General features: G+C 37.8%; 1 protein-coding gene, 1 non-coding gene and 1 pseudogene across 3 annotated transcripts; 1 reads left to right on the forward strand and 2 right to left on the reverse strand.

The window, feature by feature from the left end:
* Positions 1-24,758: 24,758 nt before the first annotated feature.
* On the forward strand, positions 24,759-112,062 carry FAM83B (family with sequence similarity 83 member B). 2 transcript variants are annotated; one of them, XM_040473788.1, is made up of 5 exons: positions 24,759-24,844; positions 44,079-44,600; positions 100,866-101,030; positions 101,810-101,934; positions 108,807-112,062. In XM_040473788.1, exons 2-5 carry the CDS (start codon positions 44,157-44,159, stop codon positions 111,106-111,108), a joined length of 3,036 nt encoding a protein of 1,011 aa, XP_040329722.1. In that variant the 5' UTR covers positions 24,759-24,844; positions 44,079-44,156; the 3' UTR covers positions 111,109-112,062. The 2 variants fall into 2 exon arrangements, with proteins under 2 accessions (XP_040329722.1, XP_040329723.1); XM_040473789.1 differs by lacking the exon at positions 24,759-24,844 and adding an exon at positions 25,001-25,019.
* On the reverse strand, positions 98,077-98,191 carry LOC121030134 (small nucleolar RNA SNORA51). The gene has a single exon (XR_005790077.1). It is a non-coding gene; the product is annotated as a small nucleolar RNA SNORA51 (small nucleolar RNA).
* A 4,367-nt stretch (positions 112,063-116,429) lies between the features above and the next one.
* LOC121029119 (transmembrane protein 258-like) lies at positions 116,430-116,971 on the reverse strand (annotated as a pseudogene).
* Positions 116,972-129,504: the final 12,533 nt, after the last annotated feature.

Below are 129,504 nucleotides of genomic sequence, written 5' to 3' on the forward strand. Positions count from 1 at the left end.
AAAACTAAGATACAGGGAAGTTAAATAATTTGTCCAAGCTCAGGCAAATATAAGTTGTAAAGCCAGAATTCAAAATCAGATAGTCTGGCCTGAGAATTTCCATCAACCTGCTCATGATTCTATCTGGAAAGTTCTATAAGGTGCAAGTAACTCTGTGTCTTGGGGGCTTGTGTGACCCACCATCCTAATTCTAATATTTTCTCACTCAAACAGATTCCACAGGGAACTGGAGGGCATATTTAATAGACAAGTGTCCACTGTGTAAAAGGGCCTCCATCACCAAAGGAGGAGAGAGGAGTAACAAGTCTTACCACTGTCAGACACAGACCAGCAGAGTCCTGCCTCGTCCTCCTCCTTTCAGCCTGCCAGGTGCTCCCATAGTACCTCTTACATCATGTTATTCTCCTACCCAGTAATCTAAACTGACTTTGTAATGCTTACAGGAGCAAGTCTGAACTACTCATCTGGCACTAAAGATTCTTATTATTCAGCTCCATTGTATTTATCTAATCGTCCACTTCTTTCAAACAAAGATTTTGTAATTCCAAAACCTGAGTCATCCTCAACTCCTCTCTGTCTCTTACATCTCATAGCAAGTCTATCAGCAAATCCCACTGACTCTAACTTTGAAACATATCCCAAATTCAATCATTTCTCAACACCTTCACTGCCACCACCCTACACCATGTAGCTATCATATCTTATTTGGACCATTGACATAGCTGCCTAACTGGTCCAGCTGCTTCTCACCCTTACCTTTCTACAGAATCTTCCAAAGACTTTAGTGGAAACACTGCTTTAATATAAATTATTCCTCTGGTAAAATCCCTCAAGTATCTTCCTATATCAATGGTATAAAAATCTAAAGGCCTTACCAGAGAGTGAAAGACTTTGCATAATCTGGCCCCAGCAATCTCTCTGACTTGATCTCTTTCCACTCTTGTGCTTGGTCACTTTGTATTAGTCATATTGGTAAATAGTATGGTTAGTAGATGCGTATTTAGGAGCAATTTCTGAAAATAGAGTGTCACTCCCTGCAGTGTTAGGATAAAGTAAAATGGAAACCTTGGGTTTTATATAAAAATATTGGCTGAAAATTCTAGGGGTAAAAATAATTATCATTACAGTTGAACTTGTGGTCTTTTAGAAATACAGTTTTTTATACAGTTCTGTTTACAAAAAAAAAAAAAACAAACAGATTAAAGGTCATTCTTAAACTCTTTTCTAGATTATGAAAAAACTTATTTTTATTTTAGCTAGATATAATGTATTAAAGAAATAACATAGCATAAGAGATGTTAATAAATTTTCATTTTCTGGACAGAACTTATGAAAAGAAAAATCTGACTCTGACTTATCTTTTATCTGGTTTGAATTTTGGCAATTCCTAGCACAAAGTAAGCCTTAGGGTATCCCCCTTTTTTCCCCTTTCTGAAATAAAATCACTATTAAAAATAATAAAAGCAGATTTTTTTTATCTGCCCCTAAAATAGATATTTCAGAAAAGTCTTCATAATGGTTTTTTTAAACCTTAAAAAATAAATTCGATTTTAATGGAATTAGTATACAAGGTGAATAAATTAATATAAACAAATCAGCATAAAGCTGAATAAATAAATATCATTTTTAGCATTTCTTATTCAAAATTGGCCTGGTTCTTGCAACTGAACAATGGATCCAATATTTAAATCAACAAAGTTAAACTATAAAGCTTATTAAATGATATAAGAGAGTAATTCTGCTTGCTTAATTGTGGTAAAATATACATAATATAAATGTTAGCATTGTCATTATTTTAAGTGTATAATTCAGTAGAATTAAGTGCATTCATATGGATGCCACTTAATTCCATTTTCAGAACTTTTTATCATCCCACACCGAAACTGTACTCACTAAACAGTAACTTCCCAGCCCCCTCCTACCAGGCCCTGGCAATCACTACTGTACTTTCCATGTCTATGAATTTGCCTATTCTGATTACTGCATACAAGTAGCATCATATAACAGTTGTCCTTTTGTTCCTGGCTTATATCATTTGGCATGGTGTTTTTAAGGCTTATCCATGTTGTATCATGTATCAAAATTTCCTCCCAGGGCGCCTGGATGGGCTCAGTCAGTTAAGTATATGACTTTGGCTCAGGTCATGATCTCATGGTTCATGAGTTTTTGCCCTGCATCTGTCTCTCTGCTGTCAGCACAGAGCCTGCTTTAGATCCCCAGTCCCCCTGTCTCTCTGCCTGTCTCCCACTCTCTCTTTTTCTCAAAAATAAGTAAACATTAAAATACTTTCATCCCTTGTTAATGCTGAATGATATTCCATTGTATGGACGTACCACATTGTGTTTATGCATTCATCTGTGGATAGGCATTTGAGTTTTTCCACTTTTTGGCTGATGTGAATAATGTTTCTTAAATATCATTCAAATTTTTGCTTTTAATTCCTCTGTGCATATACCTAGAAGTGGACTTACTGGATTACATGGTAATTCTCTGCTTAATTTTTTGAAGAACTGCCATATTGTTTTCTATACAAGCTGCACCATTTCGCATTTCTATGAGCAAATGCACAGTGGCTCCAGTTTCTCCGTATCTTCTTCAACACTTACTGTTTTCTGTTTTTTTTTTTTTTTTTAATAGCCAGCCTAAGTGGTATAGGGATAATTCTCTTTTTTTTTAATCCAGCTTTGTTGGGAAACAATTGGCATACATCACTATATATGTTTAAGGTGTACAACATTATGGTTTGATTTACATATATTGTGAAATGATTACCACAATAGGTTCAGCTAACATCCGTTTTTCATAATGATACAATAAAAAAAGAAACAAAAAGGAAAACAAAATTCTTGCTTTGAAAACTCAAAATTAACTCTCTTACCTTTGTTATATATCATACAGCAGTGCTAGCTATAGTTATCATGCTGAATGTTAACCCCTAGTACTTATTTATCTTATAACTAAAAGTTTATACCTTTTATATACCTTCTTCCAACTCTCCCTGCCCTCTAGTAACTATAAGTCTGATCTCTTTTTCTATTAATTTGTTTGGTTATTTTTTTTCTTTTTTTAGATTCCACATATAAGTGAGATCATACAGTATCTTTCTCTGTCTCACTTATTTCACTCAACACTTACTTCATTCAATGGCCTTAAGATCCATGCAGGTTGTCACAAATGGTAGGATTTCCTTGTTTTTCAGTGCTTAATAATATTTTATTGTATATATATACCACAATTTCTTCATCCATTTATTCGTTGATGGACACTTAGGTTGTTCCCATGTCTTGGCTATTATATACAATGCTACTGTGGACATGGGAGGGCAGATATCTTTTTGAGTTAGTGTTTTCATTTCCTTTGGATAGATTCCCAGAAGTGGAATTGCTGGATCTCATGGTAGTTCTATTTGTGATTTTTTTGAGGATCCTCCACACTCTTTTCCATAGTGGCTGTAGCAGTTTCAATCCCACCAACAGTGCACAAGGGTTCCCTTTTTGCCACATCCTTGCCAGCATTTGTTATCTCTTGTCTTTTTGTTCATGGCCATTCTAACAGGTATCTCATTGTGGTTTGGGGATAATTCTTTTTTAATCTCAGAATGAGAAAGACTTTTCCAAATATAATACAAAAAAAAAAAAAAAAGAACAGAAGCTGTGAAATAATATATCAATGGATTTCATTACTTAAATATAGACAAATTAGAAAATTTTTGTAACTTTCAGATAAAGGGTTAATTTCCCTAATTTAAAAAAAAAATTCCTTCAAACAAATAAGGAAATAATCATCAACCAATTGAAAAGTGAAAGAATAAAAATGCTAACAGAATAAGAAAGGCAAATAGATCTTAAATATATGAAAAGATAGTATGTGTCTCAGGTATATAGTTCAAAATGGTCTAATGATATTAATTGTATTAGGCTAATGTACAGAATCAATAGTAATTAGTCGATAAATTTTGTATGTTTTATTTAAAAAATTTTTTTAATGTTTATTTATTTTTGAGAGAGAGAGAAAGACAGAACATGAGGGGGGAAGGAGCAAGGAGAGAGGGAGACACAGAATCTGAAGCAGGCTCTAGGCTCTGAGGTGTCAGCACAGAGCCAGATGCGGGGCTCAAACCTACCAAGGAGAGATCAGGACCTAAGCCGAAGTTGGAGATTCAACTGACTGAGTCACCCAGGTGCCCCTTGTGTATTTTAATTAACAATCTAGAGTCTCCAGGAAATAGAGAAACACAATCTACTTAGGACTAGGATAAAAGAAAATTAAAAGTTCTTAACTTGGAACTCACCTTAAAAAAAATTAATTTCTTTAGAAGCAAGGTAAGAGATAAATAACAACTCTAAAGTATTAAAATATGAGCCAGATTATTGAATTTGATTAAGTCAAGTTAGTTTCAGTATAGTTGTAATTACAGAACAGAAAGAAGATAGGGGAAATTTTCAACCAAACGTCTGTTTCTAGAAGAAAACTTGAACTTCTTAGATATTAGTAATAGAAAATTATTGGAGGGAGAACTACAAAAATCTCATTCAATACTCCCATCATCAGAGTTTGAAATACCTAATCACATCATTCACATACATGAAGATCTCTAAAAGCCTTTGCTCACCATAAAGTGTGGCTTTAGTGAGTCTTTAACTATTTAAGTATAATCCTAAGAAGCCTCATTAACTTTGAGAATGATTTCTTCTTGAACAAAACTTCTTGGTAAGGAAAATCTATTTAAATTTCATAAACGTTTGATATGGAGGTATGTGTTTAACTGTCTTGTTCTGCATCAGGAGATCAGAATGATCAAAAACATTCACATGGCAGCACTTCTAATCTCACCCATGAAGCCATTATTAAATGAGTAATTAATATTCTTATAGATGTCTACATAAAAGCAAAGCTAATGAACTCAAAAAAGTTATTTTCTGCAACAGACTTTAACTTTTTCCCACCTCCCATCAATAAACTTAATTTACTCCCTCATTATATCCTAAATGCCTTCTATGTGCCAAATGCAATTCATCACAAGCATGATGAAGTCTCTGCCCTTGAAAAGACTACATACTAATAGGAAGAGATCGCAAAAATCAAACAACAACAACAACAACAACAACAACAAAAAGTTACATAAGAGTAGGTTTATAAAGAAAAATAAAGAAGGGTGAAAGCAACTAGTAAATGAGTGGGGATGGTTCTCCTGTGTAGAGTGGTTGGAAAAGACCTCAGTAATGAGGTCAGACCTAGGAAGCCATGTGAATATTGAGGGAAGTCTAGTCTAGCCAGAAGGAATGCTGGGTGCAAAGGCCCTGCAGTGAGGCTACAGTGTGGGATGTGTAAGCAACAGCAAGGAGGACAATGCATGCATAGAATAGTGAGCACGGGGAGGGTGGGTGGGAAGTCAACGACAAATTAAATCATAGAGGTAACCAGAGGAAAATTTGTATATGACCTTTCAGGTTACCGTGAGAACATCACCTATGACTCTGAGTAGTATGAGATGCCATTAGAAAGTTTTAGAATATGATCAGATATATACTTAAATTTTCACTCTAGCTCCTCTATGCAAATAGCCATTAGGGGGGCAAGAGTAGGGAGATCGGCTAAGAGGCTCTTCCAGTAATTAAGGTGATAGTCTTTTTCCAGTCATGTAGTGATTAGGTATCTGGACGGTTGTTTCCAAAAACAGCTACAAGTGCTGAAGAATACACTATAGGAAAGTGTGGCAGAAACTGTTAGATGCCTCCTAATATTTACTTTCCTCTTATTCTTCGGTAACAGATCATTAGCTCAACATATCAATGGAAGAATAAACGTACTTCCCCAGTTCTCTTATTGTTAAGCATGGCCAAGTGACAAAATTCTGGCTAATAATAAGTGAAATTTTATGTGAAACTCCTTAAAGAGTGGGAATAAGCTCTTTTTTGTGCTCTTCCCATCCAGCCCCTTGCTCCTCAGAATACAGACCAGTGCCCAGGCTGGAGCAGACATCTTAAATTGTGGGGCAATTCTCTTAATATGATGGAACAGTGAGATAGAAGTCCCTGCTGACTGTGGAACCTCCTGGAAAGTTCTTTCTTGTTCATACCACTCCTTGTGTATTCCTATTAAATATAGTGAGATGAATGCAGGTTGACAAGTGTGGAGGTTTGTGCAATAGTCCAAGTAAGAAATGACCAGAATTAAGAGACAGTGGAATAATAATAAGTGGGGAGAATTCATAATATATTTTAAAGAACAATCCAACAATATTTGTTGGTGGATTGAATACAGATTATATTGTAAAAGGAGGAATCAAACATGCATCCATATTTTTATCTGAAATAAAAAGAAATGGAGTTACTATTTACTGACTTGAGGAAGATTACAAGTAGGGCAGAATTTTGTTTTATTTTGCTTTGTTTTTGAAGTCTTAAAATAACCAAGACTTTATTTTGAATATGTTGGTTTTAGATGCTATTATACTCCCAAATTGAAATATGGTGGGGGCATCTGATAAATAATTCCACAGTTCAAGGGAGAGGACTGGGCTGGAGACAAAATTATGGACTCATCAGAGATCACTAGGGAATAAGTATAGATAAAGAAGTGATCAAAGGATGAGCTGAGAAGCATCACTGTATATGAATCCAAAATATGAGGATGAATCTGCAGAGAAAAATCAGAAGGGACAGCCAAGGAGGTGCCTTAGAGGCCACAAGGCATGGGGTAGGGGATTATGTTCCAAGGAGACTAGAGTGACCAACTATGACAAATGCTGCTGATTGAGCCAGTTAAATGTAAATCAAGAACTGACCATTGGCACTGGCAGCATGTATGAAATGAACATGGATGATTTTGTCAAGAGCTGTTTTTGGTAAGTGGGGTGGGTGGATGGGGGTCGGGGTGGAGGTCCTCATTGGAATGGATTTCAGAAAGAATAAGATAAGCATTAGAGACTCCTGGTACAGACAACTCTTTTTAGCACCTTTGTTATAAAGGGGAACAGAGAAATGAGGAAGTCACTTTTTTTAATTTTTTTCATTTTATTTCATGTGGTAAATACTATAATGTGTTTATATGTTCAAAAAATATTTAATAGAGAACATCAGTAAAAATAATGAAGCAGGAGAGAGGAAGCATGTCCTGCCTTTGGGTGGGTGCCAGGGGTTGGAATCCAGTGCACATGTGGAGGAATTGGCCTTTAGCAGGAGTAAAAATAACTCATGCAAAGGTTAGAGCAGGATTTTATTTTTAAGTTTTTAATATTTGGTTGCTGGAATGTTGGGACATTTTCTTCATGTTTCTTCAGTTCTCTCAGTAAAATAAGAGAAAATGTCATTAGTCAAGATTGGAAAGATATTTGAGGTTCAGGGACAGAGGAGAAAATGGGAAATAGAAAGTACAGTGTGGAGTGAATTATACAAGGGGAGTAGGGGGGTTGCTCTAGGTGTTTCTGGAAGTTAATAATCATAAATATAAACAGGGACCAGTCAGCATGGTGGTGAGCTTTTCTCCAGCTGTAGTCTCTCCTTGGGTGTAGGTGTAGAATAGGTGGAGGGTTGTATTCACTCAGGATTGGGCTCTTGACCAGGATAATACCATGGAGGGAAGGAGGGCAAGGGAATTGGGAGTATGCAGAAGGAACCACTGTAATGATGGACTGTGGAATCTAAGGCAAGGAGGGGAAAAGTGAGGGATGAAGAGGCAAAGAAGAAGGGAAGGTGTTGGAGCTGATGAACTGAAGGTCTACTAGAGTTAGAATCTTAGATATCAGAGGTGTAGTGGGAACAAACAGAAGAATGAAGGTGGTGCTTAGAGAGTGTGATGTCTGGCATTGATATCATGGAAGGGGCATCTTTGAGGATAATGGCAAAGTGCAAGGTGTGACCAGGAGAGTGGTTCCTTCAGATAAATTGAAGGCTAAAATTGTTGAAGAGATTAAAAACCTGGTCACCGGCATACACTAGAAAGTTGATCTATGTGGATATTCATTCACCAAAGAATTCGAGAGCAAACCAGGTACCAGAATCTTTGAAGAATTAGAAAGGATAACTAAGTAATCCAGATTCAGCAACAAAGAGAGGTAATAGGTAGCCAAACAACTCATGTACTTCTCAAACAACTCATGTACTTCTCAAACTGAACAGCCTGAGGTATGTGAATACACTGGAACTCTGAGGTAATCTTGTATTTAATAGTGATTCATTTTAACTGTTTTTATCAAGTGCTCACAATGTACTAGGCACCATAGAAGGAAAGGCAAATAAGGGTGGCACAGTTTCTGATACTAAGGAAATCATTCTAACAAGGGAGATAAACATGAAAATAAGTGGTGATGCAGTGAAAACACATTCCAGCAATCTGTGGAACATTAACAAGAAATTGTGATCATAGTGAATTGTTAAAATGAAAGCTTTCTGGACCATATAAAAGTCATCCCTGGGTGCAGTTCAAATCTGCATCTACCTTTCATGGATTTTCTCAAAAATATCTAGTGAGGACTACGTAAAAGTGTACAAAGTGTGGTGGAAGATACAATGATATATTAGATTCAAACCCTGTCATTGTTTTGGGTGATTTTATGATGAGTCACGTCATTGGTAAGATTTCCTATGGTTGACCTTTCTTTCCAGATAATTTTATTTAGGCAGTCACGTGAGCTCCGTTCAGCAAGGGCAAAACTGTTCTTTCATGTTACACCAAATTGTCTGAGTCATGTAAGCGTTTATTTAAAATTTAAAGCCAGAACTTCAGCTAAGAAAAATATCAGGGGAAAACAAAACTGGGTACTGAAGACAGAATGCACTAAGTGCTATCTCTCTGAGCATATTCACAAGATTTTTACTGAAAACTTAAAGCAGTGGGGTATCATTTTTTGTTTTGTTTTGGGGGACTTTTTTGGGATCCGATAATGGAGTCTGTCAAATGACTCATAATGCCACCTGATGGCTGATATTTACCTCTTAATAACTATCATACTATGCTAGTGAATAACCAATTCCAACAAAAGAACTTGTTCTCTTCCTGGGATTTAGTCCTTACCTTTTCTGTTGGAAGTTTATATCACAGTTTATTTAAAGGAATTCGATAGTTATTGATTCTTTAATTTGTGATAATAACTTACTTGAAGACTTTCTCAATGAGACACGTAACGCTATACGTTAACATTCATTTCATCACATTTAAGTTGGGGATAATAACGTCTATCTCACGAGGTTATAGTGAGGATTAAATGATCAATGGAAACTATGAAAAATGCTCAGCAAATTTTAGCTAACGTGGCTATTATCATTACCATCAAATTATTATTATAACACAGTCATTTTATTTTGAAACATCTGGCTACAAGTGAACAGAACCCAACTACTAGTAGGGCAAGAACACAATGAAGCTTAATTGAATGTGCAGAAATCAAAGAACGACATAAGGGTTGGAATGGCATTGAGCCTCAGAAGACAATAGGATTAGGCCCAGGAGAGCCATCAAATTTCTCTTTCCGTCTCTTTTGTTTAGCCCTGCACATCTGCATCAATATTTCATCTCTGCATAGTGGCTCTCTCTGCTTTTCTCTGAAAAGGCAGTTTATATGTTATGACAACAGGTTAACTCACAGGCACTGCCACAGCCCCTGTGTTTACCTCAAGGTAAACTCAATGTTGTAGTTCAGGTCACATGCCGGGACTAACTACCTAACTCTCAAAAACGTTTCTAAATAGAAGAGAAAATGTGATGAGTCCAACTGGATTCAGGAATCTCCTCCTGACCTTGTTAGGATCAAAGAGTTGATATAATTTAAAAATGACTGTCTTCTTGCCCTCATGATGTTTAGGACAGCTTCTGGACAATGGAGAATTATTGGTAGCACTGCAAAAAAAGACCTACTATGTCTTGCTCTTGATTTCTTAGCACACATATGTCTTTGTTTCCATATATCCAAATATATTCTATCCATGCTTCACCTGTTTGATGCATAACAATGCACACTCAACTGCTCCATCACTGGAGGAAACCTGAAACAAAATCTGTCATTTCACCCAGAGGCATGCCACAGGGCACGTATCAGGACTTTTTAGGAGAGAAACAACTCAAATTAATTTAAAATGGAAACTTATTAAATCATTTAACTGGGAAGTCCAAAGATATTTATAGATTTAGGCTCATTTAGATTGCAAAGTTCAAACAATTTTCCAATATGTGCATCTCTACATCCACTGCTTCCCTCTGTATATTGCCTTAATATTCTTTACTTCAGAAGGACTTTATCCATGTGTCCAGGGGTGACAGATCACTATTAGATTCATGGTTTATTATCCCAGTTTTCTCTCCACTATCAAATATACATTACAGAGAAGGACTCTTCTGATAGATCTTGATTTGGTCATAGGCCCACTCAAAATCAATTGTTTTATTTAAGAAAAATGGTGTTCTGTCTATGTGCAGGCCTGCATCATCTGTTTACTTCTGAGGCTGGGCATATTTAGGAGCAGTAGGGATGTGCTCTATGACTGACAGCCCCACTGGAACCTCATGATTGGGAAGAACAGATCCACAAAGGTAGAAGTGCTGGCAAAATACTTCCCGACTCATTTCTAAATTCCAACCATGGTTTCCCAGCATCAGCATTAAGACCAATTATTAAATGTTTTCACCTAACTTGCTATACTACTTACAAATGTCACCAAATATATACTCAGTCCCTCTCCAAAGGACAACAAATCAGTATCACCTTTAGATGGCACAGCCACAGATGGGTACTCCTCCTGGAACAGGTCCAGATGTGGGTCTCTATGATGTACTTAACCACAATGAGGGGGTATGGGATAAGCCTCTTATTTGTGATAAAGGGGAGAAGAAAAAATAGATAGCTGTTACTGAACCTCAGCATAAATCATATGCTGTAGGAAGTGATAGTAAGGAACTCCTCTTTGGCTGTGGAGTAAATTCTAGGTCTGGAGTAAATTCTGATCTGCCTCCCTTTGCTCTCACTGCTAGGAAGATTACAAGGGTCCATTTTTTCACAGTGGACATGTCTAAAAGGAATATATAAATGGCTCCCTCCATAGCACTGTAATTGCTTAATCTACCCATTTTCTTTAGATATGGTCACAATGACTTGAGTGTTGAATTAATGGTTGAGCAATAATAGATCCCTGTTTTCCTGGCTTGAGGGTTCTCTGAAAATTAAATTTTCTAAAATTCCCACTCTTCTACTTGTTAATTTATTTCTGAAATTTCCACAGAATAATTAGCAATAGAAATCCTGGATCAAGAACACTGAATCCACTGATTTTCTCCCCATAATTGTTCTAATGCTCTGCTTATCTCTCAAATATCATTGCTACAGGGCTTCCACTTAGCCCTCAGCTGATGGTAGTAAGGATAAGCCCACCTCTGCCCTGTCCTACTACATCTCAGAAGATAATGCGTTCATTATTTGCCTCCTAGAGAGAGTATTAACTCTGTCAGTCTGGGTACAAATATTAGGAGATGTTTGGAAGATGAAGTCTGTAACTTAAACTATTCCTTGATACCAATATTATTTTCTTATCTCTGCTTTCACTTGTTCTCACTTTATGGGGGGGGGCAAATAATTTGTTCTGTTTTACGATTAACAAAACACTGGTTCTCTTTCAGCCATCTCAGATTCCTATGTTGTGCTTTATCAACAACTCTAAATGCTGTTCTCCTTCTGCTTACAGATTTCTGGCTTGGGAATCCAACCTTGTCCCATTCTTGCAAGATCTCACTGGAGGCTGCTAAATTTGCTACTATTCTCGTATATTTGCTAGGGCTCCAAAGGTTCCACCTAAGGAAGGCAGGGGGTCTGAATTCTAGGATACATCAGAGACGTATCAAATATTTCTGCCTTTCAGTCCAGAGACAGAGATCATTGCTGATCACAATGACATCTGGACTCAATTTCCTATTTTAGGGTCCTGTTACCTGCAGAATTCTTTTTCAAGATACTGTGGGGAATCAGCTTAGGAATCCCCTGGGCTTACACCAATGGGTTAACAAGGCATAAAGAAATACAAAGCCATTGAATGCTCACACCTGAATTTGGGTAAACCAGATTGGGACCCCAAGAATAGGGAGGTGCAAAGGCATCCCAGAATATAGAGGGAGGGTCAAAGACCCAAAATAGGAATGGGCACAAAGTATCCCAATACAAAGGTATATGAGGTAAACAAAGTTAGGCATGCAGGGAAAAAATGGCCCCCAATTTAGTACTATATCAGAAAAGCTGCTTTCACAGGAGGAAAGGGCCAAGTTAGGTAAACAGGTGAATTGGACTATGGACCACTGCACTGCAGGCAAAGCAGCCTAGAGCGGAGATGGTTAACAAGAGAAAAAGTGCCTTATATCTGTCTCATCCCCTAGGCTAGCTAAGATAAATGGACCCAGCACCTCCTGTCTGCCATTAATAACCATCTGCCCATTTGTCCAGCACCAGGATTTTGTTTTATATTGACCCAAACCCCAAACACTGTATTCCTTCAAAACCCCCCTTTTCCCTCACATCCCCAAGTTAATGTTCCCAGTTTCTTTGTCTCTTTGTACACACCTATCATGTTTGTAAACCTTCTGATCTTAATAAATATGGGGCAAGGACCCTTATTTGGGGCTCTTGTCTTTTCCCAGACATTAGCAATCTTTCACTTTAATCCTGCATCCCCCCCTCTTGCTAGACAAGAGAGAACATTAGACTTAGAATCCACGACAGACACCACTTTATATATGAGGATTCTTTGAGGTGCAAGTGTCGAAACACAACTTGGATAAAATATAGCACAGAATGGGTTTGATGCTTTTATACTTGGTTGTATCTAGAACTCAATCATCATATAAAATTCCTCCCTCCCTCACCCTCCTGTTTATGGTTTATTTTTCTTCATAAATTGGTTTAATTTCCTCCTCCATCATTCCTTCGTGCAGTTAAGAAAGGAGTCCAGTATTCCTGGCTCCTTCACCTTAGAAGGAGCTTAGTTTGACAATCTCATCAGAAAGACAGCTTCTAATTCTCTAGTTGCATTGCGATATTTTGTTATAGTTTTAAGCTTTACAACATAATCCTCTATGTCACTTAGGGATGCATACATATGTGAAGAAAGAAAGTGTCAGGATACACATGAGAATGAGAAACAACAAATCAGAGAGCATGACTATCTCTGTGAGACCACGGGAGAATGAGCTATGGTGGGGTACCTAGGAACTTTAGCTGTATTGGTTTACATGGATCTTTGTTGTTTTATTCCTTATACATTTTAGTATGCCCAAGATATTTTATAATTTAAAAAAGAAAAAAAAATGATGTTAATGTTGGAAGTTCGATTCCAGAGACAATCTGATTGGCCCTATTTAGGTGATTTGAGCAGCCTGCCCCCAATTTTTTCTTTTCCAATAAAATGTAGAAGGCTATGTCATATGCTGACATCATGGATGTGGGTGGAATGAAGAGGTGCTGTGATTCTCAACCCGTTAGCTACAAAAGGAACAGGAGAAATATGGTTTTCCAAAAAAAGGGGGTTATTGGTTGGATAAAAAAACAATTGAGGGGCTTTTTAATGGGTTAATTTTCCCCAAATGAAATTCATTCCTTCTCTAGTTCATTTGAAGCCTATCCCGGTATGGATTCTCATCACATTATATCTCATGACCTAAAAATATAACATTAACCATGGTCAACATACCTGATAAACAATGATGGGGAAAAAAAAAAAAACAAGATGAGTCTTTAATGAAGTAAATCTTAATCTTTTCCTTGTGCAGTACACTTCCGGGCCACCCTGGAGAGGAGCATGAGGAAGGCTCCTCCGTGTGTGGGCGTGTGTGTATGCACACACACATCGGCATGCAAACAACCCTTACTTCCTGGTGGTGCTTGGATTTGGGTCTGAGAGTGACCCAAGTGGATAACACTCCCCATGCTATTTGTTATCATGGCTCACTGTTCCTCAGAGTTTCACACTGCCCTGAAACCTCCTGGACTGTCATCTGGCTTCATTTTGGGGAATTCAGTTTGTTTAGAAAACGTTTCCACACGACACTACCTGTAAGGACGCTCTCCAAAGCCTATTTTACCATCAAAGTTCTCTGCCTGTAATCATGGGCTGTCACCATTTCTCAACCATCCCCATTTCTCTCTGATGTTGGGCCTAAGCCACAGATCATGATGGGTAACAGTGGGATCCTTCCTTACCAGGACCCCATCCTGGTCCTTTCTCATGACAATGTAGTGATGGAATGAGCTTTACACTGAAGTGCAGAGATCATTACTATCAGACACAAATGTCTGAAGGCTGCTTTAAAGACGTAAGAGTGGGAGAGGGTGATCAGGTTTGATATATATGCTCTCAATATTTGGATTCTCTAATTTTAAAAAAAATTTAATGTTTATTTATTTTTAAGAGAGAGAGAGCAAGCTGCAGAGGGGCAGAGAGAGAGGGAGACACAGAATCCGAAGCAGGCTTCAGGCTCCAAGCGGTCAGCACAGAGAGCAACACGGGGAACCCACAAACTGTGAGATCATGACCTGAGCGGAAGTCGGATGCTTAACTGACAGAGCCACCCAGTCGCCTCTTTTTTTTTTTAATGTTTATTTTTATTTTTGAGAGACAGAGGGAGACAGAGAATGAGCAGGGGAGGGGCAGAGAGAGAGGGAGACACAGAATCAGAATCAGGCTCCAGGCTCTGAGCTGTCAGCACAGAGCCCGACGTGGGGCTCGAACTCACCAAGTGTGAGATCATGACCTGAGCTGAAGTCAGATGATTAACTGACACAGCCACCTAGGCCCCTGGATTCTGTAGTTTTTTAATCCGTGCCTCAATTTTATCCATAGTACCGGTAAATCTACCAATTGCAGTTCATGTTATTCATGATTTTTTTATTTTGTTTAAACCTCAAATATTTTAAATAAGTGACCCAGGTTTTCTTTATATGCTTGCAGCTGAATGAAGGACTGAAGCATATCCTGGACTAAACCTAAAAATTTCACGGTGCAAACAACACACTCCCATCCATGCCCTTATTTCCACGAATGTTCGTCATTGGTAGGTGCTCAAAGTCTCAAGAGCCAGCAGATAATAGCTCAATCAAATACTTTATTGTGGTATGGTATGGACTATCAATTTCTTCCTCTGGCATGAGAAAACCCTCCCTGAACCTGACCCTTTACTGACTTAGCCAGTTCCACATTCTCTGAAGGTCTATTATTCTCGCCTTTCACCTGATACTAAAATGAGTCATTAGTTAGAATTTCCTAGATCACAGGCAACAGAAACCAGCTTGTATTTACAAACATAGGAATGGAAAATACATTATGAAACTGGACACATGTCCCATGGTCCCAGGGCAGGATTGCAGTCAAGCCCACAACAGAATCTCAATTTAGGAAATGGAAAACAATTAGGACAAGTAGTGTCGTCTTTTGTTCCTACTTTGCACTGTCTCTTTGTGTCCCCATCCTCTTTGCAAATCAGGTTTGTTTTTCTGTTTATATGACTAAATACAGTTACTCCACAGACTGATTTGATAGCTCCAGACACACACTGAAGTTGTCTCTAAATTCCAAGAGAAAATCCGATTGGCTTAATTTAAGACAAATGCCTTCCTTCCCTTATTTCATAGGTTGTGCAAAGTGAAAAATTAATTTCTGGGGGGTTACTTTGAGATATCAGATGACCACTTTAGAATATAATCATCCTAAATGAAGCATCAGAATGCACTTCTGAGACATAGATACTAAGACTGTGTTTCTGTTTTAATTCATCATAGAGCTTGCCTTGGCTTTGATGTTTGCAATAGATGCAAAATGTCTGTAGTAAGGATATCCATAGTAATATCGGATTTTCGTATGGTAGTTGCAGGTTTTCTAAGCTACCCAACATCAATTTAAGATCAGTCAGCATTATTATAATTATACCAGATCTAGGGATATGGAAACACAAGAATTTAAGTTGCCATGTTAAGGACTCATGAGTCACCCAGGATTTGAATGAAAATCACGTGGCTCTAAAACATGGGCTCAGTAAATTTAGGTAATGGTATTATAAATCAATCTCTGTTCCATTTGAATTTTTATTATCTTCTTACCAGTTTTTTTTTTATGCCAGATGCTCAGTATCCCAATAATTGCTTTTTATAAGAGATTTTTAAAAAGTAAAAAACCGTATTCCTTGTATAGTAGCAAATACCATGTAATCTGTTTATGGAAATAGTATTCCATATATTTTTGTAACTTTTTTCCCTTTGGTTAAACATTCTCTCTCAATTCTTTTTTTCCAACTAACAACCATAATGATGGTGGATTTTATTTTGCCTGTGTTTGTAAGCAGAATTGGAGCCTTAGGGAACATCTGCTTAAAGTGAAGTTTAGTGTATTTAAATTAAATTCCAGTTTAATCTCCACTAGGGAAATATACTTTTGTCATAAGGGGAGAGCGGTGAAGGCAGAAAAGGGCACTCTTCGAAAGTGTTTCTGCTTGTGTTTATGTATGAATAACTACTCTCTAGTGGTTCTAAAAATGATTAAGAGATAAATTTTGATATTGAAAGTTTGATATTGAAGAATGTAGAAGTCACATTTTTGAAGCTCACAGTCTCTTCCATTTATCCTTTTCACCCTTGTAACAATTCTCAATTCTCAGAAGGAAAGAGGAAATGTCAGCTACAGGAGTTGTTAAGAGATAAAAAGGGAGAGCATGCCAGCATTACTTGTAACAATGAAAGACAGGGCATACTCAGGTATAACACTTAATGAATTCATTTACTTCATTCATTCTCTCCTTCATTCTTCATGTATGTATTGAGTCCCTACTATGCACTAGGGGTACAATGATGATGGGAACAGATGGATGCTTCTCTGGGAATTAGTGGGGGTTCTCTGGGAACAAGAGAAGTCAGGCTTTGCATAAATAAACCTACAATTATAATTTTGATAGTTTTTTTAAAAAAATTTTTGATGTTTATTTTTAAAGGAAAGAGAGACAGAGCGTGAGTGGGGGAGGGGCAGAGAGAGGGGGAGACACAGAATCCTAATGGGCTCCAGGCTCTGAGCTATCAGCTCAGAGCCTGATGTGGGGCTCGAACTCACAGACCGTGAGATCATGACCTGAGCTGAAGTCGGTCACTTAACCGACTGAGCTACCCAGGTGTCCCAATTTTGATAGTTTTTAAAAAAATGTTTTAGTGTTTGTTTATTTTTGAGAGAGGGAGACAGAGTGTGAATGGGGAGGGGCAGAAAGAAAGGGAGACAGAGTCCAAAGCAGGCTACAGGCTCTGAACTATCAGCACAGAGACTAACACAGGACTGGAACCCACAAGCCGCAAAATCATGACCGAAGTTGAAGTCAGACGCTTAACTGACTGATTCCCCCAAGCGCCTCTAAGTTTGATAGTTTTTAGGAAGAAAAGGAACATGAAATTTTATAAACCTAGAACTCATCTGGCATGAAAAGCCAGAAGGCATTCCTTGGATGAAAGCATCATTTAACTCTGAAGGAGGAGCTCATAGATTTTTTTCTTTTTAATATATAAGAATATTGGGGCGCCTGGGTGGCGCAGTCGGCTAAGCGTCTGACTTCAGCCAGGTCACGATCTCGCGGTCCGTGAGTTCGAGCCCCGCGTCGGGCTCTGGGCTGATGGCTCGGAGCCTGGAGCCTGTTTCCGATTCTGTGTCTCCTTCTCTCTCTGCCCCTCCCCCGTTCATGCTCTGTCTCTCTCTGTCCCAAAAATAAATAAACGTTGAAAAAAAAATTTAAAAAAAAAATATATAAGAATATTTAGTTCAACATTGTAAAAAATAGAAAAATATCATCAACATAAAATTCTAATAAATAGGGGAATGCCGCATATAGAATAGATATCCTCACAAAAGGATAATTTAAACCCACTAAAAAAACTAATTGGTGTATTACCTTTTGACACAGGGATTTCCATGAAGTGATATTGAGTAAGAAAAAAAATATTTTTTAAAACAAATACAGGAATAGTTTTACAGAATAAGTTCCTCAAAGAAAAAGAAGGGGAGCAGGGTCAAGATAGTTTTTTAGGCAAAAGAAAGATCATTTGCAAATGCCCTGAGGAAGAGAATCTGTTGAAACAAATTAACTGAAAGGGTCGATAGGGCTAGATCTCAGAAAATAGCAAGTGTATGGGGCACCGGGGGTTCAGCTGGTTAAGTGTCCAAGTCTTCCTTTTGGCTCTGGTCATGATCTCATGGTTCACGAGTTCGAGCCCCACTACTCTGCTTTGACAGTGCAGACCCTGCTTGGGGTTCTCCTGGCTCTCTCCCTCTCTCTGCCCCTCTGCCACTCGCGCTGTCTCTCTTTCTCTCTCTCTCTCTCTTTCAAAATAAATAAACTTAAAAAAGGAAAGGAAAGGAAAGGAAAGGAAAGGAAAGAAAAGAAAAGGAAAGGAAAGAAAAGAAAAGAAAAGAAAAGGAAAGAAAAGAAAAGAAAGAAAAGAAAACAAAATGGTGGGTAGAGGCGGGTGGGGGAGGAGGGGAGGAGATGCCCTGTGGTAGCAGAGTAGCAGGCCAGACCATGCATGAATATCCATGTGAAGGACTTAGTTGTTATCATTCAGTAAATGTTTTATATTTTCGAACTATTCATTCTTTTATCACTTAGCAGTTCTATGCCATCACTATGCTGGCCCTGTCAAGTACCAGGTATATATTAGAATCTAGGATACCATGCATGGTACAGAGAAATTCCTCGGTGAATCCTAGTTTTCTACTTGGCTAACCCCTCCTTTCTGTCCTGCTTCTCCCATAAAAGGGGATATAATCCTTTTCTGTGGTTCTCACCACCCAGACCCAATGCCCCTCTATGATTCTGAACAAATTAGGTTAACAAGGTCAATGTCCCCTTATTATAGTGAAACAGAATGAAATTTCTTGATAAAATAACCTATGTACATATTTTTAAAAAGTGATGTCATGCCTAATTATTATAAGTATAAGCAATTTACAAAACATGCTCTTTGTTTTAGTATATAAATATCCACACACAACTAAGACAGAAAACATGAAGTTGTCAGAGGCTTGACGTACAGTCTCCTACATCAGGAGACGGATGAGTTTTATTGGTAACTCTGATGCAGTTCCATTAGTACTGTGATTTAAAAAAAGGAAATAGAAAATGTCTAAATTAAAAAATATAGTGTAATTGGATTCCTAGGATTCAATATATGTTCAAACTGTGCAAAAAAAAAAAAAAAAAAAAAAAAAAAGTCTTGTATTTGTATGCAAAAAGAGATGTCCTAGTCTTAGCTAGTCTTAGGTAATTATTAATGGCATTTTCACCTTCATTATGTCCAGCAGGACAGCTGTTATTTGTACAAGACATGGGGTAATTTTCCATTGTGAAGGACATATTATAGGACATATATTATTCCAGACCTCATCCACCAAGTTCCTGTAGAGCCCTGAATCATTATAGCGTTTTCCAAATATCCCCTATGGGTTGGTATCTCTTCTTTTTTTTTTTTTTTTTTTAATTTTTTTTTTCAACGTTTATTTATTTTTGGGACAGGGAGAGACAGAGCATGAACGGGGGAGGGTCAGAGAGAGAGGGAGACAGAGAATCCGAAACAGGCTCCAGGCTCTGAGCCATCAGCCCAGAGCCCCACGCGGGGTTCGAACTCACGGACCGCGAGATCGTGACCTGGCTGAAGTCGGACGCTTAACCGACTGCGCCACCCAGGCGCCCCGGTATCTCTTCTACCAAGAACTACTGATCTGATTGGAAGACAAGACAAGACAGAGGGAAGATTAAATTATACCAGAAGATAACAGCCCAGAAAACAAAACAAAACAAAACAAAAAGCAAACGAAGAAAACAAATAAACAAAGAAAATAATAGGGATGTTAAAAGGTCACATATCTTTGGTAGCAAAGTAGAAAAGGGATTAAAGCTTAAGCATTTTAAGGAGCCCACACCAGCAAAGCTAAGGTTAGAAACGATGGAATAGAGGTGAGTCTTGAGTGATGGCTATCCTACAAAGAGGCAGAAAGGAGCAAGGGGGCATCACAGGCTGGAGACCCACTGAGCAGGGGTAGACAAAGGCATGAAGTGCAAATAAACCTGCTATATCTGGGAGACATCAGTGATACAGAGTTGCAGACATCTGCAAATTAGACCTTCCGGAAAAGGCAGATGGAATTGGCAGTTCACTGATTCTCCCTCTCCTCTCTCTCTCTCTCATTCTCTTTTTCTTTTAATTACAAAAGTACAATTTATATTGCAGACCTCAGTTGACCTCTGTGAAATCTAGTGCGGGTAAATATTGCCTCTAAGGACACCTAGAATGATCACTGCTGATGTATTCCTACATAATTTATACAACATAGGATAACAATGGATGCCTGTGATTGTGTTAGTAATTTTGGTGATAATAACTGTTACACATTGCCATGATCAAATAAATACCTCTGAATATGGCATTCCTATTCATCCATAACAATGACAAATAGCTCATGACTTTTTAGGAGAAGTAATTTAAAACATATTTAAATTGGACAATATTCCTATGTTTTAGCAAATACTGACCAAAAAAAAAAAAAAAAGACTAATAATGAATATTTAAAACGTTGAATAATTACAATAATCAGTTCTTTATATAAAATGTCTTCTATTAGCATTACTTCATATTCTGTCCCTCCACTTAATTGCATGACTATGCATTTTTACCAGTAATACTGGCAATATTTTAAAAACCCCTGTGTGTGTGTTATAGAAAATGCAAACAACCTTATACGTCTTTTCATATATTTGATCTGCTGAAAAGAGAAAGAAAAGAAGGAATGTCTTCATGCGAGGATAGGATGTAATGAGTTTACCTATTAGAGAGGACCATGGTTTTCTCCTGTTTTGTCATTTTATTTCTCTACCACATTCCCTGAAATAATTTGTTACAATGATCTAACATTTTAGATACTTACAGATTAAAAAAAAAAAACAACAACAACTACATAGTACTACATAGTAATTTTGAAGAGTGGAGAAAGTACAAAGTATAAAAATGTATTTTTCCAGGCACCTGGGTGGTTCAGTTGGTTCAGCATCTGACTTCAGCTCAGGTTGTGATCTCCCAGTTTATCAGTTCAAGCCCCACATCAGGCTCACTGCTGTCAACATAGAACCTGCTTTGGATCTTCTATCCTCACCCCTCTCTGTGGCTCCCCAGCTCACACTCTCTCTCTCTCAAAAATAAAAATAAATGTATTTTTCATTCATTCTAAAGGAATTCAGTGATGGAAAATAATTATTAACTTATATATCTAATTTTATTTAATTATATTTTTCCACACCTCTTTTTCACAACTACTGTAACATCTTTTTGAACTTTTTTTTTTAAAATACATCTTTGTAGACTTTAAATTGAGTTTAAGTTGTTCTATCTTGACACACACCATAAGCACACACAAGAATTCAGATAAACATGAATGAATCCTAGTTACATCTACTATGCTTTATTAATCTTTTTATCCTCTGCCTAGTGCCTGGCACAATGACTTTCCTACAGAAAACGCTCTATGTGTTGAACTAGTAAAACTTACATAATACCTTATGTAACAATTTACATGTGGCAGATATATGAAATGATTATAAAGTCAATAGTTTTCACAGCAGTCTTAACATGAAATGTCTCAAGACTATGAAACTAATGTGATGATTCAGCCAGGAGTAGGTTTTGACAACACTATTAGTAATTTTACTTCCTAACTTCCCTCCAAGTACATGGGGGAAATGTTGTGTTTCTTCTTAAATGTCTATTTATTTTTGAGAGAGAGAGAGAGCATGAGCAGGGGAGGGGCATAGAGACAGGCAGAAAGACGATCTCAAACAGGCTTGGGGCTGCCAGCGCAGAGCCTGACGGAGGAGGAGCTTGAACTCACTAACCATGAGATCATGACCTGAGCCTGAGTCTGACACTCAGCCGACTGAGCCATCCAGGCGCCCAGGAAAAATGTTTTTGATAAACACATCTAGTTTATTACTCTGTGTGTGTTTTTTTGGAAGAGAGAGAGAGGCAGAGAGACAGAGAGAGACAGAGCTAGAGAATCCCAAGCAGGCCTGCACTGTCAGTGCGGGGCTCAAACTCACACACGGTCATGGGGCTCACACGGGGCTTGCAAGGGCTTCAAACTCACAAACCGTGAGATCACGATCTGGGCCAAAATTGAGAGTCTGATGACTAACCTACTGAGCCACCCAGGTTCCCCTAGTTATTGTTATAGGTGACATTCTTTCTGTTAGGGGTGGCTTTATCTGCCTTGAAGCCTTGTCTTAAACTGCATTAAAATATGTATATTTTAAAAGTCTTGAAGGGGGGCACCTGGGTGTCTCAGTCGGTTAAGCGTCCGACTTCGGCTCAGGTCTTGATCTCACAGTTTGTGAGTTCGAGCCCCACGTCGGGGTCTGTGCTGACAGCTCAGAGCTTGAAGCCTGCTTCGGATTCTGTGTCTCCCTCTCTCTTTCTGCCCCCTCCCCACTCACGCTCGCTCTTTCTCTCTCTCTCTCTCCCAAAAAGAAATAAACATTAAAAAAAATTAAAAAGAATAAAAGTCTTGAAGGGACACAAGCTTAGTCTATTGATACTCGCTTTTGTCATTATTCAGTTCAAATTCCAACAGTTCTGTGAAGCCATCAGCAATCCTTAATGATGTAAGCAGTTTATCATTTCTTCCTCTTACCTGTTAAATAAAGACCAACGTGCTTTCCACTTCTAGTTCCTCACACTGGCTTGTGCTATTAGCTCCCTTTCCCTGAGCTTGTGTCCCCTCTTCACCTGGCTTAGGCTCCTTAAGGGTCAGGTCAATTTTACATCTTCCATCCCTCTAAGGGCAGAAAGCCTTTAGCATAGTACCTTTAATAGATTCTCCCTCTCCACTTACACTTTGCTCTCTTTCATTAGCTATTTAATAATTTTAACACTTTAGTAGATATCCTTCTTTGAGATTTCACTTGATTTATGTATGAATGAATATCTTAACAAAATTAGATTTCCTATGGGCCCATTGTAACTTATGTGGTCTAAATATTCTTGCTATTTTTAATTAAGTGTATATTTATGAATGCAGTCCCAAATGCTCATAAGAAACATTCAGAATTATTTTTGCACATTGAGAAAGCAAACCAGTAAGTGAAATACCACACAGATAACATGAATTGAGTGAGTCGGATGATTGTGTATCAGAAATGAAGACCAGGATTGCAAAAACATTGGGGTGCTTGGGTGGCTGAGTCAGTTAAGCATCTGACTTCGGCTCAGGTCATGATCTTGCAGTTTGTGAGTTGGGGCCCAGAGTCGGGCTCTGTGCTGACAGCTCAGAGCCTGGAGCCTGCTTCAGATTCTGTGTCTCCCTCTCTCTTGTCCTGCCCTGCTTGCACTCTCTCTCTCAAAAATTAATAAACATTATAAAAATTAAAAAATATATGTTAAAAGATTAGACATGTAAATTACAGGAACAGAAGACAAAAGCCACATATATAAAAACCAAGATAATTCTCTAGATACTGTGGAAAAAAGCAAACTATAAATCACAGATATCACAATCTGGAAGCCTACTTTTGTTCCTCTTGGAACTTGCTTTTACTTTCTGACTTAGTCCTTTGCTCGCTGCTGCTTCAGCATCTAGAATATGTAAATCTCATCCTCCAGTCTAAGTCTACTTACTCATCAATCAAGACCTAACTCAAATCCCAATAGTTTCACATTTTCCCCAAGTGTTTTATTCAGGGCAAAATATCCATAAAAGTCATTTTTAAGGTCAATTCCATTTTATGATAATTTACATATCATGCCAAAAGCTTAAAATGTGCTTATTATGACCCTAAGTTTCATTTTTCCCGTACTAGGCTGCATTTTTAACGTTTGCTGCAAGTGGCTATACTTCGAAGACTATATGGTTATACAATCATCAGAAACATTCCTAACAGATTTATGGAGCTATAGACAAATTTTTAAAATAAATTTTATTTAAATTATTAATAATTGCTGTAATTATTTTGTGTTGAAACCAAATTGTAATGCCTCTATTCCCCTAACCTTGCTCCTAGAGTGACCTGCTTTTCACGCAGGTATTCCTATTTTAAAGAATATCTTTTCATCTCAAGTCAGCAACCACAACAGTCCAGAGTGGATGCCCAATCTTTGATGATGTTTAAAACTGCTCTTCCACACAAAAAGGTACCTGCACAAGTACGGTTTCTACCGCCTTTCCACCTCCTGGTCTTTTCCAAGCCTGGAAACACTCAGGCGGTTGGGTAGGGACCCGCATTGCTGGGCTGATTGGAATTACCTACTGCAGGTCCCGTCCGCCCCGCTCTCCCGAGGGCGGTGCAACCCTCCCCTCCCCCCCCCAGCCCTGCGGCCCCCTCAACCTTACCCCCCACCCACCGCATTCCAGAGCCTAGGACGCGGCGGGGGGGGGGGGGTGAGAGCTCAACCCGCTCTCCCGAGGCCCACCCTTCCCAGGTAAGCGCGGGGGGTCCTCTGGGGTCTCCAGGTGTCGGGACTCGCCATCTCCCGAGAGCCCGGAGGGCGGAGGGGAAGGAAGACTTTGTACTTGGCGGGTGGAGGGTTGGGTTTCTGAGTTCAGACAGGATCCGAGGCGCTTTCTGGCAGCGCGGGGTTTGGCGTGACACGACTCGGGACTTGTTGCAACTGGTCCGCCCGCCCGCGCTCACTTAGCTGTGCACCGAGGCCGGGGAGGCGCGGTCGGGGCCGGATCCCGCTTCCCTCCGCCGACCTGACGCGCGGCAGGTAACTCCCCTCCCCTCCCTCCCTCCGCCTCGCCGCTTCCTGGGAGGCAAACGTTCGGCGGCGGGCAAGGCTGCGCGCGGCTCGGGGGCGCTCCTGGCCGTAAGTGGGGCTCCGGGCTGCCCTCCGCGGCCCGGGCGGGCGGGGACGGCGGGGTCCCGAGGCTGCACCCACCGCGGGCCCGCCCGGCAGGGGGAGGGGCGCTCCCCTGGGGAGCCCGCGCGGATCGGCATTTCGGTCTCCTCTGTTGGGTGTACTTTCTCTCATTCGCGTGTAGGTGAGAGTGCGTCGGGAAGTTTGAAAAGTTGTCTCCGGCGGGGTGTGGGCTCGGGTTTCCCCGGGGACAGGCGCCGCCCACCGTGGACGCGGGGTCTGTTTCCCCCGCTGCTGTCCGTGCTGGCGGCGGACCCCGGGGAGGAAGCGGTGGCGAGGGTCTGGGAAGCGCCTCGTGGGAGGAAGTACAGGGGGGAACGTGGTCGGGCCGGGGGCAGGGGTGCGGTGGGGGGCGTAGGCTGGAGAAGGGCCAGAGTGTTCTTTCGATCTCCCCTGCGGTTTGCAACTGGAAGGGAAGGTTGTTCTTGACCGAATCTCGTTTCTTGTTTGTATCCAATCCGCCTCTTCCCCCGAATTAGTCCAGACCTGTGCTTCCCAACCTCGAGTCGGCCGGCCTGAGTGTGGGTCTGGGTCTTTGGTTCGCTGGCTAGGTGATTCTGGTACATACCGGATTTTGAGAACCACTGCTCTAGAGGGAGAGGAGTTTGTTTCTGGAAAGGTACTTGGAAAGGTACTCTTCTCTGTGACACGTTGGGGGAATTATCACCTATATGATAAGGTGTGTGAGGAGGGAAAGTGCCTGTGTGTTCAAGCTTCTGCGTTCGTGTGTAAAGAGACAGTGGTGCTTTGTAGGGAGGAGGGTGTGGGGACACAGGATACCATGCTGATCATGCATGGAGTGATGAGGTTCTTGGTTCTAGGGTCTCGACCCAGAAGTGGAGATGAGAACTCAGGAGGCCAGAACACTGAGAAAAAGCCATGCTGGCGACAGGAAGTCAAGGCTGTAGACCAAGATGGCCAGCAACTCATTTCCAGATTCCCACACATTTTGCCAGGTCACTGGCAGACACCTCCCCTCTTTCCCTTTCTCATCCCCAACCAATGCAAGAGCCCCAGGGAAATCCATGACTGAGGCTGAATCAGTCCCGACAAGAGATAGGACAAGGCTACAGCGATGAAAGGGAGGGCCTTAGAAGAGAAAGTTACTTAAAAAAAATTTTTTTTTTATTTCGTTTTTCAAAATAATTAAATAAGAATGCTGTGAAACAGGATGGAGTCAGGGTTGGGGGGTCGGTCTTTGTTATGTTTGTTTTTTTCCCTGTCTTCCTGCAATTCCCAGAATGGTGACAGTCCCCACACCTTCCAGTTTCAAATTCCACCCCCTGGCTTTTGGGTTTAGGGCACACGTGGTGGACACGCCTATTAAGGCTGCTGGCTGCGCCCTGCACAGCTTGCCTGAGGGGCTGGGTGGATCCTACCTTTAAAAGCTGGCACATTCTAGACCACAGATGCTCAGAATTTATTGTGGGAAGCTGTACCTATTGAATAGTTGCTGAAAGGGATTGCATAGGAGACAAACCACACCTCAGGTGCTGACTCAGTGATGTGTTTTGTGATTACTCTTCCGAGATTATTACCGTAACTATAACTGACTAAACTCTTTTGGGATGGGTTAATTAATTTTATTATTCCTTCTGTTGTATCTCCTCCTGCTACCATATCCCCTGTTTATACATTGAGTGTTTTCTTGACCGGGACTTCCCCTGCACCTACTTTGTTTCTTATTCCATTCCATTATACAATAATAAGTTTCCAAGATGTAACATTGTAGCTTAAGTCTTGAGAGTCTGGTGGCAAAAGTATGATCCCAGCAAAGCAGTCCTCTTCTCCATATCAGGTTGGAGAAGAGCTTTTGAAAAGGCCCCACTTAATCTTAATTTAACTAATTATTTGTCAAATTACAAGTTGTCCTTGTTTAGCTAGTTAGGTAAGTTTGCATATCTGTCCCTCTGTAACTTGTAAAATATGAGTGCTACAAGGATGTTTCACAATTCAGAGTCTGTTCCACACAATGTTACTGCTAATTTTGCAATGCACTTTTGTTTATTTAACTATTTCTAATCTGGAAGTGGCATGTATTTTAGAATTTTGTTGGTGAGTTTATCATTTGAGAGTCAGAATATATTCTCCCCACCACCCCCCAAATAGCGTTCTAACTATGGATTTCAAGATATTGTGGGTTAAATTTTATGCAAGTAGCACCTAAGCTCCATCACAAATTAAATCCACTGACATTTCTCTGAGAAAACACGCTGGAGCCTTCAGATGGAGCTTCCTTGTTACTGAGGTAGGCCAGTGGGCATTAGCATTGTTTTGTGGTGTCTGTCTCAGCTCACAAGGGGCATGGGTGGAGGTGGAGTGGGAGAAAGTTGGCTCCAGGTTTGGGAAGAAGGGTTTTTCAAGGAGCCAGGAGGCTAACGTATATAGGTGGTAGGGGTAGGGTGATCAGGGAGGCAAAAGAAGTTTTCAGCAGCTATGATGCTATGAGGAAGATGAGACTGGATTGGAGAGATGATCCAAATATAAGGGTTATTTACCCATTGGGCACATCTATGTTGGGAAGTGTTTGAATCGTGTGATCATGTCTGATATGAGGAACCTTTTCCTCTGGGGACATCTAATTACTACCCAGTTTGTAATTTCGTTTTCTTTTCGTACTGTCCTTAGGAGTGAGGCTAGATGTCCCCTAAAGGCACATGACTTTTATCTTTTGAGCTGTGTATGAAGTAATTTGTAGAGAGCACCCATCTCTGGGAAAGGTAAGTTAGGGACAGTCAGCCTGTTGAGAACTGGCATAGGGTCAGGTGTAATCTCCATGTTACTGGCAGTGGCCTATTCTAAAGAGTTTACACAAAAGTTATGCAGTCCTGATACCTAAAGGTTACGACTCTGTGCTCTTATACTCTATCCGTTCATTAAACATGCATGTATTGACTATTTTGTGCCTAGCAGTGAGTTCCACTCTGGGTAGGAAGGTAACAGGATACTGTTCCTGGATCTCAGGAAGCTGACATTTAAGGGACTTAATAACAATTATAGTCCATTCACTTAGTGTTTCATTCCTATTCTCTGAAAGTTCCAGCAGGCACTGTGTATGTTCATTAATCCTCTGTGAAACTGAACACTAGCAGACCACTTCGTCATGATTTTGGACAAAGTGCCTAAATTCTCTTGGTGTCTCAGGTTTTCCACTAGCCTGTCCCATCCTGCTCTGAAATTCTCTGTGCTTCTTATTGAGGGTACCATAAAATAATGTTACCTAACATCTCCCCATTGTATCACTGGGAAGCTCATTGTTTTCACTTCTTCTGTCAGATTATCATCTCAAAGGGTTTTAGTTCTCTATCATCAAGTTGCTTCTCTGATTGTATAAGCATTACTCATTTGGGGAAGAAGAGGCAGTTTTCAAAGCCCTAAAAAGTGGCCTCTTCCACCTCAATGGCGGTAGTAGAGTCGCTCAGCGGCATGTTCCGCTGTCCTTTATTTCCTGCACAAGCAAGCGAAGGCTTCCGTTCTTCACAGGACTTGGCTCTGACTACTTAGCCTCCTTTGGCTCGTTCAGCAGCTGTTTACAGATGTTTTAAAAGGATCATCTTTTTCGATAAATGTAACTTCTGAATTGTTAGAGAAGGGTGAAATAAAGCTAAGCTGTTCTTAGATTAAGGAGCTGTTGACCGTGTTCCCCACCGATTCCTGGCTTCAGGTGCATTTCTTCCCTTCCTTTCTCATCTCTTGTCCCTCCAATCTTCTGTCTGCTCTTAGGGTTTCTGGCCTCTTTCTTCCTTCTTTGTGCTTCTCTTCCTTTACTTTCTTTTCCTCTGTCTTCTCTTCCCTTCTCTCCTCGTCCCTTCTCATCCTTTGGCTCCTCTTCTTTCTCTGTGCCACATTTCATCTTTTCTTTTTCCATCTCCCCCATTTCTTACTTCTGTTTATTTGTCTAATTCTCCATCTGTTCATCCATTTATTTGTCTTTATTTCTTGCTGTCACCTTTCAATAGCAGCACAGTTTTTTATTTAGGTTCTTTCTTTCTTTCTTTCTTTCTTTCTTTCTTTCTTTCTTTCTTTCTTTCTTTCTTTGTTTATTTTTGAGAGACGGAAAACAGAGCATGAGCAGGGGAGGGGCAGAGAGAGAGGGAGACACAGAATCCGAAGCAGGCTCCAGCCTCCGAGCTGTAAGCACAGAGTCCAACGCAGGGCTGGAACTCACAAACCACGAGATCATGACCTGAGCTGAAGTCACATACTCAGCTGACTGAACCACCCATGCACCCCAATTTTGGTACATTGTTTATTTCTAAAAGTCTGTAAAATTCAAATAGTATTTAAGTCAAATAACATATTATGGAGGTAATTCTGTTCTCTAATAGTTAAAGTACATTCTAAATAAAATTGCCAGTTCTATTTTAAATGTTTGATACCCTTTTCAACAGTCATTTCTGGCATTTTATACATTAAAAAATATTATTTTCCTTCACAATGGAACATGTGTACAATGATCATCTGATTAAAACTAAATATTGGCCTTATTTGCTATGTTCAATAATTTCCATCTTTGCCTTTGTTATACTCAATTTATTAGATAAGCATGTTACGAAAATTGAGACTTTCATTTTTCTGTTTTCCAAAAACTAAAAAAAAAAAACTAAAGTTGCAATAAAGTATTCAAGTAAGAGTACAAATAAGACATTAAAAAAGAAGGATAATGATGTTATTGAAACTGGATATTGATATGCCCATACCCTCATTGTGCAGTAAGTTGAAATATTTGTTAATTGATGGATTGAAAAGTGGATTTATCACAGGAAAGTTACTTTGAGAGTTATTGTCTAGTGTAGAATGGTTCAAAGATCAAAAGTACTAAGTAGAGGGCTGCAATACATATAAATGAACTTAAAAAAAATCTCAGTAGGAAAATAATACTAATGAAAATTAAAATTACAGCATATGTCTACAATTTGTGTCTACTAACGTCAGGCAAAAAACATCAGTCCATATACAATGAAAGTAACATAAAATGTGCTTTAATGCAAAAGTTTATTTGTGCAATACTAAGCCAATTCTTGTATACTCATACCTGAAGGTATTCTTTGATAAGTCATTCATGTCTTGTGTATACTCAAAGCCTTGATTCAATACCCTGTTATTAAGATAGGGTCTTCCCATGGGGCGCCTGGGTGGTGCAGTCGGTTAAGCGTCCGACTTCAGCCAGGTCACGATCTCGCGGTCCATGAGTTCGAGCCCCGCATCAGGCTCTGGGCTGATGGCTCAGAGCCTGGAGCCTGTTTCCGATTCTGTGTCTCCCTCTTTCTCTGCTCCTCCCCCATTCATGCTCTGCCTCTCTCTGTCCCAAAAATAAATAAACGTTGAAAAAAAAAAATTAAAAAAAAAAAAACAAAAAAAAAAGATAGGGTCTTCCCAATATGTTAAATTCTGTGTTCTGTTTGTAGACTAGATTTACTTCCATTTATCAGGTTAAATCTTACATGCAGAGGAGTTAAAACATGAAATATTAAAAGAAAAGACCATAAAATCCCTCTAAGGTTTGGATCTAAAATATGAGTCCACAAAAGTTTGGACAGGAGCCCATGAACATCCTAAGTAGATGTGTGCATGTATCACAAATAGAAGTGATTGATAAAAACATTAATTATTGGAGTGAAAGAAACTATTATTTTTGGTTTTAAGATCCTAACATAGTGGTACCATTTTTTGGAGTCTCTTCTCCCTTCTCCCTCACAGTTGCACTGACCTGGGCCTGAAGGACAAGTGGGAATAAAACAGAAGAGCTCCCAGGTGCAGTCTCTGGTCCAGGTCTAGAGCTTTATAAACACCCACCTTCACTCAGTCATTACAGTCATCCAGGGTAGAAACACTGTCAAAGGAATCAAGCACAGTTGTGAGGAGAGATTGCAGGGAACGCTGTTCACAAGTAATCCACAGGACCTAGAAATCCATCTATACAAATCGAGCAGCATTTCACACACTTTAAAAAAAAAAAAGTATTTATTTATACTTTTTTTGCTTAACTTCCATGTGTGTGAGTGAGAGAAGCCAATGAAGAAGACAGTAAAAGGTCTGAACTAGAGTGGGCTAGTTTTCCAATCTGATTTTTTTGGGGAATTTCTGAGGGAAAATAAAAAAGAAGTACTTCATTTCAACTGTGATATAGCTATCTAAGCAGGCTTAATTAAAAGGGAATCCTGAAGGAAAAGACTAATAAAGGATTGTTAGACGTTGGGATTGCTTTGCATGTTTTATATATCTATAGGGCTCTTTATACAAATTAAACTAAAATCTTTCCAAGCTAGATATATTATGACATTTATTGGGGGGGGGCATTTTAACTAAATAAACTTGTGTCTACTTGAGCAGTTTCCACAATATTATTTCTGTTTTAAACCTCTACTTTTTAACGGTCCAAGATTTTTGTTGTTGCTGCTAAATACTTAGAACCCTGACTTTTGATAGCCATTCCCAACATACATAAGGAAAATACATTTTCTTAAGACATTTTGTTTGGGAACTTTCACTTTAGCATAGATGAAGCACACTGTTTTTGTTACACGTAGTTGGAAAGCCACTTTCATAGTTCATATTGGAGCACATGTTTCTGATGATTTCCTACAGCACCTGCCCCTCTGTAATGTCAGCGTGCACCAAGATTGGCTTTCTTGTTGTCTCAAGTAGACTCAAAAGGTGGGACAAGAGTGTGTATGACACACATTGAGTACTTCACTCCTTGGGGCCCTTGTAACCTGCATTGTGTGCATGCTCACCTAAATGTATCACGTCTTTGTTACATATTCTATAGAGGTTCAGAACTGAGGTCAAAAGATCCGAACCCATTTCCTATGGTAATAGGATTTGTGGATAGGTGTAAAGTGGGGAGGGTTATTGAGGCAAACGAAGGAGGGAATAGATAGATCCCTAGTAATTTCACCTTTGTGATTGATTACAAGTGAGGGAAGCATGGATCATAGATCCCAGCATACTTAGAATGTAAGACAGTAGGCCTTATCTATGACAGCAGTGATACTCCAAATGAGGAATACCCAATATGACTCAGGCACAGATAAATTAGAATAAACAGCTTGGTGGCCTTCCAGGAACTTCCATTTTGGTGAGGGGGATATGGGCAATGGCAAGTAAACAAACACCTTGATTATTTTACATGATGGTAAGTGCTAAAAGTTAAATAAAACCAGGTAATAGAATTAAGCATAGCTGAAAGGTAGGTCTTGAAAAAAAATTTTTTTAAGTTTATTTATTTTGAGAGAGAGCACACAGGTACTCATACATGCACAGGGCAGAGAGAGAGAGAGAGAGAGAGAGAGAGAGAGAGAGAGAGAGAATTCCAAGCAGGCTCCATGTACACCATCAGTGTGGAGCCCAGCGTGGGGCTTGAACTCAGGAAGTATGAGATCCTCGCAAGAGCTGAAATCAAGAGTTGAATGCTCAACCAACTGAGCCACCCAGGAGCCCTGGTTAGATCCTTTTTTTTTTCTTAATTAAATTTTTTAATGTTCATTTTTGAGGGAGAGGGAGAGAGATGGAGCATGAGAGGGGTAGGGGCAGAGAGGGAGGGAGACACAGAACCTGAAGCAGGCTCTAGGTTCGAGCTGTGAGCACAGAGCCCATCGCTGGGCTCTCAGGAACTGTGAGATCATGACCTGAGCTGAAGTCAGACACTTAACTGACTGAGCCACCTAGCACCCCTCCCTTGCCCACCCCGGGTAGGTCCTTTTTAAAATGGGTAGTCTGGAATGACACTCTAAGGAGGTACCACATGAGTAAGACAGGAATGAAAAGAAAGAGAATTCTAGGCTGTTGGAATGACTAGTGCAAAGATCCTGAAATGGGAATTAACTTGGCATGTTTAATGTAAAAAAGTGAGCCTATTAAATAGCAGGGAAGGTGTCCAGAAACCAGTGGAATATATGAGTCTGGAGCCTAGGAGAGCAGTCCCATCTGGAGATTTTCGAGAGTCATCGAAAATTGATATAGAATATTTCCTGCTGTAAGACTGGATGACATTATCCTGGGGAGAATATTGACAGAGAACAGTGAAGGTACAGATAAGTAAAGTTCTGAAATCTAAGCCCAGATAGTAGGAACACATTTGAAAGATACTCTTCGCCTCCTGTCCTAGAACCCAACATTGAGGCTATCTCAGCAATGATTTTCTGATACCTTTGGCAGTGACAGTAGTCGGTATTAAAAACCATTTCCCCTGGTACTATAGCATTGTCAAGGGAAAAACAAACAAAACAAAAGAAAACAAAAACAACAGACACTTACCTGTTGCAAGTTTTGCCTACCTTTAGAGTAGAGAGATGGATAGGCTTCTTAAAGCTTATGTATTTTTTTTTTTCAACGTTTATTTATTTTTGGGACAGAGAGAGACAGAGCATGAACGGGGGAGGGGCAGAGAGAGAGGGAGACACAGAATCGGAAACAGGCTCCAGGCTCCGAGCCGTCAGCCCAGAGCCTGACGCGGGGCTCGAACTCCCGGACCGCGAGATCGTGACCTGGCTGAAGTCGGACGCTTAACCGACTGCGCCACCCAGGCGCCCCCGAGAGATGGATAGGCTTCTTAAAACGAGAATCTGGGTTTTCATCTGGATGATGTGTTGGATAAACTTAAGCATCACAGTGTTCTGTTTTACCATGTTGGAAAATACGGTCTTTTAAACTTCTCAGCACTGCTCTGGAATGTATAGTTTAATTGCATCTTAATGATATACCAAACATCTATAATCATAACCTGTTTAAACACCCAGTGAATCCTTTCTTTCTGCTGAAATAAGTTCATATAATAACAGAACTGATACAAAAAACAAAGGAGAAATGAGTCCCACTTTATAGCTAATGTGTATCATGTTGAAAAACAAGACTTAGAACTTTATTTCATGAAGATTAATTTAAATACATAGAAACTATTTTCATAATGACTTTAACATAATTAAACATCTCAAAATACAGTTCTTAGGCAGAATTCCCAATTGACACTTGATAACATTTCTATCCTTCTGACAGAGTGCTCATTTGAAATTAGTATTTATGTTTATTTTTTTTTATTTAAAAAAAATTTTTTTAAACGTTTATTTATATTTGAGACAGAGAGAGAGAGACAGAGCATGAACGGGGTAGGGGCAGAGAGAGAGAGGGAGACACAGAATCGGAAGCAGGCTCCAGGCTCTGAGCCATCAGCCCAGAGCCCGACGCAGGGCTCGAACTCACGGACTGTGAGATCGTGACCTGAGCCGAAGTCAGACGCTTAACCGACTGAGCCATCCAGGCACCCCATGTTTATTCTTAATAGAGATCTATGGATTTATCTATTTACTTTTACAGTGCTCATTAGGTTTGTAATTATTCTTTTAAAAGCCCATTTCAACAGGTAATATTTTGTATTATCAAAAAATTAACCTCCATTTAATTGAAACAAATATGTGCTTCAGTGTTAAAAAGTTCTGCATGGACATTATCATTTTTTTTTTTTTCTTTTTTACTCTCAAGTTAGTTAACATATAAATGTAGTTTTGGCTTCAGTAGAATCCAGTGATACATTTCTTACATATGATGCCCAGTGTTCAACCCAACCAGTGCCCTCCTTAATGCCTGTCACCCATTTAACCCACTCCCTGCCACTTACTGCCATCAACCTTCAGTTTGCTGTCTGTATTTAAGAGTCTTTTATGGTTTGCCTCCCTCTGTGTTTTTATCTCATTTTTTCTTCCCTTCCCCTATGTTTGTTAGTTTCTCAGATTCCACATGTGAGTGAACTCATATCTGTCTTTCTCTGACTGACTTATTTCACTTAGCATAATACTCTCCATTTCTGTCCATATTGTTGCAGATGGCAAGATTTCATTCTTCTTCATCACCGAGTAGTATTCCATTGTGTGTATGTACGTATACATACATACATGTGTATACATACATACACACACACCACATCATCTTTATCCATTCATCAGCTGATGGACATTTAGGCTTTTTCCATACTTCGGCTATTGTTGATAGTGCTGCTATAAACATTGGGTTGCCTGTGTCCCATTCAAATCAGCATTTTTGTATCCCTTGGATAAATTCCTAGTAGTGCAATTGCTGGGTCATAGGGTAGTTCTATTTTTAATTTTTTGAGGAACCTCCACACTGTTTTCTCACAGTGGCTGAGCCAGTTTGCATTCCCACCAACAGTGCAATAAGGTTCCCCTTTCTCATAAAACAAATAATCCAATGAAGAGGTGGGCAGAAGACATGAATAGACACTTTTCCAAAGAAGACATCCACATGGCAAACAGACACAGGAAAAGATGCTCAACATCGCTCATTATCAGGGAAATACAAATCAAAACTATAGTGAGATACTACCTCACACCTGTCAGAATGGCTAAAATTAACAACTCAGGAAACAACAGATGTTGGCGAGGATGTGGGTATGATCATTGAAAAGAATTTATACTTCAGGATTTTTTTTGACGTATCCTGTTTAATCAACTCCTTCTGTAATGCTGAGTTATTAAAGCAGTATATCATTAGCTTGCTATGTGACACTTATGTAGTGAGCATTGATAATTGTGCTTACCACACATAATCTCAACCATCACAGAGCTTACAGTCTAGTGAAGAAGACAGAATAATGCATTTAAATAATGCATGGAAAGTGATAATATGTGCAGAAATTACTATGGGAGCTCCTTGCCGTAGCTCTGTTCCTAGCTGCCGGGAGCTGGGGACGAAAGGGCACATCAGTGAGCTACTTACTCAGACCTCATTAAGTGTATGAGTTATTTTTATTTAAGTTTTTTCCTTTTTGATCCCTGAACCCGTATGGCTTTAGTTTCTCATATTCTGTACTTGTCATGTGTTGTGCTGTAAGACTTCCTAAACTGTTTTATATGCAGGGTTTTGAATTACATATGACAGTCAACTTAGAAAGTGAATGGAAACAGAGGAGGGTATTCTAAAGTAAAAAATAACTATTGGAGTAATTCCCTTAAAATATTCCTTTTTTTTCCTGTAGCAAAACTATAGATCGAAGATAGATAAACATTTGATAGGAACAGAAGAGTATAAAGAAGGTTTAAAAAATCACCCATAAAACCACCAAGGCAGCCATTATCATTTGTATGTATGTGTTTTTATTTTTGCTTTTGGATGAATTTTCTTTAATTATAATTCTGTTCTCATATGGTTTGATAGCCTGCTTATCATCCATATAGCATCATAATATAAGCATTTTTGCTTGCTATCAAAACTGCTATGGCAGCTTTTGACTTTCTTGGCTTTTTGTTTGTTTGACATTTGAAAATGGATATGTAGAATATTCTTCATTTAACTTCGAAAAAATGAAGCTGAACTGTGAAGGCTGACTTAGGAGAAACTGAGGACAGCAGGCAGTTCCTTGTCACACTAGAGTAAGAAACTTACTTTCTTTCTTTCTTTCTTTCTTTCTTTCTTTCTTTCTTTCTTACTTTCTCTCTCTCTTTCTTTCTTTCTTTCTTTCTTTCTTTCTTTCTTTCTCTCTCTCTCTCTCTCCCCCCCACCCTTTCTTTCTTTCTTTCTTTCTTTCTTTCTTTCTTTCTTTCTTTCTTTCTTTCTTTCTTCTATTTAGAGAGAGAGTGGAGAGAGAGAGGGAGAGCATGAGTGGGGGAGGGGCAGGGAGAGAGAGACTCCCAAGCAGGTCTGTGCTATCAGCATAGAGACAGATGCAGGACTCCAACTCAATAATCAGCCGATGCCCAACAAACTGAGCCACCCAGGCACCTCAGGAAACACTTTCTTAACCACCTCCCTCTTCCAAACAACGTTAGCAAGTTTGTGGGTATATCAGATCTTTTCAGCAGGCAAAATAAGTTATCATCTTAGAATTTTGAAGCCAAAGGTGCCTGGAGCACAACTTGTTAAACATGATAGGACTGTTTAAAAAAAAAAAAAAAAAAAGTCCTCTGCTTGATTACATACAGAAAGAGGATCCTCACTAAGAAAGGAAGAGAAATATAGATCCTTATTATTAAGTACAATTCTCTCCTATATTGCTGTGACCAGGGTGTGGGAGTGCAAGAACACCGGTCTCAGGGTTCGCAAACAGACCAAATTCGGCCACTCGCCACTGACAATGTCCAGAGCAGAGGCCAACACCGGGAAGATAGAGGATTAGCCCGAAGACAGTGGACTGGGATCTTGAAGACTATCTCCAAAGGGCTAAAATTACTTCCTGGTTTATATAAAGCAAATGTGGGACAAAGGTTAGTGGATACTTGCTGGGAGGCATGAAAGTTCAGGCCCCTCCTTGTCTTGGGGTCAGTCACGCGGGTCTTGCTGGCTCGGAGTAGGCCTTACTGTTTGAAAGCATAGTTTCATTTCCCCATCACAGGATGCTTTGCCTGCGGGGTCTTTTGCCTGAGTTAACAGATAAGCTGGAAAGAAGAATTTAGTCAATTAGAAAATGCACACTGAGGTCAAAATGGAAGTATTTGAAGTTGTGTTTCTTTACTATGTAACAATTTATTTTAGCGGATTTTAAGGCTGATACAGAATTGAGGGCCTCTATCTCATTAAACCCGACAGGAACCCTTTGCCGTCAGTACTGTTATTTTAACCATTTTTCTGATAAGGGACATGAGGCTTAGAGCCCTGAAGTCACATGACCAGAATCTTAAACCTATTTGTGGCAGAGCCAGAGACAAAACTTGGGCCATCTCACCCACTCTGAGTCACTGAGCCAACCAGTGATTTGTCACTCAGTCCTACTTTCCCACTTGACACAATTAAAGACTACTCTTCTTGGTCTCTTTCAGTGTTCTCTGTAGATTAAACACTAAGTTTTCAGCTGTTCTTCAAGATGTAATCTGTCTTAAAGTCTGCTCAATCCTGTAGTTGTATGGTACATTTTTCTTGTTTTTAAAGAGAGAATCCTAAGCAGGCTCCAGGCCCGGTGTTGAACCTGATGTGGGGCTCGATCTCTAGACCATGAGATCATGACCTGAGTTGAAATCAAGAGCTGGACACTTAACTGAGCTACCCAGGCGCCCCATCTGATTAATTTTTATTTTGTTCAATTTTTAAAAATTTTTTAATGCTTATTTTGAGAGAGAGTGAGAGAGAGCAATTGGGGTAAAGACAGAGAGATGGAAAATGCCAAGTAGGTTCTGCACTGCCAGTGCAGGACCTGATGCAGGACTGGGGCCTTGAACCCATGAACCATGAGATTATGGCCTGAGCTGAAATCAAGAGGTAGATGCTTGACCAACTGAGCCACCCAGGTGCCCCCTGTATGATTAATTTTTAATGTAAACTATTACTTTTACATTTGTTGTATTGGATTTAATCTTGTTCATGTTGACTTATTATTTTACCACTTTAAGGTCATTTTGAATATTAATTGTGGCATCTGATGTTTATGCTATTTATTTCTGCAAAGTGTAGCAATGCTTTTCTATTTATTCATCTGAATGATTGTATGTATCAATCAGAGAGAGAGGGAAACACAGAATCGAAAGCAGGCTCCAGGCTCCACGCTCCAGGCTCCAAGCTGTCAGCACAGAACCCCACGCGGGGCTCCAACTCATGAACTTCAAGATCATGACCTGAGCTGAAATTGGACGCTTAACTGACTGAGCCACTCAGGCACCCCTTGAATAATGGGTGTTTTTTGAGTTAATCTGATAAAGCAATATTGTCAGACCATCACCCAATGAAAAGAAATGAATAAATGTTTAGATATTGAGCAAATTGAATTTTTATTTGGGATTTATAAAATGGATTAGAGATATTTAGTTTCCTTTTCATAAGTCTGATAACATAGGTGATTCTGTTTGTGATCTACACCTGGAGATATTTGCATCCAGACCCCTGTGACTGAGTGTGCTATATGTTTGTGTAGTCCTTGGCCTCCTGAAAAGCATACCCTGTGGAAGACTGTAATCTGTGCTAATGGACCATTTTGTTGTATGATTATAAAGCCAGCTGAGAAATTTTTAATAAGTTAGGATGCCACAATTTGATATCAAATTGCACTTGGCAGCTTGAATATTATAGTAAATTTTTAATTTAATAGTACCTTCTTTAATGTTTTAATTGTCATCTTAAATTTCTGGTAATCAAATTCAAAATCAAAGACAATCTTGACAGGTAAAAATTCAAAGGAAAAAGAGATCTATAATTTTTAACTATTGTGGACCATGGATTATGATTTTATAAAGCAGAGGTGTTCTGAAATACTCTTTAATGAAGCATTTTCTCATATTCTCTAGGTAGGTATTTTGACATATAAAGTCAGTTATCCCCTCCCCAAAAAAAGGTTGATCAAGCTTTTTTGTCAATATTTGAAAGACTATCAAATGTTCTTTAATAAATTTGTTCAACCTTAAAGTGTGTCAGAGACCTAGTTTTATATCATCACATAAGCTAGAAAAAAAAGTGCTTGAAATCATTTCTGGATGGTAAATTATTTTTTTAAAATTTCTTAAGTATCTCTATTTAAAATTTTTAAGGTTTAAAAATAAAGATGATTTTTATATGCATTTGTATTAGCTTCTTGGTGCCACTATAACAAAATATCACAAATTTTGGCTTAAAACAATGGGATTTACTTTCTCATCATTCTGGAGGCTAACAGTTCCAAATCAAGGTGTTACTAGGACAGTGTTCTCTCTTAAGGTTCTAGGGAAGAATCTGTTCCATGCCTTACTCTCAGCTCTAGTGTTGCCAGTAATCCTCAGCGTTTCAGTCTCTGCTTCTGTAGTCACTTGGAATTCTCCCTGATTATTTGTTTGTGTCACTCTCCTTGTAAGGGCACCAGTCATATTGGGTTAGGCCCCACCCTAATTAAATATGATCTCATCTTAACTTGATTACATTTGCAAAGAAGACCCTATTTCCAAATTAGATCACATTCCACTGAGACCAAGGCCTTCGACTTCAACCTACTTTGTTGGGGGACATATTTAACCCATAAAAGCATTCAGTAGTTGAATAGAAACAGCCTAAGACAGAAGTTGGAAAGTGGACCTCAGAGACGACAGCGGCTGTGATCCTTTTTGTAGTTTTTTAAGTTTGTTTATTTTGAGAGAGGGAGAGAGAGCACAGGAGCAAGAGAGGGGCAGAGAGAGAGGGAGAGGAAGAGGGAGAGAATCTCAAGCAGGCTATGCACTCTCAGTGCGTAGCCCAGCAGGAGGCATGCATCCACAAACCATGAGATCAAAACCTGAGCCAAAATCAAGAGTTGGGACACTTAACCAACTGAGCCCCTCAGGCACTCCCCTTTTTGTATGGGTTTCAAAGTCTTGACTTTGGGTCACCTGCTTGCACATTGCTAATCATAACCTTGGACTATTTGTGATCTAAGGAAGTTATAATTTCTCCTTGGAGCATTTTTCCATTGACCTGTTATTTCACAAGTCTCTCCCAATGAATCTTCTCAGATCAGAAACCATAAACAAGTATGCCATTTACATATTTAATTTTATAGTGAAACTACTGAAATGTTTTCCAGAGTAGCCCATGAATTGAAGTCTAGTGTTCACTATCTTGTTTTATGTCCTTTGTATTTACAGATTTAACATTTGGAATTTATACTTTCCATGAATGATACCAAAGATTCAGTATCAAATGAATTTGTAATGCTTTTGAGGCATGGTTTTGAATCCCATATTTTATAAGCTTGTTTTTTTTGGAATGAGTCACTTAACTAGCATGTGAGCTTACTGATCCGTTTAGCTTTTATATCATGGTGAAATTTTATTTTTCTCTACTCATTAACTCTATTACATATGTTTATATAGTTTCTAGGAGTTTTAATGGTTATTAATAAAATAATACACCTTTGCATGTTTAAAGACATACCCAATTAATTTTGTCCTCAAATTAAACTCTTAAAATGTTCAGTGATTAAACTCCTGAGAGTGCCGTATTAAGTCTACAACTAAATACAAGTGCTATTTTATTGCAGTACCCATTTATGCAAGTGCCATTACCTTACTATCTTCCCTTAAAATTTGTTTATAAATGGTTCCTCACAATTATCCCTTGTATACAGCTTTTGTGATTATTGTGTATCTCTAGACAGTGGTTAGAAAGCATAGCTTCTCTAGCAAGACAACATCAAGCATATTTTTATTTTATTTAAAAATTTTTTTCATGTTTATTTATTTTGAGAGAGAAGAGAAAGTGTGCCCATGTGCAAGCGGGAAAGGGGCAGAAAGAGAGAGAGGGAGAGAGAATCCTAAGCAGGCTCCACGTTGTCAGCACAGAGCCAGACATGAGGCTCGATCTCACAAACTGTGAGGTTATGAGCTGAGCTGAAATTTAAGAGTCAGAGGCTTAACTGACTGAGCCACCCAGGTGCCCCAAGCATATTTTTTTTTTATCTTAATTCTTTTACATAATAACTCAATTTCAGTGCTCTTAGCTGTTGCATTTTTTCTATGATGTCTTTTTCTGCATTGTATCTGGCATTCCTATTTAATTAGTCCCACAATGTTTTCCTTTTTTTTTTTAAATCTTCATTTGTTTTTTTTTCCCCTCATAATTAACTTTTCATCTGTGTCTTTATGGTTTTATTTTGCTTTCATGGTCCTTTTGATCTCTATGATTTCTCAGTTTACCCATAGCTGAAGAATGAATTTTTTGTAGTTGCAGAGTATATATTTACGTAGGTAAAGCTCAGAAATCAATACAGTGTTTTCAAGCATTGTTATTCATTTTAACTTCCAAGTAGATAATTATAGTGTTTACCATCACATTACAGGAATTCAAAAGTTAAATTAAAAACTTTAGGAAATAAGTGCTAAGGAAATTTAAAATTGTTACAAACCAGTAGTTAACTACTATCTTAAACAATTACAAATAATAGATGTAATTTTCATGTGATCACTGGATGCCTGTCCCTTCATGGACTGGAATTGTCAAATGAAAACCACAACTCACTAAACCTTAGGGAAATACACTTTAATCAAATGGATTGATTCTATGAAGAAAATAAAAGCCTATTTTTTTGTTAAAAATGAGCCTAGTATGTACAGGAAAGAACCTTAATGAACATCAGAAAGGTCATAAATTCGTAGTGTGATACCAGGCACATTAAGCGAGCAGCTTGATGAAGATTTCTCAACCTTGGCACCATTGACATTTTGGGCCACATAATCTTTTAATGCAGGTGGCCGTCCTGTGTATCCAAGAAGTATGTTTAACATTATCCCTGGCCTCTATGTACCACATGCCAGTAGCGTAAACATGTTCTTTTTTTTTTTTTTTTCTTGTATCAGATTTAACCTTTAGGTTTTCTATCCTTTTAGGCTTTGTTGGTAAAAATTTTGAGCCTAGGGGACAGGATTGTCTCCACTAAAAGAGCCAAGTGGACCCTATAATCTTCTTTCTTCTTTAGTTCTGCCTTTGTGTTGATTATTTTCTGATCCCTCCACCCTTTAAGCAAAACTTGTGGCACTATTTTCCATTCCTTCACAACTGTCTCTCTGATTAGTGACTTGTTATGTCTTTTGAGCTAAGGAGTTAATAAATGGTTATGGCTTTATGGGTTATCCTCCCAAATCAGATTTGAGTTTCGGTAGTCCTGAGTCTGAAAAGGCTGGGTTAAGTGGAGAATTTTAAATTAAGACAGGGCCCTTAACAAAGATGTTTTTGGTCAAATTAGCCCTTTAGTGCTTGTAGCACATCATAGAACTTTATTTTGTTTGAATCTGCACAATGGAGAGCATGGCTTCAAAAGATTGGAAAGGCCCTTATTTGAGATAAAGTCTAGTTAGGTATCTTATGCAGTGAATGAATGACAGTTTGTGAGCATTGAGAGGGCTGGGGTATGAGCTTGGTTAGGCAGATTTGGATTCCTAAGAGAAATCCCTGAATTATCTTTGATATCTTAAATTTCTTTATCACCTAAATGCTGTTAAAGCATGTAATCTCAGGAGTTCTTACTTTGAATCAGCTCAGAAATATTGTCACTTCTTCACTGGGTGTTTGAACACTGAAAGACCTAGCTAGTTGTCTCTCCTCAAGTCCCTAATACTGCCAGACTAACTGTTTTAAACACTGGTTTTATTGAATCGCAGAAATCTGTGTCCCTCCACCTGGCTGCATCGTGTCTATTCAAATTTATCTCCTAGTGAAAGGAGCATACTTTTCCAGCAGACCAACTTTTTTTTTTTTTTTTTTTTTTTTAACTAGCTCATGAATATACCAAGCTCATGCCTGTTCTGTGCTTTTGTTACGTTTTTCACTCTTGTGTGGGATTAAAATGCTCCTTCTTGCTGCCTGATCATATTCTTACTCATCACCCCAGGTTCACCTGAAGCCTGCATCCTGCACAGGGCTATCCATGGCTTGTTTATTCCACATTGATATCTACTTGTTTTTATGTGAAAGCATTGACTACAAGCAGTACTCATTTTGGTCCTTAACAATATATGGCTTTGTTCAAAGTGATAATAGATTTGTGTGTATGTTTCATTTTGCCTCTTCAGCTAACTCATACATTTCTGGAAGGCAAGTGTTTCATGCTTTTTATATTTTTAGTATGGGATTATATGCATAACAGGTACTTAGTAAAAGCTTCTATTAATGGATGGACAGGTACTGATTGTATTCTATTAAAAAAAATTGTAAAACCAAAATAAGAAAACTTTTAGAAACAAACGACCATATGTAGTCCCAGATTAAAGTTAAGAAGGGTGATCTTTCTGGATGTCATTGAAAAGAAGGTGTATTTCCTTAGGTGAGAAATTGAAAGTAAAGGTACCTTGGAAAAGAGTAATCAACTAGTGGCCTATAAAAGGAAATCTGGGGGTGCCTGGGTGGCCCAGTTGGTTAAGCATCCAACTTCAGATCAGTTCATGATCTTGCAGTTCATGGGTTCGAGCCCTGCGTGGGGCTCTATGCTGACAGCTCAGAGCCTGGAGCCTGCTTCTGATTCTGTGCCTTCCACTCTTCTCTGCTTCTCCCCCACTCACACTCTGTCTCTCTCACTCTCAAAAATGAATAAATGTTAATAAATAAATAAATAAATAAATGGAAATCTGTTTAGCTCATTTGTAATACATCTGTGAATTATGGTGCAATTAATGCCACTTTGGTCGTGACAATGTATGTCCTATTGAGCTACTGGTAGTGGAAATGAGTAAATGTAAAAATAATGATTGATGTGGGTCATAAAACATTTCATTACAGAATTCTAACTGATCTTCATTTCTTTCTTTTTAAGCACCCACATACCTCTCGTTACTGCACAAATGGACATTTGAAAGTGTTTGAAGGTGCTGGTTGTCAAACGCTCGCGAGCATGGAAACCTCGTCAATGTTGTCCTCACTGAATGATGAGTGTAAATCAGACAATTACATTGAGCCTCACTACAAGGAATGGTATCGAGTAGCCATTGATGCACTGATCGAACATGGGTTAGAAGCATACCAAGAATTTCTTGCCAAGGAACGAGTGTCAGACTTTCTAGCTGAAGAAGAAATTAATTACATTTTGAAAAATGTCCAGAAAGTTGCACAAAGTACAGCATATGGTACTGATAACTCCTATGATGATACCTCATCTTCAGGGACTTACTGGCCCATTGAGTCTGACGTGGAAGCTCCAAATCTTGACTTAGGCTGGCCGTATGTGATGCCCGGACTCTTAGGCGGTACCCATATAGACCTCCTCTTTCATCCACCAAGAGCACACTTACTTACAATTAAGGAAACTATTCGGAAGATGATAAAAGAAGCAAGAAAGGTAATCTTTTCTGTTTCTAAATGAAATTGTTTTTCGGTGAAACTTTTTTAAATTGAAGTATAGTTGACTTACAATGTTACATTGTTTCAGGTGTGCAACATAGTGATTCACCAAGTCTATACCTTATGTGGTGATCACCACTAGTGCAGTTACCATCTGTCACCATACAACACTATTAAAATACCATTGACTGCTTTCCTATGTTGTACCTTTCATCCCTGTGACTTACTCATTCCACTCTAAATGAAAAATATGAAACGTGGAAAAGCATCAAAGTAGTATAACAAATATGTATGTTAAAGGAATCTCTATACGTCTGGACCATGCCTGTGATTCTCAGGAAATATACCTGTGAATACAAATACATGGGAGGATTGTACTTCCCATATCTTGTGTATATTTAACACAGTGGTGTTAGGATCCTGTTCTAGGTGCAGATTTCCTTCTCTTCATACTGTACATCCACCTTCTTCTGCCCGCGTGGACTGGGAATGGGATGGGACACATTGAGTTCAAGGCACTTCGATTTTCCTTAATGTGTTTTTCGTAAATCAGTTGAAATTTGTTTTGTACTCAAAAGGACTGAGCCCAATTCTTGCTGTAGATATAGTTTATACTCTTAAATAAACCATAGATGTACTTATTTATTACCTCACTTTTGTGGAAACAGTATGAAGTCAGACATGATAATGTAAAATTCTGAAGTTAGATCCTGAGGTGCTTCGCATTTTAGGGCCTCTGTGCTCTTTATTAAATATTTATATTGGCTTATAAATCTCAGAAATTCTATTTCAGAGCTTGAATTAAACTGTAGACATTCTCTTTTAATCAATCAAATAAAAGTTACTGAGTATTTTCTAGGTACTCAGTACAATCAGAGAAAATTTTGAGATTATAACAAAATTTCCTAAGCTGTTCGTTTAACTCAGCCTAGAGTTTTGAAATGAATGGATAAAGAATTAATATTTTTTGCTATAATGTGTCTATTTCTTATTTACTGATACCACGTAACATAGAAATGTGACCTAAAAGGAACCCGAGGATCCACACATACATGGCATGGCTTTATTTCATGTCAACAAGACCCAGAAATGCTTCAAAAGCTTGCTTTTATGAAGTACAGATATAGAAGACCCTTGAAATCCACAATGACATTGTAGTTTGCAAGACAGGCAACTAAAAGCCTCGCAATCATGTCAGGGAGACATGATGTTCTGAGGCTAATGTCAAATGTAGGCTTTGCAAAGTAAGGAGATTTTTTTTCACCCCCAAACCTTTTGAATTCAAACAATCTGACTTTTAGCCATGAACTTAGCAGTATTACATTAAAGAAAGTACTAATCTATCCCATTTGCTAAAAATTAGCTACAAAATCAGGTATGTGGTAGGGGTCCAAATTTATTGAATGAATTGGACTGTGAGTTCAATTTACTATGGGTGAGTATTTTTAAAACTGTACTATCCTATGCTCTGTGGACACATTATACAATTGTGTTTTGTAAAACAGCAGAAGGAAAGTCAAGAATATAGATGAATCCTTATAAAGGTAAAATAACAAATATCTTGTACTATAGCATTTGCTAATTTCTGTTTAGGGAGACAGTGTATTTTTGAACTATAATAATAATTGAAAATTGATACATCAGTGAAGATTAATATTATTACGGTAAACTTAGTAGTTATGAATTCATCAGCCTACACCACAGCTGGTTTCCTTTGGAGCATTGCATTTCTCTGATGCAAAATGAGTCAGGAGATAGCATGAGTTTTTTGCTTAGCATTCATTGGAAACTGAACGTAGTCATGACTGTTGTATTTTTCTTTCTAATGTGACAGCTATTTATTTAGTGAGCCTCTAAAAGTAATATCCTCTGCTTGCTCATTGTCTGCTGGGAATTCCCACTTGCAATGGCAAGATGAGGATCTTGAAGTCCATACTGTAAAACAGTGATCTAATGTTCTGCTTCTCTTCCACAAAGTCAAAATGTCATGATATAAGAAAGAATTGTGCCTGTATTTGATTTTGTGTATACATATCCAAGCTAAATTCAAAGAGAATTATTTAAACCTTGTAAATTGAGTATATAGCAATTGAATATAAATCATACCAGATAACTTAGAGTTTTGTTTTGTGTTATTTTGTTTTCCACAAGCATTGGAGAACATTTTAATTTCAACTCAGATGCATTAAATATCGAGGTCAAGTGGTCTATGTATGTATGTAATGTATATTTCTCCAGTCTTTTGGAAATATCTTCATGTGCCACAATGTCTATTTAAGGATTTTTGAAGTACTTCAGAAAAGAGTTATTGACCCCATTTTTACAAAATGTTACACTGTTTAGCCCATACCAGACAAGGTCTTGTGAAAAAATTGTTAAATAAGAACAAATATTATTTTAAAGTGAAAGCTTATTAGAACACATTGCTTTGTAGATTAATCGTGGTTTTTATGGCTTTTATGGCTATCATTTACTCAGCAGATATAAGTTAGTTTCTTGTAATTTCAGAATGAATGGGAGCTCTTTAGATTTCAGGATCAACTTCGTGTTTTCAAACTGTTTTCAGAAGATATATTCTCTTTATTCGATAACTCTCAATGAATTGTCATGGCATTATGAAGAGGATTTTTTTTTTTCATTAAATGTTTGAGTAATGTATATTTTGATGAATAGAACAAATTTTCTTGCCTTCACATTTCTCAGGCAGATTCTTTAGGTAGTCAACATTATACAACTGTTGAGATATGAGGCCAAACAAGTAGGGTTAGGAACCAGCAAAGCAGAACCGACGAAGTGATCTCAGAGAAGAATTTCAGTCCATTTTCAGTGTTCTGTTTGCAGTTGACATAAGGTATTATGAAAATAAAGGTCATATTATGGGACAATCTTAAAATAATGGAAAGAATCCAAAAGCATTTTTCTTAGAGGTCCAAGTATTAGAAGTGTGACCACCAAATTAACTTTCTAGTCCCCTGAGAATGGAAATAAAAATGATACCATATCATATCCATCTTTACTGGAAGTATCTTGTTTTTAAACTTCACTAATTTATGTGTTCTTGTTTCTATCTAAAGTAACACAGACTCTGAATCATTCTACTTTGATAAGCAGAATATACTCTTTATACTATTTTAAAAATCCATAGATTTGTTTTTATTCATTTTATTTTTGCCAGTTGTCACTTAGAAGTTGTAAAGAGGTTTTTTTGTTTTGTTTTCTTGTTTTTTTTCCTTTTGTTTGTTTTTTTCTTTGCTTATTTTCTTATTAGAGAATCTTCCTCTGGGAAAATCTAGTTATAGGTAACTTCTTACTTGTGCCCTAAGGGGGCCATATTTTCATTTACTGGCTCTTTTCTCTAACTCCTTCTTAGTTTTCCCTGTGCGCTTGCCATAATTACATTTGGGTCGACTTTATAAAGTCTGATAGCGTCTAGCAAGACTTTTCCCAGGTAATTACTTGTCTCTCAAGAGGTGTTCCCAAGATGATATATGTGTGTATTCCTAATTACTGTGAACACCTCTTATGAAAGCATCCTCTCTAATTACTTTAAAAAGCTATCTTTCATTAAAGTCATTTTTCTTCCAGCCAACCCAGTGGTGGATATTCATAAAGTTATAATTCCTGATATGTGAATGCTTAACCAGAATGCTGTTTGCATCTGTTTTCTTATTCTAGGCTAGCTTCTTCTGTGACGTGTGAATCTTACTCTTGTGAAATAGGGACTCAGGAAGACACGTAAGCAAGAGTCTAGTGAGAATTAGGGCAGAGTAGTACCTGAGGTGTTCTGTACTGCCTGTCTTAAGTCTTGGTTCCTTCCTGACTCACTGTTGTTGGGTGTGGCTGTTATGGCCTGGGGAGCTATTAGTAATGCCTAGAAACTTTAACCACCAATTGGCCCATGGCCACAAATGGAAAGGTGAACAGAGGATGGGGCTTTTCCTGGGATTTGCCTGGCATTATAAAAGCAGTACTAGACTAGAGGCTCTTTTATCAGGGGTCTACCACTAACTAGTTAGAGATTGAACAAGTCAGTGTAACCTCATTTATTTAGTGAAAGACATGAAGCAAAGCCTTTTAGTGTTTTGTTGTTGTTTATTTAAATTCAAGTTAGTTAGCATACAGTGTAGTACTGGTTTCAGGAATCGAATTGCGTGATTCATCACTTACATGTAACATCCAGTGCTCATCCCAACAAGTGCCCTTGTTAATGTCCATCACCCATTTAGCCCATCCCCGTACCTCCCCTCCTGCAACCCTCCCTCTGTTCTCTGTATTCAACAGTCTCTTATGGTTTGCCACTCCTCTGTTTTTATCTTATTTTACTTTTAACTTCCCCTATATTCATATGTTTTGTTTCTTAAATTCCACATATGAGTGAAATCACATATTTGTCTTTTTCTGACTTATTTCACTTAGCATAAAACACTAGTTCCATCCACAATTTTGCAAATGGTAAGATTTCATTCTAATATTCTTGTCCACATCTCTGATAGCGCTTACCAATTCAAGAGTATTTCAATATGTTATACTCCTTGCTGAATTAGTTCATTATATGAATAATTTTAATTGTGTCATAGTGTGTCACTTCCATCTGTATGACTTTGTGATCATATCCTGCCCAGCTGAGTGATATGGATCTATTTATCAATGCCTTTATTAGGCTAGGATCATCACTCTCCTAATGTTCCCAATATTTTTTTAAGACTTTCCTCTTTGCCTTTCTTATTACAACTCTTACTGTGAATACTTTCATGCTTTGAATTTGAGTCAAAATTATTTCCAGGAAATGTGTTTTGCTTAGATTTAATGACATGTTTCGATCTTGTGACATTAATTTGAATACCTCTTCTCTAAATAAAATGCATTACATGTTTATATATGAATGATATATGATATATAATATATAATATAATATAACAATATAACCTTGTATGTGTATGTATATGTGTATGTATGTGTGGGAGAGAGAGATATCTTGTTAAAATTGCACAGACCCTGCTATACTAACCATTGCTATCTCTGAATGGTAATACTCTTTAAGCTCCTGGAGCTATACAGGAAGAAAACAAACTCCCCATTCTTATTTCATTCACTCACTCCCTTCTCTTACTATTAGTAATAGCTCTGATGATATTAAGTATACAATTTTTAAGACGGTTACTTATTTTTTTTTTAAGTTTTTTTTTTTTTTTTGTTTTGTTTTTTTTTTTTTTTGAGAGAGAGAGACAGAGCACAAGCAGGGGGTGGGCAGAGAGAGGGAGACACAGAATCTGAAGCAGGCTCCAGGCTCCACACTGTTAGCACAGAGCCTGATGCAGGGCTGGAACTCATGAGCCATGAGGTCATGGCCTGGGCCTGAGTCAGACGCTTAATCTACTGAGTGACCCAGGCGCTCCTTAACACAGTTACTTAAGGGAGAGGAGAGAGGAAAGAAGACACTATATAGGGACTCTGACCTTATTGTAAGATCGAGTTTCGGGCTTCCTCAGTTGACTTGGAAACTTTTATAGACATAAAGCTGCAGCTTCTCTCTCTCGTTCTCTCTCTCTCTCTCTCTCTCTCTCTCTCTCTCTCTCTGTTTCATTCCCCCTCTTACTCTCTTTAAATTACCCAAATTCAAATAATTCTTTTTTTTAATTAAATTAAACTAAGTTGATTTTAATAAAATTTATTGTCAAGTTGGCTAACATACAGTGTATACAGTGTGCTCTTGGTTTTGAGGGTAGATTCCCATGTCTCATTGCTTACATACAACATGCAGTGCTCATCCCAACAGGTGCCCTCCTCAATGCCCATCACCCATTTTCCCCCCGCCCCACCCCATCAACCCTCAGTTTGTTCTGTGTATTTGAGAGTCTCTTATGGTTTGCCTCCTTCCCTCTCTATAATTTTTTTTTCCCCTTCCTTTCCCCCATGGTCTTCTGTTAAGTTTCTCAAGTTCCACATATGAGTGAAAACATATGATGTCTTTCTCTGATTGACTTATTTCACTTAGCATAATACTCTCCAGTTCCATCCATGTTGCTAAAAATGGCAGGATTTCATTCATTCACATTGCCAAGTAGCATTCCATTGTATATATAAACCACATCTTCTTTATCCACTCATCAGATGGACATTTAGACTCTTTCCATAATTTGGCTGTTGTTGAAAGTGCTGCTATAAACAGTGGGGGTACATGTGCCCCTATATATCAGCACTCCTGTATCCTTCGGATAAATTCATAGTAGTGCTATTTCTGGGTCATAGGGTAGTTCTATTTTTAATTTTTTGAGAAGTCTCCACACTGTTTTCCAGAGTGGCTGCACTAGTTTGCATTCCCACCAACAGTGCAAGAGGGTCCCCGTTTCTCCACATCCTCGCCAGCATCTGTTGTTTCCTGAGTTGTTAATTTTAGCCCTTCTGACGGGGGTGAGGTGGTGTCTCAGTATGGTTTTGATTTGTATTTCCCTGATGATGAGTGATGTTGAGCAATTTTTCTTGTGTCAGTTGGCCATCTTGATGTCTCCTTTGGAAAAGTGTCTATTCATGTCTTCTGCCCATTTCTTCACTGGATTATTTGATTTTGGGTGTTGGGTTTGGTCAGTTCTTTATAGATTTTGGGTACTAACCCTTTATCTGATGTCATTTGCAAATATCTTCTCCCATTCCATCAGTTGCCTTTTAGTTTTATTGATTGTTTCCTTTAAATAATGCTCTTCTTTAAGAGGTTCATGGAATGGTATGAAGACTCTGAATCTTGGAGTCAGTTAGGGCTGGTTTGAATCTCAACTCAAACAGCTGTTGGTATTAGGTATTATACTATAACCAATCTAAATTTCATTTTTCCCATCTGTGAAAGGGAGATGCTTATACTCCCCAGGATCCTTGTGAGGATGGAATGAAGTAGTTGACATGTCTAACATGACACATACCACGCATGTAATACAGTATGTGTGCTGTTGATTCCTCCTCGTTTTTCCATCACCTCCTCCTCCTCTTACTACATTATTCCAGGCCTTTATTTAAAAAAAATATATTTTATATACATATATATAATATATAATGTATAATGTATAATATATAATATATATTTATATACTATATATTATATATTATAATATATATTATATATGTAATATATATGTAATATATACTTTATATATAATATATATTATAATATATTTTATATATGTAATATATATTATATATTATATAATATATTTTATATATGTAATATATATTATATATTATGTATTATATTTACATATATTTTATTTATATTTATTTATTTTATGTATATATTATATATTATGCATATAATATGTGTATAATATTTTTATAATTTTTAAATAATATACACATATAATATATTTTATGTGTTTATATATTATACATATATATTTTACATATATGTATATAGTATATTATATATGTATATTATACGTATAATATATATAATCAGTCTGTATTTTTGTATCATTGTGATTTGGCATTTGTTTTTTAAAAGTGAGAGCAACATTTGACCAAGTTTGATATCCAATGAGATAGTGTGTTACTAGGAATGCCAGCTAGGATTATTAACTCTTCATGAAAAGGTTATTCCTAAAAAGACTTAAACCCATCTCTGAGGTATTAAAATGATTATAATGATTATGATTATACATACCACATCAGCTGTAGAGCAATACAACATTTTCCCAATGTTTGCTTAATATTGATTAAGAGGTAATATTGACTCAATGTAAATATATTTGAAAATAAGACATATACGAAGCCAGCTTCAGAATGTACAAAGAAGGTATCCTTTTTTTATAGAAAGTTGTTGAAGAAAAAATTCTAAATTATCCTTTCTCACCTAAAATCTGAAACCTTGAAAAGAGATAGTGCTTTGGTGAAAACCTAAGGAGGTGGGGTGAGAGGGGGACATATTACTATAGATCAAGGGGAAAGAAATCATTCCATTTTTATCTAGAATTTTAAAGTGATAATTTTATTAGATTTTTTTTTTTTTTAAGAGAGAGAGTGGGAGCGAGGGGGGAGGGGAAGAGAGAGAGTCTTCAGTAGGCTCTACTCCCAACACCTAGCTGGGTGCAGGGCTCCACGCAAGGCTCAATCTCACGACCATTAGATTATGACCTGGCTGAAATTGAGTCAGATGCTTAGCTGACTGAGCCATTCAGGTACCCCAATTTTATTAGATTTTTAAAGAAAGGCATTATACAGGGGTTTCATATTTATGAACAAGAACAAGATTTTGAAACTTTTAAAGTTTATATTTATTATAGAACTGTCATTTGATGTCAAAGTTGGTTTAAGTAACTGAGTTCATGAGATAGTATCACTTGCTGAATATTTCTGATATAATTCAAAATTGATAAGGAATATTATTTAAGGCTTACCATAATTAGTCTTTTTAGATGTTTTATCAGACACTGTGTTATCAGGTGAAATCTAAAGATCACCATGATTTTTTAACAGATTTTCATTTGAAAATTGGCAACTTAAGAAAGAACTTAGCTTTTAATAAGAAAAATTAGAAAAACGTAACGGGGTAATAAATTTATCAGAAACTCTGTCTTGATATATTAACGTATTATCTCCATTAATATTTGGAAGGGAACAATATAAAATTTGACTTATTTCAAAGTGCATTTGACTTCTCTGATTAGGGGAAAAAATAAGTTTATATTTTAGAGAGAGAGTGAGAGTGAAGGTGAGCATGAGCAGGGGGGAGCAGAGAGAGAGAGGGAGATAGAGAATCCCAAGCAGGCTCTGCACTGTCACCATAGAGCCCAATGAAGGGCTTGAACTCAGGAACCCTGAGATCGTGACCTGAGCTGAAACCAAGAGTCCGATGCTTAACCAACTGAGCCACCCAGGTGCCCCATGGGGAAATATTTTTAAGACTGTTTTCTCTACTCAATTATTGCCCTTTGGTGCTCTGTTTTTGTTTGTTTGTTTGGGACTTTTTTGTTTGTTTGCTGGTTGTTTTCCCCTTCAAAGTAATCCATGAGAAAGTTCCTGTACGGATTGCATGTGGTATGTACAATCTGTATTGAACTTTGAAGTACAATTATTAACATTTGGTTCTGTGTATTCTGGGATCTCTGAAGTAGATGCTTATTTTTTATGATCATTTCTGTTTAGTCATTTTCCTTCCTATCACAGGATTAAAATAAAAACCAAATACTTATGTAGTTACTGAAACGTGTAATATTTTCCTGACAACACACTTTTAGTAGTTTGTTGGAGTGGCTAAGCTAATGGTCACCATAACACATTATGTCCCTAAGATACCAGTTTTCCTAATGTTTAAATAACACCAAAATTCCAAAAGGATAGAATTGTAGAATCTTACAAACTCAGATCCCTTTAGAACCAAGCTAGAAATGTAATGAGTGAAGTGTTGCTCATGGCTAAATGAGATAAACCTGGGACCTGAAGTGCACATTGAGGCATCTTATCAAAAGTTAACTTTCATAAGAATAAGAGGATATAACTGTCCTTTACTTATCTGTCCTTCTAATGAAATGTAAAATGTAATGGGGGTTTCCTGCAGGAGCCTTTGAGATGGTAAGGGCTGTAACACCATATTAACATTTTGTACATAAAGGATTCTGCCTGCTTTTTTATAGTTGCCACAGATTCATCATATAGTGTATACCTTTATATTAATTATTCTTTTTTTAAATGAGTTACTCTTCAAATTATCTCAAAAGAAATTGTTGGCTTTTATCATCAGGACTGAAACAAGGATCTGATTTTGAGTAATGGATTTATGTTATGTAATCTAGTAACAGTAATAGCTATTATTTATTGAGCACTTACGTGTCAGGCACTGTGTTAAGCACTTTACATGCATTACCTTAAATTGATCTTCACAACCACCCTGTGAATTATGTACTTTTTATCATCTATATTTTACTGATGGATAATCTGCTTTTTTGTGAGAGGTATCACTCTAGAGAGTGGTAATGATCCAAAGTGATCATAATTGGAAAGTAGTGGTGACAGGCCATTTCTAAATGGAGGTATCAGAAGATATGATTGAGAGGGTCTAGGATTAAGACCAATTGGTGGAGATGTGGAAGCACTGGTTTCTAAATGAACCACATACAAAAGCCTTTCTGGGATTGCTATTAGAAGTCAAAATAACGTACCTGCCATTGACAGAAGGTTATGATAGCTTGAAGAGATGTAGCACCTAGAATGCAGACTCCATCAGGAGGCACAAAAAAGAAATGGGTTCTCTTGAGTTCAAATGCAGGGGAAATCTGAAGAAGTGAGAAAAGGGCAGTATGATAATGAAGTTGTCCTTTGGCCCCTTCAGGCTTCAACTATAAGGGGTCAGTCTTTGGCCAACCTTATAGGTAAAAAATATGGCAGGATGTTCATTCATTCAAGCAAACATTTAATGCCTACTGCATGTCAGGTACTGTTCTAAATTCTATGGGTACATACATACGAGTGTAAAGTACTTAAGAAATCCTGCCTTTGAATGGAGCTTACATACAAATGAGGTAGATAATAAGCATAAGAAATGAGGAGTGCTATGAAGAAAAAGAAAACAAAACACAAATATGGTTGGGTAAGAAGGATTTAGAGTGGTGGTGGCTGTTTTTCTGCATTTTAAATAGGGTGTTCAGAGTAGGCCTCATCAAAAAGTGACTTTTGAGGAAAGAGGAAATGAGCCATCCATCTATTTAGGGCAGAGCAGGCTAGATACAGGGTAAGCTATAGGCCAGGAACATGGCTTCCTATTTGTTAGAGGATGCCAGTAAAGGTGCCAACTGCTGGACCCAAGAAAACAAAGGGGAGATGAGTAGGTGAGTAGGTGAGTTTAGAGAAGTAACATGGAGGTACTCATGAGACATTATGAGGATCTTAGTTTATGCTTTATGTAAAATGGGGAACCACTGGAGAATTTTGAGCAAAAGAGACACGGTCGTTTTCAAAAATGCTCTATTTTAAAGAATACATCTGGCTGCATTAGTGAAAGTTGACTATAGGGCTTAAGAATAAGTATATCAGAGGCTTTTAAAATAATTCAACTGTGAGATGATATCTTAGTTGGTCAGATGGCAGCCGTGATGGTTAGATTTTTGGATATATTTTAAAGACAGGGGTGTGAAATAAGTTAAAGAATACAAAATTACTCCAAAGTTTTTGGCCTGAGCAATTAGAATGATGGCATCGTCATTTGAAGTCAGTATAACTCATCAGAGAGTTGGAATCAGGAAGCAAAGAGACCAAGTTACAGAGGCCTCAAAGTTACTGTTTTCACCACTTTCCCAGGATGGTTAACAAGTAACCTCACCACCAAGACCTACAGACATCTCTGAGTGGAGATTCAGGTTCACATTTGAATCTAAACACAGAGAGACTGGACTTGGAGATCAGTCCTGATCCAGAGGGCACAGTTGAGGGATGGAAAGTAACTTAGATAAGATTAGGATACAAAGAAGTAGATAAATAAGGAGCAAGAGATAAGACTGGCTGGCTCCTGACCCTGACCTGGGAAACCAGGAGCTTATATAACCTGCTGAGAAGTGGAACCTCCCAAAGGCAATGATTTAGCCACTCTCTTATACTGGGTCAGGTGAGCGAAAGGGAGAGTTGCTGGGAAGATGTCCCTTGGGAAGTCACTTTTTTCATTGGTTGTTTAGGTGAATAAATTTGGCATTTTCAGACAGTAGGGAGTGTGGGGCCAGTAGAGTAGGTTTGAAAAAAGGAAGTCAGGGGTTGGTGGGAGAGGTCCATTGACCTCAAATTGTGGAGATCTTTCAAACCAGTTCAGTGGATTTGCTGGTAGGAAGTCATGAAATGTTTTTGAGTAAGTCAGTGATGCCAGGAAACCTGGCCTTGGACCTCATAACATTTAGTTGGTTAGTTAAAACAAAGGGGAAAATATAAAACAGCTTGTAATATATGCTGGGATAATGCTCACCAACAGGCTAACAATAACTTGAGGCAGACTAAAATTCAACATAAAACAAGATGTCTTTCTGAAGTGAAAATATATGTACTGTTCTCTTCTAGAATAGAAAAATAGAACTACTTAATTCTGTATCTATGGGAAGGTGATTTTGAAGTGTCTTTTTTAAAAAAATTTTTTTAATGTTTTATTTATTTTTGAGACCGAGAGAGACAGAGCATGAACAGGGGAGGGGCAGAGAAAGAGGGAGGCACAAAATCCGAAGCAGGCTTCAGGCTCTGAGCTGTCAGCACAGAGCCTGACGCGGGGCTCGAACTCATGAATCGCGAGATCATGACCTGAGCCGAAGTCGGACGCTTAGCCGACTGAGCCACCCAGGTGCCCCAAAGTGTCTTAAAGCTACTATTTAAATGTCTTAATTACAGATTTTATGTCAAAATGTATTTTTGACAAAAACTTTACCTGGGGGTACCTGGGGGCTCAGACGGTTAAGTGTCAGACTTCAGCTCAGGTCATGATCTTGTGGTTTGTGGTTTGAGCCCCAAGTTCTATGCTGCCAGCTTGAAGCCTGGAGCCTGTTTTGGATTCTGTGTGTCTCCCTCCCTCTCTGCCCCTCCCCCACTCACACTCTGTATCTATAGGAAGTGTGATACTGTATATGCATAATTTAAATCTGTACGTACCTATTGAATCCCTGCTATATGTAAGACACTGTTATGTCATATAAATGGAAAAGGAAACACTTCAAGTGGTTTATAGTATTAGTATTTGGAAGCTGTGCTAACAGATTCATAGAGATATATTGATAAAATGCTGTAGGTGTATGAACATTATGTGAGTGACCTATGTATTATAAAGGATCTGAATTTTTCCCCCACCTTTTTACTTTTAGGTATTAGCAGATTATGGAGGTATTTCCTAAAGTTTCAAAGCAGAAAAATTTTGATATAAATAAAATACCTTCAAAATATTTATTGGCAAACACAGTTTACTAGATCAATAAATGTATTTAAAAATGGTATATTTTTTCTTATTATCAGAGTACAGGTATTCCTTATAGAAAACATAGAAGAATACAGGAAATAGTTAAGGAAATAAAATTTAGAAATGTTCTTCTCTGTAAGGTAAATAGATGGATAGAGAAATCCATGGGCACACAGGTGTGTGTGTGTGTGTGTGTGTGTGTGTGCGCGTGTGTGCGCGCGTGTGTGCATTTTAATGCTTATATAGATCTCTGAAATAGAATGTTTATAGGTAACATACTTGAAATCATGCTTGAAATTATGTATAAAAATTTGCCTCCTATTTTTTTTCACTTAGGATTTTTCCCATAATAAAATAATTGATTTCCTGTACTGATAAGCAATGGCTTAAGAAAACAGCAACAGTGGGAGTTGCCTGCCCTGGATGCAGGTAATAAGGAAGTTCATTATCTCCAGGGAATTTAAAAACAGGATTCACTGAAAGACAGTCTGCTTTTTATTACATGCTGGCAATTGTAAACAATGCCAGTGATAACATACTGCTCCTCATCAGAGCAGACCTTGCTGCAGGGAGACCAGATCCCTGCTACCCCCACCCACCCTCACCCCTTCTACCATTCCTTGATAACACCAGTCCTGACATGATGAGAATCTCATGGTAATATTCCTTTAGGAAAGAACAAAGCTTCATAACTGTTTCTGTCTAATCATTAGACACTCAATAATTAGTTGATTCGTGAAGCTTTAAAAGCAGAAAACATCAGTAACTATACATTTTCTTTCACAAACCAAAACTTTCCTTTGGTCTGTATTAATTTCTTACTAATAATCACCTTTCAATTTACCCCTTAAGAATTCAAACAACTATTTTAAACAAGTGAAAAAATGTGAAAAGCAAATGTGATATTTAGCCATTTCGTTAAATATCAATCCAGTAGGGGCTACCAGAAAATCTATAATCATGGGGAAAAAAAAAAAAACATTGTCTGTGTCGTAGTAGTCATATTGAAGCCTGCTGAAATTCTGGAACAGTTGGTGAAAAAAAAAATAAAAAGAGAACTGGGGTTTGTGGCTATGTACTCTTTTTGACAAGTGGGCAGTTGGAAATTAAGAAAGTCTTAAAGTCCACAGTCACTCAACTGATTGGTAACTATTTGGGCAGATGGTATTCAGCTTCTAGATTTCCATTACCAGACTTTTATTTTGTTGCTTCTCTGCTGGGGAGGAGAACTAAATTTCTTTGCCACATTAATGACATCTAATGTTTATTGAGTGGTATATGCCAGTCAGTGTTCTAGGCTCTTTGTATGTATTAACATATTTCCAACAGCTCCTTTCAGGGGTGAGGAACAAAGAGGTTAAATAATTTACACTAGGATTTAGAAGTAGGAAATGGCAATGCTGATATTTGAGCCCAGGCAGGGGGCCCAGGCAGGGCTCAAATTACCTCTGATAGACTCATCAGTATTACCTCTAGAAGACTATTTCATGTTGCTATCATGCAAACCAACTGAATATGCAACCACACTTGTGCAGGTACTGTTATAGTTGATCCCTGATGATCTACCAGATAGAGTCCAACTCAATAAGCATGGCATATATGAGACTTTTTATATATGAAAGAGGCTCTTCATGAATCCTTTGTGCTTTATCTCCTTCCTCCTTCCATTAGTCATGTTAAACTCTGGTGTTATTAAAAAAAATATTTATTTTTATTTATTTTTTTACATTTTATTTATTTTTGATAGAGAGACAGAGCACTAGTGGGGGAAGGGCAGAGAGAGACAACAGAGACACAGAATCTGAAGCAGGCTCCAGGCTCCAAGCTGTCAGCACAGAGCCCGATGCGGGGCTCGAACTCACAAACCGCGAGATCATGACCTGAGCCAAAGTCGGATGCTCAACCGACTGAGCCACACGGTCGCCCCTAAAAAAATTTTTTTTTAATGTTTATTTATTTTGAGAGAGAGTGAGAGAGAGTGAGCAGGGAAGGGGCAGAGAAAGAGGGAGACATTATCCCAAGCAGTCTCTGCACCATCAAGCCCGATGAGGGGCTCGAACTCATGAACTGTGAGATCATGACCTGGGCTGAAATCAAGAGTTGGGCACTTAACTGACTGAACCACCCAGGTGCCACAAACTCTGGTGTTATTGAATTGCCATTTTCTGGTCTTTCCATGGTAGCTTATTCCTTCTTAATTTTGTAATGATTATTACCCTATTTGGAGCCCCCTTTTCTGTAGTTTTTTTTTTTTTTCTTTTTGTCTCCTATTCAATTTTTAAAAATCCATGTTAAATTTTACTTATTTGAGCCCTGATCATTTCTCTTGCCAGACTTTGATTAGTCACCTCCTGTGATATTGTCACCTTTGTAATTGTCCTTTGATTTTAGATGAGATATAGTCTCCATTCTGTCATAGGGCTTGGGATTCTCATTCTTTTCTTTCTCCTTTTTTTAAACTAGTTTTCTTTTTAAGATTAGGTTCATTTTTTAATTGAAATTTAATTAGCATACAGTGTTATCAGTTTCAAGAGTATAGCATATTGATTCAGTAGTTCTATGTTGCACAATAGCGTAAGTGTAGTCACCACCTGTCACAATACAGCATTACTTTTTTTTAATTGATTTGTAATACATTTTTTTCTTTTTTGGATATGAATTCTTGTTAGATACATGTATTGCAAATATCTTCTGTGGTTTACTTTTTTACCCTGGTAATGGTATTTTTTTGATAAACAAAAGTTCTTAATTTTAATGTAGCCTAATTTGTTAATCTTTTAAGATTAGCTATTTTGGTGTTTCTTGGGGGAAATATTTGCCTACCCTAAGATTTGTTGGCTGTTAGAAGTTTTATCTTTTATATTTGGGTGTACAGATCCTTCTAGCGTTGATTTATGTGTATGATATGAGGTTGGAGTTCAAGTTAATGTTTGTATGAAAATCTAGTTGACCCTGCAACTTTAATTGACAAATCATCCCTTCCATGTTTTACTGCAATGTCGTTATTGCTATAAATCAAGTAACCACTTATACAGTGGTATATTTCTGGGCTCTGCTCTGTTGATGTATTTTCTCTCCTTGTGCCAAGACCACAGTATTTTAGTTATTACCATACCTTTATAGCAAACACCTCTGTGTAGTAGTGTAAGTCCTCTGGTTTTATTTTTCTTTATTATTGCCCTTGCTATTCTAAATCCTCTGTTCTTCTGTAGGAATTTAAAAACCATCTTGTCAATTACAAAAAAAAAAAAAAGATCTAAGATTTGCATTGACATTACATAGAACAGTTTGAACAGATTTGGGCTTTACAATATTGAATCTTCCTATCCATGAACAAGGTATGTTCTTCCATTTTTTTAGTTATTAGTTTCTCTCAGTGAGATTCTGTAGTTTTCTGTATATAACTCCCATGCATCATTTGTTTGTTTTTTTTGTGGGTTATTTAGTATTTTTCATCCTATTAGAAATGATACCTTAAATTTTTTTGTTCTGGGGCACGTGGGTGACTCTGTTGGTTGAATGTCTGACTCTTGTTTTTAGCTTAGGTCATGATCCCAGGGTTGTGGGATCGAGCCCCGCATCAGGCTCCACACTCAACATGGATTCTCTCTCTCTCTCTCTCCCTCCCTCTGCACCTTTCCCCCATTCATGCACTCATGCTCTGTTTCTCTCTAAAAATAATTGGTTTTGTTTTAATTTTTTATCTTCTTTGCTAATATATAGAAATATTTTTTTTTTTTTTGTATTTTGACTTGAGTCCATTTATTTGATAAATTCACATAGTCATCTAGTAGATTGGAAATTTTGTAGATATGCCATCATATCTGTAAATAATGTTAGTTTTATTTTCTCATATAATTTTCATAGTTTTTGATTACCTTATTTTATTGCTATATGTCTTCCATTACAATGTTAAATATAACATGAAATATGAATAGTACTTACTGTGGATTTTTTTTTAATTTTATTTGAGGGAGGGGGAGAGAGAGAGAGAGAGGAGGGGCAGAAAGAGAGAGAGAGGGAGACAGAGAATCTCAAGCATGCTCTGTACTGTCAGTGCAGAGCCTGTTGAGGGGCTCGAGCTCATGAACCATGAGATCATGACCTGAGCTGAAATCAAGAGTCTGGATGATTAACCAACTGAGGCAACCTAGGTGCCCCTTAACAGACTCATTTCAATTATAAAGTCAACTGACCTTTAATGTTATTTATTTAAAGATAATGTATTTTTTTCTGTGTCTGATTTAAGATTTTCTTTTCCTCTCATTTTCAGTAGCTTTCATATGATGTAACTATATGAGTACTTATTTTTCAATTTTTTTCCCTCTTGGACATAGTAAAGCTTCTTTTTTTTTTTTTTAATGGTTTTTTTTTTTTGAGAGAGAGAGAGAGAGAGAGAGAGAGAGAGAGAGAACAAGCAGGGGAGGCACAGAGAGAGAAGGGACAGAGGATCTGAAGCAGGGTCTATGCAGAGACCCTACAGCAGAGAGCCCGATGCAGGGCTTGAACTCACAAACCATGAGATCATGATCTGAGCCAAAGTCAGACACTCTACTGACTGAGCCACCCAGGTGTCCCTGGACATATTAAAGCTTCTTAAGTCTTTATCTTAAAATATTCCTGCTCTTTTGGAAATATCTCAGCTAGCATCTCTTCAAATATTGCTTCTGTCTTACTCTATTTCTCCTCTTCTCTTAGGAATTCTAATTAGAAGTATAATATACATCTTTGTTTCTTTATTTAAAACATCCCATATAAATTTCATATTCATTTTTGTAATTTCTATAATTTTCTCTGCTTCATTCTGGTTAATTTCTGTATAGCTAGCTTTAAGTCACTAATCCTACATTTAAGTATAATTTACTCTTAAACTTGTCTGTTGAGTTCTTAATTTTAGAATTGGTATTTTTCAGTCATATGATTCTTGAATGCCTAAATAAGTTATTTTAAAGTGTGTTTATGATAATACTAATATCTGGATCACCTGCAGGTCTACTTCTACATTTATTTTTCTCTTGGTGTTTGGTCATTTGGTTCTGTCCTCTCACATGCTTGGGAGTTTTTGATTGAATGCTGGATATTTAGTATAAAAAATTGTAGAGATCATCTCCTTTAGAGAGGATTTAGTTTTTTTTGGATTGATAGCTAGAGCAAGGTTAGATTCCCTTCTTCCAGCTAGGGCTTGAAATATAATGAGGCTGAGATCTAGTCTTGTAGAATAGTGATCTATCTTCAGTTTTCACTTACCGCTAGGATAATACTTCTGGGAGCCTCTTTCCTAGAAGAATCCAAACTCCAATGTGATGTTCATAAAGTTTTTTAAGACTTCTCCCCCTCTTATCAGTTTCCCTTTGGTTTCTCATCCTTTTATTCAGTGAAAAATTTAAGATGTGGCAAATGTCTTAAGGGCAGTACCATAAGGAATTTGAGTTCAGTTTATTGTGATTCCCTTTGCTCCGTGATTAGAGGTTTGTCAAGTCCTTTTTACCTTTGTGGTACTGGACTCCAGTTTTGTTTGTGTGTTTTCGCTATACCCATGAGATTGCTGAAAGGTCCTCACCATAAATTACTGTTTGGCATCAGTGGCTTGCTCTGAATTGGCAAATGTGAAAAAGTGTTAGATGAAAAACTGGAAGAAGAAATTTGTCTTACCTTGTTATTTCTCTTTCATCTATGATCTTGGCCCCACATATCCTGGCTCCCTTATTATTTTTTCCCAGAGCTTATTATATCCAGTAGGAGAGTTGGTCCCATAAAGCTACCATTGTCTTATATTAGAGAAGTCCCTTTTATTATATTTTGAATGCATTGGTATGATTAAGTATCACAAAATCTGTATGTGAATATAAGAAAAAAATACACATAAAAGATATTAAAGGAGCTTAAAATAAAAACAAATGATAAGCTATCACTATTTGAATGTTTAGAAAAAATATTTAAAATTTATATCTAGTACTAAACTACAGGTATTACTCATTCAGTTAAAGGCTAGTTTTATTTTACTCTTATTTTGAGCATTTCCAACATTTTTATAAAAGGAAACCATCCTGTATCTTATTTTTCCTTCTCATGCCTTACTTTTTCAACATTTTTCTGTGCAGTAGAAGTCATGAGAACTCATTATTTTAAGCATTTTCCCAATGAAATTCTGTCTGTATAACCTACAAATGATAAATTATTTTGTTTAAAATATTACTCAAAAACAGGGTGCCTGAGTGGCTCCGTCAGTTAAGTGTTCAACTTCGCCTCAGGTCATGATCTTGTGGTTTGTGAGTTTGAGCCCCACGTCCGGCTCTGTGCTGACAGCTCAGAGCCTGGAGCCTGCTTCGGATTCTGTCTCCCTCTCTCTCTGCCCCTGCCCCACTCCCACTCTCACTCTGTCTCTGAAAAAATGAATAAACGTTAGAAAAAATAAAAAATAAAATAAAATACTGTTGAAAATATACATGTGAGAATGTGTGCACATATATGCTATCTATGTAAGAATAGACATCCATGTGTACTTATGAAGGTATATGTACAGACCTCCAGTTTCCCATGTTTCAAATATTAGAGACCTGCAAGTCCTTGAAACACACTTACAAATGTTTAACTGTTTGGGAAGTTTCATAGGATTTAAGTTCTCCAAGGTTTAAAGCCTTAAAAAAAATAACTCCATGTATCATAAATGTCATATACATATATAGTTTAGTAATAAAGTTTATATATGTATAACTTTATATAAACTTATATATAACTTTATATATATCATATAAGTTTATATAAGTGTGTGTATATATATGTGTATATATATACACACACACACATATACGTGTTATATATATAACTTATTATATATATGTGTATATATAAAACTTCTTTATTTTAACTGTTGCAGTTAAGCTTATTTTTTAAACAAAAACATGTAGATGAAAACAAAGAACCTTGAATGAAACCAAAAACAAGAATTTTATAGCATTATGTTCTTCACAGTTGTATTCTAGGAAACATGAGTTTGGGAAAGTGCAATATTAATTTTTTTTTCAAGTGTATGTTTATTTCCTCTTTTTTTTTTCAAAAACATTTGCCACATTCAAACAGTAAATGTATTCATTGAGCCAAGTATACTAACCTTTTCTCTTTGGGAGTTATATTCCAAATAGTTTATTTCAGTTAACAATCCAATTTAAAAAACCATGCGGCTCATTACTAAAATAAAAGATTGCCCTGTTTGCTGCCATTTCATGTTTTTGTGCAAGTAGACCCATTCTGATTGAATCAGTGTAGCTTTTAGGATTTATTTACATAGTTTCACAGTAGCAAAATCCCTAGAGCTCAAAGTCACAGATTTCCCAGAACTTAGTTTCACATAAATGTGTACATACACACTGTTTTATTTTTAAAGGTAAGATCAAAGAAATTGAGAGGCCAAACAATTATTTAAAAATAATATTTCAGGAAATGTGCCCCAAAGAATGCACTCATGTGTTACTCACGTGAAATTCTCCCAACGTCAGAAGTAAAAAAAAAGGTCCATTTTTCTCCTGGTTACTACTGAAGAAACTGCTACAGGTTGTTGTAATCTATGTAACAATATATTCAACTCATGTAGTCCTATTACTGAGAAGAAACTGTGATAGAACAACTTTTAAAAGCTACACGTTTATCCTGGGGCTTAACATTTAAAACTGGCCTGAACAACTTTGTTCTCCTCGAATGCCAAGGGCTGCTTTGATAAAATCCCCACAGCTTCCTTCCCAATTGGGCGTTTTCCAGGTGAATTCCTTTGCATTTTCAGCTTTTTCGCCTCAAATGCTACCCTCTCTTCTGATCTGTTTTCTTCAGAGGAAAAAGAAAAATCTGTGATCTTGACCCCCACCCCTGCAATTCTATTCCTTTGATTTTTTTGTTTGTTTGTTACTCTAGTTGATGTTAGATTAGTTTCAGGTGTACAACATGGTGATTCAGTGACTTTATATGTTTTGCTATGCTCGCCCCAAGTGAGTTCCCATCTGACACCATACAACACTGTTGTGGTATCATTGACTACATTCCCTATGCTGTGCCTTTTATTCCCGTGACTTGTTCATTCCATAACCGGAACCTGTATCTCACACCCGTTATACCCATTTTGCCAATTCCCCCACCCCAACCATCAGTTTGTTCTCTGTAGGTCTGATATAAGTCTGATTCTGCTTTGTGTCTATTTGTTTTGTTGCTTAGATTCCACATAAAGGTAACTTCATATGGTATTTGTCTTTCTCTAATTTATTTCACTGGACATAATATCCTCTAGGTGCATCCATGTTGTCACAAATGGCAACATCTCAATTTTTTCTGTGGGTCAGTAAATACCCCCCTTCTCTCTCTCTCTCTCTCTCTCTATATATATATATAGATAGATAGATAGATATAGATATTATATATATAATATCTTTAATTATAGATATTATATACAATTATTATATAACATATAATTTATATATTCTATATATTCTATATAATAATATATATAGAATATATATCTAATATATATATAGAATAACATAGATTATATATAATATATATTTTATATATATAATTATTATACATATAATATATAATTATACATCTATAATAATTATATAACATATATATATATCATATCTCACATTTTCTTTATCCATTCACCTTATACGTGGCTATTGTAAATAATGCTGCCAAAAATATAGGGGTGCATATATCTTTTCAAATTAGTGTTGCCATTTTCTTTGGATAAACACCCAGTATTGGAATGATTGGATCATATGGTATTTCTATTTTTATTTTTTTGAGGAACCTCCATACTGTTTTCCACAGTGATAATACCAATTTACATTTCCACCAAGAGTACACGAAGGTTCCTTTTTCTCCACATCCTTGCCAACACTTGTTATTTCTTGTCTTTTTGATTCTAGCCATTCTAACAGATGTGAGGTGATATCTCATTGTGGTTTTGGTTTTCATTTCCTTGATGATGAGTGATATTGAACATCTTTTCATGTGTCATTTGGCTGTCTTTTTTTTTTTAATTTTTAAAAATATTTTTATTTATTTTTGAGAAGAGAGATACAGAGCATGAGTGGGAGAGGGGTAGAGAGAGAAGGAGACACAGAATCCTAAGCAGGTTCCAGGCTCTGAGCTGTCAGCACAGAGCCCAACGCGGGGCTCGAACTCTCAAGCCGTCAGATCATCACTTGAGCTGAAGTCGGATGCTCAACCGACTGAGCCACCTAGGCGCCCATTTTTTGGGTGTTTTTTTTTTTTTTTGGAAAAAAAAAACCAAAAACAAAACAAAACTTGCCTCCATCCTGCTATCTTCTACCATTTTTTATCTCATACTTTTTAAGCATTATACTTCCTTAAGAAATAGTTTCCATCAAGTGTATTTCCTTATTTTTCTTTCCTCCCATTTCTGCAGTCTGGATTTCTGTTTCATTCTTCTCCAAACCTGGTGCCTTATATGTCACTGTTGTCCCCTGAGACACACTGGCAACCTTTTTTTTTTTTTTAATTTTTTTTTTTTTAACGTTTATTTATTTTTGAGACAGAGAGAGACAGAGCATGAACGGGGGAGGGTCAGAGAGAGGGAGACACAGAATCTGAAACAGGCTCCAGGCTCTGAGCTGTCCGCACAGAGCCCGACGCGGGGCTCAAACTCACGGACTGTGAGATCATAACCTGAGCCGAAGTCGGACACTTAACCGACTGAGCCACCCAGGCGCCCCTGGCAACCTTTTAATAACCCTCAGTTTCTTCTGTTTTACTGTCAGTAGTGTCCACTCTTAATTCTCTTGCCACCAGTTTCTGAGATAATTCTCTCTTCATTCTTTTCCGGTACTTGTAACCATTGTTTCTTAATGTTTCCTGGAAGTGAATGTTGAAGAGGTTTTTGTGCTCATGTCTGTCCTCTCTCTGCATTTTATTCCTTAGTGCTGCTTTCAACTTCCACACCTTCAGCCACCAGTGCTGTTTACAAGTCTGATGTGGCCTGTCTTCTGAACGCTGGCCTTTCATTCTAGCTGACAGTTCAGCATCTTTACCTCCTTGGCCCACGGAACTTTCACACTCAATGTGTCCACAATAGCAGCTAGAAGCTTCTGAGCGTCACTGTACTCTCCCTGCTATCTTCTCTCTGGGAAAGGTGTCATCGCGTTCTGACACCGAGGCCCAAATACTTTGGCATCACATTTCATTCATCTCTCTCTCATCTTACACCTCCAGTTCTGTGTAGAATGGACTTAGTGACTCCCTTGTGATGAAAAGAGCATAGCAGAAGTGATGGTTTGACCAGATTATAAGAGACATAATGCTTATTCCTTACTCTCTTTTAATTACTTTCTCTGGGGAAGCCAGCTTCTGTGACTTGAGGACACCATGGGGAAGCCCATGGGTGAGGAAATAAGACCTCATACCAACAGGCCTGTTTATAAATAAAGCCTCTTGGGAGCAAGATACTACTTCCCAGCCAATTCCAGATGACCACAACCTCGACTCTGAGTCAGAACTATCTAGTTACGCTTCTCTCAAATTTTTCTCTCACATAAAACGGTGCGATAATAAATGTTTGTTATTTTAAGCCACTGAATTTGGGGGGCAATTTGCTATGCAGGGATAGGTAACTAATACAGGAAGCCTGATCTCTACTGGTGAGATGAGATTCCTCCTTAGAATTCTCTTCATTTATACCACTGACATGTTCCTTGCCACTGTCTATTTGTATTGTAATTATTTGTCAATAAACTTTATACTTTGGTGTGTTAGGGCAAATTGCTTTACAAGTGTGAGCTGTCTAATAACTATGTGAATATAGGAGCCAAATTTCTTTATCACTTCAGTAACTTAACACTTTACGTCCTGGGAGATTCTAGATGTAAATGCTTACTATCACCTGGAAGTTCTTAAAAGATGGTCTCAGCATCTTAAGTTTTTTATATTTCCAGTTATGTTGTATGTCAACACCCATGAACCAATTAAAATGTTGTGATTCTAGTAAATCAAGTTACAAGTTACATAAAGAGCCAATTTCTAAATTAAATCTAAGATTGAATACTTGAACAAAGTGATATAGATGGGAAGTGATTCTTTTTTATAAAAAACCTTCAAAAGTTTAGCACCAAAAATTCTCCTTTGATAACATTTATAAGCAGAGAAATATAAAAAGGAATCTCAAAGAGTACTTTATAATGGACATTTTTATGTGTGACGCCTCAATATTTTATGACTATAGTCTTCCTACTTCTCCATTTTAGAAGTGATTTGACAATCTAATCACTTGAAGTGTTACAAGTGCTAAAGTATAATTGGTTTTTTGTCATCTTATTTTAACCTGAATCAGTATGTTTTATGGTGGTCAGAGAACAGTACTCTTTAATTATTTCATGAAGAAAACTCTTCTTTTCAATTTGGACATTTATATTTGTAGAGGGTTAGTTTAAGGGTGAGGGAGAAGAGTTCTTTCTAGGCTCATATTTAACAGTATGTCTTTTGCTCCCTAATCACATTAATTCTGTAGTATATGCAGCCAGTGGCTTTCCATGACTGTGGTGTCCGTTGCTTTAAATGGCTGTCCCGAACATTCCATATCTAAACTCAGGAAGCAATGGATCTACCAACAGCTTGCAAACTCCCAAGTCCTAGCACCATTTTTTTTTTCCTCATAGAATAGTGGTCAGATGGTACACATAGTCTATTGGTTTCTGATGATTCTCTTGATTTTGTTTAGGATGACAGTCTCCTAGGTAAGTTGGGGAGATACAAGCTACTTTGTGCAACTTAACATATGTGTGTGATGTCTGCCAATAAAAAACACAGATATAGTCTGGTTTATGCAGGTGTCCTATATTTGAGAGAACATACTTGAAGTGATTTTAATTAAGAATATGTGTCATCTTAGGGAACCTAACACACAGAACTCTACAGGGGTTTGTCCTCAACCATCTGTTATTAGAATTAACATTTTTGTTTTTGACTGGAATATAACACAAAGCTTCTTCCTGAAGTTTTAGTAGATGACATATTGGCAAGGATACAGCCCTTGGAATTTAGGATTCTAGTGGAGAGTGGCTTTGTTTGGCCAGAAAAGGCTTAGAAATCAGCAGGGACAAATCTGGTATTATACCTTTCAGAGAAAAGCCTCCAAATATACAAGTATATGTGGCAGCTCAAGGCAATGGTTTTGAGCATGGGCTCTGGATCCAGGCTGCCTGACTTTGAATCTATCAAATTAGCTTTTACTATGTGCTAGGTATGGTGCCACGTGCCTAAAAGAGTATTTCATTTAATCCTTGAAAACACTGGAGGGGTGTTTTATGTTCCCATTTTTCAGAAAAAGAAACTGAGATTTCAGGAAGTTAAGTCATTTGACCAGGATTATTAGCTGATACACCTAGGAGATCGAAGACTGGAACCTGTCTCTGACGTATTGCCAGAGGGTTTACAAATACTGTATGGTTGTAGACTTTGTAACTCAGAAGGGATGTGGGAAAAACAGTAACGACAATAATATCCAAGTACTGGAGCAATGAGAATGAGCATTACAAGGAGCCATTGAAGAAAGGACCACTCTTGAGCTGGAGAGAACAAGTTTTGGTTTGACTGGAACAAGCGTATTATTGGGATGGTAAAGAGATGTCAAGGCCCCTTCAGTCCTTCTCATTTTAGCCTTGCAAAAAAATCTATTACACGTCTTTGTACTTCTTTTAGACTTGCATGTTTCTTTTTATATTTGTGTATCTTTTCTATCCTCAGATACATCTGCCAGTTTGCGGTTCTGGCTTTTACTTTCACAAGCAGTATGTGTTCGAACATAGTTGTTTCACCTGAGAGTTTTAATACACACATACCAAGGCAACACATATTCTGAAAGTAAGCATGTAAGGTTCATGTTCACAGTTTTTACTTTGTGTGGGTTGTATGGATTGTGTATAATGGTTGTTTCTATTGAGAGACACTTTAACTAAATTAGGAAAACGTGTTTTGTTTTTTTTTTAATGTTTCTTTATTTTGAGAGAGAGAGAGAGAGACCCCCTGCATGAGCAGGGGAGGGCAGAGAGAGAGGGAGAGAGAGAATCCCAAGCAGACTCCATGTTGTCAGCACAGAGCCTAACACAAGGGCGGAGTCTCATGAACTGTGAGATCGTGACCTGAGCTGAAATCAAGAGTTCGAGACCTAACTGACTGAGGCACCCAGATGCCCCAGGAAAAATGGGTTTTAAAACCCATATAACCAATAATATAGCACAGATTTGTAAAAATCATTGGTTAAAACACTTTATTGATTGCCTAAACTGAAAGTATACACCTAATTGCTACCTTTCCAGACTTGGAAACAGACTGCCTGTTTATGCTAGAATGATGCAAGGAAGCAAGAAATCAGTGTCAGTCCTGAAACAGCCAATATAGGACAAAAAACAACGTTTTGGTGCAGCATGACTCTGGGTCCTCCTCCAGACCTATTTACCTTTATTTTCCACACAAACTCCCTAATCTTTCCCAGCCTCGATCAGATTACAACTATTAAATTAGAATACAAGGAGCCATACTAATAAGAAAAGGAAAAGTTAGTTTGACACCTTGATAGCAAGAGAAAAACTGTTCAAAACATACAAAAGAGGACCATGGGCATAGCAGTTAAGGCTCTAGAATACAGTGATTGGCACCATCAACAAGTTTTTAAATTGTCATTGTCTTAGGGTAACTTTAAATAATTCCAGATTTGAACTAATTTCAGTCTACTACGCTTGACAAGTCAGGGAAGATTATTCTATATATAAGAATGTTTTTCACTTAAAAACAACAAAATTCTTTTGGTGCTTAGAGTCACATTTCTACAACTATCAGGAAAATGTACCTGGTTTGAGTGTATATATGTTAGCCAAAATCCTTAGAAGGAACTCCTTTGATAAAAATCAATCATATTTGTTAAAAATTAAACATAATGGAATATTATGGTCAAGCCTAGATTCTTCGAGGTCAGATGGAAAAAATAGGAATGCAAAATAATATAAAAATACATTTGACACCGTCCTAGTATTTAAGTAAAAGTTGTCTGTGGATTTTTTTCACGTGAGTCTTCTGTGTTGTTGTTAATACTTCATTTATTTTTCTACTTAACACTGCATCCGTTCCTTCCCATGTCCTCTCCCTGAGACCCTTTAGACTACTTCCTTCCTTCCAACAGACCTGGAACAGCCTTACCTGCTAATTCTCCTGCTGCACTGGTGTGGCAATAACCCACCATGAGGCCCAGCGGAAAACAACAAGGACATCTGGAAAGTAGGGAAACCACAGATGGGATACAGCTCTGGGTACCATGGTTAATCTAAAATAATATTTATAATCTTGCTAATAGTGAAAGTCTTGATTACATCACTGTATTCTCAGTAGTTTAGATATTATAAATAGAAAGCTGCTTAAATAAAGTTAAACTTTTTGACATTTACTTACATAATATTGTATTCTGCCTGAATAGAATATAGGGGCAGAGGGTTAAGGAAATTTTCTTAGAACTTTTGGCAGAAATCCTAATAATTTCCATCTGAAATGTTCTGCAGATGTCTGGAAAAATGCAAAAGAACACAAAACCTAACTGCTAAGTTAGGTGTCAAATTCAGGTCAGAGTGTTTAAGCTTCTGTGTGGTAGATTTATATTCTGGAACTTCTTAGCAACTCTTTTTTTCTGGACTAGGAAGATAATGTGAGAATAAAGACATGGAAGTAACATGAAGCTATCTAACAGAAGAATTGAACAGCTCCCTTCACAGTCAGCAATGCTTTTGGCCAGCAGATAGGGGTTAGGCATGTATAAAATAGAAACAATGCCTGTATTATTTTCCAAATCAGCCAACCTTAAAGTTTCAGGGATTTCAGTGTTACAGCACAGTCAAGTTAAACAATCAATTATTTGTACCAAAGAGAAGACCTGAGTAAGAAAAAATATCTGAATTACTATATATTTTTACCGAGTATTAAGAGACATTTCCAAAATCAGGATATCACCTACATACTTTTCCTTATTCTACTCAGGTTGGCCTTTCTTAGAGTGGCTAAAGTTACCATCTTCCTACCCCTTTGGATGTTCAGCTACGTTTGTTTTTTTCTTAAGTAGCGTTTCCAAAGAACCAACATAACTTTCTCTGTATATCCCCTGGGAGTTAATGCCTGAGATGATCAAGAAGCTTCTGGAACATTCAAACTGGCCTCTTGGTGCTCTCAGTTGCTCTTCTCCTCCCACGACGCCTCTAGCTCAGAAAAGAATTCTCTGCCAACTCCCAAGACTGTGGGGGAATAATAGGAATCCTCTGGAGACTCATCACTAGCTGTGTTCAGGTGTGAAGCAGGTTTGGGTTCTCATTATACTTTGTGGAAACTCAGACATGGAGATGGCTGGCCTTGTAGGTCATTTGTTACTTGTTGAGAATTGGGACCAAAGCAGCAAGAACAAATTGCTGCCGATCACTAGTTCACAATCACTGTCTTCTGGACATCTCCTCCTGAGTGCCTCATGTACCCCAGACTTATTACTTCCTCAACTCTTTATCTTTACCCTTCTTTCAAATCAGATACTGTATTTATATGTTCTGAGTAGGGTAATGGTATCGCGATCTTACTGTGCATTCAAAATAGTAAACTTGCAATCAGTTTTTAACTCCTCCTTCTCCCACATACCTTCCTTTCCTCCCATTTAAAATCTTTATCAAGACCTGTGGATTCTCTCACCAACACATGCCAAATTGGTTTTATCTGCTCTGTCCCCAGTGCCGTCTGCTCTACTTTGGGCTTGCGTGGTCTCTTGCCTACATCGTTTTGGGAACCTCTTATCTGTTCTCCTGCAGTGTTCCTTCCTCCTGATTTCTCCTTAACCTTCAAGTTTTAATTAATATGTCTTCTCTACTAAGCATTTCCTGAACTTCCCACCTTAGTCCAGTATTATCTTCCATGCTCCCATGCACATCTTTGTAGTTCTTACTCATGCTGTGATTCACATCTTTGTTTATGCCTCTGTTTCTCCAACTAGACTTTGAAGTCCTTGAGAAAGGACCTTTGTCTTGTATACTTTAAAAAATTCCTAGCCCATGGTAAATACCTAGCATGTTTCTTAAATAAAATTGATAGCAAAAGTTGTGATTTGTTATGAAATCCAAAATTAGTGGTATAAGTTGAGAAAGCAGCGTTAAGAAGGCCTTATTATTAGATTTTAAGCAGACATTATTATGTACGGCATTTATGTTAGTGGAAGAAGAAGTGGCAGGTTTTCCCTGACATCTCTCTTTTAGGTATTTTAAAAATCACAAGCAAAGAGGGGCACCTGGGTGGCACAGTAGGATGAGTGTCCGACTTCAGCTCAGGTCATGATCTCACGGTTTGTGGGTTCAAACCCTGTGTCAGGCTCTGTCCTGATCTCACGGTTGTGGGTTCAAACCCTGCAAGCTCAGAGCCTGCAGCCTACTTCAGATTCTGCATCCCCCTCTCTCTCTGCCCCTCCCCTACTCATGCTCTGTCTCTCTCTCTCTCAAAAGTGAACATTAAAAAAAAATCACAAAGATTATTTTACACTGTGATTTTAGGATATAGTAGTAAATGCAGCAACTCTGTGCCTGAATCAAAATACACATTTTGTCTTTTGTCATACCTAATAGTTCAGCACTCTACTTAGTTCTGTCAGTGTCCACTTAGTTTCACAGCTAAGGGAAATTGTTCAACTGAATGCTTTTCAAGTGTTCATTCTCGGATATTGGTGACTGAAGATAAGTTGAGCTCCAGGGACCAAGTTACCCAGAGCACACTTTTTAATCCTAATAAAATGAAATCATTTAGGTAAAAAATAAGTAAAAATAAAACCTGTATATGAAACAGGTTTTTTTATTTTATACCGTGATGTCATTTATTCCATGATAAATAGTTTACAGATGATTATACAATGCAGTTTCACATTTAAAATTGGCTAAAATTTTGTGGACAGTTACATTTATGTGCAAAATGTAATTATGTACATAAAGTTATTAATGCAATAATTATTACAGCATACTTCAGCTTAATGGGCTTTGCAGCTTTTAGTATCCTCATGCAAATTATTACAAGGCATGACTTGAAAGCAAGAGCATAGAATTTATCTTTTTTTTTAAAGTTTATGTGAGAGAGACTGAGAAAGCACAAGTGGGGGTGGGGGGCACAGAGGGGCGTAGAGAGGGAGAGAGAAAATCCCAATCCCAGGCAGACTCTGCATTGTCAGCACAGAGCCCATGAGAGGCTCAAACTCACACAACTGTGAGATCACGACCTGAGCCAAAACCAAGAGCTGGAAGGTCAACCTACTGAACCACCCAGGTGCCCCGAATTTCTCTGTCTTTAGATCATTGCCTTTCAGTGGGGTGGAGGGATTGGAAGACAATGAGGCATTTCCAACCTCATCCCACCGTGACAGCATATCAGAATCTGTGGGGGCCTCTTCCAACTGCTCATTCTTCCTGTACCCAGTAGGAATCGCCATGTGTGATGACAGCTTTTACTTGACAGAAGTGTAGTATTCATAAAATAATTTCAGTGCCACAGGTTCTTTTCTCTTACTCAAGTAAATGTTGGTGACTGAGGGGAGCAAAAGGGACATATCAGTGATATGGAACATATCACTCTAACATATACATAGCAAACAAACTGCTTGACAAAAAAGGCTTTCTCTGTGCTTGTAGCTAAATGGTGGCATGCCTCAAGTATGTTCCTTTAATAAGGAAGTGAAGGGGCACCTGGGTGGCTCAGTCAGTTAAGCTTCCAGCTTAGGCTCAGGTCATGGTCTCATAGTTCATGAGTTCAAGCCTCACATCGGGCTGGCTGCTGTCAGCACAGAGCCCACTTCAGATACTCTGTCCCCCTCTCCTCTGCCCCTCCCTCACTCACACATGCTCTCTCTTTCTCAAAAAGTAAATAAATAAATAAATACATAATAAGTAAAAATAAATATTAGTAAAGAAGTGAGAGATACCAAAACTGAAGGGCATGATAGACTACCCATTCTACTGAGTAGGAATGGCTGGGAAATGTGGGTGCAAGACCATAAGAACTCTGTCTACATGTGTAACTGCTAAGTAATGTCACGTACTGGTATACTCAACATTCAAAACAACATTAATTGTGTATGCAGACATTAATTGTGTATGCAGACATGCATTGTGTATGCATACATTAATTGTGTATGCAGACCTATGCAGTCATAGGTCAGAATTTAAATTTTTTCAATAGAAGATGATTGTTCTGTGACACTAGTCAATTTTGCTGAGTTGCTGGCAACAAAAGCTATCATTGACACATGTGTAGAAAAAACTGGGAATCTGTCTATATATCTAGCCAAACCAGGATTCTTGAATGGTCTGAAAACAAAAAGCCTGAAGGTTAAAGATGATAAATGCCTCAGAATATGATTTATATTGCTCCTGCTTTTATGTTGAGGCTATTATCCTTGAAATCTGTTGCCCTCCTCTTAGTACATTTACCCCATTTTCCTAGATTGGAAACACCAACCGGGACTAGGGGATTTGGTAAACACCTAGCTGAATATAGTATGTCAGTAAGCAAAATGTATCAGGTTTACAGGGTTGCTCACCTTTATGAGAAATTTTGTATTCTTCTCCTCTTGAAGCAAATGTGGTAAAAGCCTGTTATGATAAGGCAAAGAGGTGATGGTCTTATTTCCTGAAACCATTATGTTAAAGAATTTCCTGTCCTATGAAGGAATATGTAACACATCACATACCCACTGAAAGAAGCTTTTAAAAATATTTTGGTGACACAGCATTGCCATGATAAAGGTAGTTAATAAAATAACCTGTAGGTTCTTATATTTTTAATAATTTAATAATTTAATAATTTCCTTCAGATTGAAACCGAGAAAAGGCAACATTTGCTGGCTGAAGTCATGCTGTTGAGGTAGTACCAAGTTCTACCTTGGAATGACTTTGAAGAGAAGTCAGTATTTTACACTGACATCATTTTTATTAACCAGTTTTATAAAGAAATAATTTGAGGTAATTAAGCACTTTGACAGGTCGATGTTGTTTAGTGACGGGTGTGCCATTTGTATGGCAAGTCGCTAATATGACAGACTGCATTTTCTTTCAGGAGTCCCTCTCCTTCCTTTCCAAATCTGTAGAAGTCAGCTGTCTTCCCATCCTTGGGTCTTTCTTATTTAGGGAGGATAAGACTGACTTTATATGCATTCAGAATATGTGAATGTTGCCACCATTTGCTTGAACCACTTTCAGGATAGTTGTTTATTTCATCTAATTTCATGGCAAAGGGATTGCCGTTTTGGGTCAAACATTGTTTCCTGTATCTCTCTGTTTTGTTTCTGACACTGAAATCAAACTGCATGTTGTGAGATAGCAGAGTAATTGTGTTTCATGATGTTGACTCCAAAATTGGAAGACAGTGTCCCCAAATGCCCCTAGATATCTATTTCAGAGGCATATGCGAATCTAAAAATCCTGAATTCACTTTCAGTAATTTTGGACCATATTTCCATTGTTTTTGAATGTACTGACTTCCAGAAGTAGAAATTTTATAAGTCTAATCCCCATATGGAATTTCATATTATCTAAGGACACATTAGTAGTAATTGTCCAGGTCTCTCATGAGATTCTTTAACCATGTTGTGATAATATCTTTCTGAGAATTCTAACCAGTTTGTCTTGGTTATTGGAGAGACTATACATGCCCTTCTTAATTATAGTTCTCTTGTTTTTGACAATTTTTAATACTTTCAGGTTTGTCCTAAGATAAAAGGACTGCAGAATAACTCCCTTACTTTGTGTAAGAGTAAGATTGTTCTCTTCATTTTGTTCCTACTATTCCACTAGTGATGTCCAAAATCTTTTATACATGTCACCCATGGTTCACTCAGGCAGAAATAAGTCTCATTAAGACAGATTTTTTCTAGGGTCCCTGGATGCCTGAGTCAGTTGAGCATCTGACTCTTAATTTCGCTCAGGTCAGGATCTCACAGTCCATGGGATCTGGCTGAGCCCTGCATCAGGCTCTGTGCCTGCTTGGGATTTTTGCTTGCACTCTTTCTCTCTCTCTCTCCCCCCCCCCCCCCCCCCCCGCCCCTCCCCTGCTCATGCATGTGTGCCCCTCTCTCTCAAAATAAATAAAGATAAACTTAAAAAAATTAAAAAAAAACAATTTTCAAGAGTGTTTTTTCAAACATTCAAGTACATAAATCTCTCCATCTGAGTTATGTGTCCCCTTAGGCTAAGCCCAGAGAGTTGGTCAGGTGTGGTAAAAGGGTATAGTTTGTTCACCTACTAACTGTAAAGAATATTGTCAGATTGTCATCTAGGAAAATTGTTCCAGTTTGTACTCCTGCTGAGATTTCCATGTGAGTACCAAATTTTTTTTCTCATTACCTGCCAACATTGAGTGTTGTCAATCATTTCAGTTTTTTGACATGGTGATAGGTAAAACACAACAACTAGTTTAATTTGAACTCCTGTCTGTTATTGAGGTCTTGTACATCTTCTCCTATGTTTATTGGCCATGTATATTGGCTTTAATTATTAGAAGTATTAGTCTTTGTTTTCTTATTTCCTAGCTCTATTAATGTAATACATCATTCTTTTTCAACTGTTCTATAATCGTCCTTATCAAAAAGCACCTCGAATGGGTTTTTTACTCATTCTTCTTTCCTGTATTTTTTCTCCATTCCTTTCTACTATTTTTATATTGTTAGTATCATACTGTTTAATTTTAGTGAAATGTTATATATCACAGTTACTCAGATTTCTGTGAATTTTTCTATATATTCAAATCTTATTTTCCAGGCAAATATTAGAATCGTGATCCACATATTTATAGATCATATACATATAGAGTAGGTTCTAACAGCACTACCCACTTCTTCCTCCCTAAGGAATTAGTGTCAACTCTTATTCACTATGACTAGGGGAAGACTTCTTTGTTATACTGAAAATTACCTCATGCACCCTAGATTGTTATTGTCCTACCCCATTTAGCCAAGATATTTGCTTTTTATTTTAAGGCTCCTGTGACTAATCACAAATAGCTTAAAGTCTTTGTTTACATATCGTTTGTTCAATGTTCAGTTATTAAGTAATGAGTCAATTTTTTTTAAGTTCAATTATTTTGAGAGAGAGGGACGGAGCACAAGCAGGGGAGGGGGAGGGAGAGAGGGAGAGACACTCTCAAGCAGGCCCTGCTCTGTCAGCGCAGAACCTGACATAACACTCTGTCTCACACACAGTGAGATCATGACCCTAGTGCAATTCAAGAGTCAGATGCTTAACTGACTGAGCCACCCAGGTGCCCCAAATGAGTCAATGTTTTTAAAAATTATAATTGAAAGACTCTTTTTCTTATAAAAGGCTCTAAAAAGTAGTTGTTCTTCTCAGGTATTTAATCATGTTAAGGAGTAATGATCAGTAAATATGTTGATAGGAAGGCACATAACGACAACTTCACCGGAACAAACAAACTTTGTTCAAAAGTGGTGAGTAGCATTATCTTCCAAAAGTCCTAAGGCACCCTGTCAAGTGAATTTACAGATATTACCTTTCCATCTAGAAGTAGTATTGCCCCAAAATTAAGTATTGTTGTTATCCAGATTATTGCCTCCCCACTCTTAAGTAATTTAAGATAAACAGTCATCCACAGAACCCTGCCCACCTTCCTGCACCAATAATACCTCTCACAGTGTCTGACAGAGAATGAAAGCTCAGTACACAGTTTTTTTCTTTTTTCTTTTAGAGAGCAAGAGAGAAAGAGAGAGAGAGTGTGTGTGTGAGTGGGAGAGAGGGCAGAGGGAGGGAGAAGGAGAGAAAAAAAGGGAAGGAGGGGGAGAGAGAGAGAGAGAGAGAGAGAGAGAGAGAGAGAGAGAGAGAGAATCCCAACCAGACTCCATACCTAGTACAGAGCCCGACGTGGGGCTAGATTGTAGGACCCTGGGATCATGACCCCAGCCAAAATCAAGACCCAGATGCTCAACTGACTGGCTACCCAGACACCCCCAAATGTTTTTTTAAATAAAAAATAAACAGATGGACATAACCCCACCTCTGCCCATTTCAGTTGTATTAGTGTTTGTTTCATGGATGGGCTTAAGAGATTCTGACTGCTAAGACATTAAGAGATTCAGAGACTGAACCTATAGACGACATTCGCACTAGAGCTGTGAAGCCATGAACACTAAGACTCCAAGTCTAGCTTGGGCTACATGAACCTGACACAAGCCAGAGTTGCCAAATGGGAGGCAAAAACTAACTTTGTGGAGAAGCCAATGGGGTCAAGAGAAGCAAAGAAAAAAATATATCCCGAGGGACAGAGAAAAAGGGGAAAAGAGAAACAAAATGAGAGAGGAGGAAGAGACAAGAGGAGAAGGGAGGGGACAGGAGGGAAGACTGACACCTGTAAGGAAAAGGAAGGATGTTCTGGCAAGGCCTGGGGACGGTCCCCAGAGGTAGGAGCCAATGTGGAAGGCAGGGATAGAGTAGGTGGAAATCGGGAGGAGCTGCACCTGCCCGCGTCTTGCTGCTTCCTCACTGTGAAGCCTCTTCTGTTTCCCCTGAGGGTAAGAGGCAGAGGGTAGGAAAGGACTCAGGGTAAGCAGAGAAGATCGAAGGCTTTGGAGCAGTTAGAGGTCACTGTGGGCTTCAGCTGTGCCTCTCAGAGCTGCTCTCATCATGACCACGTGCCAGGGATCAATCTGCTCCTCGGGAAACAGGTGCCCCCGTTGTTCCAATATGAAGCCATCCATGTATGTGCGATTGTGCTGACAGAACTCAAGGAAGAATCTGAATCTTGCTTCAACTAACCATCCTCTTCCATCACTACAGAGAATCTAAATTCCACTTAAGTGGAACTTTAAAAGGACCACAACTTACAGAATGTCTAGTTAAGTTTAGAAATAAACTAGGTCATTTATACTATTAACAGATAAAAGCACCAGAGCCTGTGACAATGATCCTATATAGGTAATACATGGGCCTAACTGAGCTGCCACTTTATCTGTTTATCTGATTATATCATCTGAATTTAAAGTTAAAAAAATCAGTGTTTCCTACACTTAGAACTCAATCTAACTCTACTATAGACTGTATGGTCGAAACCAGTTATTAACTATTCCCACAGTTGCTATAGATTTTTTTTAATGGAAATTTGATATAACGTTGTTAAGAATTATCTTTAATTTTTGGTAAACTATTATGACTAAATAACAACATGGTAAAATATCCATCCATGGGTACAGCAGTGATTACGCAATCTCTTTCATCCTATATATATTCATGAATGCTTTTGGTTAGATGTCCTTTTCTGGTTATATTAAAATTCATTCTGTTTTATGAAGTACCCATTTCCATTTTATTTTATTATTGCTGTGTATTTAGAGTAAACAATACCATCAAATATTAGCCTCATTACAGTTATATGGAAAAAGCCTACTTTTTAATATGTGCCTTGCATCCATTTTTAGCCTGTGCCTTTTCTTGAATGCTGGTTAAACATAAAAAACACAAATGTTGGAAACATATTCCGGCCTCTTGTTTTTGGTTCTTTAGTGCTGTATAGTCATTATCTAAAGATGTCATTATACTTTTAATTAGACTAAAGAAGATTATTCCTATCATTGTTTTATTCAGTGAAATAATATTTACGAATGTGTTATTTTTCTTAGTGTAATTGTATTTACTGATCTCAATTGTTTGGAAATGTTACCATGGAGAACAATCAAACTCCAAAGCATTGTTAAAATGTTGCTAAAATATAGAAGTAAAAAGTTTCATTCACTGTGGCTAACATTTTTGAGTAATGTTAGCCATTCTCATAAAGGAAATGCTGTATCTCTTCAGTTCCTTACTCTCTTTGTTCTCATTTGATCTTTATGTTCAGCTTCTGTACCTAACATCTCATTAGCTTGTAACATAAGGAGCCTACTGATAGCATGAGACCAAGGAAGTAGAAGTCTTGGTAATACTTTCATGGGGAATGTGTTTTATAAAGTTGTTTTTTGTTTTGTTTTGTGTGTGTATATGTGTGTGTGTGTGTGTGTGTGTGTGTGTGTGTGTGTGTGTGTGTGTTTTAATAGAAGCACGGAGTCTCAGAGTTTGAAAGAATTTCAGAGGTCAGAATTGACCTAATTTAAGCCTTTGATCAATGAATGAATTTCTTCTATTCTATGGAGGGCTCCAGTTAAACATTGTAGGGTGACCAAATTTCAGAGAATGTATTAAAATTTGAAGGACTCTCACCCGAAACCAAGTTTTACTATATATATTAACTAGCTAGAATATAAATAAACACTTGAAATAAAAATTTTAAAGGCATCTCAATTTCTAAAGCTAACATTTCTGTATAATGACTTGGAAAGAGACCAAATATCATAAATGTTATGATAATATATTTTATTTGAGTCACCATATGATTTTTTAGGTTTATTTATTTACTTTGAGAGAGACAGAGATAGCACGAGTGGAGGAGGGACAGAGAGAGTGAGACACACACGCACACACACACGCAGAATCCCAGGCAGGTTCCACACTACTAGTGCAGAGCCCACCTTGGGGGCCCAAACTCATGAAACCACAAGATCTCAACCTGAGCCAATGACAAGAATTGGGCACTTAACTGACTGAGCCGTTAAGGCTCCCCAGAGTCACGTGTTTGTTTGTTTGTCAAAAGAATGGCATTAAACAGATGTGATACTGAACCTATTATGAAAGAAAATCCACTACAGGGGTTAAAAAAATTACCATTACTTATTTAAGGTTCTCCTTTACCAAAATTTAGAGGAAGAAAAAAATAAGTGGACTTGACACTTGCTACCTCGTTTGTTGACCAAATAGAGATCTTTGCCTTCTTGGGATTTCATGGAAAAAAAAAAAAATGCCTAGCAAATGCTGGCAAAGATGTTGGGAAAAGATATTCTACTAATAGAAGTTGTAGTCAGTGATTTCATTCACTTTCATATTCCTTATTCCCTCGTTCCGTTTTTCCCCCTCCATTTCTTTACTAGAAATGAAGCAGTTTCTTTCATGTGCCATTCTATTTATACTTTTGCAGTACTGACTCTTTAAATAGGTGAGGTTCTTCCATTTTTAGAAATATTTATAACATATGGTCCTACCACAAAGAGAAGAGGTCCTTTAAGCATTCCGAAACCTGTCTTATTAAAATATCCTGTGAATTTTAGCATGGACCAGCATATCATTCGTTCTGATTCCTTGACTTTTTTTTCTTAATTTTTTTTTTTTACATTTATTTATTTTTGAGAAACAGAGTGAGACAAAGTGTGAGCGGGGGAGGGGCAAAGAGAGAAGGAGACACAGAATCTGAAGCAGGCTCCAGGCTCTGAGCAAGCGGTCAGCACAGAGCCTGATGCGGGGCTCGAACCCACGAACCGTGAGATCATGACCTGAGCCGAAGTCAGACGCTCAACTGACTGAGCCACCCAGGCACCCCCTGATTCCTTGACTTTTAATTTTTAAATTAATGAGATAGATTTTTCAAATAACCACTTTTCAAGCTATACTTTTTAAGAAAAAAAATCTAGCTATAATTTTCATATCTCATGTAACTTAGACATATATGGGAAATCATTCATAATGGGTTTATATACATCTGGAATGGAGCCTCTCAGACTAGGCTTCTGCCCCATGGTGGCTTTAGATATGGCTCTACATAAATTGTAGAGATAAAGTAGAATTAAATAATAGTTAATTCTGTGATAATAACATGGAGATTGTCAGAAGTTTTTAAACAAAATTCAGAACATACAGTACAGTTTTATTTCAAGAATGCAACTCTGCATCAAATTATACTTTCCCTCTTATTATCAATGAAGCATTTAATCACACAATTGGGATCAGGTTGGATTCTACCAAAAGAGATGGCGATGATGTCCTGGAGCCCCCTCAAGGATGCACACTTGCCCCTGATTCAGTCAGGACTGGGGTCATACGGCATAATATTAGAGTGCTGAACTAGAAGAAAATTAGTTCTTGTCATAACTTCATCACTGTGTGATATTAAGTAAATATCTTAGTTTCTGTGGTCTTTACCTTTATGTCATGGGTGTCATTGGTGTGTGATACTACTTGTCCAGCCCAACTCATAGGGTTGTTTTGAGAAATATGATTCTTATTAACACCTTCCACAGTGCAAATGTTATTATTCCCAATTTACTAAGACCCACATTTTTTTACATGCTTACCTGCAGGACATACTGTATTTGCAAAGCAGGCAGATAACCTTTAGAAAGCTTCTAGCTTTTTCATACAGGTGCACATACATAAAATATTGCCTACAAACCAAAGAGCTGTAAACATAGTAACAACAGCAGTCAACGGGCTCCACCCATATCCTTCCCAGAACTCCCTCAGTTTTGAATGAAAAGCACCATGAGTTGTTTCTGAGACAGTGCTTTATTTGGAAAATCACAAGAATTTTGAGGAGTTCAAAAGAAGAAACGTAAATATTCATTTAAAATATTTGCTTGTTTACTATTTCAAAATAACTAGATGCTTTGGAGAAATGGTCGAAATTTAATAAATTTTATTGAGTTCTATTGGTAAATTGATGGGGACACAAAAATTATTGAAGTTTACCTCCCATCCTCTGGTAGCTTATTACTCCCTTGAAAGTAATAAGTAATCGACAGGGCTGAATGAAATAAATGCTGTGCTAAAAGTATAAATAGCTTGTAGATGGAATATATGGAATTAGGATGTGGTTAATTTAGGCTCAGGGAATTGGCCAAGGCTTTGTGAAAGGGGCCTGCAAGTAGACTAAAGTTTGAAAGATAGGATTTTCATAGAGAAAAGGGGAGATGGGGATTTTAGACAAGAGAAACTGTACAAGTGTAATATGAAAGGTGGGGTGAGAAAATGGTCACAGAGGGGCACCTGGGTGGCTCAGTTGGTTAAGCATCTGACTTCGGCTCAGGTCATGATCTCCTAGTTTGTAAGTTCAAGCCCCACGTTGGGCTCTGTGCTGACAGCTCAGAGCTTGGAACCTGCGTCAGTTTCTGTGTCTCCCTCTCTCTTCTCCCCTCCCCCCCCCCCCCCGTTGTGCTCTTTCTCTCTCTGTCCAAAAAAAAATAAAAAATAAAAAAAAAAAAAAGAACATGGTCATCAGAGGGGGATGCATGGAATACGCAGTGACGTATGAAACTAAGAAGAAAAGTTAGATGGTGAATGCCATTGTAAAGAATTCACATTTGATTCTGTAAGTTATTTTCAAATAGTCTGAAATGCAGAATGGAATCTATGAAATTGGAAGCTTTCTCCTGAATCCCAGACCCCAAAAACCAGTAGCCTATAAGGGTTTGCACCTACTGTGTCATAGATTGCTGAAACTCGACGGACCTGAAACCAAGCTCGTTCTTTTCCAACCTCCCATCTGCCTGTGTCTGTCATTGACAATAACAACTACTCAGTCACCCAATCCAGAAATCTGGAAGTTTTCCACAAGTATTGTCTCCTCATGTACCCTGCCATCCAGTTGACTGTCATATGTTGTTTTTGTCACCTACTTCCTTAATATCTGAAATCTGGCTTCTGTTCTACATCTGTGAGCCTGTTCACCTCTTGCTCCATGCTTGTCAGATCTCTTTTCCACCTTTCTCTGCCCTTTGGTTTTCAAAGGCTGTTGGAGTAGGCCACATCACCTGGGTCCTTGCTGCCTGCCTTCCTCCTGGGGGTTGGGTGTCCACTGGGAGATGCCAGCAGGAGAGTAAACACAGGACAGAGAAAAGTTCATTTTCTGTTTTGTTTTGTTTTGTTTTTTGCCTGGCACACTCCCTGCTTGAGTGCCAGGCTTCCGTCTCCCTTCTTGGTACCCTTAATTATGCCCACATTTCTGTAAATAGTCTTTTTATAAATTTTTCAACATTAAAACTCTGAAGGAAATCTGTTTTTCTGCCAGAACTCTGAAGATACAATCCTCTTTGCCAATTACTTTTCTGGACTTCTGCAGTGAAATTCTAACTGGTCCTTCTGTGTCCAGACTGCATTCTTCACACTCCTTTGGAGAACTGTCTTTTCTGAACATGTGATGTTATGACAGTTTGTATAATAGGAGAATATTCTATAATGACCAATATACAGCATATGGCATTATGTGAATAACACGATCTCAATTTTGTAAAAAATGTGCATACTCCAGTATGAAAGGGAAATGCCATTGTCCCTGGAATAATTGCGAAAATATTGCTATTTTTCTTTATTTATTCTGTTTTTGGTTCATTTTGTTTTGTTTTGTAATTTTTACTCTGTGGATAGAATTAGACAAAGTGTATTTGTATAATAGACAAATATTGTATAACTTTTTTGATATTCTGAAAATGTCGCTAACTGCTGGTGGTATGTTTACTTTCTGATCCAGGTGCTAGAATTGAAAGAGATGCCCCTAAATTTTACTTAGAAGGCTTGAGTTCAATTAAAAAAGGGCAAATCTAACATTAAGTCTAAAAAAAAACTGTGAGATGATCTTTTAACTGGATATATGAAGTAAAGTTGGGAGTCTTTTCTAGATCCTCATGAATTGTACTTTAACTCAAAACTAAATATGTTACTTAAAATGAAGGGAAAACCAAAGGGAGAGATCTTGAGATTGGGAAGCAAACCATAAGATACTTTTAATGATGGAGAACAAACTGAGGGTTGCAGGAAGGTGGGCAGGGAGATAGGCTAAATGGGTGATGGGTATTAAGGAGGGCAATTGTTGTGATGAGCACTGGGTGTATGTGATAATTCACTAAATTCTACTTCTGGAAACAATATTACACTATATATTTACTAAATAGAATTTAATTAAAGATTTGAAATTAAATGAATAAATGAATGAGTTAATAAATTAATTAAATTATGAATTCTTTCGGATATTTAAATCCCCAAGAGTATTTTGCATAACCCTTTTCTACACTCTTCTCAGAGGACAAAGTACTTTGGGTCCCTTATCAGTTGGTAGTCTTGCTGCTGCATTTCATTAGCTTAACAATAAAAGCTTCAGGTTGGATTTCTTATTGAATTGCTCTACATTTTAATGATTTGGATAATTTTTTTCTTCTGCTCTGATTATCTGAATGTTTTAATGCCTATCTGGTGTAAGTTTCTTTTGCCGTTTGATCTATTTCCAACAGTGAAGCCTCTCAAGAAACCTAAATTACAGGCATATTTAAATTAAAAAAAAAAATATTTGCCCAAATTGAAACTCCAGTCTGATTTTTGTTAGAATGGAAGTACAAATTTGATGTATTATTCCAAGAGATATTTTGTATAGTTTCTCTGTTTTTTGTCCTTATCTCATTTTGTTCCTCTTTAATCATTGACTTTCCTTTTTCCTCTATTTACAGCTTGACTGACTGCTTGAGGATGTATTATATGGAACACATTTTATTTTTTAAAATGACATTTATATAGAATATCAATCAAAGTGATATATAAAGGCATGGAACTTTCTTAATTTTACAGATGAAAAACATTTGGGCTTAATGCAATGAAAATGGTTGGAATAAGTGTGATTATTTCTGCTTCTGATGGCAATCTCATTTTGATAAAACCTCAACTTTCAGATGCAAAATAATAAAACAGAAATGGATTTTATGTAGATATCTGACCAGTGTCTTCTAATGAACTACTTTAGGAAAACAAACAGATTATAATTTATAATTTTCTTAGAGAAAGTGAAGATATTCACAATGGGATTTTAATAATATTGTTGAAAACTTTAAAATAGCTGCTAATAAAATACAAAATCTGTGTCTTCTTACTAGAGCGCAACTAAAAAACATTTGCTGTTTTGTGTCTCTGTATCATTTGTTTGTATAGAATGACTGCCATTAGGTGTTCAAAATGCTTAAGAAACGTGAAGTTTGTGGGAGAGGGATCACATAAGAAATGGTCCAAGTAATGTGGCTGAAGTTTTCAAATTAGCTTGATGGTCTCCTGAAAATTATTGTCCACATCTGCTAGCTTTTAGAAACCCTGTTACCTATACCATAGGTATGCCATCTTGTAACTTTCAAGCTCAGTGAAAAATATTACACAATTCACAGAAGTCAGTATTGTGAAAATTACCCAATAGAGAAAAGAGGAGTAGTCGAATTAAATTATCAGGGGATGAAGTATAATTTGACTGTAGGGTAGAGACACTGGAATGATGCATTGTATTAAATACAAAAGCCATCACAATTATTTCATGCCTTTAATGGAACTCCTTGATATTTAAGTTCTTATTCAAATAGAAATTAGTAGAATAAATAGGATTTGTGGTATTTTTGCCATGAAGTAGGTTTGATTTTTTGTGTCCTGTTAATTAGTTGTTTGTAGTTGACATTAAAGGGAAATAGTTATTGCCCAAATAAAGAATGTAGCCTTTTAAAACAGGAATAGAAAGTTTTGTGGTAGTTGTTTTAATTATTCAGGAATATTTTGGTTAAGGCCAATATTATTAATTAAGAGAACAATGAATTGAGAAATGTGAAACACTCTACTCATCTTCTTGTTAAATTAGGAACTATGAAGTTCTGCTCAAATACAATAAAAATGTCTATTCTTCAAGCTGTGTTATCACCAGCATTTTTTCTTAATAATAGAACTATTTAATGATCCTTTGCCATGTGCGTATGATGCTTACCATCCTTTATCATGGGCCACTGGCCAACAACTTGATATACATCATCTTAATTTCCCCAACACTCCCTACAGGATAGGAGTTATTTATTTGATTTGATAGATGAGAAATTTGAGGCTTACATTAACTTTTCTCTCTGGAGTTTACCCCGCTAGAAAGTGGCTGATCCCAGATTCAAATAGATATGTAGGGACAGACATTTGTAGAAGAAAAGGAAAACTCTAAAAGTGACTTAGGAAGAATGAGCACAAAAGTAAATGGAAAATTTAGCATGGATGACATGAGCTAAGAAGATAAACATAGAAAAAAAGAAGAGAGAGAGGTGATAAGATGGATCCAGTCAAAGTCTAGATAGTTTCAGGATTGCTTATCTTGTTAGGGAAGTTTTCAAACATACATGAAAGAGAAAACAATATAATGTAACTTCTTGTGCCCACCACTCTCTTTCAGTAATTATCAACTTGCTGTCAATTTTGCCTCTTCCATATTTGCCACTGCTGCTGAATTAAGTTAAAAATAAATTCACATACAATGTCTATAATTGTTTCAGTTTCATTCTCTAAAACATAAGGGCTTTTTAAAAAACTACATTATCAAACCTAAAAAAAATCATTAATTTTATTAAATTTCCATTGCGTATTGGGACGCCCGGGTGGCTCAGTTGGTTAAGCATCCGACTTCAGCTCATGTCATGATCTCACAGTCTGTGGGTTTGAGCTCCACATCAGGCTCTATGCTGATTGTGCAGAGCCTGGAGCCTGCTTCGGATTCTGTGTCTCCCTCTCTGTCTCTGCCCCTCCCCCACTTTCTCTCCCTCTCTCTCTCTCTCAAAAAGTAAATAGACATTAAAAAGTTTTTTTTAAATATCCAGTCAATATTAAAATTTCCCTGTTCATTACATAAATGTCTTTGATAGTTGTTGAAAATTGCTGGGAAATTTCTCAAAAACTTGGTAAAATGTCAATGAGAAGTGTATTTTATTTTATTTTATTTATTTTTTTTTTAATCATAGTTGGTCTCTCACTTTACATTGCCGACTCTTTTCATGTCCCTTTAACTTCTTATGGGATTCCTGACACCAGCTCTTTTTCATTCCTGTGCAAGCCCATGGTCTAAGCTCTTCCTGGCCACACCTAAAGGAACACTTTACCTGCAACCGAGAAGTATTTGTTGTTTCTTTCAGTTACCACCCGTTTTCTGTTCCCTGTGGTCTTAGCACTTTCGTATAACCTAATTCAAAGGCAGACTTTTCCTCCTGTGCCGACCTCATGCCATTCTAACACCACTGAGATCTTACACCATCAGCCAAGTCACTTCTTTCCTATTTTATTCTTTTGGTGTCCACCCAGCTTTTCAAGTTTGCCTAATGCTGAAGTTTCAATGGTTAAAAAAAAAATTAAAAAAAGAACAAAGCATGGATGAGTGGGTGGGTGGATGGATGGATAGACGGACAGATTGGTGAATGGATCGATAGGTAGGTAGAAAAGTCAAAGAATACAACTTTTTGGCACATTGTCACATCATATGGGCTTTCCTTACATACAAAAATGAAACACTACTTTTGAATTTTAAGTTTTCTTATAATGGTGCAATAATTATGCATTTAATTTAGGTCTCTTATCCCTAGTGATCCCTGGCTAGCTGCTCTGTGTTGTGTTCCTGAAGCCCTCAGCCACTGAGTCTTGTCAAAACATCCTTTGCAAATTTACCTCCACCCCTAATTTTTATTCCTGCTTCACCATCCACATTGGGATCCTATACGTTTATGCTGCATTAGGATTGAAACCCCCCTAACTCCCCAACCTGCAGGTGGGTGTTCCAGTTTCTAACTCGTCCCATATATACCAACATATTAATCTTCTCAAGTATTGTTTTGCTCACATCATTCTTTGGTTATAAAGCTTTAACTGTTAACCCTTTGTGCCTTATGGAATCTGTGATTGGATGGGCTTTCAAGGACTTCCCCTGCATTATGGGCCAAATTGGCCATTCTAGTCTTGCTAGCCTTATGGCTAACTCCTCAGCAGATTTCCATGTCTCAGCAGAATTGGATCACTAGCTGTTCCCACTCTAGTGCTGCCTTGCCTCGGAGCCTCCCTTATGATTCAGCTCCCATTACCGAAACCCTTCCTCCTCTTGAGGCACAGTTCTTTAAAGTTCCTAACACACCTTGATTTTTACTGTTTCTTCCCTCTTTCTCTTTCTGACTGCAGTGCCCTTCACTCCTTTCTTCATAACAGACACCCCTTTATATTGCAGAAATTCACATACACACCATTTCAAGCACATGGATGATTCTGTTTCAGAATAAAAAAGACCTCCCAGGAGTCTCAGGAAAGAAGTTAACTTTAGTCAACTTAACAAGACCTAAATTCTGGACCTTAGACTTAAGAGCCTCATCCATTTCTTTAAAGTGACATTCTTTTGGGGGGGAGGGGGCCTGGCTGGCTCAATCGGTTGAGCATCTGACTCGAGTTCTGCTCAGGTCATGATCTCGGGTTCATGGAATCAAGTCCCACACCAGGCTCCACACTGAGCATGGAGCCTGCTTAAGATTCTCTGTCCTTCTGCCCCTCTCCCCTGCTCATGCACTCTCTCCCTATAATAAAATGAAGTAAATAAATTTATTTTAACCTAAGTTTTGAATAATGATGTCTGTCATCAGATTGCCATTTTAACAATACCAGTTCTAAGGGCTCACTGTCCTAACACATTTTAGTTATCTAATTGTCTCATTCTCCCCCTGTGGCATTTTGCATAGTAAGCCCTCATATACTTGAAGGTCACAAAATTGGAATAAGAGGAACTTGTCACATGACATTTGAAATGCATCTGGCTCAGATGCCATTATTAAACTAACTCTACTTGGCCAATAGTACAGAAAGGTCAAGTTCATGCCTTCGGTCATTCCCCTGTCCTTCTGGACAATACTTAAATGAACGTGGGCAGTATTTATCTCTGTGACTCTGATTCCACAATTTACCAACCAACTGCCATTTTCTTCTGTTGAAGCATCTACTCTTGTTTATGTTACTGTCATTTATCTAGATTCATTTGGCTGTAGTCATATTGTTCAGACCTCAGTCTCTCTGCTAACAGATGCTGGAGTGGTGCTTTGATCCACTCTTTAATGACATTTAATTCTTAGAAGGTAGTCTCATTCCCTTATTTAACAAGATCTAAGGAGGCACCTCCCTCACTAGGCTCCAGGTACCGATGACATACAATTCTTAGTTAGAAGGAATTTTTCCCTTATAGTAGTTTGGTCATAATTTTATTACGGCAGATAACACATTGATAGTTCTACAAATGAATCTCTTATAAAATGGTGCCCTTCTTGAGAGCAGACACCATGTAGCTACTTCATCCCCACAAAAATTAATTAAACGCCTGATCTGTTTCAGTTATACCTACCTTGGGAGCTAGTTAACAAAGTAAATACACTCAAGTTTTTGGAGTTAATTACAGAAAGACCTAACTAACCCAATAATTATAGAATACTTAGAATAATTAAATATATTTTAGTCTAAATAGAGGTTTTACTTAAAATTACAGTTTTTATAAGACTATAAGTTAATTTTTTAAGAATTTTCCACTCCTGGGGCACCTGGGTGGCTCAGTTGGGTCGGCGTTTGACTCTTGGTTTCAGCTCAGGTCATGATCTCATGGCTTCTTGGGTTCGAGCCCTGCATTGGGCTCTGCGCTGACAGGGTGGAACCTGCTTGGGATTCTGTCTTCCTCTCTCTCTGTCTCCCTCTGTCTGTCTGTCTGTCTGTCTCTCTCTCTCTCTCTCTCTCTGCCCATACCTGACTCATTCTCCCTTTCTTTCTCTCTCTCAAAAATAAACATTAAAAAAAAAAATCCTTTTGACAGATGGAGTTGGGTTTTGCACCAAGTCGGGGGGATTGTAACTTGCTGGTTGAATGGAACCAGCTTTGGGGCTGTCTCCCCCTTGTCTCAGCTCCCAGTGTCATTACTGGGGGGAGCTTCTGCTTAGGCTTTGTCAAGCGGACTGTTATTGTGGTCATATAGGCTTGGAAGCCCTGGGCTCTTTTTTCCCCACCATCACCAACTCTCCAACACCTCAGCTCTGGGAGCTCATGCGAGGAGACCCTTGCCAGGCCAGATTTCAGGAAGAATCACTTTAGGGAAAGTACTAGGGAAATGAGAACATGTAAGAGGACTTAACTGAAATCAGAGAAAGGAGTATGGCTCTTCTTCGTACTTGCTTTCAGGCTGGTTAGGCCTGCTTCTAATTCTTTTTTTTCTTTCTGATTTCTTGAGGTATTAGGGTAAAAGCTATTTTAAAAAGCAAAGATGCCTATGGGGCGCCTGGGTGGCTCAGTCAGTTAAACATCCGACTTTGGCTCAGGTCATGATCTCACGGTTTGTGGGTTCGAGCCCCACATCGGGCACTGTGCTGACAGCTCAGAGCCTGGAGCCTACTCTGGATTCTGTGTCCCCTCTCTCTGCCCCTCCCCCACTCATGCTCTGTCTCTCTCTCTCTCTCTCTCAAAAATAAATAAACATTAAAAAAAAAAGCAAAGATGCCTACTTGCATAGAGCTGATAGAAGGCTTTGCTAAAATTATTCATTTCTGTAGCTGTCTCAATGCATCCTGACTACATAAAAATACCCCAGACCGCATAGGTTAAGTAGCAGATGTGTATTTCTCACAGTTCTGGAGTCCAAGATCGAAATGCTGGCCAATTCAGTGTCTGCTGGGGTCTCCCTTCTTGGTTTATAGCAACTGTCTTCCCACTGTCCTGACATGGTTGTAGGTACAAGGAGCTCTCTGGGATCTTTGTGATAAAGTCACCCTACCCATTCACAAGGGCTCTGCCCTCGTGACCCAATTACCTCCCAATGTCTCTATCTCCAAATGCCATCACACAGGGAATTAGGATTTCAACAAACGAATTTTGGGAGAACACAGACACATTCTTTAACGGTGTAGAAGTATTTTCAATCATATAATACAACGTAAAAAATGTAGGAAATAATTTTTGCAATGTCTGTTTGGAGTTGTCACACATGTATACTAGTTCTATAAATTTATGTTGCAGCCATAATATGACCCAAACATTCCCCCAGGGGTTGAGTAATTGGGAGTAAATCAACAGTTGTTGAAATATAGAATTTTAGAACTTAGTAAAATGCAAGATCTTCTCTGGTGTATTTAATGTATGATAGACATCAGTGAGATTCAGAATCATTTCAGTGACTTCCCTAAGGTAATTTAAGATAGACCAAGCAAATGATATATTAATAACAGTTATTAGTATAGATACTTAAATACCTGCATTCATAATGTAGGCATTCATAATGTAAAGCTGTAACTTACTAAACAATAGTATACTGTGCACCATATATGAAATTTTACACAAAATGAACATTTTTACTTAGGCTGCAGAAGGATAAGGGCCAAAAGCACTTATTCTTAATATCAGCCTCTCTTTCCTCTGAAATCCACTTAGCTCATTGCTTTTGATATTACAGACTCAAAAAATATATATTCCCTAACTGATCATTACTCTTGATTTCTATTACTCAATTCAAAGTTTTCTAATTGTGTTGAATTTTATTAAAAATATAGCTATTATAGAACTCCATTTATTTTATTTTTTTAATTTGAACTCCTTATTTGCTTTTCTTCTAGAAAAAATAAATCCTCCTGTATCTATGCAGGCAATTACCAAGGAAGTCCGAACCCTTTCAAATGGTGCTTAGTATTTTGAAGCATAAAAGGCATGATATTCAATTTTTCAATTTTGAGGATGATAATGACAGTTCTGTGACTACAGAACATTAACTCAAGGTATACTTACATTTCATGAAGTATCTAGGTCATATTAGAACATATTGCTAATAGCTTTCTTTCCTAATGGTTTACAATGAAAAAAATAAGATGGAGCTCAAAATTAACATTTAAAGATTGTGAAACACGTTTCTAAGGAAGTGCAAGTATTGAACATTAACATTGTGATAAACATTCTCTATCAAATCTGTCTCGAATTTTCAGTTCTTTTCATCCTATCGCTAAGTTCTGCCTTACCTTTATTTTTTGGCATTTTAGTGCATTTATAGATATGAGCATTACACTAAGAATAATGACTTCATAATCTCCAGTCAATATCACTCAGTGGAATTTAGATATTTTCAATATGAATATTGCTATCAGACTCATTTTCTCAAGACGTTATTTTGGCCAGATATTTAATTTTTCAGGATTTAAATTGCACTCCATATCAAATCTAAACAGTGTCAGATTTACAAGACCTTTCATAACCTATATAAATCCTAACTAAATTTATTCCATATCCATAAATAATGACCTTTGTGTTTAACTTTAGGCTAATTCAATAAACATTTAAAAAAATATTACTATCATTTTCATTCTAATCTTTGCCTCTTTGTCTTTGCAATGCTGGTCTTCCAGGTTGGATGGCTAAAAATAATCTTTACCTTTTTTTAATTGATTGATTGAAACTTAGGGAGGGGTAGAAGGACTGGGAGAGAGAATCTTAAGCAGGCTCCACACCCAGCAAAGACCCCAAGGCAGGCCTTGATCTCACGGTGGAACTGTGGGATTACTACCTGAGCTGAAATCGGGTCAAATGCTCAACCGACTAAGCCACCTAGGTGCCCCTTTACTCATATGTAAGGCTTATCCATGAAGCTCTGTTAGTCTGTTTCCTTCTGCCCTGTACCCACCCCTAACAACCATGTACATGTGGAGCATTTGTTTTTCTTCCTCTGAATTACTCTTACAGTGTATTACTTAATTGATTATATAATCTCCTGAGTGGCCTTAAATTGTGTCGTGATTATGAACTGATGAGAAATTTAGTGTCAGTGTTTATGTTAAGTTCATTCAGTGTGACCTCCAGTGTCTGGGTCACTTTGAGAGAATCTGCTACTGTGAAAAAGGTTAAGTGCAAACCAACATTCTTGAGTCAGGTTCTCAAGCTACTAAAAGATGTGAAGTTTCACTCATATTTTTTTTTTTAACTTTTATTCATTTTTGAGACAGAGACAGAGTGCATGTGGGGGAGGGGCAGAGAAAGAGGGAGACACAGAATCTGAAGCAGGCTCCAGGCTACAAACTGTCAGTACAGACCCGAATGCATGGCTCTAACCCATGAACTGCAATGTGAGATCATGACCTGAGCTGAATGAAGTCAGACGCTTAACCAGCTGAGCTACCCAGGTGCCCCTTCACTCAAATCTTAACAATGACCCAGGATTTCTTTCTAAAAATGGGCTGAGTCTCATGTGGCTGATGAATGCATTTATTTGTTTACTTTTTCAGTAAGAATAAAACAGGAAATAGTGAAGAAGCAAAAGGAGAATTTAAATAGTATATAGTATCACAGTGGTTTAATAAATACCATTAATGTGACTGACTGGTTTCTTTATTGACTTAAAAAGTCAATTGATGTACCTTTTGAAAAGCCCTATACTAATCAGGTGTATAATATTTCTTTCATTGTATATAGTCATTTCTACAGCATGATGTGATTTAGGTAACTAACTGGGAATTTAATACTTTCAGATCAGGTTTGGCATACTTCCTTTATAATTATTATCCCTTTCCAGGAATATACCCACCATAAAAAAAAAAAAAAATGAGCTACATTTTATTTTGCCTTTCTTGGCACAGCTGAAATTTTCTGTAGACTTTTTATAATTTTCCATCTAGTGAGGGTGCAGGAAACCAGAAGTCCTGATAAGCTACCTGACTCAGTTGACATCAGATAAGCTTGTCAAAGATGTGTAATCTAGTTTCTTGGATCCTGATCCAGTGTAATATCTGTCACACAAGAAAGACTATAATTTGTTCTACATTTAGTATGCTAGAATCATCCATTGGCTGACTGACTTCAATTACTTTTTGCAAACAGAAACCTTTATTTATCGCGGTAATGTGTTTTGTTCATTTCCAAAGTCTTAATTAATTTGTTACATGAGACTCTATCAAATAAAAGATAAATTCTTTAGATGTGCTGATTAATTTCTTAAACAATACCATGTTGCATAATAGTATTTCCTTATTTAAGAAAAATTCCTCTCTTTAAAAAAAAGCCTGTTGGGGCGCCTGGGTGGCGCAGTCGGTTAAGCGTCCGACTTCAGCCAGGTCAAGATCTCACGGTCCGTGAGTTCGAGCCCCGCGTCGGGCTCTGGGCTGATGGCTCAGAGCCTGGAGCCTGTTTCGGATTCTGTGTCTCCCTCTCTCTCTGCCCCTCCCCCGTTCATGCTCTGTCTCTCTCTGTCCCAAAAATAAATAAACGTTGAAAAAAATAAATAAATAAAAAATAAAAAAAGACTGTTCTATACATACATTTTTAGAATTTATTATGTAAAATAAGTTTATAATATGGACATTTTATTTTCCTTATGTCAATGTTCTACATCATCATGCCACTTGTTATTGCATAGTAAATGCATTAATTAATTTGATGTGATTTAAAGGTTTTTCACATATTTAATTTTATAAAGAATATGCACAAGACATGAATGAGGTTGTTATCACTATCTGTTTCCTTCTTCTGGCACCTCCTACCATTCATAAATTAGAAAGGGGGTCATGTGAGGCTACTTAAATGATTGAAATTGTTCTTCCTAGAAAAATATCTGATTGAAGTATGTTTCACAGGTAGTTTGAAGAATATCACCAACTTGTGTTATTTGGGTGCGGTCCAGTATTTTGTTATAACACTGTATTAGAGTAAATAAAAACAAGTTTACATATTATCCGTGGTTTTCTTCATCTTCTAACACATTCACAATGGTCCATGACATTATTCCGACTCTTGTTGCCATGTGTGTCTTCCATTCCTTCTCATTTCTTGACATGTTTTGTTCCTTGGTCTCCATCACTCTTTTCAATACTATTCCTGTCTCAACTGTATATTAAGAGATCCTTCTAAAGACCAGTTCCTTGCCTCCCATGATCTTGTCCTACCTATACGTCAGCCATTGACTCCCAGCCATATCCTTGATAATAGCATACCCTTAATGAAGCTCCTTTATAACCTAATTCAGGTATCCCCATCTGACTATCACTTCTACATATATTTCTGCCTTATTCCCTCTGGTACCTACTAGTATCTAATATTCCTTTATTTGTTTCTTTTTCTAAACTGTATGCTGTGGAAGCTTCCAAAAATAGAAAGTGGTATATAGAACCCTCATGTACTATCAGCCACTTTCAACAATTATCAATTCATTGCCAATTTTGTCTCATCTACTGTAATGTGAAGTAAATAAAGGTAACATTTCATGTTTATATTAATGACTATATTTTAGATAATACATGTTTATCTTTTTTATTATATTACTATCAACATGAAAAAAAACAATAATTTTTTAATAGTTAACTGGTCTTTTTTTAATTAAAAAAATTTTTTTTTACATTTATTTATTATTCAGAGACAGAGTAAGACACAGCATGAGCATGGGAGGGGCAGAGAGAGGACGAGACACAGAATTTGAAGGAGGCTTCAGGCTCTGAGCTGTCAGCACAGAGCCCGACGCAGGTCTCGAACCCACCAACTGCAAGATGACCTGAGCTGAAGTCAGACATCCAACCGACTGAGCCACCCAGGCGCCCCAATAGTTTTTAACCCCAGCCAGACTTCATATTCATTGATCCCACCGCCATTTTACTGCCTGTCACATCCATGACATCCTTTTTCCTCTGTCTAGTTTATTTTTTTATTTTTTTATTTTTATTTTGAGAGAGAACAAGCAGGGGCAGAGAGAGAGGGAGAGGGAGAGTCCCATTATAATCTAATCTCCTTATACTCTCATGGCCACAACTACCTCCAAGGTTACATCAAACTTTTAGCCTGCTCCATGTTTGTATCCCTGCAGCTGACTAAAGTTGGAGAGTAACTGACAACTACATTGACTATTCTCATTTTATTTACTTATTCTTCCATGCCCTCCCATTCGTAGTACAGACCAGGCAAAGGGCCTGGGCTGTGGTGTAGATGGGTGGATTTACTCCTTTCTGTGCAGTCAGTATAAGAATACAGCCTGGGGTAAGCACCATGAGGCTGACTGTTCTCGTTTTAAATTTATGGTGAGTCCTTATTACTGCCCTGTAATTAAACTGTATTTCTGTGGTCTACTCTCTTTCCTACCATCCTATTTAATACCTCTTTCTTGATTTTTTAACATGTCTTCCATAATCTAGGGTGTTCTTAGTTCCAGATCTTGCTTCCCAGTTCACGGGAAAAATTGAAGCATTCACAAGAGATCTTTCATAGCACCATTACCACACCTGCCTTTCCACCAGCATCTGCACCCTCATAGTTGGTTTTCTGTCTTGATGTTATGGATGATCTTTTACTGGTCTTTATTCTCTGTGCTCTGATTACTTTATGTTTACATTAGATTCTTTTATTACCTACTCAAAGACATTGTTCCAGCAATTCTTTCCTTCCCCACCCACCTCCCACCATCTCTTGCATCATGAATTTTCACTCTTCACTGGAGCATTTCATTAGCATACAGACATGCTATTATTTCTCTCACCCTAAAACAAAACAAAAAATTACAACTCCTCTTGACCCAGCTTTACCCATGGCTACCTCTTCATTTCTATGCTTCTTATTACAGCCAAATTACTCAAAAAGAGTTGCCCATACCTGCTATTTCCAGCATCTGTCTTCCCATTCCCTCTTAAACCCCTTACAGTGAGGCTTTTGCTCTTACCACTCCACAAAAACTGAAGTGACCGTTGCTGGTTCCTTCCCTTGTCTTAGGACTCAGTCCTTGGTCTCCCTTTCTATTTATCTAGTCTCCCTTGGTGACTTGGATTTAATTGTCATCTCTACACAACTGACACCCCATTGACATGTCTGGCCTAGACTTCTCCAATTAGTATTCCACTTGGCCCGTCAAACTTAGCTAAAATTTAGTGTAGCTGGATTCTTCCTTCTCTCAGTTGATGACAACTTGGTCCTTTAGGTGGATGAGGCTAAACATTTTAGAGTCTCCCCCTTTCCCCCCTTTCCTCTCCCATCCTATGCTCAATCCATTCAGAAATCCTGTGGCTCAAAGGCCAGCATTAGGCCATTTGATGGTGATGTCACTGATGGTGACTAGGACAAGGACCATCCTTCTCCTAGCTAACATCACCCCTCACTTAAATTGCTCCTTTAGTTCTAGCTGGTCTGCCTGTTTCTACCCTAGTTCCTACCCTTAGGATCAACACAGTAGCCAGAAGAATCCTTTCAAACATAAATCAGATATATTACTACCTCAATTTAAAAGCTTCTAATAGCTTAACAGTCTTATTCAGGACAGCATGCTGAAGGCTTTATAATACCTTCAAGGAATTGTGATTACTCTCCATTTTTCATTCCATTTCTGCTGTCTACTTGCTGTTTCTTGAATATGCCAGGCAAGCTCCTGATGTTGGGCCTTTGCACTGCTGGTACCCTCTGTCTGGAACACTGTTTCTCAAGATATCCACGTTGATGACTAACTCAATTCCTTTTTATGTCTCTGCTCAAAGGACACTTTCTCAAAGAGACTTGCCCAGAAAGGCACAAACCCAACCTTCTCAATTTCCAGGGGCTCATGATCTCCCTTATTCTGTTTTTTTCCCCAATAAACTTATCATATGATAGCATATTACTGAATTTATCTATTTATTATATTTATTGCTCCTGATTTCTTACCCCACCTAAAATGTAATCTTCACCAAGGGCAGGGATTTTGTGTTCTTCTCTAGCGCGTAGAAGGTGGTCAGTCGAATGATTCCCCTCTTTTTCGGCATTATTTCACTCCCACTGCTTCTCAGAGTCAATAATCGTTCTCTTGCCAATAGTTAACTTGGACTGTCTCCATTTTAGGGGCCTGTTTTTAAAGAAATTTCTCTCTTTGTTCATCTTCTTAATCATACTGCCTTTGTGACCTTTTTTTTTTTTTTTTTCACTTATTCTGTCTGTTAAGCTTATTTTAGGCAAATGTATTTAATTTTCTAGTCTTCAAATCCTATACCTTTTCTCAGCTTTGGCCCCTTCCTACCTAGTTTCCATTTCTGTAAGATTTTTTTTTATGTTTATTTATTTATTTTGAGAGAGAGAGCAAGCAGACGAAGGGCAGAGAGAGAGGGAGAAAGAGAATCCTAAGTAAGCTCCGTGCTGTCAGTGCAAAGCCCAGTGCAGGGTTTAATCACATGAACCATGAGATCATGACCTGAGCCAAAATCAAGAGTAGGATGCTCAACTAACTGACCGAACCACCCAGGAGCCCCTGTAAGATTTTCTTTCTCTGTCCCAGTACTGCCAAGACATTTATTATTGACAGCTAGTTTCAGAGAGCTTGCTTTTCCCTAGAAATGCTTCCCACAAAAACATGTAACACTTGTTTCCACCTTCCATCTACCTGTCCCATCCCGCTACCCTACTTGCACCCTTGCAATCTGTAATTTGGAATCACCCTTTGCTCAGCATCTTACTAAACTGCAGATTTCCTTTTATTTAAAGCCAGTATGAAATTATTTTGTGCTACAGATCTGTATGTAGTCACTTGTTTATTTTCAATATATTTTTGTATCTTCTATTTTAGGAAGCTGCATACACATTTGTGTATACATTTATAAGTAATATGTGTTTCATTATTTTCTGTTTTATCTTATTGCTGGAAGCAAGCAATTTATAAACCTTTCCCTATTGGGTATCTAAAATTGTTTTACCTTTTTATCTTTAATAGGTCATTGCTTTAGTGATGGATATATTCACAGATGTGGACATTTTCAAAGAAATAGTGGAGGCATCAACTCGAGGGATATCTGTATATATTCTTCTTGATGAGTCCAACTTTAGTCATTTCCTAAATATGACTGAAAAACAGGGCTGTCAAGTTCAACGACTCAGGGTAAGAATTCCATGTCTGTTTTTTCTTCAATTATTTTGTGTACCATTTTTATCTCAGTTGAATTTAAGGCAAGTTTAAGCTATATTATTCCAAATATATCTGTATATAATATGTATCTATGTCTACATATATGTAACACACACAGAAATATATTTAAGATAGCATAATGATTAATCGCAGAAGGGTATGCTTGTACTTTTTGAAATGTGACTGAAACCACACATTCTCATGATGGTCTATAAGATGCTTTTCTTGATGATGGAGCACTTAAGTTTCTGAGTTAACTTTGCTCAGTCATAATGAGTGCTTCAGTTTCTCCATGCATATAACCTTGAAACCACTGACTCAAGTGATTCTTTCATTCAGATGTTACTTATCACAATCATTAGGCATAGTGTTTTCAGTTACATTTGGCCTCTTAAAAAAAAGTGTGGATTTTCATTGTAGTTATTATGGAATCATGCCACTATAACCTGAAAGGCTGTCTTACAATAGGATCCTAGGTGGTTTATAAAACCGTTCTGTATAAATGTAACATAATGCCTCCTGTTTATGTTATGCTAAGATACATCTATATTTTTAGTGACTTTTTCTTAGGTGTTTTTTGGGGGGGTGATGTTTTAAAATGTGCTTTTACTATTTTTTGTTGTTATGTGTTTTTTACAAAAAAAGATTATTTCAAGTATACTTTTTTGGTACTAAGATTTTATATTGACATATATTTCGCATTCAAAATATCTCTTTTCTAGTTATAACTTTATATTTACATGTAATTCTAGAATATTCGAGTGCGGACAGTAAAAGGCCAAGATTATCTTTCAAAAACAGGAGCAAAATTTCATGGAAAATTAGAACAGAAGTTTTTGTTAATTGACTGCCAGAAAGTTATGTATGGTTCTTACAGGTAAGATCATTGTGTTTACCTCCAGCATCATTAATCATTTATAGAATTTATTAGTTTCAAATATTAATGTAATCTGTTTAGATATTTCTTACAAATAAAAAAGAACCTTTGCATGGAAGCTTGGAGACTTGGGTTTCAGTTCTGGCTGTACCTCTAAAGAACATTAAGACATTGGGGAAGTCATACAACTTCCTCGTGCTCCAAGTTCTTCATCCCCAAATTGAGATGGTTAACAAACATTTCAGGTTCCCTATAGTTCTCTAATGCCAAAAGTTTTTGTTCCTTATGAAAATCGTTGCAGTATGAGCTTAATAATAACATTTGTTCATAAAAATAGAAGCTCTTTATTGCTTTGAAGAACCTGTCAGACAGATTATTTTTATTTTAGTATTATTAAGAATCTGATAGTCAGTCATGTAGTCACTATGTATAGTACTACCCAAAACGCATTTCAGAGTCTGGCTGTTAAAAATGCCATAATAGACACTAGACAGGGTTACACAGGTTACTATTATCGGCATCATTCAAGGTCCCCATTGGGAGAATACCTCCTCCATTCCTCAGTTCCGGCTTGTCTCTTCTACATATGTCATCCCCAGTCCTTACCACTTATCTACAAAGCAGTTGTTTGCATCTACATTTATCAGTGATGAAACTGAAGTTCCAGAAGGTTAAGTGACTTGTCAAAACCCCACAGCTAAAGGCCAACAGCAGTCCAGGGCTGGCAGCCCAGTCCAGGCTCTGCTTGTTCCAGAGTAAAAGTGCTGCCCTAATACTCTCACACATTCTGGGCATCAGTCCTGAATGGGATGTACAATCAGATTGTATCAACAGGCAGATTAAAATACCAACAAGCACATGTGAACTTCTAGGTCACCAGGGCAGCACAGACTCCCAAGGAGCCAGGAGAACTATGGGGGTAAACAGGGCAGTGCGAGGGGAAACTTTTGCTTCTTCCCTTAATAATTTAAAAAGTCCACAAGAAGGAGCCAGTATGTTGATGTGATTGGCCATGGGCAAGTTGTTTAACTTGGTTCCACTTAGGTTTGCTCCGCTGTAAAGGATAATCCTTGAGCCTATCTCACCTTCTTGTTGTGAGAAGTAATGAGTTAATGCATCCGTAACCCCTAAAGTCAGCTATTATTTTAGGTATATTTTAGCCACTACTACCTGGGAACTTTCCCTTTAAGCTCAGAGACCTTTTTTTGAAAGTGCTGTTTGTAGTTCTAAAGGAAAACTTGTTAAGAGCAGAAATTACAACCAGTGCTTGAAATTAATGAGTCCCTTTAAAGACTCATTATATGTGTATGTATTTGTTCAGACCCACTTGGTTTTACAGGGTTTTTAATTGAAATTTTAATTAAAATTAGGAGTTCGCTTGACTTCTAGAATGGTATTTATTAATCTCACCATAATGAATGCTTTCTGTCTTTATTATTTAACTTGACTTTTAAGATTACCTTGAACAATAAATTCACCTTAACTTTGTTTTGCTACCACTAGGCATTAATAGGTGCTGTATATTGAGATGACAATGGCTAAACTACTTTCGAATTGATATTGGGAAAAGCAAACAAACCACAGGAACAAAAACCCTTTATCTTTCTATGCATATCATAAGCCAGAGGCAGAATTTAAGTTACTATTTATGGAAGTGAGGATCGAATGCCTAGTACTGCAGATGATAAAAATTCATCCAAACTCTTATCTAACAACTCTAATTTCCTTATTAGTCCATGTTAATTTTAAATACACTTCTTGAAAAAAATATGTTTGTCGCCCCTCTTTTTTTTTTTTTTTTTTTCTTTTCTTCTTTCTACTAATTATCTTGGACCTTTCCTGTTAACGGTATTCTAACAGGATCTGGTGGAATAATTATGAACCAGTCTTCATAGAAATTGGTTAAAAATTTATTTTTGGTGAAAACCAGTCTTTGTCTCATATTCCAATATCACCATCATTTTCCTTATAGCCCAAATCAAAATGCCACTGTCTTTAGTTCAAAATTCTTTGCCATAAAACGTCTTCCTATTCTAAACTGCAAGCATTTATTTCCAGAGAGGCCTGATGTCAGCACTAACCACAGTCACACATTGTGTGACGGTTCAATCATTGTGATGACAGTTTTATCGCAAAAACAGGACAAGTGTTTTGGTCTCTCATGATACTAACATTGATGAGATAAAACACATAGACTTTTTATCAATGTGTGCAAATTGAATTGTGAATTGGATGCCCTTGTTTGAAATTGTCGTATGAAATCTGGAACATATTTAGTAAAGTAATGTCTACAAATTTGACTGGGAGAGAATTTTATAAGCATTTTTTTAAATCTTGCTGTCTCTATAAAAGCTACTTTCACAAGACAAGTTTCACCGAAGTTGTTGGCTTCCAGGTGCCATCTCTGGTCAGACTTGAAGATTGTCACGTTGAGAGATCCATGCTACAGCCAGCAGCATGTCACTGCTTTCATTCCGTAGACTTCCCTGTGTGATCCCCAGCCAGGAACTCAGAGTTTTTGAGCCTCTTTTTAATAAGTAAATTCATAATCACATTCCCAACTGCAGGAGTGTGACAGTGGGTCTGGGGGGAATGGGAGTAGTAAGTTCATTTTATTTTTTATCCAGGTAAATATGTGCACACTTTTTTAAAAATCAAATATTACTAAAAGATATGTAATACAAAAGTTTTTGTTCTCCATGTCTCTCCATTGCTGGATCCTGATCTCCAGGTGCAATTGTTTAATTCTTTGAGCTGGTTCTTCCCATACTTACTCCATTCTCTTACATAATGTGATTATACTGTGAATGCTCAATCTATCACTTTTAGGTATTATGTCTTGACTTTATAGTATGATGACTGAGGGTTATATTTCTATTCACCCATATCCACTTTCCCTCCTGCTTGCCATTCACCCCGTACAGTTTTATCAAAATTGTTTGCTAAGTAAGAAGTCTCAATTTACATTACTAAAGTTGTGTCAGAATTGATAGCTGATGAGCCATAGAGTCATTTGTGATATGCTTCCCTTTTTTATAACAAAGTTAATAATGACCATTTGGCTTTGGTTTTATTCATTGTCTTTGCTTTCTGTTTATCTATTGCTATGTTTTTTCCAGTTGATTCTGAAGATTTCTTAGCACATGAACAACTTTTCCAAATGCTCAGTTACTGCCAACAGTTTGTCATGTCCAATCTGGACTGGCAGATCTTTAACCTGAAACACTGCTGGGGTTCTGCAATTTCCTGTATTCCTGGGCAGTTTGAGCCACAATTTCTTGTATACCATCTTAATCCTATTTTTCCTTCTTTTTTGTTTCTAAGTCATAGTTTTTTTCTCTCATTTGCTCAAGAATACTTTCCATCAGCATGGAATTTTTTTTTTTAAGTCCAGAAATTTATAATTTTAGGTGGTTAATGACTTAACTAGAGATGGAACTCTAAGCTGAATCATTTTTCCTTCAAATTTGAAAGACATTGACTGGCAATCAAACATGCTGTTGAGAAGTCTCAAACAGTTATTATTCTTTTTATGTAACTTTTTTTTTTCTCCTTTCTAGAAACGCCTGCTATTCTCAGATTTGTTATGTTTCTAGATCTAGGTCTTTTTTATTTATTGTTCTAAGCAATCCAAGTACTCATGTCTTTCAATTCTGAAACAATTTCTCATATATTCTTTGCTCATTTCTTCTCCTCAGTTGTCTCTATTGTCTCTCTCTCTGGAATTCTTATTAACTGGATATCTGCTCCCATTGTTTTTTTATTTTTTTCCCCTATGATTTTCTATCTGGGAGTGGATAGAATTGTAATGTCTGGGGGATTTTCTCGATTGTTAATTCTAACACATCTATTATAACTTAATTTTTTTTTTTTTTTTTTTTTTTTTGCTATAGGGGCAGGCACTTGGGTGGCTCAGTCGGTTAAGTGTCCGACTTCGGCTCAGGTCATGATCTCATGGTTTATGGGTTCCAGCCCTGAATCAGGCTCCATGCTGACAGCTCAGAGCCTGGAGCCTGGTTTGGGTTCTGTGTCTCCTCTCTCGTCTCCTCCCCTGCTTGTGCTCGCTTTCTCTCTCTCTCTCTCTCTCAAAAATAAATAAACATTGAAAAAAAAATTTGCTATCAAATATTTTGAATATCTGCAAATTGCACCATTTTCAAAGTATCCTTTGTGTGTGTTTTTTTTATAGATGCATGATCTTCTCTATTGCTTTGAAGACACTGATTATAGTTCTTATGTGTCTATGTTTTTATACATATTCTTAATTGTGCATTTTCTGTTTTCTCCATTTGTCTTTCTCCGGTTTGTTTTGGTCTCTGTTTTGCATCTAAGTTTTTAAGCTTTATAAGGAATCTTCTAAACTTTCATTAAATGTCTGCTGATCTTTTGCTACGTATTGATAAGGGACTCAAATGCTTATTGGAAATCGCATGGGAAATCCTTATCAACTGTTGGGTTTACAGGAGGGTGATTGGCTGGGGTTCTCACATTTTATAGGAAGTTCCCTGAAGGTCAGTAAAACAGTTCTTTTTGGGGCTGTTCAGTGTTTCCAGAGAATAATCTTCAAATTGAATATATACCCTTGAGTGTCTTCCTTTTACATGCAGTGATATCACAATATTGTTTTCTGATTTACCAAACCTGGAGAACTTTTCCAGTTGTAACATATTCCCCAGTACCATTACCTTGTCAGTTTCCTAAGCTCAACACGTGGAGGTTATTTTTATTTCACAAACTATACACATCCTTTAGGACATGCAAATATTCTGGTTCTCTCTTCTTGTTACTGGCTCAACATTTTTACTCTTTATTCCAATTTCTGTACTGGCTTAGGCTCTTATCACCTTATGTCAATTCTTTTACTCATCACAGTAAATGCAGTCCCTCATTCTTCACATCTGTGTTACAAAGAGCTACCGGGAAAAAAATCAGTCCTCAAACATCTTTTTATTTTAATTGATCTGAATTTGGAAATAAATCCTGCACAAACTCTCTGCTTTGCTTTCCAGATTTTCCCCCTTTGTTCATCAGTCTGTAATATAACTTGTTTACTTCAGCTAAACAGAATTTGTTTTCTCTGTTCAACCAAAATAGGGCCATTCTTGCTTCCTTTCTTTTCCTGTATGTTTCTTCTTCCACACAAACTGTTCCATGCCTTTCGTGCTTGAACTTCGGGGTTATCTGGCCTCTTTCAGAATACAGCCAAAACCCTGCTTGTCTCTAGGGCTTTTCTCATAGGTGATAGCTGACTATTCATTCCTTTACTTGCTCTTTCCCACAAATTTTGTATTCATATCTGCAGTGGGGTTGAAAATTCCTTCAATCATTCACATCGTGTCACTTATTTTAAGTCAGCCTGGTGGCCCACACATCTGCACAAAAAGAGCACCCGGTAAATGATTCTTCTCATACCATGCTTTCAGTAAGCATACTAGATAAAACTGAGTATATCAGAATAGTAAGATTCTTAAGTTGTACACTCTTTATCATATTTTGTATATTTTAAATTCTTACTCTACACATTCTCTTAGTATTTTCATCTGCCTTTGCTATTGTGTCCCCTCTTTAAACAGTAAGCTCGTTCATTGTAGAGAATGTCTCTGTCTCCTTTTTCCTTTATTAACCCCTATTATATCACATACAGTATTTGATATATAGCATACTAGAGATTCCTTTTTTAGCTCAGTGACTGTGTTACATTATCTAAATTTTTACATGTCAGATTTATATTTTTATGTGAAATTCCAACTGTCATTTTTAAATTGTAGAAATTCCACAAAGTATTATAAAGTAGTTACAAACATTAACTTCCTAGAAATTGTATTTTATATTAAAAGATCTCACTTGGCATCCCAAAGCCCTGGCTTCCCAAAGTATACTTACTAAGTAGGCCACAGAGATAAAATGCATGTATTAGCAAAGGCCTATCTTGCATTTTAACATGCTAGAACTATAAGGAATGGTAGGATTATGCTAGCAATTTGGACATGAGGAAACTGAGGCCCAAGCTCATGTGGGTGGATAGCTCAGCAGAAGCCAGGTCTCTCAACTTTCCTACTGATATTGGCTTGCCTGCATTCTGCCAGGATGCTCTATATAAAATACAATGTTTTTTATTCCATAACATCTTAGTAGGCAATGATGCAAAATGTACAGCAGGCTTTTCTTTGGACTTCTAGAAAGTAATGTCAAAAATTATGGGTAGTTTCAAGGCCAGGACTTGAATTGCTTCGTTATTTAAAATATGAATGGGGGCTGGCACCTGGGTGGCTCGTTTCGCACCTGACTTTGGCTCAGGTCATGATCTTGCAGTTTATGAGTTCGAGCCCCACATCGGGCTCTGTGCTGACAGCTCAGAGCCTGGAGCCTGCTTCGGATTCTGTGTCTCCCTCTCTCTTTGCCCTTCCCCTGCTCACACTCTGTCTCACTCTCTCAAAAATATACATTAAAAAATGTTTAGGGGCACCTGGGTGGCTCAGTTGGTTGGGCGTCTAACTTTGGCTCAGGTCATGATCTCATGGTTTGTGAGTTCAGGCCCTGCGTTGGGCTCTGTGCTGACAGAGCCTGCTTTGGCTTCTGTGCCTTCTTCTCTCTCTGCCCCTCCCCACTCATGCTCTGTATCTCTCTCCTTCAGATATAAATAAACATTAAGAACATTTTTAAAAAATGTTAATTATGAATTGGGGGAGTAGGGATTCCAGGGACTGCAAGCAAGTAACGATTGAAGATGTTCTAAATTGTCGTAGCTGAGGAAAACAAGCAAAAAATACTCTTGTTGACATTAAATGGCAAATTTTGCTTAGTGGATTTATATATTGTCCTTAATCTTTTAACAGCAAAATTAAAATTTTCCCATTTTGATTCTTTTTCAGCTACATGTGGTCGTTTGAGAAAGCCCACCTCAGCATGGTTCAGATAATCACAGGACAACTTGTTGAGTCCTTTGATGAAGAATTTAGAACTCTCTATGCCAGATCCTGTGTCCCCAGTCCATTCGCCCAGGAAGAATCAGCAAGGGTGAAGCATGGCAAATCACTCTGGGAGAATGGCACCTACCAGCGTTCAGTTTCTTCACTAGCTTCTGTTTCCAGCCAAAGAAACCTTTTTGGCAGACAGGACAAAATTCACAAACTAGACTCTAGTTACTTCAAAAACAGAGGGATATACACTCTAAATGAACATGACAAATATAGCATAAGAAATCATGGCTACAAGCCTCATTTTATTCCAAATTTTAATGGTCCAAATACAGTCCGTCAGTACCAATCCAGTCAATTAAATGAAAATTGGAAGAGGCATAGTTATGCTGGGGAACAGCCAGAAACAACACCATACCTGCTGCTTAACAGGGCTCTGAATCGAAACATCAATCCTCCAGGTAATTGGAAAAAGCCTTCAGATAGTCTGAGTGTGGCATCCTCATCACGAGGCGGCTATGCAGGTCACCGTAATGCACCTGCCCAGAGTTTTGCTGATCGGCTTGCCCAGAGAAAAACAACAAATCTCGCAGAAAGGAACTCAAATGTGCGGCGGTCTTTTAACGGGACAGATAATCATATTCGCTTTTTGCAACAGCGAATGCCAACCCTTGAACATACCACAAAGTCGTTCTTGCGTAACTGGAGAATCGAATCCTACTTAAATGATCATTCAGAAGCTGCACCTGATTCAAATGGATCGGCTCTAGGTGACCGGTTTGAGGGCTACGAAAGTTCTGAAAATTTGAAAGCCAACGCCCTTTATACTCATTCTCGGCTTCGTCCCTCTTTTGTGTTTAAACCCACTTTACCTGAGCAGCAGGAAGTTAACAGTTGTACAACCGGCTCCTCAAATTCAACTGTCGTCGGTTCCCAGGGAAGTGATACACCTAAGGAGGTCCTGGACACTCCTACGAGTGTACAGCATGTGACAGACAAGCCCTTGCCGGAATCAACCCCGAAGCTCCCATTGCAGTCGGAGGCACCCAAAATGCACACCTTGCAGGTTCCCGAAAACCACTCAGCTGTCTTACATCAAACTACAAATGGCCATCCAGAGTCAAACAACTATTTATATACATCCTTGTGTGTAAATAAGCAGACAGAAAATCCAAAGAATCAACAAAATGAGAATCTGCTCAAAAGGCGAAGTTTTCCATTCTTTGACCACTCAAAAGCCAATTTAGATCACGGACACAGTAAGCATTATGTATATAGTACACTCACCAGGAGTCGAGTTAGACAACCAGAAAAACCCAAAGAGGATTTGCTGAAAAGTTCTAAGAGCATGCACAATGTGACTCAGAGCGCGGAAGAGGACAGGGAGGTCATCAAGAGAGACCCTCCGAGTGGCACTACCACCAAGTCAATTTCCATTGCTGCTTTGCTTGAAATGAATAAAGATGAAGCTAGCAAAGAACTGACTTCAAAAAAGGAAGTTAAAGGTTCGCCAAGTTTTTTGAAAAAGGGGTCTCAGAAGTTAAGGTCATTACTTAGCCTTACCCCAGAAAAGAAAGAAAATCTGTCCAAAAATAAAGCACCTGCCTTTTATAGAATGTGTAGCAGTTCTGACACGTTAGTTTCTGAGGCTGAAGAGAATCAAAAAACAAAGAAGTCAGAACCAAAAATTGATTCATCTCCCAGAAGAAAGCGTTCTTCCTCATCAAACTCTCAAGGCAGTATTCACAAGAGTAAGGAAGATGTAACAGTTAGCCCATCCCAGGGGATCAGTTCTCCATCCGAGGAAGGTAGTAAAACAATACCTTCTTCAGGTCCAGTTGAGAACAAGTTCTTGGAAAGGGCAGGTGATGCTTCTGCCCCTAGATTTAACACCGAACAGATCCAATACCGAGATTCAAAGGAGATTAATACAGTTCTTGCTCCTGAAAGAAAACCAGCTTCTTCTCCAAGACCAAAGCCCAATGAGCTTCTAAGATCTCACTCAACTGACAGGCGCGTTTATAGTCGTTTTGAGCCATTTTATAAGATTGAAAGCTCTATTCAGCCTGCAAGCAACCTGCCAAATACTGGTGTGCATCGCCCAGAAATAAAATCCACAACTGTGGGCAATAGTTATGGCAGGTCCAGCCCACTGCTTAATTACAGTACTGGCGTATATCACTCATACCAGCCAAATGAAAACAAGTTCAGAGGATTTATGCAGAAGTTTGGAAACTTCATACACAAAAATAAATGAAATACTGTAACTTCAAATAGTTTTAAAAATACAAATGACTGTAACTATAAATATTTGTCCAAAGAACCCTGTGGATGGTTTTTGTAACATGTCAATAGATTTCTATAGGGACAGAGTTTGGGGGTATGATGTAAATGTTTACCAGTGTACTAATGTATACAGTAAAGTTCTGTGTGATAAAGTTAGTTGTACTTAATTGCAGTGTAGATGGAATGTCTCTATACACATGACTTTTAAATGGTAGTGGTAAAAAAAAAAATGTAATTGTTTTCTTCGGACTGAAAATCTTCTTAAGTCTCAGAATAGAAACTGTAGTGGAGAGATGGTGTATGGATTTTAAGCATTCATTCTAAAGCCTTTCCCTTGAAAAAAGGATCATTATACTCTCAATGGCCCTTTATAATATATCTTTATGGGTTCTCATATCTTCACATTATGAGAAAATAGGACAAAGCCTTTTTGGGTTTTAATTATCTTTAAATTCTACAGGGTAACTCATTATATTTTATTAGTGTTTTATTAATTTTCCTGTGGAACATATGCAACTGGTTGGGCAGCAACAGTACATTTTAAGTTATATAGCTCAGCACATCTTTCATTTTAACTGAGGTGTTTGCAGACTCTCAGCCTCATATAGTACATGGTAGGAATTTCTTTTCCTAATTTTTTGAAAACCATCCAGGTTGTGTTTCTTTCCACTCTGGACCAAGGGAGCCTATATTCCACTCACCAGTCAGCTGCTGAAATTTTATAACCATTCCTTCTTTGAAACTTAGAGCAAGCAATAGATATTTGGGAAACTTGAATTGTAAACTTCTGCCTAAATTTTTATCTTGGATTAGTATGGCAATGCTTAGTGTTTTGCTTACAAAAATCCTTGATCTTTTTTACACTGTGCCAAATACAATATGACTGTGCACTGTTTTCATAAAAGTTCTGTGATGAAACTGAGAATTGGTATCTGGCCCATTTCTTCCATGACGGTCGAGCCTGGTTGAAAGTTTTAAATCCTTCGATATCTTAATCTGATGATGATATTTACATCAGAAGATACCCTTTGCCTTTCTTAGAGTAATTAAATTAAAGGCCCACATCCATTAAAGAGATTTAACTTGACTTTACTTCATCCACAAAGTACAGAATTCAAGAAACAATGCATCATTTGAGAAGTGTGAAGTGTTTCTATGAGATTTTAAATATATTATTTAACAGCTTCTGAGCTGCAGTGTGGCCAGTATGTTGTTTAAAAATTCAAGACTAAGTTAAATAATGTCTATGTCATTAAAAGAACAGCCTTAAAATGTCAGTCATTAAAATAATTGTCCATAGTATTAAAATACCATGATAAGAACATGACAAGAGAAAACATGACAGTAGGGAAAATAAAACCTAACATTTATTGAACACTTTTATAGAACCTATAGTTCCCACAACAATTATTTTGCGGTACCTTTGTCCTCATTATTTGTAGGTGATGATTGAGGTGATAAATGAGAGGTAAGGCCCCTAACTCACGCAATTAAAAGGTAATGGTGCTAAAGTGTCTAACATGCAGTCATATCCCTCCCAAATGTGTTCAATATTGGCCTCACCTGAACTATTGAGAATTAAATAAGAGAATGTTTATATTTTCTGATTCAACAGTAATCTGCTAAGAAAGGTTTAGTTGAATTCCACTGGACAACAAGGACACGCAGGGGCTTAAAATAATCATAGTAGGTGAGATAGGGAATGAAATTGACATTAATTTCCGATTGTAACTTAGCAGGCCAGGTTTAATTGCTAGGCCACCATTTTGATCTTGTGCTGGTTAACCTGTGACAACAAAAAGAAGGAAAAGGAACTATAAGTGAATTTAACCTGTGTTTGTGCTAGGGAAAGCAGTTCATTGGGTTAGGAAGCTGGGCAGGGAATGGAACTCAATGTTAAATATATGATCCCCTTAACTCTTGACAATGGCCCTGTGAAGTACGTACATCCTTTTTTGCAAATGAGGAAACTAGTCCTCAGAGAAGTTACAAAATCTTCCAAGAGTTGCATGGCTCTGAATTGGTATAACTGGGTTTAAACACAAAAGCCTGTAGTTTTAATACCTTCTTTTTTTCTTTTTGAGAGAGAGTGTCACCAGGGGTGGAGTACAACGAGGGGTTGGCCAGAGGACCGAAGCTGGGTCTATGCTGACAGCAGCAAGCCCGATGTGGGGCTCGAACTCATGAACCGCGAGATCATGAACTGAGCCGAAGTCGGACGCTCAACCAACTGAGCCACCTAGGTACCCCCTGTAGGTTTGGTACTATACCTTACCATACCTTGTTGGCTTCCACTCCACCATGATTGAGGAACCTTTCCTGAAAGTTGTCTCTCTCCTTTGCTCTATCTTTACAAATTGTAGAAATATACCAGTAACTGTACAGCAATAGCATTTTAAAAACACAAATCCAGAATATAAACTCAGTTTAACATTATTCATAAAAGTGGGTTTTAAGACTCATAATCTTATTGTTATAAGAGTCCCATTGTTTTGGAAAGCTGTGTAATAGATTGGAAATTTGACACAGTTCCTAATAAATTAACATCATAAAAATAAAATTGAGAAAGAAAGTTCTTTTTCTTTCTTGAAAAATAATAACAGGAAAAGTAGCCAGTTGTATTTACAAAAATTTTGCATTTTTTAAATGACCTTTGGAATGTGCATTTCCTTATAATCAGATAAATTCAGTTGCAATGAAAAAAACCTAATTGCTAGTGGGTTAGTTTTCAGAATCCTCTGGCAATTATATAATCTTCATATATTAGTATAAAATTATTAAAAATCATTAGAATTGGAGACCAGTGAATGAGATTTTTCATTTTGCTCTTAGAAAAAGTCACTTTTGTAATTATGAACCATGGTCCTTTACCCACTCACCAAAGGCAGAACCCACAGCTAACCAAACCAAATTGACTTTAATATTACCCATTCTTTGTCTCTTAGATGGGGCAAGGGGATAATGGGCTAAGGGGATAATGGGCTAATTGTCTTTAGGCAGCTCTGAAATTGGAGGCCCTAAAATGTAGAGCAAGATAACTTTGAAGCTGAAATTACATAGACTAGTTTTAATCATGATTAATTACAAGCAAAAGCTTGTTGCTTTTTTGTACAGCCACTGCCATCATTTCTGGAAGCATAGATAGCTTTTAAATAGTCCCTGAATCCCTCCTCTCCCTAGTGGAATTGAGAAGTGCAGGGTGCTTTATTTCATCCATCCACCTGTGACAAGTAGCTTGGGCTTTTGCACAGATTTATATTCTTCTACCTTTTTTTCCCTTTTATTTATTTATCTTTTCCTCCAGAAACATCTGTATTTCAGAATCTATACTTTCCAAAGTTTCTGTGGCTGAGAAATTCCTCAGGGTTAAGACTGAGTAAGCACGTAATACTTAAGATAATTTACTCAAGAGTTTAAGTTTTAAACAGACACTATCCAGCTTTATGGATATAATCATTTCGAGCAAAACAGTTTTTCTCCCCATATCAATATTGGTGGAAAGATAATGGCACTTAGATGTATTTTCATATTACGGTTTGGTTTCCTTTATACATGTTTATTTTTTTTTTCTTATTTTTTTTTTTATTTATATATGAAATTTATTGTCAAATTGGTTTCCATACAACACCCAGTGCTCATCCCAAAAGGTGCCCTCCTCAATACCCATCACCCACCCTCTCCTCCCTCCCACCCCCCATCAACCCTCAGTTTGCTCTCAGTTCTCAACAGTCTCTTATGCTTTGGCTCTCTCCCACTCTAACCTCTTTTTTTTTTTTTTTTTTTTCTCCTTCCCCTCCCCCATGGGTTCCTGTTAAGTTTCTCAGGATCCACATAAGAGTGAAACCATATGGTATCTGTCTTTCTCTGTATGGCTTATTTCACTTAGCATCACACTCTCCAGTTTTTACTCTACATCGTACATTAGTTTGTACGCAGAAACTCAAAAAGATAGGTACAATTTCAAGGTAGTTTTGGGCAGATGTCTTCAGAATAGTTGAAGTGCCTACATCCTGAACATGCTGGTATCTCTCTACTATTATGATTGGGATTAGCCACATTTCTAATGTGGTGTGTTGAGTGATGGGTATATGTTGGCAGTCTACTTTTTATGGAAGCAAATGACCTTGTTTAATCAAGACGACATCTAGTGTGATCCAGACAAGCAAGAAAGAAGTTGAACTCTGGCTACATTCAACTTTAACTTTACTCCAGATTATCCAGTTATTGAACTCTTATTCCACAGATACTTGTCTTCGTGAATATCTGTTGACTCAATATGACTATGGCCAAGGGGTGTAAAGAAGAGTCTTTGTTTCACATTAACTACATGTGATATTGTTTGAAAAAAAGTTTGTCTTAATAGTCAGTTTGGTTCTAGAATACTTAAAATTAGAAGGATGAAATTATAAACCAAAGAGTCAATTTTTGTATACATAAATATTATCAAAGAAGTATTCTTCCAAATTAGCCTGGTTTTAGATCTAATAAATAAATATTAACTAATTTTGTACAAACATCAATATACTGTATGTTGTTTGTTTTTTATCTTCAGATATATATGCATTTCTCCATTTAACAACATGTTTTCACTTAGCTTTATATCATGAATTTAAATTTGTGCACATTTTAATGTTTATGAATTTTGAAATAATATCTTAAACACTTTAAGTTTTATTTTTGATTAGCAATTATATTTCATACAATAATTTATCCATATTTGATATCCAGTGACAATACTCTCCCTTAAGCACAATATCATATACATTCATTCTCTATTTCTATTTCTACTGGAATATATAGTTATTTTAAATAACTTGGCACTTTGAAAAATAGAGGAAATTTTGTTAAAAAATTGATAGCTGACCTTTGTATAATGTTACAGCATTTAGCTTGTGTAAAATATTCTTAAGGTGCATTTGTACTAGATCAATTAGTGACATTAAATAATCTAGAGTCTGAAAGTTATTTAAAACTCAAAAATGCATTTTTTCTAGAAAAAAATGCCCTTTATATCACAGATTAAGAAGCAGTCAAATACTGTGTATTGGGAATTAAGTAGTGTTGTTTTAAAGGCAAATGTAAGTAAGTATAATTTAAGTAGGTAAGTATAATTTTAAGGAAAAATCTTGAATTTTTCTCCATTTACCATAAATATAGATGTTTAACAAAAACCTAGTTCAATGGAATGATAAGGAAAATAGATAAGGTTTTACTTTTGTGACCATACTAAGACCAACCTTAGGTTGAGGTAATTGGACTAAAGTTGAAAGGGGACTGAAAGGAGTAAGCGTGTGCCCTGCCTGTGGGAAAGAATTACACGAGGTGAAATTACCTGAGCTGAAAGCAGTGAGAGACTGAAGCAAGAGATATAGAGATGAAAACTCCTCTGAGTTAACAAAATGCAACATGCCAAATGGGACATTTCTCCCATAATAATCTATTTCAACAATCTGCCTTTTTTGTTTGTTTGTTTTTTGATGGTCACATATATGCCTTTATTCTGAACAGCAAATAGGACACTTCCAGCAGTAGTAAACAAAATAATAATAATTTACAAAAGTGAGAATTTGGTGAAGTCTTCTGGTTGGAACTCTTGGGAGCTCATATGTAGATGACAACCCAGACCAGCAAGAAGCAGGACTCCAAAGCCCATGAAGAGCGAGGCAACCTAGGAGATGAGATCTTTGCTGATACATACCCCGACTGTACTTGGTACCTCATAAACAAAGAACTAAGCACGAAGAAATGCAAATGGCCAACAGCACCACAGTCAGATGGGGGAAGACAGCCAGCTTCACTGGGCTGGTTTATCTACTCACAGCCTCAAGATCCATTTTGCTAGGCACAGGAATCCACTCCTCTGCCACTGGAATCCAATCAGGCTCATTTTAACACGCATACTGGGAACCTACTGTGTTCCAAGTATGCAGGTTGTAGTAGAACATTGATGTAAGGGAAAAGAAGAGAATGTCTGGATAATCAGATGCTGCTGCAAGTTTTCATGAGTGTTTTAAGAATAGCCCAAACTAACAGCAAAAATGTGTATCTTACCCGAAGTCTGTCCTAATTTGTGCCTTGATGTACTCCTAGTGTCTAGCAAAGTGCACAGAAGAGTTGCCTGAGAAATAGTCTGTGTATGCATTCTATCATTTCCTTAACTGTAGTTAGATAAATCCATACATTAAAATGTACATATTATAGGTATCTAAACAGCCATTTGTACTAAAAAATATGGATGGATAAATGCAGCAGGAGTCCTAGCTTAAATTTCAGCCACATTTACCCTACAATCTGGACATCTTTACAGGTCCAACAGATCCGTTTTCTGAGGATACATATATTGGAAGAAAAGGAAACCCCTGATGAAGAATTCATTCTGAAGGAAAATGGAGTAGAGCTGCTCAAATTCAGCTCAGAGAAACTTGGTGCACAAGGGAAGGAAGTGGTGACCATATGTAAAGTTATTCAGATTGTCCAGCAATGTCAGTCATCTATGTGGGACTGCAACAGAAGAGTGACTTCCCTAGAATCTCCACGGATGGTACATGGAGAGTCCAGTGTCAGGGTCGCCGCCATGGGTGCCTTCACCATGACCCTCAGCACACAGCCTCCCATTTTCAACAGCAGCGTCTCTGCTAACCTTAAGTTATAGCTACAACTGCAGACTCTACGCTGAACAACAATGAGGTACATCTACCAGTTTTGGTGTGAGCAGTGATTGGCCACGTTACCACAGGGGGCCAGAGCAGAAAAGAATAGGTACCATGAGGAAGCCGAGATAGTAAAACCTTCTAGGGACTCCTAGAACATATACAGTGGGGAATTAGGAGGGGTGGAAATTCCACCAGAACAGATTTAGATGGGAACTTACCATTCCCTTATTACTGAACTAGAATGGCTTGGCCAATACAAGTCATGTCTGTCACATATCCACAACAAAGTGTTTATGACAAAATTCACAAAATGAATTTGATAGAATGGTCTCCACTGTTTTAATTAGAAAGAGGTAAATGGGAGGGGGGAAGCAAATCCCACCCCCAAACAAAATAAAAAGAACCTTTTATCAGGGACTTAATTTAGAGAACAACTTTCAGGGTACATCCTGATATCAACACATTTTACCTTTACACTTTTTTTCTAGCTGTAGGAATAAAAATTTTTAACAATCTTTATGTGTCTCGATTACCAGGGACACTCAACTAGATTTAATAGACCTTTTTTTTTTTTTAATTTTTACTTTTATTTATTTATTTTTTGAGAGAGAGCATGAGCATGTACTCCAACTAGGGAGAGAGGCAGAGAGAGAGAGAGGGAGAAAGAGAATCCTAAGCAGGCTGCACACCCAACATGGAGCCCAGTGCAGGGCTTGACCTTATGAAGTGTGAGATCATGACCTGAGCCCAAATCAAGAGTCTGTCACTTAACTGACTGAATCAGCCAGGCTCCCCTAGTAGACCACATTTTTTAAAGCAAGTTCTTTTGGTGTGTGTGTGTGTGTGTGTGTGTGTAGCTTTACAAACTACCAAAATTTTATTTTGGTTCACTACTAAGACTAAATAAATTAGATACTCATTACATTAAAATAAGTGTTCTAGTTAATAAGGGTCTACGATAAAGCTCAGAACTGGATGTGTTTTTATAAATGGGATGTCAACTGAAAGAAAGCCAACCTCAAAATAGGTTAGTAAATGCTTTATTTGTTGTCTTACTGAGAACCAAAGCCCAGCAGTTTTTTTCAAATTGCTTTGAGGAACTTCTCCCAAGCTTGTTAGCTTCAGGGGATGATATTTACAAAAAGAGGAAAAGGGTATACATGCTTGTAAGCAGTTCTCCAAGTATGTGTGTGTCACAAGGTATAACTGGTTACATTTACAAAAATTAGGGTTTTCTGATTTCCACACAGACAGGAAAGCAAGACCCTTAGGTCTTCTTAATACATTGGCTTTTGTTTTTGTTTTTTTAATCGTATCTGACTGTCCAAAAGTACTGCCTGTTTACCTCTACTTAACTAGTTTCCTGGTTCTTCCCGTTTGTGATATCTCATTGAGGTCACTTGACACATTCACAGAAGTGGACATCAGTTACCTACGGCAGTTTTCGTGCACATTTCCCCTCTTAGTCAAATTGCAGCTTATGGCAGACAATGGTGACTAAGTATCTCTTTGTCCCAGGGCACTAGGAAGGTTCATGTCTAGTCGGATAAATGAGGCAAACATGTCTTAAAACGGATAACCATCTGCAAACTTCTAAATTTGCTAAAGTTTAGGAATTTTATAGCCTGAGGTATTTCATTGTGTCTAGGTATAAACTGCCAAACCTTATACAGAACGGTATATATTATTTATAGTATCCAGACGTTTGACCATCGTTAGCTCAGTGCAAGTCTGAGTAGAGCCGTGCACACAACAAGAAGTTAATTTGTATAGTAAATATGTTAACAGTAAAAAGGCTAATGTCTTAGCTAGAAACATTAAAATAAGTTTAAATCAGGAATATCAGAACTAAACCAGTTAGCTAACATTTCCCCAAGACTGGGTGTTGGGTCACTTAAACCTGATGTTTGGTATGATTAGCTTATTCTGTCATGGTGGAGCCCCCCGACTTAATCTACCCTCATGGGGAGTCAGCCACACAAATATGTCCCATATCTGGAATCAGTTTTCACCAAAAGTCCTTGTGGTGTGGTTACAAATTAACATTCTCCCCCCTTTTGATGATTTTTTTTTTTTTCCTTAGAATAACATCACAGATCAACACTGTTCCCTCTTAGCTGGAGTTTAACTGTACTGTTCTGGACCCGGTAAGAAGTCTGTTTCATAGCTCATGAACCAGTCTTAGTCTTGGGAACAGGTCAGTTCAAACAGTTGTCTCATTTCAAGAGGTGGTCCTACAGATGGGTTCTCAAAGTTAGCCCACTGTGCAAGCGGTTAGATTTACTAAGAACAGAAAAGAAAGAAAAGAAAAGCACAGGTTAATGGAGCAAATTATAAATCCAGTGTCTGAGTCCTGAGTGCTATCAGTGAGATGATTTCTATGTTGGCTCGAAGCATCTTCAGATGGAGTGAGGGCGGGCAGTGCAGTCTGATAGATTTTCCTGATTCAGTTTGAATGTCTCTGGTGCTCTTTCTGTGTGGCCCATACAGCAACAGGCATGAAGATTATCTAAAAATGGCCATTGTGAAAACTAAAGTACTAAGCAATTGTGAACTGTTTGTTATACCGGTATTTCTTAGATGAACGAATTTATGAATACATTTAATACGTTTTAGAAAGATGCCTTCTTGTAGCAAATTTATCAGCATGGTACAAAATATGTTTCTTTTTTTAATTTTTTTTTCAACGTTTATTTATTTTTGGGCCAGAGAGAGACAGAGCATGAACGGGGGAGGGGCAGAGAGAGAGGGAGACACAGAATCGGAAACAGGCTCCAGGCTCTGAGCCATCAGCCTAGAGCCCGACGCGGGGCTCGAACCCACAGACCGCGAGATCGTGACCTGGCTGAAGTCAGACGCTTAACCGACTGCGCCACCCAGGCGCCCCCAAAATATGTTTCCTAATAGACCCAAGTATCTTTAGTTTCTCTATATTAGGAAGTCAAAGGTAGATAACTAACCTATGTTAGTAATTAATGTTTTAGTATCTTATCTTATTTGAAAATGATGTAGGTATTTAGTGGCTATCCTTCATATAATTTAACTTAGCAAACTCGAAAGTTTTAAATTACCAAAACAAACAAACAAGGAAACAAAATCAGGGGACATACTTTAAGCAGACACAAATATTGCTGAAAAATTTATAAACTTTTCTATCTACTTATTATTAATAAAAAAAATTGAGATGTTTATCAGGTTTATCAGCTATCATTTTTTAAATTATCTTTCTTGCTGATAAATTCTGTAACAGAGGTAAGATGAGCTTATTTGAGTTTTAGTAAACCTAGGTAGAATACAAGTATTGTATTCAATGTTGACAACTAAAAAAAATCCTATTTTAATTCAACCAACAAACCTCAATTAGCGTTTTTTTAAGTTTTTTTATTTATTAATTTTTTTCTAATGTTTATTTTTGAGAGAGAGAGAGACAGCACAAAGCAGGGAAGGGGCAGAGAGAGAGGGAGACACAGAATCCAAGCAGGCTCCAGAAAGCTTGCAGGGGTGGGGGTGGGGCGGAGGTTGGGATGAAACTCACAAACCTGGAAATCATGACCTGAGCTGAATCAGCTACTTAACCAACCAAGCGACCCAGGCGCCCGTTTTGTTTTGTTTTGTTTTTTTAAGAGAGAGAACCCGCCCACCCCTGTGAGAACAGGAGAGGGACAGAGAGAGAGAGGGAGAGAGAGAATCTCAAGCAGAGATGGTATTTGTGTCCCAGTTTTCTCTCCAGTTAGCCTGGTGAAATCTGAAGTGCTCCGAATGCTGAGCAAGCAACTCTCTAGTGCATCCCTCGGCAGAGCAGCTAAATTATCTGTATTGTGAGCAGGAATCCCCACCAGACCACTGCAGGGCATACGCTTAATGTCTGCACTCTCCAATGAGACGAGCTCCTGGCCCTTGAGTCTGGATTTCAGAATCTCATGTATGTCATTGTAGCATCGAGTATTCAAATTGCCAAAATTATGAAGAATCTTTGATTTCTGGGATGAAGATTTGTCTCTCCCACAGAACTGCAACCTGTGCTCCACACACAACAGCGCCCCCTTCTGAATGATGCAGGAGAAAGGAGACAATGTGTGGGTCCAGGAACCTGTGTTAGGAACAAAATGGCACTCTTTCCTGACTGTAGGAGAAAAAAAGAACCGTTAAGACCCGAAACCCGTGTCACACACGGAATGGCATCTTTTCTTGACTTTGCAGAAGAAAGAAAAGAAACAACAGTGAATAAGCTCTGGACCATCTACCAAGTTGGGAGGTCCAGATCCCAGGAAGAACTTAGTCTATTTACTATACTCCATCTAAGGAGACTGTTGGGCACAGGAGGCCATGCCAGTACCAAGGCTCCATTTCCTGGTGGAGTGCAGCTGAGAAAGTGGTTGTCTCTTCTGGGGTCTTTGTGGTTGCCAAATTGTCAACGGAAAGAAAGCCAAGCTCAAAATAGGTTAGTAAATGCTTTATTTAATTGTCTTACTGAGGACCATAGCCCAGGAAACAGTCTTTGAGATTGCTTTGAGGAACTCTTCCAAAGCTTGTTAGCTACAGGAGGTTATATATACAAATCCCTAGAGAGAGGATTCATGCTTGCAAGCAATTCTCCAAATACTTGTGTCACAGGTAAAACAGGTTACAGTTGTAAAACTTAACGTTTTCTGATTTCCACATAGACAGGAGAAAGACCTTTAGGTCCTCTTCATACATTATGTTTTTGTCATATCTGGTTATTCAAAAATATTGCCTGCACTCCTCCACTTAACTGGTTTTCTGGTTCTTCCTGTTTTTGATATCTTGTTGAGATCACTTTCGACATTCACAGAAGGCTGACATCAGTCACCTACTGCAGTTTTAGTCCATGGGGAGTCCACACTTGGTTGAGTTTTGTGTTCTCCCCCAAGCAGAATATAATACTGCTTTTTTAAAGACAAAAGAAGATTCCGTTGTTTGTTTTGCTAATTTAAGTATAACATAATGTGCATTGAGCTTTGCAAAGCATTTCTTAAAATGTGTTTTATGTGACTCAGAGTTAAACAACCTTTGTTCTATCAAGTGTTTTCACAGTGCTTGGCACAGGGAAGGACTGACTGTAAGTGCTAATCTCATTTGATTTCCAGAGGAAAAACTAGAGAATATTTTGCATTCTAATCATGAAAAGATGAAAGGCCTTGCTTTAAAATAAAATTAGATAAACATAAAAGGAAGAGCAGAGGGAAGGTGAAAACCTGAATGTACTTCTATCTTCTGGCAAAACACTTTTTGACACTGAACTTCTTTGTACTTGATTTCCTTTATAATACATGAAAATAATTATTTGATACTTTGTAGAAGTATTTGTTTTTTTTTTTTTAATTTTTTTTTCAACGTTTATTTATTTTGGGGACAGAGAGAGGCAGAGCATGAACGGGGGAGGAGCAGAGAGAGAGGGAGACACAGAATCGGAAACAGGCTCCAGGCTCTGAGCCATCAGCCCAGAGCCTGATGCGGGGCTCGAACTCCCGGACCGCGAGATCGTGACCTGGCTGAAGTCGGACGCTTAACTGACTGCGCCACCCAGGCGCCCCGATACTTTGTAGAAGTATTTGAATGTTAAAGATGTTTACTTTGTAATTTGGGTTCCCTCGAAAAAAGGGCATAAGATAAATATTAACATAGCAGGACCAGCATTTTTTAAGTGAGGTTATGTCGTTTTCTCCAGTAAACTCAAAGTTTGAGAAAGAGGTTGATTTCCAGATGTTGCAAATTAAAACTTGAAACATGTGAAGGTAAAATATATGTTTAAATATCATCTAGCTTAAAATGTTTTTGAGTGGGTTCCAAAAAATCAAAAACCAGAGGTTTGGGGCACCTGGGTGGCTCAGCCAGTTAAATGTCCAACTTCAGCTCAGGTCATGATCTCATGGTTCCTGAGTTCAAGCCTCACGTTGGGCTCTGTGCTGACAGCTCAGAGCCTGGAGCCTGCATCGGATTCTGTGTCTCCCTCTCTCTCTGTCCCTCCTCCGCTGATGCTCTGTCTCTCTCTTTCTCAAAATAATAAACATTTAGAAAAAGAAAAGAAAAAAGAAAACCAGAGATTACCAGTTGGCTAGAATGGAATGATGGCGCAGGGTGGGGGGGTGTGCGGGGCAGGCCCATGGGCAGCAGGTGCTGCTCTAGCTCCTCTCGCTGCCCAGGTTCTCCTCGGGCTTTCTGTCACTTGCAGGGAGTTATAGCTCTTCCATTTGTAAAAAGGACAGCATCCCATTTCCTCTTATTGGACTCCTAAATGCAATGGTTTTAGTGACTGTGAGATTTCTCAATGTATAATGAACGTGAGAGGCCAGTTTTAAGTTACCTTTATCTCAGATTATGGAATCCTAAAAACGTTTGGGATTCTGACTGACTACTACCATAGCAATACACCTCAGTTTGGCTAGTGGCAAAACATGTGTTTAAAGTGTGGCAACCAGGAGTGATCCTTATCCATACTAAATTGTGGATTTTAGACTAGTTGCATACTTTTCTACATCTGGCTCCATATTGACTTCTCCAAATTCAAGTCAGTCTCTCTTTCTTTCTTTCTTCTTTCTTTCTTTCTCCCGTTCTTTCTTTTTCTTTCTTCTTTCTTCTTTCTGTCTCTCTCTCCTTTTCTTTCTCTCTCCCTTTCTTTCTTCTTTCTTTCTTTATTTTTCAAATCATTTTAGTAACCTGGCAGTGGTTCAAAATGTGGAAAGAAGATTCAAACTGGTTCCCTTAAAGGGGATGCTACCTTGATTGCCTGATACAAACATGACCAAAGGCAACAATGAAACTGGATTCCAAAGAACATAGGTGGTAAGAAGGCTTGGTTGCTGGGTCAAGAGCATCTTGAAATGTTTCTTGATGGTGATTTGGTGTTGAGAGTATTAGTCATTTGAAGATAACCAAGCAGGATGAGCCGAACAGCTTTGTTGTCCCTCATGACATGTCCCTCATGTCTTCTCATGAAAAGTAACTTTTTAAAATTAATTTTTTATTTTTTATATTTTATTTATTTATTTATTTATTTATTTATTTATTTATTTATTTTTGAGAGAGAGAGAGAGAGAGAGAGAGAGCGAGCAGAGGAGGAGCAGAGAAAGAGGGAGAAAGAGAATCCCAAGTAGGCTCCACACTGTCAGCATAGAGCCCAGTGTGGGGCTCAAACTCACAAAATGTGAGATCATGACTTGAGCTGAAATCAAGAGTTGGATGCTTAAACAAGTGAGTCACTGGGCACACCTTGTCTGCAGCAACTTCTAACTCAAGTTTTCTTACTTTTTTCAGGTTTTTTTTTTTCTAAATATTAGTCAATATATAATCACCAAAAACCATTTGAAAGTGCATTTTTTAAAGTACTTAACAAATTATTTTTTCTGTGCCTGGAAATTATTTGTCTTTATATCTTCCTATGTCAGAATACTAAAGAAATAAGATGAGTTGGGTTTTAATTCATTATGCATAGTATTAAATTACATCATCATACATCAAATAGCATCTTTCACATTAGGGATAACAGGCCTCAAAGATTATAACATCTATTTGTGGAAATTATGTGAACACGTAAGAACAATTATAGAAGGTGAGATGATAACATAATGTGTAAGCTTATTTATTAATTTTTACCAAGGCTTATGGTTCTTAAATATGGTACTGTAGATGAGTGCCTATTAAATCTTCCCCAAACTGTTACGTTTGTCACTTTTTAGATAATCTATATGGTTTACTCTCAGGAACTTAGTTGTACTCAGCTGTTCATTATTTATTACATTTATTTGATCAGTTGAAATAGGTTCGAGGCTTGAAATACAGTGTCACTATGTTGAGGAGACAGTGAAAAGGGTGGTTCAGTGGGACCACATAGTATTCAACTTTATCATCCTGTGGAATGCTGCCATGTAAAAAGTATGTATATTTTTGTAGATGGCACCATCCCAGGAGGCCTAGCTTGTGCCGTAGAAAATAAGATTGAAGGTGACCTTGGTAAATGGAAAAGTTTTTTTTTTTTAATTTTTTTTTCAACGTTTATTTATTTTTGGGCCAGAGAGAGACAGAGCATGAACGGGGGAGGGGCAGAGAGAGAGGGAGACACAGAATCGGAAACAGGCTCCAGGCTCCGAGCCGTCAGCCCAGAGCCCGACGCGGGGCTCGAACTCCCGGACCGCGAGATCGTGACCTGGCTGAAGTCGGACGCTCAACCGACTGCACCACCCAGGCGCCCCTGGAAAAGTATTTAAAACTACAGAATGACATTCAGTTTTTAAAAATCTGAAAAACAGGCCATCTAAACATAAGTCAGGGAACAACTTGGATGCCTGGAGAGTCTATGAATCTGGACATTTATTTATGGTTGTAGAGCTAAGGAATAATCAGAACATAAGGCTGGAAAAACCAAGAAAACAAGGAGAGTGCAGATGCTGGCACACAGGGTGGAATGTAGGGAAGGGTGGGTGTTCAGGACTCTCCTTTTACACCAGGGTCAAGTCTGAATAAAGGACAGAGTTTCTTCGCCTGGAACAACACTGTTTTGGTCCAAGTAATGTTTCTGTTCAAAGATACAGTCAGGGACATAGTTTTAAGATGTCACATTTTTTTTTTAAGATGCCATATTTTGCCATGTGACAAAATTAGAGTGACATCAGGGAGATGAGGTACTTCAAAGTCTGGAGCCTTAGCAGAAGGTTGATATTTAATAAGAGAAAACTAAAGTGAGCACTGGAGGGGGGGAGATGAGCACATGAACAACTATTCCACTATACAAAACAGTGTTTTCCATTACCCATTAGCAAAAACAAATAAATTTAGTGGGTCAGTATTAGTATTTTTTTAATTTTTCATGTTTATTTATTTTTGAGAGAGAGAGAGAGAGATGCAAGCAGGGGAAGGGCAGAGAGAGGGAGACACAGAATCTGAATCTTTGTATCAGTACAGAACCCGACACAGGGCTTGAACCCATGAACTGCGAGATCACGACCTGAGCCAAAGTCGGATATTTCACCAACTGAGCCACCTAGACTCCCCACATTATGTTTTTTTTTAAGTCATTATTTTTTTTTAATAGAATAAGGGAGAATAAAAATAGAAAGTTCCAGAGTGCATCACAAGTAGCAATAACAAGTATTTAATGTCACTTTAATTGTTCACAATTGGGTAGGCATTGATCATGATGGAAAATCATTTTTAAATACATTGAGAGAATTTCAAACACATACAAAAGTGGACAGATATTTTAATAAATGCTCATTATCCATCATCTGTCCTAAACATGCATCCACACCAGCTAAAGCTACCATAAGCACACTCTTAACTACCTCACCATTTCATATTATTTGGGAAGCAGTCTTTGTTGTCACACCTGTGTTTTCATTCTGTATCACTAAAATTTAAGGATTCTTTTCTAATGTAAATACAATACCATTATCAGTTATTCCTTAATATCATCAAAGACCTAAACATGTGTTTCTGTGTGGTATTCATGGTCACCATCTATCTCTCACTTAGGAGAAGTATGGGGCGCTTGGGTGGCTCCATCAGTTGAGCATCCAACTTCAGCTCAGGTTATGATCTCGCGATCTGTGTGTTCGAGCCCCACATCGGGCTCTGTGCTGACAGCTCAGAGCCTGAAGCCTGCTTCAGATTCTGTGTCTCCCTCTCTCTCTGCCCCTCATTCACTCATGCTCTGTCTCTCTCTTTGTCAAAAATAAATAAACATTAAAAAAATTAAAAAAAAAAAAAAGAAGTGTGCCTGACATTACTCATGGGAGATTGAGTAGGTGTTATATGTGGGAAATCTATGACATAATTTCTTTGATAGGAATGTGAAGTATCATTCTCTGGGCTGCTTTCCATGTGGAATCAAGATTGTCCTCATTCTGCAAGGAAAAGAGTAAAAATGGTATCTTTCCAGATTTTTCATCCTTTCTTAAATGTATGCATCTCTTGAACAATTTACTACTCACTGATTTATCAACTTTATTCTAAAATCACAAAAATCCTTATTTATAGATGTAATTACTATGCATTTGCCTTGGATTCATTTATGTAGTCAGTGAAATTAAATGTCTATTGTTTGCTAGATGCCCATAGTTTACTTATATTCCCTTCCCTCCGGGAACACATTTTAGTGAGCAAAGAGTCATAAAAAACAGAATTGCATGTGAGAAGCCATTCTCACATTTAGAAAATACTGAATGTCAGTAAAATGAAGTAGAGGATATACTCTAGACACAAGAGAAAGCATATACCAAGAAACGTATAAAAGGCATGCCATTTTTCTAAAACAATGAAGAGGTTTGTGTAGTTTGATCTGAGTGTTTATGGGGGTGCAAGGAAGGAAGAGTAAATGTCAGAAAAGAAAGTTTAGAGCCAAATTATATATCCTGTGTGTCAAACTAAAGCTTAGACTTCATCTTGGAAGCAGTGAGCAATCTTTGAAGTCTCCGAAGTATGGGGGACCTGCCTTTACTATGGTTGTGACTGACTGGTGATGATGATGATTTTGCAAAAAAGAAGTCCAGGAAGTGATGTTGAGAATTGGTTGGGAGCAAGAGTGGAGACATGGGGTTCAACGAGGTGGCTATTGCAGTAAATCCAAGGAACTGTTAGTGGGGGAAGAATTAATGCAGAGGCACTCAAGGATGAATAAGAGGGAACCAAATGGCTAAATAATTTGGAAGCAGAAAAAAAACATGGTAACCAAATATATGATTCGTATTGAAAGAAAGGGGTGAGTGTTGGATATGTCTGAGGTTTTAGCTTGGAAGACCTCATGGTCTTCTTACCTGAGATAAGGCATGAAGAAGGAGTAGCGGGCTTGGTGTATGTTGCACTTGGGGTGACAAGGATGAGTCATGTGCAGTTGTTTTATGTTTCAGATGCCCATGAGATGCTCAGCTGTATGTAGCCATTAATGGTGTGTATGTGGAGGTCAGGAGGGGACAATGAGACAGATATGAAAGTAATCCCCATTGTGGGTGCCTGGGTGGTTCAGTCGGTTGTGCATCCGACTTCGGCTCAGGTCGTGATCTCACGGTTTGTGAGTTTGAGCTGACAGCTCAGAGCCTGGAGCTTGCTTGGGGTTCTGCATCTCCCTCTCTCTCTGCCCCTCCCCCACTCATGCTCGCTCTCTCTCTCTCTCTCTCTCTCTCTGTGTCTCAGAGATAAATAAACATTAAAAAAAAAAAAAAAGAAAGTAATCTCCATTGAACTGGATAATTACACTGGGTACGATTGCTCAGGGAGAGAGGGAAAAGAAATAGAAAGAGAGAAGAGAAAATGCAGTTTTTATCCTTATTTTTTTTGCACTAGTGACCACAAAATAAATGAGTCTCCCCTGCTGAAAATATATTTATTTTTCTATTTGCTGTATATTTTATTTTTTAAATTAATTTTTTAATTATTTATTTTTTGAAAGAGATAGAGGGACAGAGCATGAGTGGGGGAGAGGCAGAGAGAGAGGGAGACACAGAATCCAAAGCCGGCTCCAGGCTCTGAGCTGTCAGCACAGAGCCCGACACCAGGCTCAAACTCATGGGCCATGAGATCATGACCTCAGCTGAAGTTGGACGCTTAAATGACTGAGCTGGACAGGCACCCCTTTATTATATATTTTAAATAGCCAATGAGACTTTTCCCGAGATCTTTCCTTGAATACCTCTGATTCAAATCCAAGATGCTGGCTATCTTTTCTTTTCTTTTCTTTTCTTTTCTTTTCTTTTCTTTTCTTT

The sequence above is a fragment of the Herpailurus yagouaroundi genome, unplaced genomic scaffold (genome assembly GCF_014898765.1).
Source record: "Herpailurus yagouaroundi ecotype Mexico unplaced genomic scaffold, PumYag 139, whole genome shotgun sequence".
Taxonomy (NCBI): Eukaryota; Metazoa; Chordata; class Mammalia; order Carnivora; family Felidae; genus Herpailurus; species Herpailurus yagouaroundi.

Excerpts from the sequence above, each read along its gene's own strand:
- FAM83B (XM_040473788.1), top strand. The coding sequence starts at position 44,157 with ATGGAAACCTCGTCAATGTTGTCCTCACTGAATGATGAGTGTAAATCA. Across the intron at positions 101,031-101,809 it reads GTCAAGTTCAACGACTCAGG|AATATTCGAGTGCGGACAGT; the intron begins GTAAGAATTCCA and ends ATGTAATTCTAG. Across the intron at positions 101,935-108,806 it reads GTTATGTATGGTTCTTACAG|CTACATGTGGTCGTTTGAGA; the intron begins GTAAGATCATTG and ends ATTCTTTTTCAG.